Source organism: Notamacropus eugenii, chromosome 2, assembly GCF_028372415.1.
Source record: "Notamacropus eugenii isolate mMacEug1 chromosome 2, mMacEug1.pri_v2, whole genome shotgun sequence".
NCBI classification, from domain to species: Eukaryota; Metazoa; Chordata; class Mammalia; order Diprotodontia; family Macropodidae; genus Notamacropus; species Notamacropus eugenii.
This window is the reverse complement of record NC_092873.1, coordinates 398,740,540-398,884,718: the sequence shown is the minus strand read 5'-3', so window position 1 is coordinate 398,884,718 and position 144,179 is coordinate 398,740,540. Positions and strand designations below refer to the sequence as shown.

Genomic DNA, 144,179 nt, shown 5'->3' with positions numbered 1-144,179 from the left:
TGGTCTTAAAAGAACTATCAGTTTCATAGGGGGAATTGGAGAGTTCTTAATCTTTTAGGATAAGGAAGGCTACTGAAAGCCAAGAAGCCTTGATTTAAGGCAATTAGTGATAGAGAAATAAGAAGCAGAGAAATAGAAAGCTGAGGTTGAAGAAGAATCTAGCAAGTGAATAGTAGAAGAAAGAATGAGGTGGGGGGGGGGGGCGGCATTTAAATCAGCTCTATCAAACTGTGTGGAAAGTAGAAGCAGTACCAGGGATCAGCTGACAGAAGGTTTCAGCTAAGTTATTGCCAATAAGATGAAGGAAGACTCAATTTCATTGAATAAGAACTTTAGGTCCAAATATTTCTCATCAAGAACCCCTAGAGTTTCTGAGATGTGATGCTTCTTGTAAGCATGTATTGATCTTGGCAACCTTGGTTAAAGAGTGAAATGAAGAAATTTGAAGGCTGGTTACTACAGCTGTCTTGCTTCATAGGAAGAGCTAGCTAGTCTAGTACCTTGTTTAGATAATCATCCTAATCTATTTTGTCTGAGCTTTTTTCTAATTGGACAAAAGAGCATCCAGGTGATTGAGTAATGGACTGGACTAGGCTGTGTAGCCCAGAGAAAGCTTTATAGTTTTTTGACTTAAAAAAGCCAATATTCTTATGAAGAATTAATACTTTCTTATGACACTTATAAGGGGGATTTTAAGTTGAATTAACTTCTAAATAATATATTAAAGAACAGAAGATTTGTTTATTTGGAGCATGTGAAGACCAACAGATAATCAGTAAACAGAGGAGCAGTTTTGTGAACCTAAGATGTTGTCATATGAATAAAAGTAAAAAAAAAGTCCTATTATCAAGATCTGTAAGTTATGCCAATATATGGATTTTTCTATCTTATATGCTTTCTTGCATATTCCTATGTATGCCCACTCTCCCCTGCCCACATATGCCAAGTGAATTGGTGATAGAGTGAATAAAGCTTTATAGGTATATTGGTATATATTTATTATTCATGTAGATGCTTAATAAATGAATACTTATTATTTATTTTGCCTTATGCATATATATATATACATATATATATGTATGTATAATTGAGGATAACCCTGATGGGAAATTAGAGGGGTGGAGAATTGTGGTTTCTCAGCTCAAATGTTCATAACTTTTATAACTAAAGGGGAGAGACTTTCAAAAGAAAAAAAAAAACATAAACATTTGGAGACACAAGTAAATGCTTGTGCTTAGGTGTCGCTGTACTGGTTGACTAATTAAGTAAGGTATAGTGTTTCTGGAAAGGTTAAAGAGCTAGAATGGTGAGGGGGATTATCCCTAAGATCATAAGGGTATGTGAGCTTAAACAAGTAGTGGTCACCTTCTTCTTAGAATCTAGACCTGAGAGTGTAAGAACAGGTTGGAGCCAAAAAGTAAGACCAAGTAACAAATAGGTATTAGCACACCCTGTATGAGCAGTGGTACTATATTCATTGTGGGGATACAGATTAAAGTACATACATTGCTTCCTACACCTACAATAATAGATAACATTTATATGGTGCTTTAAAGTTTTTAAAAAGCCTTTTACAAATATCATGTTATTTGACCCTCACAACAACCCTGAGAAGTAGGTACTATTATTATTCACCTTTTGCAGATGAGGAAACTGAGGCAAAGTTTAAATGACTTGCCCACAGTCACATAGCTATTATCTGAGTCTGAATTTGAACTTGGGTCTTAATGATTCCATGCACAAAGTTTTGTCCACTGCCCTACTTAAGTGTCTGTTACAGTGGCATGGTCATGCCACTCATGTTAGATCTAGACATTATGATCTAAAAAAAAGAGTTAGATGGCACAATGGATAGGGTACTGGGCCTGGAGTCAAGAAGACTCATCGTGGTGAGTTCAAATCTGGCCTCACACACTTACTGGCTGTGTGGCCTTAGACAAGTTATTTAAGTCTCTTTGCCTCAGCTCCTCATATGTAAGATGAATTGGAGAAGGAAATGACAAACTACTCTAAAATCTTTACCCAGAAAAACCCAAGTGGAATCACAGAGAGTCAGAAAAGACTGCAAAATGACTTGATAGCAACATCATCCCATAGATTAGTGTTTTACTTGATGGAGAAGTGAGAAAATGTAGGTAATAAATCTAATTTCTGTCTGTTACTACCTGCAGGACTTCAAATAAGTCACTTAGACTCCTTGAATATGAGTTTCCTCATTTGTGCAATGATGGGATTCGATTCAGCATTCTCTGAGGTATCTTCCCAATCTAAATCTCTGATCTTCCAATCTCATGATTTTTTATCTAAAAAGCATTAAATTCTTATTTATGTCACATGGCAATGTTAGGTCATAACCGACAGTTAGTCAATTCACCTCATCTTTTCTTCACATTTTATGTCAATTCTTGGATGAATGTGTTAGCTTATTGACATAAGTGCTCTCTCTAATAGTGCAGCTTAAAATCTATCCATTCTGTTTTCATAAGAACTACTCTATTCTCAGCCCAGTTTTCTCCTATCCTATTCTTGGTATTATTGATTTTTTTAACTTAAGTGCAGAACTTTTTACTTATCATTATTGAATTTCATTTTATATGAAACAACTCATCATTTCAGATATTGAAATCTTTTTGAATTCCTGTAGAAGTTATTTTTTTTCTTTCCCCGGCAGAAGCATTTCTTAGTTTCATAGATTTAGAGCTGTAAGTGACCTTGAATAGTATTTAACCAAACTCACTCATTTTACAAATGAGAAAACTACTTTTAATAAATTTCCCAAGGTCTCAAAGGTCACATGTAGCAGAATCTGGTTCTAAATGTAGAATCTCTGACTGCAAATTCACTGTTCTTTCCCACGGTATCAGCTGCTGTTAACAAACCACAAACTTCATAGTTTATTTTTTAGTGAAAGGAGAGGCTAGGATAACTTTTGGAGAAAGGAAAACAGAAGGCAAGGAAAAAATTAGGTAACAGATGCAGAGGTATGCTCTAATCAGATCATACCGGCTTGCATAGGTCAAAAGTTATTTTCCAATGTCAGCATTTATACCTTGGAAATTGCCAACTATTTTAAATCATGACATTATTTAGTTTTTTTGTTACTTGTTTTGACTTAGGAAAATGATGAAGAATGTTAATATTGGAGATTAAACTAAAAAAGTATATATTGCTCATTTCTGGAGAGATGGTTGTTAAACATTTAACAGTACGCTTATGAAGTTGAGAAATCTTCTTGTTATTCTACCTGAGCTAAACTTTCCTTTAAAAGTAGACAAGAGTCACTTGACACCCTACAAGATATTTGCTTCCAAAAGGTGAGAAATTTTACCTATTGATCTCATATGTAGAGATTACCTTCTTATGACTGCAAAAAGGAAAGTTATATCCTGGAATATTATTTCTTCCTTAACATGAGAAATTCCTGGCCTTTTAGAAAAAGGCTGATGGGGAGCAGAGCCAAGATGGTGGAGTAGAAAGATGAACATACACTACATCTTACCTCACAGCCCATAAAATACTTGTAAAGAAGAGCTCTCAACAAATTCTAGAGCAGCAGAAGCCATAGGTAAACAGAGTGGAGAAGATCTCTATCCCAGAGTGATCTGAAAGACCAACGGGAAAGGTCTGTCAAGCACCTGACACAGAGCAGAGCCCAGCCCTGCCTTGGGCAAGCAGCACCAAAAGGAGCAGATCCGAGCAGGCTTCAGGGACAGAATCTCCAATAGCAGTGCAGATCCCTCAAATTACAGGTACCAAAGGTCAGTGAGAAGGTCTTTTCAACTGGCTGAGCAGAGAGCAGGGTGTCCCCATAATTTGGGTCTCCTGCTGATGGCAGCAGTAGAGGCAGCAGCTGACAAGACTTGCAAAGCAGACAGTTCAGGGAAATGAATGACTATAAGTTAAACCAAGTAGTTAGTAAACAAAACCAAAAATTTGAAAAAATAGAACATAATGTGAAACATCTCATTGGAAAAACAACTGACCTGGAAAATAGATGCAGGAATGTAGAGGGCTAAGAGGTTTGTGAGTCCTGTGATCAAGACCATAGCTGAGGCAAAGCCTGTTCCTATGGGACCTGTGCTTACACAAACCCTGGCAAAAGCTCTCCTTGACCCTGGAACCTGATGTTCCTGCAGATACTGACATTCTTTGTAGAAAAGTTGCAATTGGGTGTGGGAATTCAGTAACTAGCTTCAGGAGCAATATAAGCTTCATTACTTGCTTCAGATACGAGGATGTGGGTAAGTCAGGGGATGGTGAAGTAATGTCATGAGATGGTAAAGTAATGGGATGAGCTTAGTCTGCAGTGATTGTGGTTACAGCCCTTAAATACCCTGACCCTTAGTTGAATAAATGGATTGCTCTCTGGCTTTCCCGCCTTCCTGGACTCTTTCTTCTCACTGTGCACCAAAGCACTCTGCTAACGCTGGTGGCCTGTGGCACAGGAGAAACAATTTAAAAATTATGTGACTATCTGAAAGCCATGATCAAAAAAAAAGAGCCTATACAACATCTTTCATAAAATTATTAAGGAAAACTACCCCAATATTCTAGAACCAGAGGGCAAAATAAATATTGAAAGAATCCACCAATCACCTCCTGAAAGAGACCCAAACAGAGAAACTCCTAGGAATAGATTGGCCAAATTTCAGAGTTCTCAGATCAAGGAGAAAATACTGCAATTTGAGTATTGTGGAAACACAATCAGAATAACACAGGATCTGGCAGCTTCCAAGAATCACCTACCCAACAAATCTGAGTATAATACTTCAAGGGAATATATGGTCATTCAATGATATAGAGTACTTTCAATCATTCATATTGAGGAAAAGACCAGATCTGTATAGAAAATTTGACTTTCCAAGACAAGAATCAAGAGAAGCATGAAAAGGTGAACAGGAAAGAAAAATCATAAAAGACTCTCTAAAGCTGAACTGTTTACATTACTTCATGGAAAGAAAATATTTATAACTCTTGCATTTTTTCTCAGTATTTGGGTAGATGGAGAGATTGTACACACACACACACACACACACACACACACACACACACACACATAGATAGAGAGTACAGGGTGTGTTGAATCAGAAGAGATGTTATCCACACAAAGAAATAAAATAAAATAAAAATTAAGGGGTAAAGGAGGAAAATACCGGGAAGAGAAAGGGAGAAATTGAACAGGGCAGGCTAGATAACTCATAAAAGAGATAAGAAAAACCTTGCTCAAGGTAGGAGAAAAGGGAGAAGGGGAGGGGGGGAAATGAAGCTACTCTCTCCACATGTGGCTGAAGGAGGGAATAACATGCTCACTAAATTTGACATAAAATTTTATATCACACCACAGGAAAGTAGGAGAGGAGGTTGACAAGTGGGGTAAGGGGAATGTTAGAAAGGAGGGCAAATGGGAGAAGGGAGTCACTAGAAATAAACACTTTCAAGAAGGGACAAGGTCAGTTGTGGGGGAATATAAGGGGAGATAGAGTAGGACAGAGGGCAATATAATTAGTATTATACAACATGATTATGATGGTAGTCATTTGCAAAACAACACATATTTAGTCTTTATTGAATTGCTTCCCTTCTCAGTGGGGTTGGGGAGGGAGGGAGGGAGGTAGGGAGGGAGAGTAGTTGGAATTCAAAGTATTAGCAACAAATGTTGAAAATTTTTATTGCATATAATCGGGAAATAAGAAATATAAGGAATGGGATATAGAAATTTATCTTGCCCTACAGAAAAAGAGAGAAGATGGGGATAAGGGAAGGGTGGGGTGTGATAAAAGGGAGGGTACATTAAGGGAAGGAGTAATCAGAATGCAAGGTATTAGGAAGTGGGGGGAGAGGAGTGATAAGGAGACAAACTGGACATGTTACAAAGTGAGGTAAAAGCAATTGGTATTAAAACAATTGACTGAATTAATTACTGAGAATAAATCAACGACATCTTTAGTTTGGGGGAAAGAATTTTAGTCGAAATCTCCTAGAGGAAGGTAACCTAGGGTAAAATTTGGCATTGATGGAAAAGTTAAGGTTTTAATGATAAATTTGATTTTATGATTGCTATTTAATCAGGAACCAGAACATATGTAGAAAGGCATGTAAGCCACTTAAGACTTGCCTCAAAAGTCATTCCTTAGCCAAAGTGAAATTATAATCATATTTGAAGCCTGATTATTGAAACTTGCCATTTTTAGAAGCTGTAAGACTATTAAGTGATTGTTCTTCTGAGTCTAACTCCAGGTATGGATAACAAGGAAGGTGGTGTCAGCCTCCAGTCCATGATGCCAGCAAGCTAGTGAGACGCTGGTATGAACTGCAAAAGGTGATCTCATGGGAAGGGTGGGAGGGCAGCTGTTCAGCTTGGGCTGAGGTAGGATTCTCCTGACTCAATTTCCCCACTGAAACCTGGCAGACTTTAAACCTGACTGAATGCAAGTGGACAATCTAATCCTGCCTGGAATTGACATGAAGTTGGAGAGATATTGTATCCCTGCAATGTCCCTACTTTTGGTAGCAATTTCCTATAGTCAAAAGATTTGTAAGCTTAATACCAGATCTATTAAATTATAGATTATTGGTAGGGGAACATCTGAGGTTAAGTTTAAAACTAAGCTAGTAGGCATAGGACTTTAGACTAACAACAATAAGTTAGGGTCCTTCAATTTTTAGTAATACTGTGGAGACAATTAGGTCAAGAGCTTGTGAAGTCAGCAACATAAATATTATTTGTGTCTCGGTTAATGTTTAAAAATAATTCTTTTTTGGTCCATATTATAAATGCTTTAAAAAGAAGTATCAAAAGTTTGAATTGCTTTATCTGTTACAAACTGTGTTAAAAATGAAAAATTAAATTAAAATTAAAAATTAAATTAAAAAAAAGATTGATATAAAATACAGGGCCAAAGTTACCTTATGATAAGTGGTGAATCTGGCAATGGCATTTATTTTGCTTTCTGACTGTTCAGTGGTAGTTTTGCAGAAGAATAAAGAAAGGGTTTTTTTTTTTTTTCACTACTCAAGTAATTACTTAGCATTGCAACATGTATCCAGATCTCAATTGAACTGTGACAGATGCCCTAGCCAACCTCCTCTATGATGAATTTCATGCAAATAACAATCTTATTTCTGTTAGATAATTTACTCACCAGAGCAATCTCATTTCAGGATTATTTTACTTCAAAATGTATCCCTGGAATATATGACTTTCATTTTTTAAAATTAAAACATTTAATCTTATGAATTCCCTTTTCATAGAAGAATTACTTAAAAATAGACCTTGGATTTTAGTATTAGCTAATTTCAGTAGCTCAAGGCATAATACCTTCAGGTTAATCACATTATTAAGTCATGAAGCATAGAGAGTAGCAGATAAAAATGTGAATTGAGCTAGAAGAAGAAGCTATAAAAAATAGCGACTTATGGATATGAGCTTGTAAGCTCTTAGTGGTTCATAAATTTTATGATAGGTCAAATTTTTCTATAAAATCTAAAACTCCCTAATATTTATCAAAAAATAAAATTAAAAGCAAGTATATTAAGGGTTTGTTTGACACTAGGCATTATACTACCAGTTGAAGGAGTTCTAAATGGATTTAAGATATAGTCCCCATCTTTTAGGAGCTTACAAAACAGTAGGAAAAAAGATATATACATAATTCATAATACTATGAAATAAAATGTTAAATTCTTAATAAAGACATAAACTGCCATGAGAATCGCAAAAACAGCGAGACTTCTCATTAGAAGAAGAATAAGGGAGGATCCATGCAGAAGATTATGTTTGATCAAGGCATTTTGGTAGGGTTAGTATTTCAAAAAGTGGATAAGGGAGGTAGGATGTGGGAAGACACAGAGGATGATACATTTCAAGATTAAGAAATGGCAAAGTTTCTTTCTACTTTCTATCCCATTTGATCCTCATAATAACCCAAGAATGTAGGTGCTATTATTCCCCTCATTTTACAGATGAAGAAACTGAGACAGGTTAAGTGATCTGCCCAGTTACATGGCTAGTAAATGATGAGGCAGGATTTTAACTCAGGTCTTCTTTGACTCCAGATCCAAGGCTCTGTCTACTGGGCCACCAAGCTGCCATTTGCAGGAGTGATTACAAAACCCTCATAATAAGAATAGCTTATATTAATACAATGACTTTTAAAAAATTCAGGAGGTATTTCCCTTACAGCAATAGAGAGCAGCATAATATATTAGAAATAGGCATGGGTTTGAATCTGAGTTCTTTTTCCACATTTGGAACATAGGAACGATTATCCTCATACTACCTAGGGTAAAGGATTGTTATGTGAAATGTACAACAGTAAAGTAGTACAAAATTGTGAGTTGGGATTATTATTCTTTTAAATTTATTATTAATTTTAGCATTTTTTCTTTTAAAATGTTGAGCTCCAAATTCTTTCCCTCTATCACAAGCCCTTTCATATCTATTGAGAAAAAAATATATCATTATTATATGTAAAATAATACAAAACATATTGCCTTATTAGCCATTTTTTAAAAGAAGAAAAAAAATAAAATGAGAAAATTATACTGAAATTTGCACTCCAAGTTCATCAGCTTTCTCTTTGGAGGGTAACAAGCTTTTATCAGCATGAGTCCTTTTGAATTGTCTTGCATCATTGCGTTTATCGTAGTAACCAAGTCTTCCACAGTTGATCATCACCACGACATTACTTTTACTCTGTACAATAATCTCCCAGTTTTTCTCCCTTTATTTTGCATCAGTTCATAGAGAACTTGCCATTTTTTCTGAAACTAGCCTCCTCATCATTTCTTATAGCACAATAGTGCTCTATGAAAATTATATGTCACAACTTCTTCAGTCATTTCCCAATTGAAGAACATTCCCTTGATTTCCAATTCTTTTTCATCACAAAAAGAGCTGGTGTAATTTTTTTTCATGTAAGTCTATTTCTTTTTTCTTTGATCTCTTTGGAACACAAATCTAGTAGTGATATTTTGAGGTTAAAGGGTATGCACAGCTTTATAGCCCTTTAAGCATAGTTCCTAATTGTTTACTAGAATAGTTGGATCAGTTCACAACTCTATCAACAATAAATTAATGAGCAAGCTTTCTCACATCCCCTCCAACATTTTATGTGATATTTACGAATTTGATAGATATGTGGTGGTACTTCAGACTTGTTTTAATTTGAATTTCTCTAATGAATAGTCGTTAAGTCCATTTTATATGGTAATAGATAAATTTGATTTCTTCTTCTGAAAATTGTTCAAATTCTTTAATAATTTTTCAATTGGAATGGGACATATTTTTTAATATGCCCAAATGCTATATTTAGTTTATATTTGAGAAATGAAACCTTTTTCAGAGAAACTTCCTGTAAACATTCTTGATATTTTTTTACTGCCTCTGGTATTTTTTTAGTAAAATTCAGTTTCCCAGATTGTCTCTTTTAATTAGAACTATGTTAGCTTTAGGGGTAGTTAAGTGGCACAGAGAATAGAATACCATGCCTGGAGTCAAAAAGGCCTGCTTAAATATCTTATCTATAAAATGAGCTAGAGGAGGGCGGAGCCAAGACGGCGGAGTAGAAAGACGCACATACACATAGCTCCGAACCCACAACCCACAGAACGGCTAGAGGGGACCAACTCACGGTGAATTCTGCACCCAGAGGCCACAGAATATTGGAGCGAGGGAGATTTCTGTTCCGGAGAGACCTGCAAACCTCTCGCGGGGGGTCCTTCACGCTGTGGACTGGGCACCGGGACTGGGAGCTGAGTGCAGCCCTGCAGCAGCCACGACAACATGAGGAAAAGATCTGAGCGGGCTATGGGGACGGGATCTCCTGCGGCCACGCGGGTCCCTCCACCCACAGAGGGACCTGCAAACCTCTCGCAAAAGGTCCGTCGCGCTGCAGACGCGGAGCCCAGCCCAGACCTGCGGCGGCCGCGGCTCCGAGAGATACAGACCCAAGCAGGCTTCAGGGACGGGATCTCCAGCGGCAGCACAAGTCCCTCCACCCACAGGTGACAGGGGTCAGGTAAGAGAGAGTCTCTTTGGAGGGTCAAGAGGGGAGTGGGGTGCCCCCATGGCTCAGGCCCCCCTGGGAGATAGAAGCTGAGAGGCGGTTGCAGACAGGGGCTCCCCAACCGGGCAGGAGCCTGGATCCATTGTGGAAGGTCTGTACATAAACCCCCTGAGGGAATTGAGCCTGAGAGGCGGCCCTGCCCCGACCTGACCATCTGAACTTAATTCTCACACTGAATAGCAGCCCTGCCCCCGCCAAAAGTCCTAAGGCAGAAAGCAGCATTTGAATCCCAGTCCCCAAACGCTGGCTGGGAGGACCAGGAGGTGAGGTGGGTGTGAGGAGAATATTCAGAGGTCAAGTCACTGGCTGGGGAAAATGCCCAGAAAAGGGAAAAGAAATAAAACTATTGAAGGCTACTTTCTTGGAGAACAGACATTTCCTCCCTTCCTTTCTGATGAGGAAGAACAATGCTTACCATCAGGCAAAGACACAGAAATCAAGGCTTCTGTGTCCCAGCCCACCCAATGGGCTCAGGCCATGGAAGAGCTCAAAAAGAATTTTGAAAATCAAGTTAGAGAGGTGGAGGAAAAACTGGGAAGAGAAATGAGAGGGATGAAAGAGAAGCATGAAAAGCAGATCAGCTCCCTGCTAAAGGAGAACCAAAAAAATGTTGAAGAAATTAACACCTTGAAAACTAGCCTAACTCAATTGGCAAAAGAGGTTCAAAAAGCCAATGAGGAGAAGAATGCTTTAAAAAACAGAATTAGCCAAATGAAAAAGGAGGTTCAAAAGTTCACTGAAGAAATGTTCTTTAAACATTAGAATGGAACAGATGGAGGCTAATGACTTTATGAAAAACCAAGAAATAACAAAACAAAACTAAAAGAATGAAAAAAATGGAAGATAATGTGAAATATACCATTGGAAGAACAACTGATCTGGAAAATAGATCCAGGAGAGACAATGTAAAAATTCTGGGACTACCTGAAAACCATGATCAAAAGAAGATCCTAGACATCACCTTCCATGAAATTATCAAGGAAAACTGCCCTGAGATTCTAGAACCAGAGGGCAAAATAAATATCCAAGGAATCCACAGAACACCGCATGAAAGAGATCCAAAAAGAGAAACTCCTAGGAACACTGTGGCCAAATTCCAGAATTCCCAGGTGAAAGAGAAAATATTGCAAGCAGCTAGAAAGAAACAATTCAAGTATTGTGGAAATACAATCAGGATAACACAAGATCTAGAAGCTTCTACATTAAGGGATTGAAGGGCATGGAATAGGATATTCCAGAAGTCAAAGGAACTAGGACTAAAACCAAGAATCACCTACCCAGCAAAACTGAGTATAATACTTCAGGGGAAAAATTGGTCTTTCAATGAAATAGAGGACTTTCAAGCATTCTTGATGAAAAGACCAGAGCTGAAAAGAAAATTTGACTTTCAAACACAAGAATGAAGAGAACCATGAAAAGGTGAACAGCAAAGAGAAGTCATAAGGGACTTACTAAAGTTGAACTGTTTACATTCCTACATGGAAAGACAATATTTGTAACTCTTGAAACATTTCAGTATCTGGGTACTGGGTGGGAGTACACACACACATACACATGCACACACGCACACATACATAGAGACAGAGTGCACAGAGTGAATTGAAGAGGATAGGATCATATCTTTAAAAAAAGAAAAAATGAAATCAAGCAATGAGAGAGAAATATTGGGAGGAGAAAGGGAGAAATTGAATGGGGCAAATTATCTCTCATAAAAGAGGCACGCTAAAGACTTATTAGTGGAGGGATAAAGAGGGGAGGCAAGAGAAAATCATGAGGTCTACTCTCATCACATTCCACTAAAGGAAAGAATAAAATGCACACTCATTCTGATAGGAAAACCTATCTCACAATACAGGAGTGTGGGGGACAAGGGCACAAGCAGGGTGGGGGGGAGAATAGAGGGGAGGGCATGGGGAGGAGAATGCAATCCGAGGTCGACACTCATGGGGAGGGAAAGGATCATAAGAGAATAGAAGTAATGGGGGACAGGATAGGATGGTGGGAAATATAGTTAGTCCTATACAACACAACTAGTATGGAAATCATTTGCAAAACTACACAGATTTGGCCTATATTGAATTGCTTGCTTTCCAAAGGGAAGGGGTGGAGAGGGAGGGAGCTAAAGAAGTTGGAAATCAAAGTGTTAGGATCAATGTTCTTACCACTAGGAAATAAGAAATACAGGTTAAGGGGTAAAGAAAGCTATCTGGCCCTACAGGACAAAAGAGAAGACGGAGACAAGGGCAGAGAGGGAGGATAGAAGAGAGAGCAGATTGGTCACAGGGGCAATTAGAATGCTTGGGTTTGGGGGGGGAGGGGATAAAAGGGGAGAAAATTTGTAACCCAAAACTTTGTGAAAATAAATGTTAAAAGTTAAAAATAAATAAATAAATAAAATATAATAAAATATAATAAAATAAAATAAAATGAGCTAGAAAGAGAAATGACAAACCACTCCAATAACTTTGCCATGAAAACTTCAGATGGTGTCATAAAAAGTCAGACATGACAGAAATGATGACAACTAAAACTTTTTCTTTTGTTTTGTCTGAGATCATGATTGCTTCCTCTGCCTTTTTTTACTTCTGCTGAAGCATATTAGCTCCAGACTTTTATTTTAACTCGTGTGTGTCTTTTTGTTTCAAATGTGTCTCTTATAAACAACATATTGCTAGATTCTATTTTCTAATCCATTCTTCTATTCACTACAACCTTATGGGTGAACTCATTCCATTCACATTCACAGCTATGATTACTAAATGTTTCCTTTCCTCCTATTTTCTGATGTTTGTCCTCCTTTTTTCTCTTCTTTAATCCTGTCCCTCCTCAAAAGTCTATTTTGTTTCTAACCACTGTCTCCCTTAATGTGCCCTAACCCTTTATCACTGCAATCCCTTTCTCCGCTTCATTTTGTGTATATAGATATATATACATATATATATTTACATATATGTGTGTACATGTATATATATTTACATATGTATGTGTATATGCATATATATGTGGGTGTGGCTGTGTACATATATATATATATATATATATATATATATATATATATATATATATATATATATATATATATATGTTTTTCTTCCTGCTCAGTAAGTTTCAAGCATTGCCTGTCATTACTACTCTTATTTCCCCTGCCATTATAAAAGCTCTTTTTTGAGTACTTCTTTTAAGTGAGAAATTTTTCTGCATTCTTTCTCTCTTCTCCCTTCTCCTAGTACATCTCTCTTTCTCCCTCCTTTACTTTTTGGGAGATCATTCCAATATAATACATATATTGACTCACACACACTCCCTTTGTCTATGTAAACTTTTCTGTAAGTGCCCTAATAATGATAAAGTTCCTAAAAGTTACATGTATAATCTTCCTTTATAGAAATCAGTTTAAATTTGTTGTATCCCTTATGATTACTATTTCATGTTTATTTGTTAATATTTGTCTTGAGTCTTCTGTTTAAATGTTAGAATTTCTATTTAGTTCTGGTCTTTTCATTAAGAATACCTGCAAGTCCTCTATTTCATTAAATATTCCTTTTCTGCTGAAGGATTACATTTAGTTGTACTGAGTAGGTGATTTTTAGTTGTAATCTTAGCTCATTTGCCTATCAGAACATCGTATCGCAATCCCTCTGATCTTTTAAATTGGAATTTTTTTAATTCTAGTTTGATACTGACTGTGGTGCCATGGCATTTGAATTGTTTCTTTCTGACTGCTTGAAATATTTTTTCTTTGACCTGGGAATTCTGGATTTTAACTGTAACATTCATGGAAGTTTTCACTTTGGGATTTCTTTCAGGAGGTGATTGGTGGATTCTTTAAATGACTATTTTATTCTCTAAATCTAAGACACTGGGGGAATTTTCCTTGATAATTTCTTGAAGTATGATGTCTAGGCTCTTTCTTTGATCCTGGCTTTCAGACTCTGTCTCTCCTGGATCTGTTTTCCACTTCTGCTGATTTTATAATGAGATATTTCACATTTTTCCTACTTTTTTTTTTCATTATTTGGACTGTTTTATTGTTTCTTGATATCTCATGAAGTCATTAATTTCACTTGCCCAATTGTAAATTTTAAGGAATTTTTTTCTTCATTGACATTTTGTATCTCTTTTTCCATTTGGCCAGTTCTGCCTTTTAAGGAGCTCTTTTCTTCAGTGAATTTTTGTGCCTCTTTTATCATTAGATCAAATCTATTTTTCAATGTTATTTTCTTCAATATTTTTTGTGTCTCTTTTGTTTTCCTCCATCAATCGCATTTATTTTCCCAATTTTTCCTCTACTACCCTTATCTTTTTTCTTTAACTCTTTCTGGAATTCTTGCTGGTCTTGACTCCAATTAAAATTTTCTTTGAAGCAGGTTTGGTATTTGTTTTTACATTGTTGTCTTTATTTACACCTTGGTATTTCCTGCCACCCAAGTAGTTGTTATTATGGCTAATATTTTTTTGTTTTATCATTTTTTTATTTTTAAATTTATGACAGTATAGTGCCCTACTCCCCTAGGGTGGGGAGGCACTGTTCTGGGCTTCAGCCCTTTTGTGATGCTGTTTTCAGAGCAAATTGAGTGTCTTCAAGTTTTTGCTGCTTCTAAGGTAGTGTGATCTTCTGAGAGGTGTGGTCACTGCTTTCCTGGTTTATGTTCTGATCTTAATTAAGGAAGGGCCCCTGGTTCCCTGGAGCTTCATGTACTAGAACTCCTCTCTGCTTTGGTACTGTGATCAGTTCCCCTTCTCCCTTGTGACCAAAGATCAGTACTACCTTCCACTCTAAAACTATGATCAAAGCCTGGATTCCTTTTAGGTACCCCTAAAATATCTTCTATGTGAAACCTTTCCTGATTCCCTATGAATTCTAGTGCCTTACTCTTATTTATTGATGATTTTTTTATTTTTATAAAGATTGCTGTACATAATTGTATGCTTGTTTAGCTCTCCCTGTAGACAGTAAGCTCCTTTAGAGCACGGTTCTTTTTTTGCCTTTCTTCTTTTCATCATCACTTGTTACTTTGCCTAGAACATAGTAGATACATAATAAAAGCTTGACTAGCTAATCAAGATTACTTTTCTTCTTCAGGGTCTTTTCCCATCTTTAGTCATGTTTTATTATTCTTCATTTCTGCTTATGAACAAGAATTAGCATAAAATATGCCACTGAGAAAATGTATGAATGGAAATGAAGACTATGGTCTTGTATGGAGAAAGGATGATAATGAATGAATAGACCAACTGTTCTACTCATACCCAAGAAAAAAAAAATTAGACTTCTTTCAGATTAGTTTAATCCTACATAGAAGATTCATAGACAGTATGTAGAGCAGAAGTGTCATTCTCCAGACCAAAGACCACATCCCTGCACTGAGAAAGATTAAAATGCAATTGGGAAATGCTTAACAAAGATAAATAAAATGTAAGAGAAATATAATATTAATTTGTATTAGTCTAAATCAAAATGAATCTTTCAGGGATTGATTTCGATCTGAGTTTGACCCCACTGATACAGAGGTCTTGCCAAAGGAAAGAAAGAAGAGGTGACATTATATATACTTGTGAAGAGAATACCAGCATTAGTGAGGTTAAATAACTACTTTAGTACCTATTGACATATAAGCCAATGCATGATATGCTTTCATTTAACATATAATCATTAATCTATGCTCCCAGAGTTTGGGATAAATAAGTTTAAAGTATATTTTCTACAAAATAAGTGATATTAGGTTTTTCTGGGGGAGGGGGTGTGGAAGGTTCTTATTTCTTTAATCCACTTAATAACCTTTTAATTTGTATAGATAATAATTTGTAATTTGCAATTTGTAATTTATCTTACAATATATTGTTGTTATGACTTTATTGCTACTATACTTTATTGATATTAATTTTATCAAAAGGATAAAATAATGTTTTTAATTTTGCTAATATTGATTCTTTGCCATTTTTGTGTTATACAAATGCATACAAACAGCACTAAACACCGTTACTCTATTTTGTGTTATTTGTTTTTATAAATTTTGTATAAACGCAAACTCTTCCACTCTCTCCTGTGTTTTAGGTAAATTTCACTCCAGGTTTCCTCTAATTCTGAACTTTTTACTTCAAATATTACTGTTATTGTTCCATCATTCTTTATGTATAGTGACAAATAAAATTATTAATCTTTGCCCTTCTTAACTTTTTCCATTTAATTGATTGTCATAACTTAGCAGTTAACCATAACAATTCTGCTAGTACTTGAATCCCTCAATCACAAAAGGAAATGAGGTACAATGGATAGGGAGCTAGATTTCTAGTCCTTCTCATGACAATTACTGGTTATAGCCATGGGAAAATTATTTATCCTTTTAGTGACTCTGGCGACTATTTAAGATTATGAGCTAGAGACAAGTTGCTAATGTATCTTGGCAGAGCTTCCACAATAAGAATTTCCAAAGTTCATAAAATAGAATGCTTGGACTCCCTTCAAAATTGTATTTGTATTGAGTTTGTAGCCAGCTAATTACAGTTGTAACATATCAGTTAAATGCTTTATTTTATAATCAATATTATCTATTATCATGTTTACTGAATGTCAAAAATATGATTACTATAACATTATTCAACTCTTATTAACTCTTAAATGTTCAACTCAACTTTAAAAAAAAGTTTTTGATTTTCTATGAAACATTTAGGGGTATTTTAAGAGAGGTCTGGCTTTGACCAGGCAAGTGCTTTATACTCTAGATTATGAATTTAGCAAAATATCTGGTAATATAATAGGCGTTTGGTAAATGCTTAGTCATTGACTAGTAGATTTGAGCAAAAACGAACATTTGTACACCATCTAACAGTTAACAAAAAATAACGTATATCACAATAACATGGAATGCGTATTTTGCAAGGATAGTTTCTTGGGTAGGTTTATCTCCTTCCTTATCCATGTGAAAATGTATCTTGTCAGAAAGATATGATGATTTGTATGGCAAAATGACATTCATCTAATCAGAGGTCCTGGAATCCAGAATTACTGGCCTTTTTATTCCCTAGGTGATAAGGGAGCCAACCAATGGTTGAAGCCCTAGTTCCTTACACTATTTGAGTCTTGGGATGGCTTTCTTGATCTTTAGTGGAGACTGAAAACAAAACAAACAAATAAATATTTCAGTCAACATGGCAGGACCTTAGGAAAAATTTTTTTTAAAACTATATTGCAGGGATTTCATCTATCAGGAAATCATGTCAACATCTCTAGCCTTATTCCCCAATACCTAGCCAATTTCATGTACAACATCCGCCATGCTTTGAGGGGGAAAAAAAGAAAAGAAAAACAAGCTTGACCTACATGACAAGAAGCTGTGTAGATATTGTTCCTATTCCTGCCACAGAGGAAACAGGTGTTATCTCTCTTAATTTTTGGTATAAATATTACAGTTAAAAACACTTTTCTTTAAAAAAAAAAAGTACTTAGTGAATTTTGAGGGTTTTTTTTATATGATCTCTTTCTTTTTTGATGCTGATGAAATCATCCAGTTATCAAAGTAGGTCTAAAACTTGACAATCTTGCAAAAAGAGTATACTTATGGTGACATATGAATTCCATGCACTTTAAATAATGCTAACTCCAGAGTTTTACTTTTTAAAAAAATTATTTTTAGTCTATAAATCTGAATTCAAATCCAGACTCTTTCATATTCTAAATCTATAGTGTTGGGAAAGTCATTTGACTTTTCAGAAGGAATCAGCTTTGTTTCCTCATTATTCAACTGGACAAAAAATTACTTATATGGTGTAATGAATCAAATACTAGACTTAGGTTCATGAAGTCCAGGATTCAAATCCAGCCTCTGAAACTTAATAGCTTTGTAACTGTGTGCAAATCATTTAAACTCTCTGACCTGCAGACAATTCATTTAACACAATACTATGTTAAAAGGAAGGTGTGATCTGTATCAATGGAGGAAGTTCCCATTTGGATGACATCACATAGGCTTGATGTATTAACAAATTGACTCCCTATCATATGAGGGTATTAAGAGGTTCAAATAAGTTGATGTAGGTCAAGAATTTTGTGAACCGTACTGCTAATCCCATAGATGATCATTTCTATTACTGTCATTACTTCTGAAAAGGCTTTGGACTTGGGATGAAATAGTAAATATATTTTCATGGACAAAGACATGCCCAAGTAGCAGAAGACCACTGTAGTTAAGACTTGTTTTATATAACATCTATATCTATATCTATATATTATGTCCTGTATCTAGACTGAGAAAAGCTGTAATTAAATCCTATGATGGCAACCTGTGGAACTTTGGAAAGTTGTTAAACATTTTTAAGTTTCAGTTGTTTTATCTGTTTTAAATATATCAGACTGAGAGATATTTAGAGAAAAAGGAGAGTGAGAAAGTGAGTGAATAAGAGAGAAAAGGGATTATATTAGGTGAACCACAGAGTCCCCATTCAGCTCTCAATGCTGTGATCTCATAGGCTGTCTGAATGCACTTCCCATGGGTGTTTTCAACCACTTAAGTGTCATTGATTATTATATTGTGATCTTATTTATTTCTGATAAGTAAAATTTATTATATTTATGAAGATAATTTATACTGGATTTTCTCTTTTTTCTTCTTGTCATAAAAAGGTAAGAGCAAAAATACTGATGAAATGTGATGGAATTGAAAGATTATTGGTTTGAATTATGAAGCTCTGAGTTCAAGGCTTTGATCCAAATTAAGTTGGATATAATCACTTAACATTACTGAAACTGTTATCTAATTGGTGAAAATAGGATGATATTTATATAACATACCCTGCAGAGTTTCTGTGAGGAAAATACTCTGCAAGTACTAAAGTTGTAAAAACGTGACATTACTATTCAAACATGTTTTCAAGCACTTTCAAGTTATAGATAGCCAGTATAAAATGCATAAAATTAATATTCCATTCAAAAACATTGAAATCTTATAAGGTCCTCTCTAGAAGGAATCCCTTATTAGCCTAATTCAAAGGAATCACTTACTTGAAAATATCTTAACTTTCTTCTATAACCCACCTTCTACACAAAAAGGTGAATAAGTGAATTTTCCCACACTTGTTGTCTGTATTTTCAGTACTGTGTGTGTGTGTGTGTGTGTGTGTGTGTGTGTGTGTGTGTGTGGTAGGTGAATATTAGAAACTGTGTTAATAGGATATTTTTAGCTACTAAAAGGAAGGTCGATAGGCCATGCCTCCAAGAATTTTCTCACTAAGCAGCAGAAAATAGGACAGCTATTATGGATGGGCAATAGAGAAAAGGACAAAAGAATGGAAAGCATGTGTTACTTCATTAATGATTTGCTGTTGGTGGAAGATTACATTCATTGATCTTTTAGAATAAATCATTGCAATACTTGGATCATTTTATCAAAAATCCAATAATGCTCAGTGAGTTTCACTGCTGTCAGAGATTTCCTGGTTAATAAAAATCATAATGTCAGGAAGGTTGAGTGGGAGAAAGAAGGATGTTTGAGGTGAAAAACTTTATGTATTTTATTAACTTTAGGCTTTAAGGAAACTTAATTGCAAAAGTGTGGACACATACTTTAGCTGTAGGGGATACCTTGAAGTGTAATTAATCTGACTAGGTGGCTTATAAAATGAAGAGAAATAGGAGGAGTTAAGCATTAGTGCCAACTTCTATCTCTGGTACAGATATTGGAACTAAAAGAGTCAACTTCATATGATGGAAGAATTACAGCCTTAATATAGGGAAATTAATATTAGACGTAAACCTGTGTTCTAATCTTGACTTTGTCAATCACTATCCACTTGATTTTAACTGACATAAATCTCAATTTTCTCATCCATGGAGTGGTGATGATGGCTCCTTGCCTTATCTAACTCACACTGTTGTGATACTCAGAAGATATTACGAATCCAAGAATGCTTTATAATAATGTAAAGTTTATAAGATTTTTATTCTTACAGTCAGATACTAGTGTGAGATCAATGTTCCCAGAAGGTCATGAGATTAAAACTAAAGCCATTAGCCGACTACTAGTTGGTTGGTTGTTTTCCTTCGTTTTTGAAGAGGACCAAAATGACATCACCATGATAAAGTGTAATTTCAGTGTGTCTGACTGTGGCTAATCAGACCAATATGAGCTCAGAGTGCTCTACCACAGGTTGGGCACAGATAGTCCATGTGAATGTTTAGGGTGGATACTCCAAATTTGCCCATCCTACATTTACTTTGTACTGTCTCAATTCTACTTTGCTCATAGAGCACAGCACCCTTTCTGATGTGGACACACCATGCTGAGCAGTCCTGGGCCAGTGTCTCCCATGTTGCACAGTCAAATCTAAAGTTCTTAACTGACACTTTGAGAGTGTCCTTATATCACTTCTTCTGACCACCATATGATTGCCTGCCCCATGTGAGTTCTCCCTAAAATAATTGGGGTTTTTTTGGTTTTTTGTTTTTTTGTTTTTTGGTTTTTTGCCAAGCGTATATTTTGCATATGAACAACATGGTCAGCCCATCAGGGTTGCGCTCTCTGAAGCATAGTTTGAATGCTTGGCAGTTCAACTCAAGCAAAGACTTCAGTGTCTGGTACCTTGTCCTGCCAGGTGATCCTCAGAATCTTCCTAAGACAGTTCACATGGAAGCGATTCAGTTTCCTGGCATGGTGCTGGGAGACTGTTCATGTTTCACAGGCAGACAATAATAAGGTCAACACAATGGCTCTGTAGACTTTCAGTTTGGTAATCAGTCTAATACCTCTTCTCTCCCAAACTTTTCTTCAGAGCCTCCCAAACACTTAGCTAGCTTTGGCAATGTGTGCATCAACCTCATTGTCAATGTGTACATCCCTGGAAAGCACACTAACAAGGTAAGTGAACTTATTATTCACAGCATTCAAAATTTCTTCATTTGTTGTAATCAATGGTATAGATGGTGTGGAGGTGGCTGATAGAGCACTTGTGTTTTCTTGGTGTTAATTATTAGGCCAAAATTAGCACAGGGAGCACAGAATTGATCCATACTTTGTTGCATTTCAGCTTCAGAGACTTCATTGAGTTCAAAATCATCTGCAAACAAAAAATCATATACCAACATTCCCTCCACGTTGGTCTTGGCTTATAGCCTTTTCAAATTGAAGAACTTACCATCAGTATGGTGGGTGTAAGGTGTGTTCAAGGAGGACAAGTACTTTGGTATGATGGCTGCCAAGCCCTTTTGGGAGCTCTTTCCACCTTTGGTGTTCATCTCTTCCATCCAACTCTCACCTGTGGCTCCAAGCTATAGCATGCACAGTGGCCACATCCCAATAAACCATTTCAGCTTGCTACTAGAAGGGGCACTATAATGATTGTTTTCTTCACTTCAGCTAATGCAACATAATCAATGTGAAGTCAATGGATTTTTAAATCATTCAGGGTAGAATTCTTCGGACTACCCTGAAACTGAAAAAATTCTTAGAATATACATGTATCATTTACCCATACAGAGAGGTAAACAGAGGCACTGAGTAATAACATCACTTCCAGTCCCAATGGAGCACACTTCCTGAGGAGCGATGTCAAGTGTGATCCAAAAGCATCAAAGTCCCTTGCTGTATAAGAACCAGAAGTCAGACGAGAACAGTGACCAAATCTTTTCTTAGATCACAGCACCTTGGAAGCACTGATAACTTCCAAATCCCCCAAATTAGCTCTGAAAATAGCACAGTGAAAAAAAAACTGTAACAGTCTTCCATAGGAAAAACACCTAATTGAAACATAGCATTCAAATTCAAGAAATAGGCTGAAAAAATTATTAAGCAATACAAATAATCTGACCATAAAAACTATATTTGTGATGGCAGGGAAGATTGAAATAAAAACTCTAAAGAGGGAAATTATGTCAAAAGAGCTATTAGCAAATTCTGAAAGATAAATGTGAATCTGTCATAAACTCATCAAGAATTGCTCTAAAAATCTAAAAAAACACCCCTAATATTAAGAGTGATAGAGGAAAGATACGGTAAGAAAAAGAGAGTGAGGGGGGCGGAGCCAAGATGGCGGAGTAGAAAGACGCACATACACATAGCTCTGAACCCACAACCCACAGATAAGCTACAGGGGAGCAACTCACGGTGAATTCTGCACCCAGAGGCCACAGAATATTGGAGCGAGGGAGATTTCTGTTCCGGAGAGACCTGCAAACCTCTCTCAGGGGGTTCTTCCCACTGTGGACTGGGCCCCGGGACTGGGAGCAGAGGGCAGCCCTGCAGCGGCCGCGGCACTGAGAGGAAAAGATCCGAGCGGGCTTCGGGGACGGGATCTCTAGCGGCCACGCGGGTCCCTCCACCCACAGAGGGACCTGCAAACCTCTCGCAAAAGGTCCGTCGCGCTGCAGACCCGGAGCCCAGCCCAGCCCAGACCTGCTGCGGCCACGGCACCAAGAGAAACAGACCCGAGCAGGCTTCAGGGACAAGATCTCCAGCGGCCACACAAGTCCCTCCGCCCACAGGTGACAGGGGTCGGTGAGAGAGTCTCTTTGGCAGGTCGAGAGGGGAGTGGGGTGCCCCCATGATTCGGGCCCCCCTGGGAGGTAGAAACTGAGAGGCGGTTGCAGACAGGGGCTCCCCAACCGGGCAGGAGCCTGGATCCATTGTGGAAGGTCTGTGCATAAACCCCCTGAGGGAACTGAGCCAGAGAGGTGGCCCTGCCCCTGACCACCTGAACTTAATTCTCACACTGAATAGCAGCCCTGCCCCCGCCAAAAGCCCTAAGGCTGGAAGCAGCATTTGAATTCCAATCCCCAAACGCTGGCTGGGAGGACCAGGAGGTGAGGTGGGTGTGAGGAGAATATTCAGAGGTCAAGTCACTGGCTGGGGAAAATGCCCAGAAAAGGGAAAAGAAATAAAACTACTGAAGGCTACTTTCTTGGAGAACAGACATTTCCTCCTTTCCTTTCTGATGAGGAAGAACAATGCTTACCATCAGGCAAAGACACAGAAATCAAGGCTTCTGTGTCCCAGCCCACCCAATGGGCTCAGGCCATGGAAGAGCTCAAAAAGAATTTTGAAAATCAAGTTAGAGAGGTGGAGGAAAAACTGGGAAGGAAATGAGAGAGATGAAAGAAAAGCATGAAAAGCAGATCAGCTCCCTGCTAAAGGAGAACAAAAAAAAAAAAATGCTGAAGAAATTAACACCTTGAAAACTAGCCTAACTCAATTGGCAAAAGAGGTTCAAAAAGCCAATGAGGAGAAGAATGCTTTCAAAAGCAGAATTAGCCAAATGGAAAAGGAGATTCAAAAGCTCACTGAAGAAAATAGTTCTTTCAAAACTAGAATGGCACAGATGGACGTTAAGGACTTTGTGAGAAAGACAGATATCACAGAACATAGCGAGAAGATTGGAAAAATGGAAGATAATGTGAAATATCTCATTGGAAAAACAACTGACCTGGAAAATAGAATCAGGAGAGACAATGTAAAAATTTTGGGACTACCTGAAAACCATGATCAAAAGAAGAGCCTAGACATCATCTTTCATGAAATTATCAAGGAAAACTGCCCTGAGATTCTAGAACCAAAGGGCAAAATAAATATTCAAGGAATCCGCAGAACACCGCATGAAAGAGATCCACAAAGAGAAACTCCTAGGAACATTGTGGCCAAATTCCAGAATTCCCAGGTGAAGGAGAAAATATTGCAAGCAGCTAGAAAGAAACAATTCAAGTATTGTGGAAATACAATCAGGATAACACAAGATCTAGCAGCCTCTACATTAAGGGATCGAAGGGAATGGAATAGGATATTCCAGAAGTCAAAGGAACTAGGACTAAAACCAAGAATCACCTACCCAGCAAAACTGAGTATAATACTTCAGGAGAAAAAATGGTCTTTCAACGAAATAGAGGATTTTCAAATTTTCTTGATGAAAAGACCAGAGCTGAAAAGAAAATTTGACTTTCAAACACAAGAATGAAGAGAACCATGAAAAGGTGAACAGCAAAGAGAAGTCATAAGGGACTTACTAAAGTTGAACTGTTTACATTCCTACATGGAAAGACAATATTTGTAACTCTTGAAACATTTCAGTATCTGTGTACTGGGTGGGAGTACACACGCACACATACATAGAGACAGAGTGCACAGAGTGAATTGAAGAGGATGGGATCATATCTTAAAAAAAAATGAAATCAAGCAGTGAGAGAGAAATATTGGGAGGAGAAAGGGAGAAATTGAATGGGGCAAATTATCTCTCATAAAAGAGGCAAGCAAAAGACTCATTAGTGGAGGGATAAAGAGGGGAGGCAAGAGAAAAACATGAGATCTATTCTCATCACATTCCACTAAAGGAAAGAATAAAATGCACACTCATTTTGATAGGAAAACCTATCTCACAATACAGGAGTGTGGGGGACAAGGGCACAAGCAGGGTGGGGGGGAGGATAGAGGGGAGGGTATGGGGAGGAGAATGCAATCCGAGGTCGACACTCATGGGGAGGGAAAGGATCATAAGAGAATAGAAGTAATGGGGGACAGGATAGGATGGAGGGAAATATACTTAGTCCTGTACAACACAACTATTATGGAAACCATTTGCAAAACTACACAGATTTGGCCTATATTGAATTGCTTGCTTTCCAAAGGGAAGGGGTGGAGAGGGAGGGAGCTAAAGAAGTTGGAACTCAAAGTGTTAGGATCAACTGTAATGTTCTTACCACTAGGAAATAAGAAATACAGGTTAAGGGGTAAAGAAAGCTATCTGGCCCTACAAGACAAAAGAGAAGATGGAGACAAGGGCAGAGAGGGATGATAGAAGAGAGAGCAGATTGATCACAGGGGCAATTAGAATGCTTGGGTCTGGGGGGGGGAGGGGATAAAAGGGGAGAAAATTTGTAACCCAAAACTTTGTGAAAATAAATTTTAAAAGTTAAATAAAAAAAAAAAAGAAAAAGAGAGTGAGCAAAAGAAATTTAAAAAAGACAATTAATACCTTCATAAGTGAGGCACAAAATAACATCTTAGAAAGCAGTGTTGACTAAATGTAAAAAGAGGGAGAAAAGCTCATTAAAGAAAATAATTGCTTAAAAATTAGAATTGGGCAAGTGTAAGCTAATTACCTGATGATACAAAAAAATCAATAAAACAGTCAAAATAATGAAAAGAAGAAAATGTGCAGTATCTCATCAGAAATGTAGCTGATCTAGAAAATGGATCGAGGAGAGATACTTAAGAATTATTGAAATACTTGAAAGCCACAATCAAAGGTAGAGCCTTAAACACCATATTTCAAGTAATTATAATGAAAAACTTCCCAGTATCATAGAACCAAAGGGTAAAATAGAAATCAAAACAGTCCACTCATCACCACCTGAAAGAGATTCCTAAAAAATAAATCAGTTTAAACTAAGCTTGTTTCCTATGAGAGAATTACAACAGTGGTAGATGAGAATTATGTCATAGATGTAGTTTAACTATAATGTAACTTTAAAAACAGAAAATTTTAGGCCTTTATCTCATTCAAGTTGAAAATGTATGGATACTCAAAGACTTACTAATTCCCTTACTGATCTTTTCCATTTCTATCCTGGGCAACTTTGACCATCCTTAGTCAATTTGGGATGATATTGCCAAGGCAATATTCACAGCACTGGTGGTAACTCTGAATATGCTGGCATAGTTCTCAATCACAAAGTATAACCGAGTCTCTATATGGAAGGCAGAAGAAAAACATTTATTCAGATACCAGAAAGTCAAATCCCAAAACCAGAAAATCAAATCAGTCATGGTAGCCAAGAAGTCAATGTGCATTATCAGTGCAAGAGACAAAGTCATTTCCAACCCTCCCCTCTCTTCTGGGTCCTTCATGCAAATGAACAAACACTAAGGAGCCAGCAGAGCCTGCTTGCTTGTGTCTTTCCCAGCTCTGACTAGCCTGACCAACTTCCTCTCAGCTCTGCTCCACCCTTCCTGTTCCACCAGTTCAGCAAGTTTCTCCTACCACATGTGAGTTAGGCTTCCATGTGATTTAAACAGGTCACATGGGCCTATTAATGAATGGGAAAGATTTTCTCATTTAAGTTACCATTACAGGGGCTCACTATGTTGGTGTCAGGTTTGGCATTAGGTATAGATACCTGAGTTCCTGTGATCACTGCAATAAAATATCTCTGGAGTTCCAGATATCTTTCAGACTCAGGCTCCCCAGGGGCTTTTATTATAGGCATACATCAAAACAACAGGTTTATTTAGGCATTTTAAAATAAAGTTTTGCATAATTTTCTTGTCATAAAGATGGAGAGAGATAATTCATATTTTAACAATCACACAGATTCAAAGCTAGACTGAAGGTTTTGTGAATGATTCAGTATCAACATGCAACAAGCTTCTCATTAAGTACTTCAAAGATTAGTACTTGTACCTGCACTTTTTAATATTTTTACCCTTGACTTAAATTAATGCATTAATATGGACATCATATTTTCAGATGATAAAAAACTTGGAGAGGAAGCTAACTCTCAAATATAGAGACAAGAAAACGAATGATCTTGATAGGACATTAGATCTCATATGGGGTGGGAGGGAACAATAGGAATAAAACCTTTTCTTCCATTTGAGTAAAAGAATCAGTTTTACTTATAAAAGACAGATGAGGCATGTATAGACAGCAGCTGTTCTGAAAAGGATCTGGGAAGTTTAGTGGACTGCAAATGAAAGATGAGTCAGAAGTGTCATAGGGCCACCAAAAAAGCTAATACAATTTGGGGCTACATTACAAGGAAGTTAGCTTCCAAGAATACACAGTTGATAATCCTGCTATGCTCTGCCCTTGAATGAACTCATTCAGAATATTGTGTTAAGTTTGAGCACCATAGTTTAAGGACACTGAAAACTGTAGAGTGTCGGTAGAACATTAACTGGTACGAATCTTTACATTGATAGTAGGTAAGGACCAGTTGATGAAACTGGACTTGTTTTGCATAGAGAAAAAATGACTTTTGGGAAAATAAAGTAAAGGAATGTCATATTCCAAGAGCATTAGACTTTTTTTTTTTAACTCTGGAGAACAGAATTAGGAACAATGAGTGTAAGTTGAAAACGGACCAGTCAAGTCTGAAATCAGGAGAAACTTCCTGTTATAACTGAACAAAGGAGCCTTGTAAAGTGGTAGATTTTCCATACTTGGAAGTCTTCAAGCAGAGGCTGGATGACCACTTGTCATATATATTATAGTGGAGATTCCTTGAAGAATATGTTGGACACCATAGTCTCTGTGGTGGCTATCATGTTCTATGGTTCTGTGACATTTTAAAAAATCTTTTATGGCAGTTAGCCCAGTGACTTACACATAATAATCAATCAGTATCCATGGAATGATAACTATTCTCTTCTTCCATAAGTGAAATCAAAAATGCTAAGATTAAATATTAAATAGTGGAGTTTGACAGCCTTACTTTCATATACAATAAAAGAAAATCATTCATTTCCTTTCTTATAAATTTAAAGTGAATAGGATTCAATATTATGGCTTTGTATCTCTCATAGGAAATAGGTTATCTTTATATGCCATTTCTATTTGTCCATACTTTGATGAGTGACTTTTATCACTATAGAAAACTGAAAATTCATGAACTCATAAGTCTATATTGTTATTATGGCTATGTGATATAAAAGTTACAGGGCTGAATATGGTGTCATGGAGAACTAGCTTTATATCTTGTGTTTGATATATATGAGCTTTGGGACTTTGAGCATGTCACTTAACCTCTTTGAATCTCAGTTTCTGCATCTGGGGATAATAGTACTGCTACCTAATACGCAAAAACATTTTTAAGCTTTTATGGCTTAGTACTACACTAAAACTTTTAGAAAACCTTGTATTAGGCTGATTTTCCTAAACCCTTTTCCTTATCAGACAACTTTTCATGGAGTCACAAAAATAATGAAAGGAGACTTTCTTCCCTGCAAAATCCTTTTGAAAAATGATCTAAAGTAAAAATGTCTTAGAATGAGTTATTCTCCTTCCTGAAAAAAAATTCATAGGAAAATAAGTAGGTAGATTGAAAGAGACATATAAAAACAAATAGAGTCATACCGTAGGTGAACTTTTGAATAAGCATGTATCAACATGTTTGTGCACACACAGATATGTGTATGTTGTATATATTATATACATATATGTAATGGATAGATGAGTATATGTACATATGCATGTATTATATATGTATATATAATATATGCCATTATGTATGTGTGTATATATGTATGTACACATATACAGATACAGATACTCATACAAATACACATACATATATACATATCTACGTGGAACAGTGGATTAAGTGTCAGACCTGGTATCAGGAAAAGTCACCTTCATGAGTTGAAAAAGATGAAGTGGAGAATCAAATGGCAAACCACTTCAGCATCCTTTCCAAGAAAATCCTAAATGGGGTAAGGAAGAGTTGAAAATGACTGAACAACAACTGTATAAATATATAAAAATACATATACATTTGTATGTGTGTATGCATGAATATACATACATATATACAATATACATATGCATATGTATATATGTGTGTGCATGTATGTGTATATTGTGTGCTTGTGTATATATGCTTATGTGTATATGTATTTACATATATGTGTATAAACACACACTTTGCTTGAAGACTGAAAAACAGAATTATATGAAAGGGTCTTATATTTGGATTAGGAATTTTTCTGGATATGACCTGAATTATAGAATTAGAGATTAAGATGGAAGAGACTTTGTAGGTCTTCTAGTTCAACCTCTCACTTTCAAGTTAAGTCAAATCATAAATCTTTATTAAGCACCAATTAGATTCCAGGCACTATGCTAAGTAATGGGGAAACAAAGAAAGATAACTTAAATCAATATATATATAAACTTATTGTTATTACTATTAACAATACAATAGCAACAAATATATAATGATGATGATGATGATGATGATGATGATGATGATGATGATGATGATGATGATGATGACAATGACATATCCTGAGTTGGCTTTGGAGCCAGGATGACCTGGGTTCAAATGTTGACTCTAACACAAACCAGCTGGTTGACCTTAGTAGAGTATTTTAATCTGTTAGTGCTCTGGGCCACCTCTCTTAGATCATGAATTAGAGAAAAGGTGCTGACTTACATTTGTAGAGGGAATTTCTTCAACAGGAAGTTCCTGGCTTTGGTGAAGTCACAGAGTCATTCCTTTTTCCTAACCTATGCAGATGAATCCCAAATGTACATATTTAGTGTGCATCTTTCTTTTCCATACATTTTTTCATTATTTATTGCCTATTGGTCATCTCTATTTCTGGGGGAGATATATGTGCATGTATAGTATGTATATCTGTGAGAAAACATATGTATATCACCTGATGAGGTGTATCACATACTTGAGTGGATAAATAATCTGAAATTTACCTGTTTGTCTATATCCTGTGCTGGTTTATTCATTCCATGGTTAAAAAGGACCCTGAAAATTTTTTCAACAATCCATTTATCTACTTTCTAACTTTGCTGTCTTTATGATAATGATCTATAGACATATTAAGGACATTATCAGTGGATGTGTGCAAAAGGAAAAGGTAAATTTTCTGCAAAGATATTCCACAGCTAGTTTTATATTTGTAGTCATACAGTTGAGTGAAAAAAGTAGAAAATATGTGATCTCATTGTATTTTTTTCTGACTATAAGGTAGCATTTTATACAGCAGAGAAAAATACACCTAAAATCTTTTGTTCAACAGGTTTTCTCCTATGTGTGTAAAGATCTGAAGGAAGCAGTTCAAGCTTTGTTCTAATTAGTATAATCAATCCATCAATCAGCAAGTATTTATTAAAAATCTACTGCTGGTAAAATAAATACAAAGAATGAAAAGTGAAGCTGCCCTCTTTTCAAAGAGCTTACAGGAGATCACAGATCTACATGGGAAAGAACCAAACTTATGAGAACCTGAGGTAGCATTACCTCACTCTGGAGGCTTCTCTAACTTGCCCTCATACCCATTATTTAGTATCTTCAGGGAGACAACTGCTATCATAGGTTCTCATGTAAATATAGTTGGGTTTCATGTGCTAGAATAAAAATTAAAGTATATGGAGATAATGCTTAAGATAATAGTTTATTGAAAAGGGGAAAGTAGAGCTTCCAGAGTAAATGCTTTCATATAGGCAAACCACTTGGGACTAAAAAGGATGCAGTTATAGCAGATTTTGTATAGTTATGATTAATTACCTTATGTCATTCCAAAAATATTACATAAGACCTAAACTATTCCAAAGTATGTACTTTTAAATGTATAAAACACATACATATAAAACATAATATGATATATTGCTATTCTAAAAATATTACATTCATAACAATAGGAATTTGTATATCCCATTACCTGAAGCATAAAGAATAGTAGTAACTTGTACAAAACATGAACTGCAGCATTCAAAATGGTATAAACTTGTAAATTACATGCAGAATATAGGAACTTATATATATTACCCTTCCTAAAATATACTTAGTTCCTATATAATGTTTTCCTAAATGTTTCCATAAGTGCATAAACCCTTTATCAGGGTTCTCTCATACACATTAAGATTCTCAAATTTAAATCAGTTATCATATTTATTGTGATAGAGGTAGACTTCCCATCCTTCCTTATACAAGAGAGACAGTTCTACAAGATTTTTTGAAAGCTAGAAATAGCTTCTTCAATATATATTTTAACATTAATGTAAATAAGGCGTAAAACAAGGATTCTTATATTTTCCAACATTGATTCACATAATCAATAAGAATATCTAATACATACTCAAAATGGAAGAGAGATTCATTCCAGATGATTTGCTATTTCAGATATTCTTTTTTTCAGAAGAATATTTTTTATTTATTTATTTTTGTATTTATTTCTTTAAAATTTTCAACATTCATTTTCACAAAATTTTGAGTTCCAAATTTTCTCTCCAACTCTCTCCTCCCCTCACCTCAAAATGTCAAGCACTCTAATTACTCTTACCAACAATCTGTCCTCTCTTCTAGCATCCCTCCCTTCCTTTATCCCCAACTTCTCTTTTGTCATGTAGGGCAAGATAAATTTCTATCTCCCATTACCTGTACTTCTTGTTTCCCAGTTGTATGCAAGAACAATACTCAACAGTTGTTCCTAAAACTTTGAGTTCCAACTTCTCTTCCTTCTTCCCTCCTCACCCATCCCCATTGAGAAGGCAAGCAATTCAGCGTAGGCTACATATGTCTAGTTTTGCAAATGACTTCCATAATAGTCATGTTGTATAAGACAGACTATATTTCTCTCTATCCTATCCTGCCCCCCATTTCTTCTATTTTTCTCTTTTGACCTTGTCTCTCCCCAAGAGTGTTGACTTCTAATTGCTCCTTCCTCCCATTACTCTCCTTCCCATCATCCCCCCACCCTGCCTATCCCCTTCTCCCTCACTTTCCTGTATTGTAAGATAGATTTTCATACCAAAATAAGTGTTCATTTTATTGCTTCCTTGAACCAAATGTGATGAGAGTAAGCTTCATGTTTTCACTTTCACCTCCCCCCTTTTTCCCTTCATTGAAAAGTCTTTTTCTTGCCTCTTTTATGAGAGATAATTTGCCCCTTTCCATTTCTCCCTTTCCCTTTCCAATATATTCCTCTCTCACTCTTTACCTTTATTTTTTTAAATATGATTCCTTCCTATTCAACTCACTCTTCTCTCTCTCTCTCTCAGACTCAGAAGTCAAAAGCACTAGGATTAAAACCAAGAATCACCTACCCAGCAAAACTGAATATAATGCTTCAGGGGAAAAATGGACATTCAATGAAATAGAAGATTTCTCTTTTTGGATCTCTTTCAGGAGGGTATTGGTGGATTCTTTCAATATTTATTTTGCCCTCTGGTTCTAGAATATCAGAGTAATTTTCCTTGATAAGTTCATGAAAGATGATGTCTAGGCTCTATTTTTTATAATGGCTTTCAGGTAGTCCCATAATTTTTAAATTGTCTCTCCTGGATCTATTTTCCAGGTCAGTTGTTTTTCCAAAGATATTATCTTTCATTTTTTCATTCTTGTGGTTTTGTTTTGTGATTTCTTGGTTTCTCATAAAGTCATTAGCCTCCATCTGTTCCATTCTAATTTTGAAAGAACTATTTTCTTCAGTGAGCTTTTGAACCTCCTTTTCCATTTAGCTAATTCTGCTCTTTAAAGCATTCTTCTTCTCATTGGCTTTTAGTGTCTCTTTTGCCATTTGAGTTAGACTTTTTAAAGGTGTTATTTTCTTCAGCATTTTTTTGGGTCTCCTTTAGCAAATTGTTGGCTCACTTTTCATGATTTTCTTTCATTTCTCTTATTTCTCTTCCCAATTTTTCTTCCACCTCTCTTACTTGATTTTCAAAATCCTTTTTGAGCTCTTCCATGGCCTGAGTTCATTGAATATTTATTTTGGATGTTTGGGATACAGAAACATTGACTTTTATATCTTTCCCTGATGGTAAACATTGTTCTTCCTCATCTGAAATGATGGGAGAAGGTATCTGTTCACCAAAAAAGTAACCTTCTATAGTCTTATTTCTTCTCCTTTTGGGGGGCATTTTCCCAACCAGTTACTTGTCTTTTGGGTTCTTTGTCAAGAGCATGGTATACTCTGTGCATCTGTAAGATCTCAGTTTTTCCAAGGTGGCACAATCAAGCTGGTACACTGGTCTGGGAGCAACAAGTAACTTTTGTGCCCAGATTTTGCAAGTAGTAGAATTTCCTCTCCACAAGCACTTTGCTTTCAGTTCCACCAATGCAACACTACGGGCTGAGATTCAGATAAGGTGGTCAATTCCTCTAGGAGCTTTAGGTAGGGGCAGGGCCATCATACAGGGCTGAGGTAAGGATCAGATGTTCAATTCCACAAGGAACTTTATGATTAGGCCTTCAACAATGGATGCAGGCTGCAGCCCCTGCCTATGCTGCTGTTGCCTGAGGCCAGAACTTTGGGAATACCCTGCTCTCTTCTTGGTCAGTGAAAAAAACTCTCTCACTGACCTTTGGCACTTAGGGGTTGCAGAATCTACACTGGTGCTTGGAATTCTATCCCTGAAACCTGCTTGGTCCTGCTCCTCTTGGTGCTGCACAGCTAAGGCTGGGCTGGGCTCCACTCCATGTCAAGTGTGACAGACCTTTCCCATTGGCCTTTCAGGTTACCCTGGACTAGAAATTTCCTCCTCTATATTGTTCTGTGGCTTCTGCTGCTCTAGAATTTGTTGGGAGTCTTTCTTTACAGGTATTTTATAGGCTGGGGGAAGAAGCAGCATATGCATGTCTTTCTACTCCACCATCTTGACTCTGTGCCCTCTCAGATATTCTTGATTGTATATGATGAGCTGATTAAGTTCAAGAACATGATAGATCCTTTTAAGTGGATTCATGATCACTGAAAAGGAGTTGTTTAACCTAACTATCCATATTGGAGGAGAGGGGATAAATCACATATAGCTGTTGTTCAGATAATGACATGAAGTTGGATGGACAATTCATGAAATTTCTCTGTCAGTACATATATGATGGATGGACCCTGCTAATAGACAATTCATTAGACCCAAAAATAGAATAGAAACAGATTAGGCTAAGTTTCTTTTGAAGAATTGTGCATTGATTGATTTTTTAAAATGATCTTATGGTACATAGACTCGTGACACAAGACCCATCATCTTGATATGATTATTGTTTTAGTGACATTGGCTAGTGGAAGTCATAGAACAGAAAGCATTCCAAGAGTTGAAGTTAATTAAAGATTTCCAAGAGCAAAAGAGAGACAGGTTGTGGGGTTGAGCAGGTTAAAACACAGTACAAATGAGGAAGTGTATGGGAAAAGTATCACCATGTTAGGTTTCATTACAGGAATTTATTACCAGGAGAAAATATTGACTGATCAAGTACTGGTAATAGTGAAATAAAATTGATAAATAGCTGTATCCTTCAGTGTTATTCACAAAGTGCCAAGAGATCTACACCAGTAATATCAAACTCAAATAGAAACTGAGGCTACTATACCCTACATAAGGATTGCTATGCACTGCATATTGACAAACTACATAATTACATTACCTATGTTATTTTTTAAAATGTTTCTCATTTAAATTTAAATCCAGTTTGGACTATATTAGGGAGTATTGTGAGCTTCAATGTGTTAAACTTCTGCTGCAAACTGCTCTCATGAACTCTACTCTGATCCCTTCTAATTCCTTCATTAAGGAAATTTTTGATATGTGTATTCATCATTCTCATAAAAATTATCTATCATACTTTTGCATAATGCTAAATGGATTTATTTTTAAAATATATCTTGTCCTTGACTATCTTCTCTTTCCAATTAGCATCTCACTTAAATGTTTTGGGTTTTTTTTTGAATAGGGAGTTCTTTGTTTTGGTAACTTAGGTGCATTGATTGTACTTCTAATAGAAATTATTGTAATCACTATTAATGTCATTCGATCAGTTTCTCAGCTATTGGAGTCAATAACTTTTAAAGTGTGACAGGTTATAATTATTTTAATTGACCAACCTATATAATTCTTAAATTTATTCTTCCTTCTTCTTTTGGCTTAATTTTTATCCTAACTCTAACAAGTTGATTGCACTGACTCCCAAATCAATGATGGACCGTTTCCTGTCTGTTAAAATATAAAGGAGTAGGAATGGGAAGTACACCTATAATTTCAATGGAATGGGGCACTCCTAATTGAGAAAAGTCTTGAGAAGCTAGATTTATATGTTCTTATCAATTTATATTCTCCCTAATTATACTGTCATTTCCTACAGGAAATAGAGATTAAGAATTTGGTCAGGACTATAGAGCCAGTATGGATCAGAATCTGTACTGCAACTCCAGTGTTCTTTGCTTAGAGGCAAGGTATCTATTCATTATTCTACAGCTGAAACATAATCAGTTTTGTTTTTTGTAATTTCTAGTACCTTGTGTTTTTTTATGAAGAAAATATTTATGGTATATAAACGTGAGGCATCTGTTATCTACAAATATATAACTTTTTAATTCTTTACTCTTAAGCAATATTTCCCACATGTTTTTCACCCCCATCACCTATTTGTACTTTTGCAATGATGTCACAGAGTAATATATATGTATATGTTTTTATATATAAGTATATTTTGTATGAATATTGTGCGTTTGAAGGATTTCATTTGGTTTGTTCATTGACTTCCCTTCTTCATTCTCTCTAACATATGATGACAATTATTTTCATGGTTATATTTCTTGCAGAATGCTTTCCATAAGTATTATATTATGAGATAATTAAATGTCCCATGAAATTAGGTTTCCTGTTGCCTTTGGATGCATAACAATACTAACTTCTTTATTTTCCTCTTCAAGCTACCACTTCCTCCTGTCTTTTCATTTCAGTTATAATGAAAATTTCAAGATTGTTGCAATTTATTTTTTCAGTAGTGTGACCATTTCTTAGATAGAATTTTCACAGATAGAGTACTGGTGAGTTAAGTTAGTGATTACAGAAGATCTAGAAGTTGTTTCGCTCTTAGTACCTTCTGCCTTTTCCTTCTACCGCTTTGCCATGACAGCAGAAATTTAAGGGAGCTATATAGGATGGAGGGCCATTTTGCATTTTTCTTTGCATACTGGATTGCCAAGGCTAAAAAAATAATTGCCAAGTGGTCAACTTAATAAAAATGCATTTTATTCTATTACTAGCCTATCATTTCCAAGGATAAAGATCTGTGTCTGGTACTGTACTCATAGCCTTTCCAATGTGGTATAGTCTGTGAGAACTTTGATCCCATTATCATAGAGAATTGAACATTATATCTACACCAAGGTAAGGCATCAAAATAGGTATTTGAGGAGGTAAAAATTTATTACTTGATTTAAAATTTTTGTTTTGTTATGTTTTTGCTTTTTGTATGAGGAACTATCACATGGGAGATTATACCCACTCTTCATAACCCTGGATTTCAGAATCACAATGTGTATAGTGGCTAGAAAATTTGAAAAGAAGGTAATTTAGACTCGGTACTGGGGGAAAATTTCTAATCATTAGAGGTGTCTTAAAGTACAATGAGTTCCCATAAGGTCTGGTAGGCTCCTCTGCATTGAAAGTCTTTAAGCAGAGGTTAAACAACCACCTTTCAGGAGTGTTAGAGTTTATGTTCCTTTCCCACATGGATTGAATTAGGTAGCTGCTGGATACCCTTCCACATTTCATATCACTTAATTGATTTGTTGGCATATTTAGATTTTAGAGAGTACTGATTACTTTTAAAAAAAAGTTTCTGTTTAGACCATGCATTATCATTTCCTGAATACCAATTAATGTATGCTTCAAAAAGATTGTGACAAAATTTAGGACTTGTAAAAAATTATGAGAAAAGTATGAGACTTTTTTTCCTTATTACTTCTTGAAAAGAATTTGCCTAAAATTACACTTAGCTGTATGAGGGACAAAAACAAAACAAAAAAGAGAAGGCATTTTCATTTCACTAAATCCATGGAGTTCAAGTACAAATTAAGGAAAGCATTTGAATTTTCATTCCATTAATCTTGAAAGGCATGCATAATCTAAGAAGTAATTCTATCTGATAGCATTAGTGTTATCTATCTATCATTCTCTCTCTCTCTCTCTCTTTCTCTCTCTCTCTCTCTCTCTCTCTCTCTCTCTCTCTCTCTCTCTCTGTATATGTATATATATATATTTAGCATTTCCAGGGTTTCTGATATCATCACTGTTAACACTCATTCCACAAGACTACAACTCTGCCACAATTTAGGAAATATTATTTGTGTTGGCTGTTGCTTAAAGAACTCATCACTCAACGGCCAGATCTTTGGATCATGAACCATCGGTCATATAACTGACCATGGTAATCAGATTCTAGTTTTCTAAGCATTAATTCAACTGTGATTACTAATTGTCAGTCAATTAACATGAATCTATTAGGGACCTGCTATATGTTTAATACTGATAGGTTGGAGCCAGGTTATGAAGGGCTTTAAAAGCTAAATAAAACACATGGTATTTTATCTTAGAAGCTAATGATTTAGCTTTCTATTTTTTCATCTGGTTTTTCTGACTTTTTTCTAAAATAAGTAAGGATAGTTTTTCCAAATATTTAAGTGCCTTAGGGTCTTTCTGCTCAAAGAAACATAATACATGTTGTTATCACTGTTAATATTTTTCTTTGGGAAAGTGAAAATTCTTTTCTAATATAAATTATATAGATCTACTTTGGAAATACTAATTTTCATATATTTTTGAAAGCTTTTTGAAAGTAAGGTCCCCCAATGCTGGAAGCTTATGATATGTAGTCAAGTTAAAATATGTCTCCTGTCCTTAAGGAAACAAGAATCTAATGTTGAGGCAAGCAGTTTCTCCCAAAGGGACACAAGGGAGCCTAAAAGCTCATTGCTTTGAATTACTAATTTGGAAACAGAAAGCAAAGACAGGGTCTAAGCCAAAGTTCATCTTTAAATGATTTATGAAAAATAGATTTTAGCATATTCATAAGAAATAGGTCACATAAATATGAGATTATTTAAGAAAGCAAGATTTTAAAGGCCATTTACCATTTATTGCCTTAATTACTCATTCTAATCAAATCTAAGACATGCTTATTTATACCTATTTAGGAAAAATGTCTAAGCTTCTATAAAGGCAATAGCAAAATATCTCTAACCCTTGGCTGTTTGAATTTTCTGGGATGATAGAACATGTAAGCAGATTACTAAATCCATGATACTTGGAGGAGTGAAGTAGTACTGACAACTGGGGCATCAAAAAGTTTCTTATAATAGGAGCTGGCAAATGAGGGAAGCCTCAAGGGAAGCTTGAGATCTAAGAGGCAGAGTTGACTGAAGAGTACATTCAAAGCACATGGTTCTATTAATTCAGAAGCAAAGAGTGAGAGAAGATGGAATTTTGTGTTTGAGTAACAGAAAATAGTCCAGTTTAGCTGAAATGTAGTATGTTTGAGGGGACCAATGTGAAATAAATCGACTACAGGGCACCATTGCTGTGGGAGAGATGAAAAGGAAGCAATTCCCTCCTCTTCCTGCACTCTGTAAGAAACACATATTTTTACTCTCTGAGGGCATCCTCAAGAATTGGGTTCTTTCTCCATAGGTAGCTCACTTATGGACTCAGAGATCTAGTGTTATGCTCTCTTTTTGAAACATTTTGTCTCTCTAAGATTCAATCAATGAAGTGTTGAAATAGAGAAAAGACATCTGGGTAATCCATGTCTAGGAGCAAAACCATGCTTTCTGTTAAATCTCAACTGCCTTTTTGACCTTTTTTATTGTAATCGAAGGTTTTTTTTTTTTTATTCCAACACTAGAAACTGCAAAAACTCAAAACCAACTTGATAATAGTATTAAAATTTCATGAACTATAATCGGGGACTCAGTTTATCAGGGCTTTAAATAACAACAGTGAAAAAAATATTTATACTAGAGACAAGAATAATAATAATGCCTTTTACACAGTACTTTATAGCTTGCAAAGTGCTTTTCCTACATGTATTTCACCATTTGGTCCTCACAATACACCGTGACCAGAGTTGCTGTTATTGTCTATCTTTCATATTTAAGGCAACTGAGGCTATGATTAAGTGACTTGACCAGGATCACACAGCTATTAAATGCTTGAGAGTATTTGAACTCAGGTCTTTCTCACTCAAAGTCCAAATGCTCTATTCCCTGTACCACCTTCCTCTTCTTGTCAATTCATCAATATATTTTTTTAATAAATAACTTTACAGGTCTGATAAGTTCACCCCATGGGAACAATTTTTAAACATTAATTTGAAGTACTAGTATTTATTTTAAAATTCCTTCTATTATGAATAAATCATTGTAATAAGTAACAATAATTAGAGGAAGTAGAAATTATGAAGATTGTATCATATGATTAACTTATTAATTTATTATATGAGTATACTATATATAAATTTGTTATATGAATAAATATATTAATATTGTTATCAAGTCATTGGAGATAAGAAAATATATGTAATGATGTGTCTTATAATTATTTCATGTAAGAGATTCAAAAGCCTTCCCCAAAATTTTACTTTTATTGTTAGTTCCTAGGGTTATCTAATGGAACTCTGTCTACTTGCCTTTCAAAGCTAAATTTTGTTTGGGTAATTTTTGTGGGTGTCATAGATGCATACATGCATACATATGCACATATGTATGTGTATGGAGGCCTTATTAACCAATGCTATTAAGCGATATCTTTTGTGTCAAAGCAAGCAGCAGCTGATCATGTCTTATGGGCACACATAAACAAAATACTTGAGAGGCAGCTACCTGGTACAATGAATAGAGTGCTGGACCTGGAGTCAGGAAGACCTGAGTTCAAATCTGGCCTCAGATACTTACTAGCTGTGTGACCCTGGGCAGGTCACTTAACTATGTTTGCTCAGTTTTCTCATCTGTAAAATAAGCTGGAGAAGGAAATGGCAAATCACTCTAGTATCTTTGCAAAGAAAATCTCAAATAGGGTTGTGAGAATAAAACATGACTATAAAATGACTGAACAACAGCACGGGTGATTCAATAGGCAGAGCTGTTATTATGTCCACCTGTCCAGAAAAGTTAAAAAAAAAAAGAAGCCCTAAGCCTCCTTTAAACACAGGTCTGACCATATAGCTGTATTTATAAACAATTATTTTCTATGTGATTTACCTGCATGTACCCCTTTCTCTACCACTTCCCTCCTCCAGATGTAAGCTTCTTGTGAACAAGAACTATTTCATTTTTGCCTCATATCACTATTGCCTAGAATATTGTTTTATACGTGAGTACTTAATAAATGCTGTCATTGAAAAAGCTAGATAATTTTCATTTGAAGTTTTGTCTAGCCTCAATGTATTTATGTGCATCAAAATGAGTAATTTTAATCTGTGGAAATATTTTGATATTATAAATCTGTTTTTCACAATATTAACTGTCCCTAAGAAGAGTGATAAAACTATCATAGTTTTATTCTATCACATAATTTAATAAACTTGTTATCTATACTTTTGCCAAAATCATTAATTAAGAAGTTAAATATCATAGGGCAAAGAGTAGATGTCTGAGACAATTCACTAGAATTTATCTTCAACTTGAGATCAAACTATTAATGATGCTTTTTTATTGTAGTCATTCAGCCAGTTTCATATTCCCCTAAGATAGATAAAGGATTTATTCAAATTGATAAGAACTTGTTTCAACACATAAACGTTCAAAGTTTTCAAAAGAAGAAATATTGTCTATAACCAACCATACTTTAAAAGAATACTCCAAGTCACTAATGATTGAAGAAATGCAAATTAAAGCAACTCTGATGTTCTGTCTCTTAATCATTTTATTGGCAAAGATGACAAAAGAGAAAAATGACAAATGTTAAACGTACAATGAGGAAATAGACTTATTAATGCAACTTTGGCAGAATCATGTCCTTCTCTCCAGCCCTTCTGAAAAACAATTTATGACTACACTCAAAAATGTTACTTAACTGTTCATGCCCTTTGATTCAGCTATGTAACTATTATCTTTATATGCCAAAGTGTTTAAGGAAAAGAAGAATTCTGTTATGCAAAAAAAAAAAAAAAATAGATGTAACACATCTTCTTAGTAGCTTCAAACTGGAAAGTAAGGTGTTGCATATCTATTGGGGAATAAACAAATTATGTATGAATGTAATGCAATATTATTGCTTCACAATGAGTGACAGAATGGAAATTGAGGAAATTGGCAAGACCTTTTATGAAATGATGCAGAGCGAAGGGAGAACTAGGAAAAATTTAGGCAACAATCACATTTTTAAAATATTTTTCACATATTTGGAAAGTGATCACTGAAATGATAAGCTACTAGTCCAGATGAATAAGAAGATATATAATATGTGCTTTTTGCTAAAGGATAATGAGCATAAAATGCAGAGAGATCCTTTTCTTTTTTTGATATGAACAATGTAGAAATTAGTTTCCTGAACTATCATAATGTTATGTATATTTTTCCTTTTTTTTTTTCATTTAGGGCGTCACAGAAGAGAAAGATAACAAATCTTTGTTGTTATTGGTCCCTTTACAATAGACACTGCTGTCCCTGAGCCTAAGGTCCAGCACTAGGCATGAGTTTTCCAAATTTACCCTCTTTTGACCTTTTGTAGGGACCACAGTTCCCTGGGAAGGTGAGGATCATGCCTTCAACCAGATGGGAGGCTTGAAAGGCAGAGCTATAGAAGATAGTGGAGCCTAGGTAAAATAAAAAGTCCATAGAAAAGGGAAGCCCCAAATATTTCCATGTTAGAACTATCCAATAAGCAGTACAGGTAGAAAGAGAAAACAGGTAGGAGGACTGAATAAAAGGTAAAGAACAGGCATAGTTTCAAAGGTTTCTCAGAGTTTTCCCTCATCAGTCTTACAAAGCCCTCTCCTCTGGCTACTTTGTGGGTGGGAGTCCATAAATCCAAGCAGGTCAATCCAGCATCAGAAAGAAACCTAGTCACTAATAGGATGCTACAATCAAGAAGGATATGTCTGGGAAAAGTAGAGAGAAAGTTCAGGTGGAATGGCTTCTGGGAATTTCCTTCTAACTTTGTGCCAAATAATGCCCTTCATACACTGAGGGTGACAGATGTCACCTACCCTCTATAGAAAGAATAGAGAACAAGGGACAGATAGAAGAATATAGCAGTGCCAGCCTTATGACAGCTATTTCCTTAATCTAAGTGTCTTACTTTTGATACCAGCCCTCAATTTATGCTGCATATATCTTGTCTATTTACATTTTTTTGAGTTCCTTGAGAAGAGAGATTTTTTCCCCCTTTATTTTGTACCTTCAGCACTTAGTATGGGTAGATAACTGACCAAGCAGATAGGTGGCACAATGGATAGAATCCTATGTTTGGAGTAAGGAAGTCTTGATTTCAAATTCTACTCCATATACTAACTGTGTGACTTTGGGCAAGTTTTCTGTTTGCCTCATTTTCCTTAAATGGATAATAATAGCACCTACCTCCCAGCATTGAGGATCTAATGAGATTATATTTATAAAGCACTTATCATGGTGCCTGGTACTTAGTAGGTAATTAAGTTGACTTAATTGGTTAAGTTGGTTGACTAACAACATAATGGAGGCTATTATCAAATGAAGTCAACAAACATTAAGTGCTTATTATGCACTGCTGAATTAAGAATGCATACATTATGTCGTCAGAAAAATGTTGACATTATTCTATAATTATTTACACATCTCTTACAAATACTGCGTCAATTCACCTTATTCTCTATTGGTGTAAAGTATGGCCACTGAATGTTTTAAATACCTAGTTGTTGCAATCTCAGCTGCCACACCTGCAATGGTAGTGAGTAAGGGAGATTGTGTAGAGAGTTAACAACTGGTAAGTGAAGGTAGCCAATGATGATATGAGTAGAGAAAGATGAAACAAAGAAATGGAACAAATGTCAATGGCCTGGGGGCTACCCCTAGGAAACTGTTGGTTCAGTGGATTAGGGTGGGTCTAGTAACAAAGAACGACAATAAACAATACAGACATTCTTCCTTAATGTAAATTCCCATTGCAAATTTGACTTTACCTAAAGAATTCTAAGAGAAATCTGTACTCAAATCATAATTAAGAAAGTGTCTTATGTTAAACACTCACTATAAGATAAGACATTGTATGGTGCCTTAAGCAGAAAAGCATCTCTAAATCAGTTCCAGTCTGCAGGCTGCATACTCATTCTTTTCCTTTATTAGATAGTGATCCTTACATTTTCATCATGACTGGCAGCAAAAATGCTCTTGAGAGGAAAAGTAACCCACTTCATAGGTGTAAAGCATTAATTGATATATAAATAGAAATTAAAAGAAATTAGAAAGCATGGACTAAAATTGTTGTCAGTAGCATGTGAATTTATTATTCTTACAGTGTTAACTATGAATATCAAAGTGAATGATGCTGACCTGGTAAAGTAGTATGCAAAAGGTAGTGTTTGCATGAAGTTCACTTCTGTATTGAAACAAAGAGGAAGTGTTATTCTAAAGCTGAAGAAATTATAAACTATGTGAATAGAAAACCTGACTCAGAAGAATATTCCTTTAATCTTAATGCTCAAAGCCTTTTTGAAGATATGAAAGTTAAGAAAAAAAAAAAGCCCACATGAATACAAGTATTTACAGCAAGCAGTGGTTGGTTTGCATGATTTAAAAATTGTGCAGAATTTCTTAACACACAAGTGTCAGGAAAGACTGCTAGTGCACATACTGAAGCAGCAAAGAAGTTCCCAGATTTCCTGCAAAAAAAAATAGATAAAGGTCCCTACTTGTTGGAGCAAAACCTTTAAAGTAGACAAAAGTGGCCTCTTTTTATCAAAGAACGCAGTCACTAACCTACCTCTCAGTGGAGTGGGGGGAAAAAACTGTTCTAGGATATAAATCTCTGATATATAGAGCTACTCTTCTGGGACTTGCAAATTAAACTTATTTTTGTGCACTACTCAGAAAATCCCAAAGCACTGAAAGAAATCAGTAAAACAACACTACCTGTGTATTATTTTAATAACCCAAAGAAATGGATAATCCACATTATCTTTATTTATACATTGCTTCATTGCTGAAGTGGAGAAGTTTTGTGAAGATAATGTCATTCCTTTCAAGATTCTACTTATTTTGGATAGTATTCCAGGTTAGCCTACTCTGGATGATTTCAATGAAAAGTCAGTAATTAAAATCTGTATGATTTTCATGAATATGTAAATGTGATCTACCTTCCCACTAACTCTACCTCATTATTACAGCCTATGGATCTGGGGATGATTGAGAATTTCAAGATATTATTTATCTATGCACTGTATTTGCCCAGGGTATTGAAATTTTGGATGCAGCTAAGGATTTAATATTGAGAGATAACTGAAAGTCCTATAATTTTAAGATGCAATCTGAGTTGGTTGGCTGTTGTCTTTTGTTCATAAAGAAGATCAAAATGGCATCTCTATGTTAAAGTCAAGTGTCAGGCACAGGAAGATGTAAAAGAACCATGTATACAGAAGTTTGAGGGAAAAGTGTGGATGCATTTCCTTCAGGATTTTTTGTGGCTTTGACAAAGATGAAATGTTTGAAAAAATAATAACATTGTAAAATTAGCACGAGACCTAAGAGTGGATGAGAATGATGGGGAGGAGTTGAGTCTTCTGGAGAATAGCCTAATGAGGATTTGATTGAGCTGCTAGCAGTAAAGATTACAGGAAAAGGAAGGGAAGCCTTGGAACTTGAGATGAAACCAAAAAACAGTTGGCAGAAAAATTTCATCATTTGAGTGAATTTTTTCTTGTGTTGAAAAAGGATGGCTCCAAATACTTCAAGATTTTTAAAAGTTCAAAGACTACTCAAGGATAATATTGTTTGTTATCATCAAATACATGAGGACAAAAAGAGAGTTGTAGTCCAAATGTCTCTCTATAGCTTCACCAAAAATGCCTTATAGTCAACTACCAACTATGAAGCTTAAGTGCACTCATTGGGGAAGGGACAAAATACTGCACACTTATGTTGACTTTATTGTAGTACTGTACATATTGCCTTTCATTTCATAATTCTGTTTATTATCATGGTACAGTATTTGATGTGTCTACATTTTAATACATCTTATGACTTGGATAGAGGCAGCATTTTATGTGTGCCTTTGTTATATAGGCTAAGTGAAGTTGATAGGTAGGAGCATATTTGCAATATTTAAAAATTGCTTTACATAGAGGTGAGTAGAAAGGGACACTTACTAATGGGAGAACTGTCTCTACTTGCATTTTGATCTTTTGGACATTACAACCACTAATGGTTAAGGATTATCATCTTGTGTGAAAGAGAGAGTACAGTTCTCTGCAGAGAGGAAGAATGCTAAATTTGAAGGTACAAGGCATTAAAGCCAGCTCTGCCACATATAGTCTGTGTGATAAAGGAAACACATTAATCCTTTCAGGATATCAGTTTCCTTATCTACAAAATAAGGAGATTGGATTACATCAGGGGATCTGAAGCTTTTTATGTCTTGAAGCCCTTTGACATTCAACTGGACCTCTTCAATTGGACCTCTTCTCAGAATAATATATTTTATTTTGTTTAGTTTTTATAAATTAATTATTTCTTTTAGTTTGTAATGTTCTGTTCCATAAATTTTAAATTTTCTCTGCTTTTCTCCTACCTCCCGCAAAATGGCATTCAATTTGATATAGGTGCTATATATACATTTTTTATTAAGCTTATTTTCACATTTGTCATGTGGTATAGGAGAATTAAAACATATGGGAGAAGCCATGAGAAATAAAAAGCAAAACAAAAAAGAGCAAATGGTATGCTTTGATATGCATTCAGAATCCATATTTATGTATCTGGAAGGCATTTTTCATCATGAATCTTTTGGAGTTGTTTTAAGTCCTTGTGTGGTTCACTTCACTCAGCATCAGTTCATATAAGTCTTTCCAGGTTTTTCCTGAAGTCTGCCTGCTCATCATTTCCCATAGCACAACAGTATTCCATTCCATTTATATACCACTACTTATTCAGCCACTCCCCAACTGATAGACCTCCCCTCAATTTCCAGTTCTTGGCCACCACAAAAAGAGTTGCTTTGAATATTTTTGTACATATGGGTCCTTTCCTCATTTTTTATGAGGTTTTGGGATATAGTCCTATAAGTGGTATTGCGGGGTCAAAGGGTATACACATTTTTATAGCGCTTTGGGCACTCCAGAATGATTGGATAGAATAACGTCTTTAAATGCAAAAAATAAATGAAATATAGTGCTTAGGGATTACAATGGAAACTAATTATATTGAAAAAATTAGTTTTTTTCTTATCTTAGTTCATAGACTGCTTGAATCTATCCATTGACCTGGTGGTATGCAGCAAGTTAAGAATTCCTGGAATAGATAAGGTTGCTTATCAGCATTCTCTGCTGAATGGATGACCCTATGACCCTTGTTTTACACATGAGAAACTAGAAGTTCAAACAATTAAAAGGGCTTCCCTTTCCTAGCATGGCTGAACCAGAATTTAAGCTACTTATTATGAAGACTAAAAAGATTTGTCAGCAGATAAGTAAAGGAAGAAACACCTTGATCTCTTGTCTTGCAGTCAGGTGTCTAGAAATCATTTCGCAGATATTTTTCAAAACAACATTACACAGCCATGTTATTTATAACATCTACGTATTTTATTTCATTTTGAAAGAGGAATTACAATTTTAAATGAAAGAAATCTTTGTTTCTTCTTTATAAGCTTCTAACATAATATCAGATTCTTATGAAAATAGTTGGATATTTAATCTGACTAATAATAAATAATAAAATCTTGGCTAAAAAATTTAACAAAATCTTGCGTAAAAGTCAAGGATTTTAAAAAAGATGTTGTCATTCTCTTTTCCAAATCTTCATAATATCATGGTTTAGGATCAAAGATTTTATGTGATGAAAATAACATATAAAATAGCATATATTTTAATAACATGGGGTAACACTAAAACGTTTCTAGTTAACATTCAGATAGCATTGTTGGAAAAAGCTTTTATGTAATCTCATTTGATTGCTTAGCAATAATAGCAATAATAATTTTAAAAGTTTAAATTTATGTCACAATTTATGTTCACACATAATTTAGCATATCATTTCATTTGACTTTCATTCCAAATCTGTGAAATAGGTAATAAAAAATGTCATTTTATAAATAAGGAAAATGAGAATAAGAAAGGTTAAATAAATTGTCCAAGACCTCATAGCTAAGAACAATAGGAACAGGGCTTAAACTCCTATAGATCTCCTGATTGCAGCCCATTATTTTCTCACAATAATATAGTATACTTTGGAATTTAAGTTTTAAGTTGTTAGCTCAAACTGATGAGAATTTTGTGGACAGAACTTCCTATTAAATGACATTAAACCAAATACTGTATTTATATACTTTTTATCTGCAAAAGCATAGAACTTATTGGTTACTTTCCGTGATATTTGGGTTATATTCTGACATGGTCAATTTGGGTTATCATGGTTGAATAATACTAATAACTAGGTGTGGGTTGAACCAAGGTCTGTAGCTAAATGAGAATTACTTCTTCTCTTTCCATTTCTTTGAAAATCTTGCCTGAAATTTACTTTCTGAGACACCAGTCTCTGTACTTCACTGCACACAGAAATAATGTAGTCAGAGTATAGGATAATGATTTCAAAGAATTAAATCTAGAACTGAACAATTATTTGGGAAATCTAATTTGGCCCCAGATAAATAATGGATAATTCATTCCTTTTTTATCCCCCAAAAGTTTCATTTTGAGTTGAATCATCAGCATAAAAATTCAATTTTTAAATCTTTTTTTTTATTTCTAAAGCCTTTTGCTCTTTGCCTCTTTCCTCAAATGTAAAATGAGAATAATAATACCACCTACCTTCCAGCCTTGTTGTGAGGATCAAATGAGGTAATAATTTGGAAAGCATTTAACACAGTGACTGGAGCACACCCTCAATAAATGTTGGTTGGTTGATGAATAAAATTCCTTTATAATTCACTCAAAAATGATTTATTAATTATCTCCTATTCTTCTTGCATATGGGAAGGCACTGCTTGTTTTTTGAGGTCAGTAGAAAAATGTGACCAGTCTTCATGGAACAGATTAAGATGTCAACAAAAATAGTAAAATTCAATTTTAGATATGCCAATTGAAAGCGTACAAAACAGAGTGCTATGTGAAGTAGGCAAGGAGAGATTGGTCAAAGAAATATAGTGAGGATGAAGAAATAATGTTAAAGTTTAAAAAACTATGGTCTCAGCAGTAATAAAGAAACATACACTTTCTAAGTAAGGGTCTCAATAAACCATGTTGATTGTGATCCATTAGATTTTTAGCTCCTTGAGGGCAGTTTTACCTCTCTTTTGTCTCTTTTTACATCCTCCCTTTTATAAAAATTATTTTATTTGTTTTCAGTGTTCTACAATCACTTCCATATAACTTAGATCTTTCCCCCTCACTCTCCTTCCTTCTACCTTTCTTCCATCTTCCCTCCCTGAGACGTCATGCAATTTTGTATAGGTTCTACACATACATTCATATTAAATACATTTTCACCTTGGACATGTTGCATAGATGAATTAAATAAAACAAACCAAAACATAATACAAAAGAAAATGATCTGCCACATTCTGCAATTGAATTCCATATTTCTTTCTCAGGATGTAGAAGGCATATCGCCTTAAGAAACCACTGCAAACTTTTTAAGTCCTTGCATTGCAATGAAGTTGTAAATCTACCAGAAAAAATCCTCACACACTCTGGTTGTTACTGTGTATAAAGTTCTCCTGGTTCTGCTCTTTTCACTCAGCATCAGCTCATAGAAGTCTTTCGAGGCCTCTCTGAAGTCTTTCTGTTCATCATTTCTTATAACACAATAGTATTCCATTACATTCATATATCACAATTTATTCAGCCATTCCCCAATTGATGGGCATTCCCTTGATTTGAAGTTTTTGGCCACCACAAAGAGAGCTGCTATAAATATTTTTGTACATGTGGGACCCTTTCCCATTTTTATGAACTCTTGGGGATCCAGTCCTAGAAACAGTATTGCTGGGTCAAAGGGTATGCACAATTTTGTAGCCCTTTGGGTATAGTTCCAAATTGCTTTCTAGAATGGTTGGATCAGCTCATGGCTTTGTATTAAAGGGTGGTTAAGTTGAGCACAAATAATAATTAGAATGGTCTCAAGTTATAATAATATAATAGGAACTAGTCCAAACAAAAACTACCATTTAATAAACAATGATATTTAATAAATAATAAATGTTGTGTGCCATATAATTTATTCCCATCATATATGACTTCAATCCTTTGCTACATAGTTACACTTTCCATATATCTTTCTTGATTCCTCTGACAACAAAAAGATTTCTCACATTCTTACCTCTCCTACTGTAGCATTGTGTGCATATGTCTCTTCTGATGCCTATATTCCTTTATATATTAATTTTATTCAATAATTATTTTCAAATAAATTTACTAATTCATTTACATGCATTTCTGATAAATTCCTCCCACTGTCTTGCTATTTAAAAATAAGGTTAAGCATTCATTCTTGATAATCTAACAAAATCAATCCTCTGATTGGCCATGACCCCAAAATATATGTCTCTCTCTGATTTTAAGTTCATGTCCTCTCTGGAAGAAGGTGAATAGAATGTTTCATTATCAGTCTTCTAAACTTGAATTTTATCATTCAATTCCATTATTATCAATAGATCAGAGTTTAAAGTCTTTCAATGTTGATATTTCTGTATAATGTTGTAATTATTTTTCTGTTGAATGATGACATTGGGTAATATTCGCTTAATTCTACTTACTTCACATTTCATCAATTCATACATGTCTTCCCATTTTTGTTGGAAACTCTCCATTTCATAATCTCTCATGTCATATTAACATTTTACTTCATCCATATGCCACATCTTTACTTATTCCCCAATAAAAGGATAACTATTGGTTTTCAGTTTTTGACTTTTATGAAAAAAAGCTGCTATAAGTTTGTATGTATATAACCTTTCCCTCTTCCTCTGATTTTTTTGGCACAAAGGTTTAATGGTGGTATATCTGGGTCAAAGAGCATAGACAGTTTGGAAACATAGTTCAAAATAACTTTCTGGAATGACTAGACTCTTTCATAGTCCTGCCAATAGTGAACAATAGTGTGCCTGTTTTCCCAAAACTCCTCAAAGAAAATTGCCATTTTCTTTATCAGTGACAATTTGATGGGTATGAGTAGAGCCCCTCAGCATGGCTTTAATTTGCATTTATTTAATTATTAGTGACTTAGAGCTTTTTAACATATGTATTAATAATTTTTATTTCTTCTCTTAAAAACTGCCTGTTCATATCTTTTCACCATTTATTTATTGAGGAATGGTTTTTAGTTTTGTAAATTTGAATCAGTGACTTATGTGTGAGAGATGTAAGACCTTATCAAAGAAATTTGCCAAAATATTTTTCTAACTTGTTTCTTTTTAAATTTTAAATGTATTTAATTTGTTTTAGCAAACATTTACTAAGCATTTGTTTTGTGCTAGACACTACACTAATCTTTAGCAATACAAAGACAAATATAAAACAAAACTGTGCTAGCACTTATAATCTGTGGGCATTTATCCCTGACTTTATGTCATCTTTGTGGTCTTACCCTTCCATATTTACACATTTAATTTGTCTAGCTTTTCCTTAGATGTTTTTCATATGTACTGTATTGTCTAGTTGATGGGATGGGACAAGGATATTAATAATTACAGTACAAAGTATAGTACAGCAGGAAAGACACATGATTTAGAGTAATAGAAAAAGACAAAGTTTGGTGAGCTTTATCACTTTTCATGACTTATTTTTTGCATGCTATGAATTCAATTCTCCAATGATGCCTTTAAAAATATCACAAAGCACAGCTAAAAGAAAGATCATATTCTTATATTCTTAAGAAGCAAATAGACTTAGAGAAAACACACACAAAAATTTAGATTTCTTGAACATCTCAACCAACCAACAAATATTTATTTGTTGAAACTGATCTCTACAAATATTTATTGATTGAAACTGATCTCTACAGTTTTGGAGCTAAGTTGACACTGATGTTATCTTCATTTTGCAGATGAACAAACAGACTAAGAATGGCTGTGATTTGTCTAAGATCACACTACTAGGAAGTCATTAGGATTTTATAAATATCCTCTTACCTCTATAAAATCTCCCAACCAGGATCATATTAGGAATGAGTGAAAAAAATTCAAGTACAAATTCTTGACAAAGCTAATTATTTCCTTTATTGGAATTAAAATGTATGAGAACAAATGACTATGACTAAAATGTACGAGAACAAGTAACTTTGAAGAGTTAGAGAGTAAATGAAGGAAGTATGCAGTTGAAGGAAATTTAGAAATATGTGTCCAATGAAATAATTAAATAGCACAGAAACATGGTCACTATAGTAGAGATTAGTAGCCAAGTAAAAAAAAATGGTTGTGTAACTACCTTTTTATGATTGAAAATGTTAATTCATTTAACAAGATAAAATTTTTCTATCATGCTTTTAGTGCCCATTTATCAGGAACATGGAGACAAAATGAAATGATAAGAAACTTTTAGTCTAGTCATCTTGTCCACTGTCTTGAATAAAATTAAGTTAAGAAGTTGGCAGGCAAATCATGCATGTTTGTGTGTATGTGTGTGTGTGTGTGTGTGTGTTTCCTCCTGTCGTGCTACTGTGTAAGAAAAATAAGAAGAAATGTTGACTATTGTAACTTAAGTTAACATAATGACGTTCTGTAAAGCAGAAAATATATTGAAAATGTAAAGAAACTGATTCTTGTAAACATTTTGTTAACTTTTTTTATTTCACTTGATAACTCTGTTCTTAAAATCTTTTATTGTAAAGTTTGCAGTCTTTACATTATTTTAAGATTTTTTCTTCTTGCTTTTGTTTTTACAATATGATACATTTCAATTTGACCCAGGTTAGAACCTCTTCTTTTTTTTATATGGTATTCCTTTCCCTTTATTCTTTGATCCAGCTACAGTGACAAGTTTGCCATTCTTTGCATAGAATTCTCTGTGTCCTTATTGCCCACCTTTTAACTCTACCATTTCTCTCTCTTTCTCTCTCTCCATCCCTTTTCCCTCCCCCCTCCCACCTTTCCTCCTTTTCTTCCACTTCCCTTTCTTTCTGTGTATCAGTCTCTCCAGCTATCTCCAGTTTCTATTTTATAATAAGAATAAGGTAGAAGCAGCTGTTCTTTACCAAATAACAAGGTCTTGCTCAGTGAAAGCAAATAGATGACCTATAGGGGTTTTCTACAATACTTGTGAAGAATTGGATTACATATAAAATAGTTTGTAATTCAAGCATCATCCCACAAGAATACATCCAAAAGGTGAATTGGGAGACTAGTGGATATTGCCAAAGTAGCAAATCACTTGTTAGCCATTCTTCAATACACAAATGGAAGTCGAAGCCAAATGTACTGACTTGTCACATTGCAAGACAGCAGAACAGAACCACAGATGTCTGCTTCATGAAAAGTTTTAAATCCACCAATGAAAAGGAAATTGCAACAATTATTTGCATCTATTTTTCCCAATAAAATGATAATAAATCTGACAATTGATGTGAATGGATGAATACTTACAAAAAATATAAATTGCCCAGATTAATGGAAGAGGAAGCAGTTTACTTCAATAATTTCATTTTTGAAAAAGAAATTAAATAATCCATCAATGAGCTCCAAAACAAAAATCCTCAGTACAAGATGAATGCACAAGTGAATTCTAAGAAACATTTAAACAACAATCAATTTCAATACTATATAAACTATTTTGGAATATAGGCAAAGAAGAAGTCCCACCAAATTTCTTTTATAACACAAATATGGTACTGATATATAAACCAGGAAGAACAAAAGCAAAAAAGTGATTATAGAGCAATTTCCCTAGTAAATATTGATACAAAAAATTAAATAAAATGCTAACAAGGAGATTACAGCAATATAGTACAAGGATCATAGACTATGACCAGGTGGGTTATTTACCAGGAACAAGCTGCCCCTGGTTCAGGGGCAGCTATTTGGTGCAGTGGATAGAGCACCAGTGCAGGAGTCAGGAGGACCTGAGTTCAAATCTCACCTCAGACACTTGACACTCACTAGTTATGTGACCTTAGGCAAGTCACAACCCCAATTATCTCATCCTGGGGCATCTCCAGTCATCCTGAGGAATGTCAGGTCACTGGATTCAGATGGCTCTGGAGGAGAAGTGAGGCTGGTGACCTGCACAGCCCTCCCTCACTCAAAACAAAGTCAAGTGCAAGTCATGTCATTATTCTCTGATGGAATGGTCTTCTTTGGCACAAAAGACAAACACTCACACGAGGCTGGTTCAATGTTAGAAAAGCTATCAGCATAATTAACCAACAAATATTATATGATTATCTCAATGAATACAGGAAAAGGTTTTGACAAAATTCAACACTCCTTCCCATTAAAAACATTGAAAAGCATAAAAATAAATGTAACTTTCCTTAAAATGATATGGGCACCTAGGTAGCACAGTGAATAGAGTACTGGGTCTGGAGTGAGAAGGACCTTAATTAAAATCCAGCCTTTGGCACTTCATAGTAGTGTGACCCTAGGCACATCACTTAACCCTGTTTGCCTCAGTTCCTCATCTGGAAAATGTTTTGGAGAAGGAAATGGCAAACTGCTCCAATATCTTTGCCAAGAAGACCCCAGATTGGGTCACAAAGTGCTGAACACAGCTGAATGATAGAACAACAATGACTATAGTAATCTAGTGTTAAAAAAATGCAAAGATCTTAGCTTTGGGGTCAAGAACTCAGTAATTCAGAAAAACTGCTAGGAAAACTGGAAAGCAGTTTGTCAGAAACTAGATCTAGACCAACATCTTACACCATGTAATAAAGGGAAGGTCAAAATGTGTACATGAATTAGACATAAAGAGTGATACCATAAACAAATTAGGGGAGCATGGAAGAGTTAACCTGTCAGATCCATGAATAAGGGAAGAATTTACGGCCAAACAAGAGACAGAGAGCATTACATGATGTAAAATGAATAGTTTTGATTACTTTAATAAGGTTTAGCGGAGTAAAACCAATGCAGCCAGTATGAAAAGGAGAGCAGAAAACTGGGGGGGGGAGGGGCGCAGGGAGAATTTATAGCAACTTTCTCTGATAAAGGTCTTGTTTTTCAAACATAGAGAAAATGTAGTTAATTTATAAGAATATGTCATTCCCCCACTGAAAAAAATGGTGAAAGGATATGAATAGACAGGTCAAAGTTCTATATAGGCATTTGAAAGATAATGTAAATCACTATAAATTAGAGAAGTACACTTTAAAATAAGTATGAGGTAGCACCTTACACCTTTCAGATTAACTAATATGACAGAAAAGGAAAATGGCAGATATTGGAAAACATGTGGGAGAACTAAGACATTAATGAATTGCTGATGAACCAACCATTCTGGAGAGCAATTTGGAACAATGCCCAAAGAGCTATAAAACTGTGCATATCCTATTTTCTTTGCCTTGTGGATTAAAACGGAAGAATGGACTATGCCAATTTATGCAGCTTTGACCTTTGAGGCATTCTTAATTACTATTCCTTCTAGTGTTCTAAAAAGATGGGCATAAAGGATGGCATATAATGTTTGAATGAATGTATTTATCTCATAGATTAGCCAGTTGCTCTAACAGAATGTATCACAATACACCAAGTGTCTCGTCCTTTGAGACTCTTTTTAGAGTTCTTTATTTTAAAGTTTTATATGTATATATACATATTTTTGCAATACAGATATTTACATATTATTCTCACTTCACCAGAGGTCTCTTGTAACAAAATCAAACAATTAAGCAAAACTAATAGTATAGTAATCCCTCTCCTGATCATGCACTCTGCCTAGGAACAAGATTTCTCCACCATTAAGATCATAAGCTGGTTACTTCTGGCCATGCTTCTAAATCAAACCCTGTATACTACCTACTTCAAAATCTCTTTTGATTGGCCCTCAAGCTCATTCCATTCTCCATCTGCATCTCTGTCCAGTTTCAACTCTATGGAATAAAATATCCCCTCTTTCCCTTATTTTACTAGTGTCTTTTATATCTTCCTTTTGAGTGTTATCTTCTCACATTCGATTATAACCTTCCTGAGGGCCCAGACTTTCTTTTTCATCTTTGTATTTCCAGTGCTTAGTACAGTGCCTAGCACATAGTAGGCACTTAATAAATGTTTATTGAATTAAATTGAAAGTGCATTCAGCATTTCATATAGGTGTGCCCTTTCTCCATTCGTCTATGATAAATAAAAAGAAAGACATCATTAAAAGAGCCATGCCCTGCTACTTCTTAAGCAGGCCTATTCAATGAATGGGCATTGCCTCACCCTAAGTGAGTGCCTGCAAAGATCTTGGCCTAAAGGGTCTCCCAGTGCATCCTGGGGCATCTCCAGTCATCCTGAGGAATGTCAGGTCACTGGACTCAGATGGCTCTGGAGGAGAAGTGAGGCTAGTGACCTGCACAACCCTCCCTCACTGAAAACAAAGTCAAGTGCAAGTCATGTCATCTTTTTTCTGACAGCATGGTCTTCTTCAGCAACGAAGGACAAACACAATAAATAAAATATAAAAGAAATTTCTTTCCCCTCTCATCCTATTCCTACCTAATGGGGGAAAAAATGAATGGAAAACAAAATTCTCCTAACAAATATGCAGAGACAAGCTCAAGAAATGCATTTGCACATTCACTTTGAATTCTAAATCCATCATCTCTCTTAATTGGAAAGCCTGTTCCATTATTGGTCCTCTGAGAATCAAGAATGGTCATTACATTCCTCGTACTTCTTAGAGCTTCCAAATCTCTTTGCTTCCAACATTGTTCTTATTGTCTAAATTGTTCTCCTGGTTCTGTTCATTTTATTTTGCATTAGCCTATAGAGATTTTAGGGATTGCTCATTTTTAAATAATATCAATGTTATGGTACACATTGATTGTCTTGTTCTACTTACATCACTCTCCATCAGTTCATATTAGTACTTCCACTTCTTTTGGAAATCATCTACTTCCTCATTTCTCACAGCACAGTGCTACTCCATCATAGTCACATAGGAGAACTTATTCAATCATTCCCCAGTTGATAGGCATCCCCTTAGTTTCTAGTTGTTGTTCTGGCCACCACAAAAAGAGTTGCTAAAATTAATTTGGTATACAAAGGATATTTTTCTTTTTCTATAATCTTGTTTTGATATAAAAACCAAATGGTCATATAGCTGGACACTATACTGCTTAGTAGGGCAAAGGGCACATATTGTTCATCAAGTTTTTGTATGTAATTATAATTTGCTGTATTCATTCATAGTTATTCCAACAGTGAATGAATGTGCTTCCCCTAACCTCACACAATCGCTCCAATATTTATCATTTTTCCTCTTTTTTTTTTTTATCTTTTCCACACTTTGTATCTAAGGTGGAATTTCAAAACTTAGCACTTTTTTCAAAATATGGGCAAAATTAATCTTGGTTTCTTCCCTTAAGAATTGCCTGTTAATATCCTTAAATCATTTATCAATTGAAGAAAGATTCCTTTTCCCTTATATTTTTTTCAGTTCCCTATAAATCTTAGAACTGAGACCTTTATCAGACAAACTTGTTCCAAGATTTTTTCCTATTGTTTCCATGATACTCTTAACTTTATTAGATTCATCTGTATAGAAACTGCTTAATTTTATGTGTTCAAGGTTATCTGTTTTATCTTCTATGGTATGTTTTTTTGTCTTTTTTGGTCATGAACCTGTGTTTTCTCATAAATAGGAGGCTTACGCATTGCTCATCATATAAAAATCTCATATTAGAAACAGAAAAAGTAAAATTAACATTTATGGATAAAGAAGTAGTATCATGAAATGTTTGTGCCTCTAAGCACTTTCTTCTACAACTTTCCAAGTATTAGTATGCAACTTGAATTAGGATCATTTTGGATTTTTGTGTTCCCTGTGTTTCCAAAATCATACAAGTCCTCACCTATGATAGTAGCTAGCCTATTGGTGATAAACCTCCCCATATGTAGCTGAACTTGTCCTCAGATAAAAAAACAAAAACAAAAGCAAAAGCAACATTCTCTCACTGGGTCCATGCTATTGGCAATGATGGTTAAAGATCAATAGTTAGAGTAATGATGAAAGTTTAGAGTAATGATGAAAGTTAGAAAATGGTGTAATATATAAAAGATCAATTAATTAGAAAAAACACCATAAATATGAGGAAATTAATTCCTAGATGTGAGTGAAGGAGGAAGACACACTATAGTAAATTTGGAGCTGAGAGGGACATTAGAGAGGATCTCATCTAATGACCTTCTTTTATAGAGGAGGAAACTGAGACCTAGCGAATTTGAATGGATTACTCAAGGTCCTGCAGGTGTACTGTAGGAAAGTCGGAGTTTGAAACCAAGCTCTCCAATTTAAGGTATTCTGTTTTTGTCAAGGTTATTTTTATTATCATTATTTTCTTCTAGCATTATAGTTCATAAAAATTCTCTGAGCTTTGATTTTTTCACCCTCTGAAACATGATTTACTCTTTGACAATTCTTTTAAATTAAATACCCTAAATAATTTCTTACTACATAATGAACATACAGACAAAATTCAATATCATCTCAAAAGAAGTTATTATATTAATTAACAAATTTGCAAAAAACTTTTGCAAAGTCTTTAGAAATATAAACTCTTTTTATTTGTTTCAAACACATGTAAAAACACTTCTGTTTTATAATCTGCTAACTATCACATAGTGTATTGTCTTATAAATTTTGAAATTATTTCTCTTTGTCAGTATCATAACTAATCAAGAATGCCCTTGCATCCTAAAACATTAACATTCCTCAAAGCTTAACTTACAAGTAGGCAGTAATTTAGTCATTTAGTAAAGTTTATTGTCCATCTGTTGTAAAAGCAAATTAATACTTAAATGGTCTTCTGGAACTGTTGTTTTATATTAGACAACTAGATATGGAGTCTTGTTTTAATGATGGCCATTACTTGGTCTAGTTCACTATAAAAAGGCCATTTATCTATGCTAACATTGACATGTTAATATGAATGCAACAATTTCTGTTGAACAAGAAATTCAGAATAGTACATACTATGTGTTCAGAAGTCTGAACAAAGCAGTCACCTTTTTCATTACTGCTACCTGGGAACTAGGAATATTTCCTTTTGTATATACCCTTTTATTGTACTTCAAATGTTTGCTTTTCAAATATAATGTAACCAAATATTTATTTTCTATAAAAAGTGAGAAGTATTCCCTTTATAAACTAAACTAATAAACTTCCACTACCAAATGTTATATTGACTTTCTTCGCTGTGGTATTTCCATCAGGCTTGTAAATGTGAGATTCCATTTTTTATTTATTACATGGCAATTGTTTTGTAACAAATTACTTTGCTACAGCTCCTGGGGAGGAATAAGATTTGGAAATTTCTACTTCTCCCCTCTTGAAGTTTTCTTTTTTCCTGATTAACTCAGCAGTCTTTCACCTCAGACCTAAGAAAGTATTTAATTTTGCTTCTCACTAATGCATTAATCTTCTCATGTAATATTGTGTATTGAAGGAATCTGTTCATGTGTTTCATTCAATTACAAGTCGAGCAGCATGAGCTGTGGAAAAGACTAAGTGATCTCAATTTTTCATTCCTCTAGGGCTAAGCACAATAATCTTTTCTTGAACATGCTTAATATTCCCTCAAATATTCAAATGAATATGTGATTGTATCAATTTAAAGTTGTCCCCAAGGGATATAGATTGCACTACATGCCTGCTCATCGTGTACAATTCATGACCATGATCCCTTATGAATTTATACAGAAGTCCACCCAACATGTTGAAATTGTTCCTCACCTTCTCCTTACACTTTAAGGAAGGGCAGCTAGGTGGTGCAGTGGGTAGAGCACCAGTGCAGGAGTCAGGAGGATCTGAGTTCAAATCTCATCTCAGACACTTGACACTCACTAGCTCTGTGACCTTGGGCAAGTCACTTAACCCCAATTGCCTCCTCCTGGGTCATCTCCAGTCATCCTGATAAATATCTGGTCACTGGATTCAAATGGCTCGGAGGACAAGTGAGGCTGGTGACCACACAGCCCTCCACCACTCAGAACAAAGTCAAGCATAAGTCATGTCATTATTTCTCTGATGGCATGGTCTTCTTAGGCAACAAAGGATGAACTCACACACAGCACTTTAAAGATGACAGTGGAATATGCTCACTGTCTATCTGACACTCCTTGTCTTTGACAGTTGATCATTATATCTTCTGTCCTCATATATTTCATTAATAATATCTTTTATGCCTCTCTTTTACTACATTCCATATATGTAAGATTTTGCATCTTGTTCTGAGTTGTTGGCAGGGAAATGGTTAAATCTGTGTGAACTGGTGAGGTGACCAATAAAATGAGTTTAGGGAAAGTAGAAAAATAAGTCCAGAGCATAATTTTGTAGTTATCAATAGTTAGGTAGCATGATATGAATGATGATCTATCAAAGGAGATTGAGAACATGCAACCAGACAAATTGGATAAAAAAGAAAGATAGTGCTATCATAAAAGGCCAAAGAATAGAGCTTCTCTAAGAGAAAAAAATGATGAACAGTGTGATATACTGAAGAATGATAAAGATGTATTAAGATAAGAAAATGGACAGATTTGGCTCTGCATGATGGCAAATTATTTATGTATGTGTGCATTCATGTGTGTGTGTGTGTGTGTGTGTATAGGAGAGAGAGAGAGACAGAGACAGAGAGAGAGAGAGAGAGACAGAGAGAGAGAGAGAGAGAGAGAGAGAGAGAGAGAGAGAGAGAGTTATTTTAAAAAATAGTGAGTCAGAGGATAATAACAGAAGTACAGCAAAGTAAAAAGGATGGAGAAAAAGAGAAAGGAAGAGGAGCAGAGAGGTGTTGGAACAAGATCCAGAAAACCTGAGACAGCTGATTACCAATGTTTTGGTGTGAATGCACCTTGAAGATCTGAAAACATCACAAATAAAAGATTTATTTATTGTTTTGTTTATTATTATGGAAGTGATGTAGAAAATACTATAATACAAAGTAACTTAAAAGTGGATGCTGTGTTGATTTTTTTCCTGGAGGATCAGTTGTTAAAATTTACCAGCAGATCTCTGAAAAAAAAAAAAAGAGGGAGAAGTAAGGAAAATGGCAGGAGAAATCTTACGGAGAAGGCTGGAGTGATGGGATCAAAGGATCATGTAGAGGTGTTGGCTTTGAGAGGGAGGACCATTTCTATATCAATAGGTAAATAAAAAATGGAGGGTGATGTCAACAAGCTGTAATATGTAGAGTTGGGAAGAAGAAAAATTCTTATGATAAGCTGTCTCTATTTTCTCAGTAAAGAGTGAGACAAAGTTGTGAGTAGGAAGAGGACAAGTGGTGTGAAAGATATGAGGAGAAGATAAAGTTTGCAATAACTGTCATGAGGAAGATGATAAAGAATAAATTGAGGAGGAATAAAAGGATTACCTTGCTCCAGAGGTATCACATTTGAGGTTGGATAAGCTAAATTTATTATCTAGTTCTCCCACGATACCCTTGACTCATTCAGGCATTGTGATAGGCACTGTCCCCAATAGGTAAGGACAGACATTGATATTTCCAAAGGCGTTATCTTTATCTATTCAACTTTTCCATTTCTTTTGTATCAGTAGAGCTATATAATAACCTTTTAGGAAATTAAAATACGGTAGTAAATGTTCTACCCTAACCAGCCACATTCAGGAAATAATCTTTAATGATTATTAATGAAGCAATTTCCCTTTCAGCTACAATTGTGATCTTTTTTTCCTTCATATTTTCCAAATGCCACTATCTCAATAATGTGAACAAATTCCCCTAAGGCTCATATTTTCCACATTTTAGCCCAGATTACCATGTGCAACATAGGAAAATGTTACAAATTGAAATCAAGCCAACAATTGTGTAATTGTAAAGTCACTGATGGAATTAATATGCTTTGTTAAGTCATCTCACCTTCTGTCCCTCTGCCCAGTTTGTGGGGCAGTTTCCCATTTACCTTTCTGCATCATAGTTTCATTAGGGAACCAATATTATATTTTGGCCTTCTTTTCTTAAGATGCTTAATAGAATATTGTGCATCCCTGGCATTGTGATGCCCTTTGTGATCCCTGCTACTGCCTCCAGGAAGAAGATGTTGAAACCAGAATGCCTAAAGAAAGATAAATTGAAAGATGTCAGATTATGTTACACTATATAACCAGAGATTCATTACCAAACAACCATAAAAATAACACCAGAAAACATAACTTGGAAGACCAGACTCAGTGAAAAGATGGGCTGAAAAAATCTTTTAGTTGAATGCCCATGAAATTTGGAAGGTCAGAAGGGAAGGTCTGTCTTCCATGTCCAGTCTAGGACAGTAAGCATCTTAGCAAGTCAACTGCAAGAATCAGTCAGGCAAACCAGGGGGAGATCCTGAGTGCCAGTGTTGTAGAGCAGGCAAATGCCAACACTAGGACCCTCCACATTTCTCATCATAACCAGAATAATATGCAGACTCCAGCTTCAGAGAATTTGGCATGGGCTTGAGCACCACCCCAGGTAAACAGGCAAATTCCAGTGGCCAGATCTCCACATGCTTCATTGTATCCCAGGTGAAATGCAGAAATATTACACAGGCCTTAACATATGTCAGACACCACCACTAGGACCCCATCTTAGCACCAGGAAAGCTACCAGGCATCTACAGCCTCCAGTTGTGCCAGCCACTCCATACCTCATACCTCAGCACCTCAGCAGACATGAGGGGTCCCCCATGGGCCTCAAGGCAACTCAGTAAAGCATCAGAAAATGATACTTGGTCTGCAGCCCCTGGAAACCTGACACAGTGATCCTTCTCCCCTGGGGAGCAGAGCTCAAATTTAAAAGAAGAGCAAAAAAAGGCCAAAAAAGATGAGCAAAAACAACAACAACAACAAAAAGAATCTGATCATAGAATGTTATTGTGGTGCCATGGAAGATCATGACACAAACTCAGAAAAAGAACATAATGTACAAACTACTTTGGGCAAAACCCTCAAAAGAAAATGAGATCTTGTGTCCAGTCCAGAAAGATCTTATAGAAGAGCTCAAAAAGGAACTTAAAAATCATATGAGAGAGGTGGAAGAAAAATTGGGAGAAGAAATAGAGTTATGCAAGAGAACTGTGAAAAAAAAAAAGTCAACAGCTTGAAGAAAGAAAAGTACTGTTGAAAAGTAAAATTGTCCAAATGCAACACGGAATACAAAAGTCCACTGAAGAAAACAACTCCTTTAAAAGCACAAATGGCCAAATAGAAAAGGAAGCACAAAAGCGAACTACAGAAAACAACTCCTTAAAAGTTATAATTGGGCAAGTGGAAACTCACGACTGTATAAGGCATCAAGAATCAATCAAACAAATTGAAAAGAGTGAAAAAATAGAAGAAAATATAAAATACCTCATGGAAAAAGCAACTGACCTGGGAAATAGATCTAGGAGAAACAATGTCAGAATCACTGGAATACATGAAAGTCATAATCAAAAGGAGGACTTAGTCAGCATCTTTCAAGAAATTACCAAGAAAAAGCTCCCTGAGAACCTGGAACCAGAGGACAGCATAGACATTGAAAGAATTCACCTATCAACTCAGGGAAGAGATTCAAAGAAAAAAAAATTCCAAGGAACATTATAACCAGTTACAGAACTATTAGGCCAACGTTAAAAAATAATAATGCAAATGGTCAGAAAGTTACTATTGACATTCACTCCAAGACAAGAGAGTCCAAAAAACACCCACTGAGTAGAGCTTGGGCAGGGAAATGACTGAAACGGTGAAAGAAGAGGAAGAATTATGAGAGGTTTGATCAAGAATAAAAACATTGGGAAAATCTTCAAGTGTAAGTGAGAATATTAAGTTAATTAGAAATGTTTAAAGCATTAACTTGTTGACATTTTCGTGAGATTATGTAAGAAATTACTAATGAATTCATTTAGCATACTTTTGTGATATTCTCCAGTTTCATTCAACATATGAGTAAAAAAAAATGCTGCAGATAGTGGAAATAATTTGGGACTGAAAGTGGCAAAACAAGTTTGGATAATGGGACAGTAATGGGGCAAAATGGAATATGATTCAAGAGAAAGGAACAGTGTGAGATGAACTGGTTCAGTAAGGGGTCAAGAAGAGGAAAGGAGGAAAATGTATCTAGTTCAGAGGTGATGGGAAAGATATAACAGATCAAGGTATTAGAGGCCACAGTAAAGAAGATGCAGAAAAGAGTTTGTTACAAAAATATGTCATGTATCTTTTGAATTTAATAATCCCTAACTTGCCTCTATTCCCTGACTATTGAAATGTTCCTTTAAAGTCCAGCTTAGGTGACACTTCCTCCATGATGCACATGTGTTGGTCCCTATCTTCTTGAATTTCATACTTTTGTTTTACATCCTCTGAACCCTTAATGGTTTTCTAACTTGCATAAAAATTCTTGATGTGTCTGGCTTATCCTCCTACCAGATTATCAGTTCCTTGTAGGAAGGGATTGTTTAGCATAATGCCTTGCAAATAATGTTACTAATTTTTTTTGAGGAATTGAATCCATGCATGTTACCTTGTCTGACCCCCAAAAGCTTCTTTCATGTTTAATGAGTGCACTTTTCTGCAAACATCCCAATGGAGACTACACACATTCCTAGTGAAAGTCTGTGTTCAGTTACTTGTCCAAACTGCATGAAAAGGAATGCTAGATTTGTTAACAATACAGACATTTCTGGGGTCACTATGGACAGGGATTTCTTAATTTGAACTGTCACACAAACTGTTAATAGGGCTGTACTACAGTTTCAATTGCATCCACAGAATGAATAGGACACAATTTTACATTTCTTACTGTTTCTGTGACATTTGCTTAAGGTTTATTAGTCTTTTCAATTGTCAACCAAGAAGAACTGATTTTGAGGGCTTAGGGGTATTGTTTAAGGCACAATGCAAATAGATTCTTGTCTAGGTAGAATCTTTTGTAGTAAATTGTAGAAGCTCTGTGCTTCCCTTGAGAAGATCCTGATTAGATTTACATGCTGTTTTTCCTTAACCTGGAGACAGACTTTAAAAATTGTCTTCACCTTTTGCAGCCCTCATTTTTTGGAGGAAACGTGTTTATTTCTAGTTCAAAGTGATAGTTGTCTCCTTAATCATAAAGTCCACTCTACCTTAATATCTCATTTTTCTTCATTTGTTTGGGAAGATTGCTTATTTTAACTCACTGAACTGCTTTGTTTTGAAATTGGAAAGAAGAGTAATGATTCACTATAAGCAAAATAAGGGTAGCTGGAGGTAAACAAAGTCATATAGTCTAAGAATACTTGAAAGTATCCCAATGCTCTTTTCTAGCCTCTCTTTTTCTCCCTAAACTCCCAGCAAACTTATCAATTCTCTTGGGTTGAGCATTCATCTACCTACAAGTGATTCTCAAGACTCTACGTTCAATCTCCACATCTCTTCAGATTTAATCACTCACCATCACTTATCTACCAAACATTTCCATCAAAATGGTCTTATATCTCAAATTCAAAAATTCAAAAATTAAACATCATCTTCCTCTCTTTTCCCCAATTTCTCCTTGTATCAACTTTGTATTTATTTGTACAAATACAAAATCTTCCTACTAGAACACAGAATGCTTGAATAAAAAAGCTCTTTTCAGTTTTTGCTTTAATTGTTTAGCACTAATATGGTGCATGTCACATAGTAAGTGCTTAATAAAAGTTTGTTCAATTGGTCTGAATTGTGGTAATCATTGATTTTTTTGTGAGGAGTGAAATATTAGAAGTATCATTGCTTTAGGAACGAGTATTGCTTTCATGGTGTGATCGTTCCCTTTGTGGTCCTTAAATATTTCCTATCCTATTCATTCCTTGTAAATGATATTAATGTGTTTCCCTTGTCATGGCAATGACAAATCTAAAATTCTGACTATTTACTATAGAATATTTTATTTCCTCTGGTATAATATGGTATAAAAGTTTCTGAAGTACAGACCCGTAAGTTACATGCTGAATTGCTGTGACAGACTTAATCTGAGACTAGGAAGAGTCTTGATTCAAGAACACAAAGCCACATTATCAAAAAAAAAAAAAAAAGAATAATTGTATTTGGGGATCAAGTGGAGACAGAAAGTGAAGCATGTTAAAAAAACAGGAAGTAAGATAAAAAACATGAGAGATCATATTTAATTTGCCAAGTGAAAGTCAAGAAAAGAAGAGATTCAATACTAAGGACTTCGCTGAATTTTACCTTTCAAGAAAAGAAGCTAGTATGACATGGGGGGTTTGTTACAAGTTAGAGAAAGTGGTGGAATGATAAAAGATTGTGATTGGATAAGAGAGTTTCAGAAGTTATGAACATGGAAGTTGGGCAATTGTCACTAAGGTTAAGTGTTTAGAGCATTCAAGGGAGCATCATTATATATGCTGAAGTCCCCTTTTATGAGAGCAAGAGTTAAAAGGGAGGAAAATACTTTGAGCTACTTGTATCAGTACTGTGAGGCACTGATAACTTTCTGATTCTTATGAACACTCAATTGTCCCCCTTTTCTATGATGTCTTCTCCATAACCCCATGTTTCTGGGGTTGAGTTCAGTTCAGCAAAAACTTCTCAGTTACCTGCTGTGTGTAAGGCATTCCTTCAGAACACCTGCAGCATTTATTATCTGTTGGACTTATTTGGCCTTTGGCCTCCACACCTCGTATTTTGATTTGTGTATTTATATATTTGTTTGTTTCTTCAAATAAACCAAATTCACCAAGGATAGCAATGAGTTATTTTTATTGGATTTTTCAGTTATTTTTTTTGCTTTGAATATTTACATTTTAATAATATCCCTAACATATTAAATTTCACTTGGGCAAAAGTTTCAAAAAAAGCATTTATCTTATGAGCCAGATTTTAGCAATTCTGCCAAAAAAAGGAAACATGATACCTTATGAACATGTAACCTTTCCGTATCTGACTGCCTTAAGAAAATTCAGAGATCATAAGTATTAATACAAAAAAAATTTGATTAATTGTTAAGAAAGCAGTAGATGGCTTTTGTTCTAAGTATTCTTTCACAATACCATTCTTAATAACTTAGTCTTTTCAATCTTGTACCACAGCATGTACTCGCAGGATCTTAAAAATGTCAACAAGCAAAATGTTGGAGGAATCATTTGGAGGAAGTTTGGATGTGATTATGATTTTTTATCTTCATCATAATTATTTATGCCTGGGATTTTGTATTCTGTGTACTTGTTTTAAGATAATTTGCACATTCCAGATGACTAATTATCATTTAGGTGTGACTTGGACCTCCCAGTTATCCCTTTTCTATACATTCACAAGCTGTGGAATGGAGAAATCTGACCAGCACTTCTTCCCATCACTTTATTTTTTCTTTTTAAAGGAATCTTATTTAATATTTTATTTTTCCCAATTACATGTAAAAGCAATATTAAAATTCTTTTTTTTTCAAATTTAGAGTTCCAAATTTTCTCTCTCCCCTTGAACCATTCCCTCACTAAGAAGCCAAGTAATTTGACATAGGTTATACATATGCAATCATGAAAAATATATTTTTCATGTAAGTCATTCTTACATACAAAAATAAAGTGAAGAAAAAGTGTCTTTGATCTTCTTTCAGGCTCTACACATTCTTTCTCTGAAAATGGACAGCACCTTTCAGCATAAGTACTACAGAACTGTCTTGGATAATTGCATCACTAAGAATAGTTAAATTATTCATAGTAGATCATCATACAATATTGCTGTGACAATGTACAGTGTTCTGGTTCTGCTCACTTCACTTTGCATCACTTCATGTTAAGTCCTTCCAGGTTTTTCTGAAAGCATCCAGTTCATCATTTCTTAAAGTACAATAATATTCCATCACAATCATATACAAGAACTTGTAGCCATTCCTCAATTGATGGACATCTCCTCAATTTCAGTTGCTTTGGAACCAATAAAAGAGCTGCTAAAACTATTTTTGTACACATAAGTCTTTTTCCTTTTTTAAAAAATCTCTTTGGGATACAGACCCAGTAGTGGTATCGTTTGGTCAAAGGGTATGCATACTTTTATAACCCTATGGGCATACTTCCAAATTGCTCTCCAGAAGGCTGAATTGATATACAACTTTATTAGTATTACATTACTGTTCTAATTTTCCCACCAATATTTGTCATTTTCTTTCATATTAGCCAATCTGAAAGGTGTGAGGCAGTAGCTCAGAGTTGTTTTAATTTGCATTTCTCTCATCAGTAGTGATTTAGAGCATTTTTAAATATGACTATACATAGCTTTGATTACTTTTTCTGAAAACTACCTCTTCTCATCCTTTGGCATTTATCAACTGAAGAATGGCTCTTATTTCTATAAATTTGACTCAGTTTTCTATATGCTTAAGAAATGCCTTTATTAAAGGTCTCATTTCTAAAATACATAGAGAGCTAAGTCAAATTTACAGGAATACAAGTCATTCCCCAATTGATAAGTGGTCAAAGGATATGAACAGGCAGTTTTCAGAGGAATAAATTAAAGCTATATATAGTCATATGAAAAAATGCTCTTTTATTTTTTAATTTATTTTCAGTGTTCTACAATCACTAGCATATAACTTAGATTTTTTCCTTCCTCCCCCTCCCTCCCCTTTCCATCCCCACTCCTTCCCCAAAATGGTATACAATTTTATAGAGGTTCTACACATAAATTCCTATTAAACCTATTTTCACCATAGTCATGTTACATTGAAGAATTAAAATAAATGGGAGAAACCATAAAACAGACCAAAACATAATACAAAAGAAAATGATCTGCTACATTCTGCAATTGAATTTCATAGTTCTTTCTCTGGATGTGGAAGGCATTTTGCCTTAAAAGACCACAGGGAATTTTTTTAAGTCCTTGCATTGCAGTGAAGTTCTAAGTCTACCAGAAAAAAAATTCTCACACACTGTGGTTGTTGCTGTGCACAAAGTTCTCCTGGTTCTGCTCCTTTCACTCAGCATCAGATCATATAAGTCTTTCCAGGTCTCTCTGAAGTCTTCATTTCTTATGGCAAAATAGTATTCCATTATATTCATATTCCACAGTTTATTCAGCCATTCCCCAATTGACAGGCAACCCCTCGATTTCCAGATTTTGGCCACCACAAAGAGTGCTGTTATAAATATTTTTAGTATATGTGGGATCCTTTCCCATTTTTATGATCTCTTCAGGATACAGATTTAGAAGTGGTATTGGTGGGTCAAAGGGTATGCACATTTTTGTAGCCCTTTGGGGCTCACAGGTCCACCAAGAGTGAACTAGTGTTCCAACCTCTCCCAACCATTCTGGAGCCCAATTTGGAACTATGCCCAAATGACTACAAAATGTGCATACGCTTTGACCCAGCAATATCACTTCTAGGACTGTATCCCAAAGAGATCATAAAAATAGGAAAGGGTCCCACATGTATAAAGATATTTATAGCAGTTCTCTTTGTGGTGACCAAGAGATGGAAACTGAATGGATGCCCATCCATTGGGGAATAACTGTAATGAAATACTATCAGAAAGGCCTGGAAGGACTTATTTGAACTGATGCTGAGTGAAAAGAGCAGAACCAGGAGATCATTGTAGACAGTAACAACCACAATGTGTAAGGAATTTTTCTGGTAGACTTACCCCTTCACAGCAATGCAAGGATCTAAAACATTCCCAAAGGACTCTTGCGGCAAAGTGCCATCCACATCCAGAGAACAAATTATGGAATAGGAATGCAGAATGAAGCAGAATATTTTCTCTTGTGTTATGTTTTGTTTTGTTTGGGTTTTTCTCATGGTTGCTCTCATTCGTTTTAATTCTTCTATGCAACATGACTGATGTGAAAATGTATTTACTAAGAATGTATGTGTAGATTCCATATAAGATTGCATGCCATCCTGGGGAAGGAGGGGGGAGGGAAGGAGAGAAAATCTCATACTTATGGAGTGATTGTAGAAAATTGAAAGCAAATAAATTAATAATAAAAGAAATGTCTTTATCAGAGAAACTCCTTGTAATTTTTTCACAGTAATGATTACCAACTATCTATTTCTCTCCATCATATTCAGTGTGCTGTTACCTTTTTTAAAAATTTCGTGTAATTTTCCTCCTATCTTTATAAGACTCACAGATGGTTAATTTAATTGGGAGATAGGTTTATTTTCATCTCTCTTTCTTTTTTTTCTATTTCTAGTCCTTCAGCTACTCTCTTGTATTCCTAGTAATTTGTACTTTTGTGGTTTGATAGACTCAATGTTGTATACCTCTTGTGGGAATGTGTGAGTGTTGGGGGAGGGGAGTGGGGTTCCAACTTAATAACTGCTTCAAGACCATAGAAAAATCCAGGCAGGAATTGATCCATCCAGACACAAACCTGTGTGGTAGTGAATACTGGATGAGCCCAACACTTGCAGCCAACCATAGAATAGATATTAGGACTGACTCATATAATTTGAAAAAGCTTTGACTTTGTAGAATATTTTTATGTTTTCTGTTTTCAGCTTTTATACTTTATTACACATCTGATGCATATTTATTTCTTTGAAGTTTTCTTTACTTTTTTTTTTTGGTTACACAAGTATGCAAACAAACAACCATTTTGCCATTTTGCCTCACTTATTCCTCTCATCATCTTTTGTCTGGACTTCTGAAATAGCTTCCCAATTGATTTCCCTCCCTTTATCTCCCTGTTCTTTAATGTATGCTCTACAAAGCTGTCAAAACAATCTTCCTAATATATAGTCTATGTCCCTCACAAACTCCGAAGTCTTCACTACACCCACTCTTGTTTGTGTCTAAAAAAATAGGGTGTCCCAAAGTGTAGTTTTATCCCGTGACTTTTGCTATACCCTATACAAAATCCTCAGCCTGGCATTTATGACACTCTCAGTCCATTCTGACTTTGAAGCTGTATTTTAAACTGTGTCTCCTCATGAATTCTACATTTCTGCCAAAGTGCTTTATTAGCTCTCTCCCAAGAATGCAATCCTCCCTCACTTCTTTCTTTTATTCTCAGTCAAGGCTTGGCTTAGTTATCATCTTATCTGGGAATGTTAGTTGTTAGGTGCTTCTCTCTCTCTCTCTCTCTCTCTCTCTCTCTCTCTCTCTCTCTCTCGTTCTCTCTCATCATATTCTCTTGTATTATATAAATGCATCCACACATAGAGACTATGTATATGTTATTATGTTATATTCCTCCAATAGAATATAAAGTCTTTTGAGATCAAAGACTATTTTCCCCCAGTAGCTAATATGATGCCATACGTGGAGTAGATGCTTAATAGATCTTTATTGGATTGAGTTGCTGAATTAAACCAATGTTCCAGATGCCTGAATTTATATTTAAAATGCTAGGAATTCCAAAAGCAGACTTTATTTCTGGCAGGTTCAGGATATGCTATCATATCACTAGGAATTAAAGCTAAAAGGGGAAGAGGAGATTAGGAGAGGTAGTGCTGAGAAACAAGCCCTCTACTATCAAAAACAAAATCATATCTACCTTCCAGGGAAAATAATTTCCAAGAGATTCTAACAATGTTTATTCTTACTATAAAGCATTTTCCTTTTAGATATTCTTTGTTGAACCACGTTCCAAAATTAATTAACCTAAAGTACTGTTTCAATCAAATTGCTCTAAACTGAGTCCTAGTTATTTTGATTGCTACAGGGCTAGTTTCTAAGCTCTTCATTTCAAGAAGTCATGAGCAATGGAGAATGAAGCACCAAAAAGATCAAAATTGAAAATTGCAGGCTAATCATTGAATGAAAATCTAGCTTCTCAACTTCAGGACTTTAAAACTTCAATAATGTGCCAGATCACAATTGCTTTCCATATGTTCTCATTATTTATTCTATGAACTTGATTGGTATTGTTCATTTTCATCTTCCATTTCCAGTGATATCTTCTCTGAAATCATACTACCACAATTCATGGTGGCATCTAAGTGAATCTGGGTTTGCAAAGACCATTAATGAATTCAAGTTCTGGCAGATGACTTGATGTCTGTATTCCTATATTAGTGTAGTTATTTTGGAAGAAATTCATTATCAGATGAACTATATAATGATTATTATTTTTTTTATTTTTGGATAAAACAATTCACAAAGCCTGACAATATCATGATTTATGTCAGAGGGAAGACAATTAATGAACCTTGGAATATTGAAGTACTAAGTATCCAGATAAGAAGTGTCATTCACTCTGTTTTGTAGTAGCAAGCAATTTTAAGTGATTTTCCCAGACTCACACAGCTAGTTAATGTCAGAACTCAGATTTGAACTCAGGAAGATGAGTCTTTCTGACTCCAGGTCTGGTGCTCTATCCACTAAACCTTCTAGATGCTCAGTGTTCATACTAAGTTTCCAGTAAAGCAGTCTAAAGCATGATTGCTAAGATGGCAGAGTAAAGAAAGCATTAGCTGAGGAGTCCTAATACTCCCCTTCAAATGATTTGAAAATAACACTTCAAGATGAATTCCTCCATGGCAGAGTCAACAAAAGGTCAGAGTGAGACATTGTTCCAGTCCAAGGCAACACAGATAATCAGAGAGATCTGTGACATGGGGGAAGAAGGTGGTTTGGAGTCCATGAGAATGAAGCATAAGTTCTGGGGAAAAGGTGACAGTGACAAAAGCAGGACCAGCATTGGGAGTTCTGTTAGAAATGGTAAGGAAGCCTGACATTGATCAGAAAGAGATTACAGGATACCCCTGCACCAGCACTAGATACAGGACCAGAACATGTTTCACATCTCCATTGCCTATATCCACTTCTGGGTCATAGTTAAAGGGAAGAGACCAACATTTTTCATCAAAAGAGAGTGGTATCTTGGAGGGACAATATCACTTACAGTTGTAATAAATAAGTGATCCTGAGAAATGACAAAAAAATTTTTGCGGTTTTTCTATTTTTTATTTTTAGTTTTTTAATTATATTATTTTATTTGTTTTCAGTGCTCAACAATCACTTCCATATACCTCAGATTTTTTTTTCCCTTCCTCTTCCTCCCTCCCTGAGATGACATACAATCTTATATAGGTTTTACACACACATTCCTATTAAATATCTGTTGCATAGTAGAATTAAAATGAACAGGAGAAACCATAAAACAAAACAAAACAAAATATAATACAAAAGAAACTGGTCTGCTTCTCTCTGGGATTGAGTTCCGTAGTTCTTTCTCTAGATATGAACAGTGCTTTGACTCAAGTCCATTGAAAATTTTTTAAGTCCTTGCATTGCAATGAAATACTAAGTCTACCACAAAAATTCCTCACACGCTGTGGTTGTTGCTACATACAAAGTTCTCCTGGTTCTGCCCCTTTCACTTAGCATCACTTTATATAAGTCTTTCCAGGCTTATCAGAAGTCTTCCTGTTCATTGTTTCCAATAGCAAAATAGTAGTCCATTACATTCATATACCACAACTTGTTCAGCCATTCCCCAACTGATGGACATCATCTTGATTTGCAGTTTTTGGCCACCACAAAGACAGCTACTATAAATATTTTTGTACATGTGAGACCCTTTCCCATTTCTGGGATCTCTTTGGAATACAGTCTCAGAAGTGATATTGCTGGGTTAAAGAGTATGCACACTTTTGTAGCATTTTGGGCATAGTTTGAAATGGTTCTCCAGAATGGTTGGATCAGTTCACAGCTTCACCAACAATGAATTAGTGTTCCAACTCCTCCACATCTTCTCCAATACTTGTCATCTTCCTGTTTGTCGTGTTAGTCAATATGATTGTGATGTGGTACCTCAGAGTTCTTTTGATTTATATCTCTCTAATCAATTGTGATTTAGAACATTTTTCATCTGATTATAGATAGCTTTAATTTCTTCCTCTGAAAACTCCCTGTTCATATCCTTTGACCACTTATCAACTGGGGAATGACTTGAATTCTTGTAAATTTGACTCTGTTTTCTATATATTTTAGAAATGAGACCTTGATCAAAGACATTAGTTGCAAAAATTCTTTCCCAGTCTTCTGCTTCCCTCCTAATCTCAGTTGCATTGGGTTTGTTTGTGCAAAATCTTTTCAATTTAATGTAATCAAAATTATCCATTTCACAATTCATAATGTTCTCTATCTCTTGCTTGGTCATAAATTTCTTCATCTACCACAAATCTGACAAATACACTATTCCTTTTCCCCCAATTTGTTTGTAGTATCAATCTTTATACCTAGATCCTGTTATCCATTTGGACTTTATTCTTGTGTATGGTGTCAAGCATTGGTCTATGCCCAGTTTTTGTGACACTGTTATGCAGTTTTCCTGGCAATTTCTGTCAAACAGTGAGTTCTTATGCCAGAAGCTGGAGTCCTTGGGTTTATCAAGCAGTAGACTGCTATATTCAATGACTACTGCGTCTTGAATACCTAACTTATTCCACTGGTCTACCCCTCTGTTTCTTAGTTGGTACCATGTGGTTTTGATGATTACTGCTTTATAATATATTTTCAGATCTGGTAAGGTTAGGCCACCTTCCCTAGCATTTCCTTTTATTAGTTATCTTGATATTCTGGAACTTCATTCTTCCAGATGAATATTGATATTATTTTTCTAGCTCTAGAAAATAATTATCTGGTAGTTTGATTGATATGGCACTGAATAAGTAAATTAATTTAACTAAAATTGTCATTTTTATTATATTAGCTCAGCCTATTCACAAGCAACTGATGTTTTTCCATTTACTTAGATCTGACTTGATTTGTGCAAAAAGTGGTTTGCAATTGTGTTGATGTAGTTCCTGGGTTTGTTTAAGCAAGTAGACTCCCAGATATTTTACAGTGTCTACTATATCTTTAAATGGGATTTCTCTTTCAATCTCTTGCTGTTGGGCTTTGCTAGTAATATATAGAAATGTAGATGATTTATCTGAGTTTGTTTTATAATCTGCAACTTTGCCAAAGTTGTTTATTATTTCAAGTAGATTTTTACTTGATCCTCTGGAATTCTCTAAGTGTATCATGGTATCATCTGCAAAGAGTGATAACTTACAACTTTGCTGGTAATTAACCTTTAGTTGCAATCCCAGCTCCTTTGCCTTACAGAATACCGTATTCCAGTTCTTTCAGTCTTTTAATGTAGAAACTGCAAGATCCTGTGTGACCATGACCATAGACCCTCAGTATTTGAATTGTTTCTTTCTGGCTGCCTGCAGTATTTTCTCCTTCACTTGATAGTTATAGAATTTGGCAACGATATTCCTTGGTGTTTTAAGTTTGGGATCGCTTTCAGTAGGTAGATTCTTTTGATGACTATTTTACCCTCTAGATTTAGGACTTCTGAGTAATTTTCCTTGATGATTTCTTGGAAGATATTGTCCAGGCTCTTTTTTTCATCACAGCTTTCTGGTAGATAAGTAATCCTTAGATTTTTCTCCCATGGATCTATTTTCCAGGTCATTTGTTTTTCCAATTAGATATTTTATATTTTCTTCTATCTTCTCATTGTTTACATTCTGTTTGACTGATTCTCTGATTCTAATTTTTATCAAATTGTTTGTTGTCAGTTAACTTTTGCATCTCCTTTTCCATTTCCCCAATTATCACTTTTAAGGAGTTATTTTCCCCAGTTAGGTTTTGTCCTTCCTTTTCCATTTGTCCTGTTAGTCTTTTAAATTCTTCTGTGATTTTTTTTCTTGTTTTTAAATCATCCGTTAGTTTTTCTACTATTTCTCTAATTTGGCTTTTAAAATCCTTCCTGAGGTCTTCCAAGAATGCTCTTTGAGCTTCAGACTAGTTCATATTCCCTTCTGAAGTTTCAGATGGGTGTATAATCTCAATGCTGACCACTTTGGTATTCATGATTTGTTCCTTGTTCCCATAGAATGATTCTATGGTCTTTTCTTTTCTGCTTTGCTTCTTACTCATAATGATCACCCTTTTCCTGGCTTTTAAAGTAGATTTCTGTGTCTGGGGTGCATTGTGCTCTGTCCCACAGTTCTTATGCCTAAAACTTGAGGCTTCATGTGTTGTGGCCTCTGATTCTTTCAACTAGAAGCTAAAATGCTGCACCTTTCCTGGTGCTGAGCTGGCTGGTGTTGGAAAGCAGAGGCCAAGTGAAGACCTTTTGGGTTTTTCCAGAGTTATCCTGGACTAGCTGTGTTAAGTATGGGGGAGGGGTGGTCTGGCCATAGGAGTTCTCCTCTGCTGAGCTAGAGCATAAGCAAGATGAGTGATTGGGTATCCCATCTGTGCTAGTGTTTTCCCAATTCCCCTGGGCTGCTGAGGCATTCCTGGGGTCCTGGTGTAGGTGGTTGTGGATTTAATCCTTGTGGGGCTCAGGATCTTCTCCCGGTTTGCCAAGGTGGGGCTGTCTGGGACAGGTCTGGTTCTGCACTGGTCCCCTTCAGCCACAGCAAGAGGGAATCTCCTTAGCGATTTTCCTAGCCTCATGGGCTAAGAGACTGTTTATGCCTTCTGCTACTCCCACTCTTCTAGGATTTTTCCTGAGGAAATATTCTCTGGGCTCTTCAAGGTAAACAAGGGGAGGGAGAGAGCAACTACCTATTACTCCAATTGTTCCACCATCTTGGCTCCCAGAAATGGAAATCAATGATATAATTTTTGATCTCAAGGTAGAAGGGGCTTGAGGACAGTATAAATTGCAATCCCAACAGATGTCAGGCTCTTCACAAGTAAGAACCAGAGGGCAGACAAAAAAGAGCACTGATCATACCTCTCCCTAGATCCCATTACTTGGAAACACTGAAAATTTCCAAATTTCCAGAATTAGATCTGGAAACAGCATTCTGAGAAAGGCTAAAGCTTGAAGTAGAGCCCTTCCAACTTCCCACACCTGAAACAGAGCCACAACATTAATATAAAGTTCCAAATCAAGAAATAAGGTAGAAAATGAGTAAATAAGAAAAATAGGACTTGAACATAAAAGATTACTATGTCAACAGGGAAGATAAAAAATATTAAGAGGAAGACAATGAAGTTAAAACAATTCCAAGCAAAGCCTCAAAGGAAAAAAGTGTGAACTGAACAAAAGCCCAATAAAAATTCCCAAAAGAGCACACAAAAAAAATGATTTTCAAAATCTAATAAGAGTGGAAAAGGAAAAAATAAAGCAAGGAAAGAGAAGGAAGAAAAATATGAAAAGATAATTATCACCTTGGTAAATGAGGCACAAAAATAATACTGAAGAAAATAGCACCTAAAAAACAGAACTGTTCAAATGAAAAAAGCAGTATAAAAATTGACTAATGAAAATAATGTCTTAAAATGCAGAACTGACCAAGTGGTGCAAAAGTTCACTGAAAAATATAATTGCTTAAAAATAATAATTTAATAAGTGGAAGTTAGCAACTGCATGACACATCAAGAAGCAATCACACAAAGTCAAAGGAATGAAAAGAAGAGAAGAAAATGTGAAATATCATATCTTAAAAAAAATTGATTTGGAAACAGAATAATTTAAAAGTTGTTGGATTTCCTAAAAGCTATCCTCAATGAATGAGACTTCACATTTTAAGAAAATGATCAGAAAAAATGCTATGATATCCTAGAAACAGACTGTAAAATGGAAATTGAAAGAATCCACTGATTACCTCTTGAAAGAGAACTCAAAATGAAAACTGCAAGGGATATTTTGATCAAATTCTAGAGCTCATGCATCAAAGAAAAAATACTTCAGGTATCCAGAAAGAAGCCACTCAAATAACATGGAGCCACAATCAGAATCTCATATGCTTTCTACCATATTAAAAGAGTGGAGGACATCGAATCTAATATTCCAAAAGTGAAAATATCTGGGATTGCAACCTACTCAGCAAAACTGCATATAACCCTTTAAGAGAAAATATATATTTAATGAGAGGACTTTCAAGCATTCCTGATAAAAATACCAGAGCTAATAGAAATTTTGAATTTTATATATTAGACTTGAGAACCATAAAATAGTCAACCTGAAAGAGAAGTCATAAGGGATTTAGTAAGAATAAGTTATGAACCTTTTTATAAGGGAAAATAATGCATGTGTCTTCTAAGAATGTTATGATTATTAGGCCAGGGAGAAGTATTACACATAGAAAGAGGATGGAAGAATAAGTAAATTATGTTGGAATGATGTAAAACAAAATGGACAGACAAGAAAATTGGATGCCCTGGAAGAAACAGGAAGGGACAGGAAAAGAGAGAAAATTATGTCACATAAAAGCAGTGTACAAGGAAAATCTTGTACAATGGAGGGGATAATGGGAGAAAGATGGGCAATACTTGAAGTTTACATCTAAATTGGTTCAAAAATAGAATACACACACAGACACACGCATACACACAGACACACACACACACATTCAAATGATCATTGAATCCTATCTTACCAAACAGGAAAATAGGAGGAGAATGGAATAATAGAAAAGGGAGGTAATAAAAAGAAGAGAAAAGAAAAGAAGGCAGTGTCAGAAGCAAAACAAATGAGAGGATGGACAGAATGAAAAGAGAGAGGAGAGGATAAACAAAAGAAAGAAGGATGGAGGAAAAGGAACAGTTAGTAATCATAACTGTGAATGTGAATGGGATAAACTCACCAATAAAATAGAAGTGAATAGAAGAACTGATTAGAAACTGGAATCCAAACATATACTGTTTAGAAAAAAAACATACTTGAAATAGAAACACACACAAAGAGTTAAAATAAGGATACACAGGGGACTCTGTTATGCTTCAGCTGAAGTTAAAAGGGTAGGAGTTGTAATCATGATCTCAGACAAGGCAAAAGCAAAAATAGACATAATTAATATGGATTAGTAGGGAAATTACTTGTTGCTAAAAGGAATAATAAATGGCTTAGTATCCAAATTCTTTTTTTTTTAAGTGCTTTGCAAATTTTAATGTTTTAATGTTTTAACTTTAACATTTAACTATTATCATTGTTATTTCACCAGTCATCTATACAAATTCCAGACCTGGTGACTTCACTCCTCACTGCAATAGCTATGACAACAGTACCATTGGACTATTTCCCCTGGCCCACAGGCCATGGAAGAGGAGGAAAGAACTGTTTTCTACCTTTAGCATATGAAGGGACTATGAACCTGCCTAAGGAACATGGAATTCAAAGACACAAATCAGACTTGCTTAATGATTGTTAGTTGTTGAACTAGTTAGTTGTAGTACCAGCACCTGGGCAACAAGAAACCTGGCTGCTAGTCTGAGCTCTGTCACCGATTTTCACCATCTGGACAAATCACCATCTTCCTCTATTCCTTTAACTGCAAATGCATGAAGATAGGACTCTTCTATCTGCACACAAGAAATGGGGGTTAGGAGAATCAAGATGCAAGTCCTGGTGCAACTGATCCTCATGAGCTAGCAGGTATAAGACAACCACCAACAGGAATACATGGAATCATGGGGCTGAGTGGAAACAGTCCAGGGAAAACAGGTACCATGGTCTTCTAGAGATAGGCAGCTGAGCCAAAAGTCTTAGGTCCACCTTAGATCTGCTATACATCTCTTTCCCACAGGAGAGGAAACTACATCCCCTCAAAAAGTTTTGTGAGCAGAAAAATAAACCTTTCATCTAGGATAGTCCAAAGTAAGTGGGATAGAGAACATATACATAGATAGTTGCACATGTGGAATGGAGAGCAACTGAGTAATTATAGATTGTGAGTTATATAGACAGCCTCACCTCTATAATAAACCAACACCTCAAACCTCTCTAGTCTGACAGATACTATGGAAAGTTCTCTGTTTAAGTAACACACATATCTAAAGATCTGAGATTTCATCAGTGTGTGAAATCCTCCACTAATACAGACTGCCACCAGTCTATAAGCTAGTAGAAAAGTTACAGAGGCTCAGAGTGACTTGCTCAGGGTCACACAGATAGTAAACATCAGTGGAAGAACTGAACTACCATCCTGCTGATTTCAAACCCAGCACTCTCCACTATACCATACTACCATGTTTCATCTTAATTCTTCTATCTGGGGTGGTAAGGAGACAGTTAAGCTCCCAAGACAATACTTCTGCTTTCTGAATAATGTAAAGGGATCACAACTAAGGTTCACTCACTGAAGGAGCTTCTTTTCCGTTCCACTTCTATAGAAAGACACCACAGTGAGAACGATATTCTTTTAAGAAAGAGAGGAGAAAAGAAATGTATAAATATACAGATAGTTCTTGCTTTATATAAATTCACATTATGCAAATTTGACTTTATATAAAAAATTCTGAAAGAAATACACATCCCAGAAAATATTTGTGTTAACTTAACTGTACAGTACTATGTTCCCTCTCTCTGCTCCTGCTCCTTGGCATCACTCCCCCACACACACCAAAGAAACAACCAATACCCCAATCCTCCAAGCAAAAGGAGAACAGACACACAGACCACCAGTGCCACACCTGGCACCAAGATGGAAGATCTTTGCCATGCTCCAACCACCCACATGTCCCCCGCCCTGACGTGGGTAGCCATGTATCTGTTCCTGGCTCCCGAATGCCACCCATCCTCTCCTGTCTGTGTTCTTGTCCAGACCCCACCTGTCTGCTGCCCAAGTGTTCCTCCTCTTGGTTCCAGCCAGGCCCTCACCTAGCTGGCCTTGGCCCCTGCATGGTCCTCCTGTTCTCACTTCTCTGTCTCTGGCCCCATATGTCCTTGAATTGTGTGCAGGTCGCCTCCTTTCACAGGTGCTGGAGGGGAGGTCCTTCCTGCTCCTCTCCCTCCCTTCCCTGTGTCCATGGCAAATCTGCATTATGGAAAAATCATTTTATGTAGATTTTTGTGGAAGGGTCCATTTACTTATAAGCAAGAACTGTCTATACACAAAATACTGTCAAGGTTCACAGGAATCAGAGCAAAAGTCACCAGAAATCTATCTTTTTGAGCCACTTGCCATAGTCCAGTGGGAGCTTGGGGCAACATTAGAGGCTGTGAGTATCCTGGACCAATAGTTTTCTAGCCTCCTGTTCTGCATGTTCTCCAACTAGCTGACAATTTATTGTAATAAACCTGCCAGTCTCTCTCTATCTCCTCTTTCCCAGTCTGTGATCTCAACCTCATACTAAAACTGATTCCATAAGCATTCTGTAATGCTCCTCTGGCTCAGTGCCCCATCAGAATTCCTGAGCCAGCAGGGTTGTCAACTTGATCTTGCCATCCATGGAAGCAGTAAGGCAAGTCCCACAGTCCATGGCTGTGCACCAGTCTACAGTGACCACTGGGGCTCTGTGACCCCCGAGGCTCAGGCAGCTCTCCAAGACCTTCTCATCACTGCTCAACTTAGAGATGATGCCCCCTATAGCAGAACAAGTAAGCATGTAATTTCCTTCAGAATCAAATTCAAAGAGACAACCCCGTGGAATCTGGACTTATTTGTATCCACTGTAACCTGACAACACAAAGGGGCCTGTGGCATCCATGGGGAGGGAATATTCAGACACTTTCTGGACACTCTTGTGGATGTTCCACTGAATAAACTTCCCTTCCTCTCCAATGCTGTACACAGTGTTCTCATCATAGCTAAATTCCACAGAATCTCCCCACTATGGGCTTTCCAGCTCATGGCACACTCATGCTGCTGAATATCAAAGAGAAGAATGGCTCCATCAGCTGCCCCTGTGACCAGCAGGTTCCCATTGTGGTTGAAAGTAGTACAGTTGAGGGGCGGAGCCAAGATGGTGGAGTGAAAGCAAAGACTCACCTAAGCCCCTGGACAAACTCCTCTGGATATCTCTGAAAGGAGAATCTGACCAAACTTTGGAGGTGTGGAATCCAGTGGTTTGACAGATTCGGAGCCCAGGTTAGACCGGAAGGTCCACAGGAAGGATCTGTTCTGCGGGGATAAGCCCCCAGCGCACAGCGCAGCGTGGTCAGTGCAGCAGGGCGGAAGGGACCTGAGAAGCCCGAGAGTGGCGGGCAAAACCAGCGGAGCAGGAGACAAGCCAAACTGAGCAGGTGAGAGCCGCTGAGCTCCAGATATCAGCGCAGCAGCCCTTGAAACCTTCAGCCTGAAGACTAAACTTGGGTAAGTCACCTACTTGAACTTCCGGGAGCCAGGATGGTGGAGTGATCAGTAAATGCTCTCTCCTCCCCCCTGATGACCATGAAAGAACATAAAATATTTCCCAAGATAAATCCTGGATCAGTGGGAACAGCAGAAGGGGGCAAATAGTCTCATAACACCAGAGGCTAGAAAAATAGCAAAGGGGGATTCTTCCTACTGTGGCGGAGGCGATCTGGAAGGACAGACAACCCAGGGCAGAGAAAATTTGCACTGAGACCCAGGCAAGCCTCAGCTCTGGGAGACAAGCCCCAGGAGGGGCAGGAACATGCATTAGCATCTAGGCGTGCCCCAGGCCTTCAGGGGAAAAGGGAAGACAATAGGGAAGCTGGGATCACCATCCCCTGACCTTGCCTTTGCCTCAGGTCAGCTGAGGAGATCTCCTGAGATCAGACCACCCCTCCCACACACCTAACAAGCTAAACCCAGGGTTGATCTGGGAAACAAAAAACAAAAACCTGCTTTTAGCCTCGACACACATCAGCTCAACACAAAGATCTGTACCTTCTGACTGAAAGAACCAGAAGCTACAACACTCAGCCAACATCATGAATCAGAAAAAGCAGACGAAAAGTGAAAAAACCATAGAATCTTTCTATGGGGATAAGGACCAAAACACAAACACCAAAGAGGTCAGAGCTGAGACTGTACTTCCATTTGAAACCTCAGAAGGGACTATCAATTTCTCACAAGCTCAACTAGATTACCTGGAACAGCTGAACAAGGAAATAAAAGAAAAACTGGCCAATGATTTTAAAATTATAAAAAAAGAATTCACTGATGAGAACATCACTCTGAAAAGGAAAATTGAACAAATGGAAAAGGAAGTTCAAAAATTAACGGAGAGAATAATTTCCTAAAAGGAAGAGTGAATCAAATGGAAAAGGAAACCCAAAACCTAATTGGGAAAATTGATCAGATGGAAAAGGAAACACAAAACCTAACTGGGAAAATTGGTCGAATGGAAAAAGAAGTACAAAAATTAAATGGAGAAAATAGCTCCTTAAAGGGAAAAATTTGTCAGATGGAAAAGGAGATGCAAAAGTTAACTGAAGAAAACAATACGATAAAGATTAGAATTGGGCAAGTAGAAACTAATGACTCAATGAGGCAACAAGAATCAGTCAAACAAAATCTAAAGGATGAAAAGATAGAAGAAAATGTAAAATATTTAATTGGAAAAACAACTGACCTGGAAAATAGATCCAGGAGAGAAAATTTAAGAATTATTGGCCTGCCAGAAACCCATGATGAAGAAAAGAGTCTGGACAATATCTTCCAGGAAATCATCAAGGAAAACTGCCCAGAAGTACTAGACCCAGAGGGTAAAATAGTCATCGAAAGAATCCACCATTCTCCTCCCGAAAGGGATCCCAAACTCAAAACCCCAAGAAATATCATTGCCAAATTCCAGAGCTATCAAGTGAAGGAGAAAATACTACAAGCAGCCAGAAAGAAACAATTCAAATATCAAGGACATACAGTCAGGATCACACAGGACCTTACAGATTCTACATTAAAAGATCGAAAGAATTGGAACCCAATATTCCGTAAGGCAAAGGAGTTGGGACTTCAACCAAGGATCAGCTACCCAGCAAAGTTCAGCATAACATTTCAGGCAAGGAGAAAGTCATTCAACGAAATAAGGGATTTCCAGAGCTTCCTGACCAAAACACCAGAACTCAATAGACAATTTGATCTTCAAATGCAGGTCTCAAGAGAATCATAAAAAGGTAAACAGAGGGGAAAAAACAAAAACAAAAACTTGCTACTCAATTAGGGCAAACTGTTTACCTCCCTATAAGGGAAGATGATACCTGTTAATCTTGAGAACTGTGCAGCTATTATGATAAAAGGGATATATGTAGAGGGAACGGGTATAAAGTAAATGACGTCATGTCAAAAATATGATTTAAGTATGAGAAGAGATTGTAATAGGAGGTGTGAAAAGGGGGAAGCAGAAAATGGCAAATTATATCACAGGAAGAAGTACAAAACTATAGTAGAGGGAAGGAGGGGAGGGAGATGAGCATTGTTTGAGAGGTACTCTCATCTGATTTGTTTAAAGGAGGGAACAATAATCTTAAGTAGATAATCCTAACTAGCTCTATAGGTAGTAGGAGGGGAAGGGGGAAGAAAGGGGAGGGTGGCTAAAAGGGAGGAAAGAAGCAATAAGAGTAAAGGGGAGGAAAAGGGAGGGGGGCTAAAAGAAGGAGGGGAAGGCTGCAGGAGGAGAGGGAGAAAAGTGAATACTATTGAGGAGGAGAAGGGAGACGGGAGAGCTAAAAGCACAAATGGTGGGAAAGAGGTTGGAAGGAAATACACAGATTGTAATCATAACTGTGAATGTGAATGGAATGAACTCTCCCATAAAACGGAGACGGATAGCAGAATGGATTAAAAGCCATAATCCAACAATATGCTGCTTACAAGAAACACATTTGAAACGGGGGGATACACATAGGATAAAGGTCAAAGGATGGAGCAGAATATATTGTGCTTCAGCTCATGTAAGAAAGGCAGGAGTAGCAATCCTAATCTCAGACAAAACAAAAGCAGAAATAGATCTAATCCAAAGGGATAAGGATGGAAACTATATCCTGCTAAAAGGCACCATAGACCATGAAGCAATATCATAACTAAACATGTATGCTCCAAGTGGTATAGCATCCAGATTCTTAGAGGAAAGGTTGAGGGAGTTGAAGGAAGAAATTGATAGCAAAACTATACTAGTGGGGGAGCTCAACCTCTCCCTCTCTGAACTCGATAAATCAAACCTCAGAATAAACAAGAAAGAGGTTAAGGAGGTAAATAAAATGCTGGATAAGGTAGATATGATAGATCTTTGGAGAAAATTAAATGGGAATAGAAAGGAATATACCTTTTTCTCAGCGGTACATGGAACATTTACAAAAATTGGCCATATACTAGGACATAAAAATCTCACAATCCAGTGTAGAAAGGTAGAGATAATCAATGCATCCTTTTCAGATCATAATGCATTAAAAATTACATGTAATAAAAGGCCATGGAAAGAGAAACCAAAAATCAATTGGAAACTAAATAATCTAATTCTAAAGAAGGGTTGGGTTAAAGAAGAAATCATAGAAACAATCAACAATTTCATTTGAGAGAATGACAATAGTGAGACAACATACCAAAACTTATGGGATACTGCAAAAGCAGTTATTAGGGGAAGTTTTATATCTTTGAATGCTTACATAAATAAAATAGAGAAAGAGGAGATCAATGACTTAGGCTTGTAGTTGAAAAAGGTAGAAAAAGAACAAATTGAAAATCCCCAAGTAAATACCAAATTAGAAATACTGAAAACCAAAGGAGAGATTAATAAAATTGAAATTAAGAAAACTATTGAATTAATAAATAAAACCAATAGTTGGTTTTATGAAAAAACTAATAAAATTGATAAACCTTTGGTCAATCTGATTAAAAAAAAGAAAGAAGAAAACCAAATTACTAATATTAAAAATGAAAGGGGTGAACTCACCTCCAATGAGGAGGAAATTAAAACAATAATTAGAAACTACTTTGCCCAACTTTATGCCCACAAATTCGATAATCTAAATGAGATGGATGAATATTTTAAAAAATACAAATTGCCCAGATTAACAGAAGAGGAAGTTGAATACTTAAACAACCCCATCTCAGAAAAAGAAATTGAACAAGCCATCAATGAACTCCCTAGGAAAAAATCTCCAGGGCCAGATGGATTCACAAGTGAATTCTATCAAACATTTAAAGAACAGTTAATTCCAATACTATATAGACTATTTTTGAAAATTGGGGATGAAGGAGTCCTCCCAAATTCTTTCTATTATACAAATATGGTTTTGATACCCAAACCAGAAAGAGACAAAACAAAGAAAGAAAATTATAGACCAATTTCCCTAATGAATATAGATGCAAAAATTTTAAATAAGATTTTAGCAAAACGAATACAGCATCTTATCACGAGATTAATACATTATGATTAGGTAGGATTCATACCAGGAATGCAGGGCTGGTTCAATATTAGGAAAACTATTAGCATTATCGATCACATCAACAACAAAGCTAACAAAAACTGCATGATTATCTCAATAGATGCAGAAAAAGCTTTTGACAAAATACAACACCCATTCCTACTAAAAACACTGGAGAACATAGGAATAAAGGGAACTTTCAATAAAATAATAAGCAGTATCTATCTAAAATCTTCAGCAAGTATTATATGCAATGGGGATAAGCTAAATGCATTCCCAATAAGATCAGGGGTGAAACAAGGATGTCCATTATCACCACTATTGTTCAATATGGTACTAGAAATGTTAGCTGTAGCAATTAGACAAGATAAAGATATTCAAGGAATAAGAATAGCCAAAGAAGAAACTAAGTTATCACTCTTTGCACATGATATGATGATTTACCTAAAGAATCCCAGAGATTCAAGTAAAAAATTACTTGAATTAATAAAAACTTTGGCAAAGTTGCAGGTTAAAAAAAAAACCCACACAAATCTTCTGCATTCCTATATATTAGCAACAAAGTCCAACAGCAAGAGATAGAAAGAGAAATCCCATTTAAAGTTAGAGTAGACAGTATAAAATACTTAGGAGTCTACCTGCCAAAACAAACCCAGGGATTATATGAACACAATTACAAGACACTTTCTGCACAAATAAAGTCAGATTTAAGTAAGTGGGAAAACATTAGTTGCTCATGGGTAGGCCGGGCAAATATAATAAAAATGACAATTCTACCTAAATTAATATACTTATTTAGTGCCATACCAATTAAACTATCAGACAATTATTTTCTAGAGCTGGATAAAATAATATCAAAATTCATTTGGAAAAACAAAAGGTCCAGAATATCAAAGGGACTAATGAAAAGAAATGCTTGGGAAGGTGGCCTAGCACTACCAGACCTCAAACTGTACTATAAAGCAGCAATTATCAAAACCACTTGGTATTGGCTAAGAAACAGAGAGGTGGACAAGTGGAATAGACTTGGCACTCAAGATGCAGTAGGCAAGGAATATAGCAACCTTCTGTTTGATAAACCCAAGGACCCCAGCTTCTGGGATAAGAACTCATTGCTTGACAAAAATTGCTGGGAAAACTGGATAACAGTGTGGCGGAAATTAGGCATAGACCCATACCTGACACTGTACACAAGAATAAAGTCCAAATGGGTACATGATTTAGGTATAAAGATTGATACCATGAATAAACTGGAGAAACAAGGAATAGTGTATTTATCAGATCTATGGAGAAGGGAAGAATTCTTTACTAAAGGAGAGATAGAATGCATTATGAAATGCAAAATGGATAACTTTGATTACATTAAACTGAGAAGTTTTTGCACAACCAAACCCAATGCAACCAAAATCTGGAGGGATGTAGTAAATTGGGAAAGAATTTTTACAGCTAAGCTCGGGGATAAAGGCCTTATTTCTAGAATATATAGAGAACTGACTCATATGTATAATCATACAAGTCATTCCCCAATTGATAAATGGTCAAAGGATATGAACAGGCAAATTTCAGAGGAAGAAATTAAAGCTATCTATAATCATATGAAAAAATGCTCTAAATCACTATTGATTAGAGAGATGCAAATCAAAACAACTCTGAGGTACCACATCACACCTATAAGATTGGCAAACATGACAGAACAAGAAAATGATAAATGCTGGAGAGGATGTGGGAGAGTTGGAACACTAATTCATTGTTGGTGGAGCTGCGAGCGCTTCCAACCATTCTGGAGAGCAATTTGGAACTACGCCCAAAGGGCTACAAAAATGTGCATACCCTTTGACCCAGCAATATTGCTACTAGGACTATATCCCCAAGAGATCATAAAAATGGGAAAGGGTCCCACATGTACAAAAATATTTATAGCAGCACTCTATGTAGTTGCCAAAAACTGGAAGTCAAGGGGATGTCCATCAATTGGGGAATGGCTGAATAAATTATGGTATATGAATGTAATGGAGTACTATTGTGCCATAAGAAGTGATGAACAAGAAGACTTCAGAGAGGTCTGGAAGGACTTATATGACCTGATGCTGAGTGAAAGGAGCAGAACCAGGAGAACTTTGTGCACAGCAACGACCACAGTGTGTGAGAGTTTTTTCTGGTAGACTTGGAATTTTGTAATAACACAAAAACTTCTTATAAAAAAAAAAAATCCCAAAGATGGTTCTCAAGGCAAAATGCCTTCCACACTTAGAGAAAGAAATATGGAAGTCATTCACAAAATGTAGCAGATCATGTTTGTGTATGTGTATGTGTTTGTGTATCATGTTTTGATTTGTTGTATGATTTCCTTCATTTATTTTAGTCTGACTACATAGTATGACTATAGTGAAAATATACTCAATAAGAAAGTATATGTAGAACCTATACAGAATTGTATGCAGTCATGGGGAGGGAGGGGGGTAGTGGTGGGTAGGTGTGGGGGGGGATAAAATCTCAATTGTATGGCAGTGATTGTTAAACATTAAAAAATAAAAAAATTTTAAAAAAGTAGTACAGTTGATATTAATGGGGTCTGGATCCAGGGAGAACTGGAGCTGCTGCTTCATGGTTTTAGTGTCCAACATTAAGAGCTTGCCAGAAACCTGGTTTATGCCTTTGATGCCACTGTCAAGTGTTGCATAGTCCATCTATGAAATGAGGCTGGGGGCTGCAGCTGAGCAGACAAAGAAGGTCCCACTGGGGTTACAGGAAAGTGACAGGATCCTAGGCATGTCGTCATCAATATTAATCTCACAGAGATTCTTTTTGGCTTCAGCGTCATAAAGACATAAAGTCCCCACCCCACTACCAAGTAAAAGCAACCTGTCCCATTTAGTGGCCCATTCTAAAGCCCAAATTCTTAAAGATGTTAAATTAAGTATAGGCAGAAATACAAAAAGAAAAACAATGCTACTGGGAGCTTCATCTTCCCCCTTTCATATCTAGATAAATAAAATACAAGAATTGCAGAAAAATTAGATTTGAATGACATGGATAAAACTAGATGGGAATGGAAGTGAGTATACCTTTTTCTCAGCTGTATGTGGCACCTTCTCAAAAACTGATCATGTATAAGGGCATAAAATTCTCACAACCAAATGCAGAAAAATCAAATGCATACTTTTTGAACTATAATACAATAAAGAATTATGTTTATTAAAGGTGATATAAACATATATTAAAAGCTAATTAGTAATCAAATAATTTAATCCTAGAGGTAGAGTGGTTCAATTCATCTCACGTAAGAGTCAAGAAAGAGCTTTCACAGTGGAGGGGAAGAGGGGGGAGATTAAAAGGGAATAAGTGAGAATAATTGTTATTAATAATAATCTCTCATGGGATTTGGCTTGAGGAGGGAATAACAAACATTCAATTGGATATGAAAATCTATTTTACCCTGCAGGAAGTCAGGGAAGAAGGGGCTAGGAGAGGGAAGCAGAGGCAAATATTATTGCAGGACTACAGGTCAGGGGAAAGTGGAATAAATGGAGGGCAGGATAGGACAGAAGGAAATGTGTTTAGTCTTTCACAACATAACTATTACGATAGTATCATGCATGGCTACACAGGTCTGACCTATATTTAATTGCTTACTTCCTCAATGAGGGTAGGTGGGGAGGGAGGAAAGGGGAGAATATGGAACTCAAAGCTTTAATAATGAATGTTAAAAATTGTTTTTGCATGTAAGTGGGAAATAAGATATATAGGCAATGAGTATAGAATTCTATTTTGTCCTACAGGAAAAGAGAGGGAAGAGGAACGGAAGAAAAGAGGAGTAATAGAAGGGAGGACAGCCTGGAGGAAGGGATAGAAGGGGTGCATGCTGTCCTGGGGTGGGGAGAGATGGGAAGAAGATTTTGAATTCAAATTCTTGTGAAAGCGAATGTTGAAAATTGAAAATAAATAAATTATATATATTTAAAAAAAAAAGGATGAGTGGCTCAAAGAACAAATTACAGAAACAATCGATAATTTCAGTGAAGAAAGTGACAACAATAAGACAACATTCCAACATTTGTGGGACTGAGTCAAAGCAGAACTTAAGGGACAATTATATCTCTAAATGCATACATCAATATAAGAGAGGAAAAGCAGATCGATGATTTAGGTATGTATCTACAAAAACTAGAAAAAAAAAATTAAAAATCTCCCATTCAACACCAAAATAAAAATCCTGAAAATCAAAGGTGAGATTAATTGGTTTTCTATCTATTTCTGCCAGTACTTCATTTAACACGTTTGTCATGACCTCACTTCTTTTCCTGTGCTGCCTACAAACTTGCCCAGATCTCCCTCACAAAAACTTTCATTTGACCCTAATACCCACTTTAGCTATCTTCTCATCTTGACTCCCTTTCATAGTCAAACTCCTATAAAAGGGGGAGGGGAAAGCTTTCACATATTGTACCCTTTTTTCTGTTCTCTCACTCATTTCTCAACCTCTGGTAATCCAGAGTCTATCACCATGCCCACCCCTGAGGTCAGCATTGATCTCCATCAATAAATCCAATAGTTTTTTTCTTAGTTCTTATCTCTGTATCTTATGACATTGTCTTCTCCTTTTTGATACTCTGTCTTCTATGAAGTTCCTTGTACTACTTTCTCATGGCTGTCTTCTGGGTTGACTGATTAATCCTTCTTAGTCTCCTCTGTAGGGTCATCATTCTTTTTACCTCCTTTGTGCTGGAGGAGAAGTGAGGCTGATGAGCTGCACAGCCCTCCCTCACTGAAAACAAAGTTAAGTGCAAGTCATGTCATCATTTCTCTGATGGCATGGTCTTCTTCGACAATGAAACATTGACACAATCCTTTGAGTAGATACAGCTGGCTGAATAGGGACCCAGCTATCTGGGTAACATCTTCTGTCTGCCTGCCCCTTCCCTTCCTTCTCCCCTCCAAAGAAAAACAAATTTGGATGACCAAAAGATGCACAGGTGATCGGGTTTTACTAGCTAGTTCCATTCCTCTCCTCTCCTCTCCTCTCCTCTCCTCTCCTCTCCTGTCCTCTCCTCTCCTCTCCTCTCCTCTCCTCTCCTCTCCTCTCCTCTCCCAAAAACTTAAACCTACTGCACTTTGAAGTGGGGACACCCATGGGGCCCTACTCTGACTACTCTTAAACAGTCCTATTAAATGAATGGGTGTTGCCTCACCCTAAGTGAGTACCTGCAAAGACCTTTGTCCCTTTAGGCATTCTGGATTATCTCCAGTCATCCTGATGAATACCTGATCACTGGATTCATATGGCTCTGGAGGAGAAGTGAGGCTGATGATCTTCACAACCCTTCCTCACTCAATACAAAGTCAAGTGCAAGGCATGTCATCATTTCTCTGATGACATGGTCTTTTCTGGCAATGAAGGATGAACACAAGTCATGGCCTCACATATATAATCAACATCAAATTGCTTACCTTCTCAATGAAGGTAGAGGACAAGACAGAGGAAAAATTTGGAACTCAGAAGGTAAAAATGAGGGTGATTTTTTCACATGAAATTGGAAAATATTTAATGAAATAAATACAAACTAATTTCAAAAATGAGGTAAAATAAATCTACACTATAATGTTAGGGACCTGTTGTTCTTACATATCTGTGTATGCATGCATATTACACATCTACTCCCCACTAAAAGTGTTTCCCTTTGTTAAATTTTTCTAGACTACTTTACTTGTGTTTTTCCTTTTAACTTTATCATATAGTGTCATACCTTATCTGTCTTGTGGCATTTTTATCTGAGTATATGACATGACTCACTTCTCCACACTCATGTTATAACACAATGTCCTATACAAAGTAGCATGTGATAAATGTTTTTTGAGTTGAATGTAGCTGACTACAACTCCAAAGTATGTGTTGCAAAGTGATTTCTTATTAATTACCATCTAGCCTTACCTGATTTCATCTCCCAGGTAGCCCAATTATAGGAATGTCTAGCTGATGGCTATCTTGGGATTTTGTTTTCATGCCCCTTCTATCAATTCCCCAAGGCACAATGGGAAATCATCTGGCCATCATGATGTATCTCCACCCAGGTCTAGTTAATTTTTTATACTAGAGAGACAAGACCCTGAATGCCCCAGTGAAGTTTGTTGAAATACTTGCTGAGCCTCATCACTGGACACTTCTCTGAGACATTTACTATCACAGGTATTTTAAATATCCCCAATCACTATAGTGGCCAGATACAATCAAACAAACATACCAGGGAACAAGGAAATTTACTAAAGACTATATGATAACATATTATGAGCCCAACAGTATCTTGTGGTGAAGATAGCTACCTCAGAGTTATCCAAAAATATTCTCCTTTTGTAGGAAAGTCCCACAAAGTTATAACTATATGTTATAACTTTGGACTTCCTGTATTAAAAAAATATCTAGGATGTAATGAAATAACTACATATGAATGATAGACTTGTTGGAAGTCAAGGTAGCTCTTGAAGGATTACCACACTCTGCCCAAGGGTCAATGTCATCACCCCCCAGAACATAGAACATCTGTAGTCACCTGATTTCTAAAACAAACAAACCAACAAAAAAACCCAACAACAAACATATCAGAAATTTTGGGGGCCTATTCTATCATAAATTTGACTTTTGATGAATGTCAAGCAAATACGCTACTTGATAATCAATGCCTTTGGATACCTGGGAGGTAGCAATACTGACAGCCTTTTCTGTGTCATTTAGCCTTACAGTGATCTCTTTGAGGTTACCCAGATGTAGGAAAAGTAAACCTAGAATCAATTAATCCATGTCTTACCTATTCCTTTAAGGAAAAAATAATCTCTGATCATCTGCTTTACCTGTAAGACCTTTTCAACATACTCCAAGGTGAACTGTATATTTTTTAGAGTGTTCAAAACTTTTTAGTTGCTTCCCTGGGACTTATTTTGGTAGCTATTGGTCAAAGACCCATTTCAAAATATGTAAGGGTACTACAGTCTCCAAATCCTTTCTTGTCCATAGTAACCCTGGTCTTCAATCTCAGTTACCATTAAATCAAACTTATCATTCTTATGAAGCCAGAATGCTGTCCTTGGTAGTAATTGATAACTTGATGAAACTGACTACTTACCCCATCTTCTACTGTATCTTAACCCCAACTATCACTGAAGTGAATTATCTTCCAATTACATGTAAAAAAATCACACTCATTTTTACCTTCTGAGTTTCAATTTTTTTTTTACTCTCTCTTGTATCTCCACCCTCATTGAGAAGGTAAGCATTGAGAAGTTAACCTACTTTTTAGCTTGGCAGTATTTCATCATATCATACTTAAATGCATTGGATCATGCACACTTTCTTCACACATCTCTATGACTGAAGACTTTGTTTCACATAATATTTCTAGACACTTCTATTAACTGAATTGCATGCCTCAAATGTATCTACTGACCTACATGTCTCTTACAATCATACATTAGAAAAATAATTCCACTTCTACTACTGAAACCATCATAATGATTACATTGTATGGCTGGTGTCAAACTCAGATAGAAATGGGGGCCACTGAACCCTACATATGGATCACATATTAGCTTCACTCATATTCTTTTGTATTTTTGTTTATTTTCTTAAATGTTTCCTAATCACTTTTTAATCTCATGCAGCTCACTTGCAAGTGCTGTGGACTTAAATAGGCACCATATTAGACACTGCTGGACTATACTACTCAGAGTTCCAATATTCTGCTCTGATGACTTCATTCACTTTTTAACCATGACCACAGCCACCGTTCTCAAATGTAGGTCATATTCAATGTTCTTTCCATTTCCTATCACCTATGCTTTTGTCACAATAAGTAATGGATTCATTATTTAAGGAAATTTGAAGCAATGCAAGCTTATTCAAGGGCTCCTTAAGGCTTGTTATGGCAGTCCTAGGGCAGTGGGTGATGAATGGTAACTGGACTCAAAAAGTCCTTGTAGGTGAGAGACCTGATCTTTTTCTATCCCATGATTCCACCTAATATCTCATTAATTATTATTGGTTAAAAGACTCATTTTGTTCCCCACTGTATCCTAGTGTTTGTGGAATATCAAGATGAATTCATTCTTAATAACATACTGAATTTACAGAAAAGACAAGGCTGATCAAGCCACAGGACAACAGATAGAAACTATTCTATAATCTTCATCCATTGATAGTGGTCAGGATATTTCATAAATGTGCATGGAGATTAATACCATCTTAATAATCCTGGAAGCTGTCTAATAGGGAGGATTATATGGAAATGAGAATAGATGTAGGTAGAGGTAACTGATCCATGAAAGCAAAATTTAAGCATGATCCAGTGAACAACCAAGGCTATCTGTTTCAGATTTATAGGCAGGTTCATTTGTTTTGGGTTTTTTACTCTCTACCCTTCAGGCAACTACTGATCCATTTCTCCTAATAATTTGGTTCTCCCAGTACCTCTATGTTATTTTTTCATAACCCTGATCTGGATTCTATAGCTTGGTCTGTATTCTTTCTCCCTCAAATCTCTGTTGTACATCTGTACTCTCTTTTCCTGGAATTCTAGATTCCTCTTTGAAGGGTACTTTTAGTTACTCACTGTTTTGTCTCTCTGAACTACATCCCCTATCGTATGATGAACTTCTAACTGGGGAACATCTTGATCCAGATGTCAAGTAGACAATGCATCAAATTAGTTAACAAGACAAAACAAGTAAGGGATCATAGGGAGTAGGAGGAGAGGGGGAAAACATAGAAGAGCCCAGAGTACAGAGTAATCAGGTTGTAAATATGACAGATGGATGGATGTACAAGAATAATAGTCATTCTTCTTTGCCATTTTACTTTTCCTATAAAGATAGAAACTTTTTGACTGCAATCAATACAATGGAAAATTCAGAGTAAGGCATACAATTGACTACAATGAATGATTTCTTTGAAGCTATTTTTTTTCTTGAACTCTGTACCTATTGAAGACCATTTTAATGCTTCTTAGACATGAATTTTTATTCACTGCAATTGTGAGACAGGTGTCAAGTGTGTCTAAAAAGGATAAATGGATGTTGAAGAATTTTTCAGAGGCTTGGCTGTGCCCATTTCAAATTGATACTTAATTTACTGCTCCACTAAATCGTATTGCCACTGCTTTGAAGGAGCATCATTATTGTTACATATGTTAAATGCATTGTGTGTGTGTGTGTGTGTGTGTGTGTGTGTACAAAAATGTGAAGTGAGAAAAGGAGACTAAAATGTTACTGAAAGGCCAAATTAAAAGGAGAATGATGTTTTAATATGATTATGAGCTCTTTTTCCCTGGAGAACTTAAAGCAGATACCGAAGTGTCAATTTGTCTTAGGATATCACAGAATTTAAAACATAGATGGAATTCACAATGCAAATAGGAGAAGGGCTTTATGATCTCTAAGGCCCCTCTAAGAGTCTATGAATTAAAGCAGTATATGCTCATGAAAGGAATTTCTTAAAAGGAAACCTACACGTAACAGTTCTTGAGACTTTATAAAATATTAACCCATTCACTTAGATTATATCCACAAGTATCATTAGCAATGTACCACTTTCTGCTTAAGCACAATGCCTAGGTAAATGTATCAATTTTTGAAATATACAGAAAAATTAAGAAAATTTCCAAGGAATATTTAATTGTCATGGGTTTTTGTTGTATCATTAATGCATTAATGTTTTAGCCTAATAGTTTTGTCTATAAATGATCTTGTTTTTTTTTTCTTTCAACTTTAAAGGGATAAAGAGTGCTATCTCTATTAAAGATATTCTCAGGAGACAAGATGGCAAAGTAAAAACAGGGACTTGCTAGAGCTTTCCCCCCAACCAAATTAAATAACTTTAAAAATGACTCTAAACAAATTCTGGAGCTGCAGAACCCACAGAATGATGGACTGAAGCAAATCTCCATCCCAAGAGAGCCTGGAAAGTTGATGAGATGCATCTATTATGCCAGGGTAAGACCACAGCACAGTCCAGCATGGGCTATACTGGCATAGATAGGACCTGAGCAGGCCTCTGAGGGACTGAATCACTGTCACCTATGGTAGTTTCCAGACTTCATGACCTCAAAATGCTTAGGAAAATTGAAAGGTCAGTGAAAAAAAGCCCTGGGAGACCGATGTGAGAGACTAGAGTGATCTACCCCAGCCCCAGGGCAGCAGAAAGGCAGAGGAGCCTATTGCAGCCACAGTAGCAACAGGAGCAGTGGAAATTACTGTGGTTATTTTTAGAGGTCCAGGCCCACAGCTTATGAGAGGAAAAAGTGGCAGAGAGTATACCCACCCCAACCCCACTGAAAGCAGAGGAGTACCTTGACAAAGAGCTCAGATATCAAGGAATTGACTGGGAAAATGAAACAAAAAATGAAAAAAAAAACAGGAAAAAAAAAACAGGAAAAAAATTAGACTACAGAATCTAACTTTGGTGACAAGGAAAATCAAAACATACCACCAGAAAGAGACAACAAAGTCAAAACTCCTGCTTCCAAAGCCTCCAAGAGAAATATGAACTTGTCTCAGGCTATGAAAGAGCTCACAAAAGATTCTGAAAATCAAGAGAAGTAGAAGAAACATTAGAAAGAGAAATGACAGTAATACAATAAAATCATGAAAAATGAGTCAACTTCTTACTAAAGCAAAAAAAAAAAAAAGCTGAAGAAAATAACACCTTAAAAATAAATTAACCCAAATGGCAAAAGAGACTCAAAAAAGTCAATGAGGAGAAGACTATGTTAAAAAATTGAACTGGTCAAATTGAAAAGGAGGTCCAAAAGCTCACTGAAGAAAATAGTTGCTTAAATATTAGAATGGAGCAGATGAAAGCTAATGAATATATGAAAAACCAAGAAATTCAAAAAAAAAAAACCCAAAAGAATGAAAAAAGTTGCAGACAATGTAAAATGTCTCATTAAAAAAACAACTGACCTCTAAAATAGATCTAGGAGAGGACATTGAAAAATTATTTGACAACCTGAAAAGTATGATTTAAACAAAAGAGCCTAAACATTGTCTTTCAAGAGATTGCCAAGGAAAAATACCATGATATTCTAGAACCAAAGGGCAAAATAGACAATGAAGGAATCCACTGATCACCTCCTGAAAGAGATCTCCTAAGGAAAACTCCTTGGAATATTGTAGCCAAATTCCATTACTCACAGGTCATAGAGAAAATATTGTGAGCAGCCAGAAAGAAACAATTCGACTATTGTGAAACACTATCAGGATAACACAAGATCTAGTAGAGTCTACATTAAGGGATTGGAGGGCTAGGTATATGATATTCCAGAGGTCAAGGAAACTAGGATTAAAACAAAGAATCACCTATACAGAAAAATTGAGTATAATACTTCAGGGGGAAAAAATGGTCATTCAATGAAATAGAGGACTTTCAAGCATTCTTGATGAAAAAACCAGAGCTGAATATTTAATTTGACTTTCAAATACAAAAATGAAGAGAAGCATGAAAAGGTAGACAAGAAAGAGAAATCACAAGGGACTTACTAAATAAAGTTGAACTGTTTACATTCCTATATGGAAAGATAATACTTATGACTCTTCAGACTTTTTTCAGTATTAGGTGATTGGAGGAATTATAAGTATAGACAGAGGGCATAGGGAGAGTTGAATATGAAGGGATGATATCTAAAAAAATTAAGGCATGCATGATGAATATATTGGGAGAAGGAGGAAGGGAGAAATAGAATGGAGCAAATTATCTGTCCCATAAAAGAGGCGAGGAAAAAAACATTTTCAATGAAGGGGAAGAGGGGGGAGGTGAGAGGGAAAAAGTGAACCTTACTCTCATCGGGTTTAACTTACAGAGGGAATAACTTGCATACTCAGTTTGGTATGAAAATCTATCTTACACTATAGGAAAGTAGGATTGAAGGGGGTAAGCAGGGGCTGGAAGTGATAATAGAAAAAAAGGGCAAATGGGAAGAGGGGATACTTAGAAGCAAACACTTTTGAGAAGGGACAGTGTCAAAAGACAGAATGGAATAAATGCAGACAGGATAGAATGGAAGGAAAATATAGTTATTCTTTCACAACATGACTGTTATAGAAATATTTCGCATGACTACACATGTATAATCTATATATCAAACTATTTGCCTTCTCAATGGAGGTGGGTGGGGAGTGAGAAAGGGAGTGAAATTGGAACTGAAAGTTTTAAAAAATGAATGTTAATAATTGGTTTTATTTACAAATGGGAAATAAGACATACAGACAATGGGGTATAGGAATGTATCCTGCCCTACATGAAAATATAGTGGAAGAGAATAAGAGAATGGAGGGATGTGACAGAAAGGAGGGCAGATTGAGGGAAGAGATAATCAGAATGCATGCTTCCTTGGGGTGTGTGGAGGAGATAGATGGGGAGAAAACTTGGAACTCATCATCTTATGAAAGTAAGTGTTGAAAACTAAAAATTAATTAATTAATTTTTAAAAATGAATCCCTAGGAAAGAAATATTCTCTATCAACTTTTTACTATCAAATATCTAAATATAGATCTTTTATTTTCAAAAACCACACAAATTTTCATGTATATAGAAATGTATATATACACATATATATACACATACACATATATACATATAGATATACAAATACACATACATACAAATGCACACACACACACACACACACACACACACACACACACACACACACATTATCTGAACTGGTATTTCCAGGTAGGATAAGACCACTAGAATAACAGCACCAGGTTACTTGAGAATATTTTTCAAATATTTGAAGTATTTGTTATAAATAATTCCCTCCTAATATATAGAGAACTGACTCAAATGTATAATCATACAAGTCATTCCCCAATTAATAAACGGTCAAAGGATATGAACAGGCAATTTTTGGAAGAAGAAATTAAAGCTATCTATAATTATATGAAAAAATGCTCTAAATCACTACTGATTAGAGAGATGCAAATCAAAACAACTCTGAGGTACCACATCACACCTATAAGATTGGCAAACATGACAGAACAAGAAAATGATAAATGCTGGAGAGGATGTGGGAGAGTTGGAACACTAATTCATTGTTGGTGGAGCTGCGAGCACATCCAACCATTCTGGAGAGCAATTTGGAACTATGCCCAAAGGGCTACAAAAATGTGCATACCCTTTGACCCAGCAATATCGCTACTAGGACTATATCCCCAAGAGATCATAAAAATGGGAAAGGGTCCCACATGTACAAAAATATTTATAGCAGCACTCTTTGTAGTTGCCAAAAACTGGAAGTCAAGGGGATGTCCATCAATTGGGGAATGGCTGAATAAATTATGGTATATGAATGTAATGGAGTACTATTGTGCCATAAGAAATGATGAACAAGAAGACTTCAGAGAGGTCTGGAAGGACTTATATGACCTGATGCTGAGTGAAAGGAGCAGAACCAGGAGAACTTTGTGCACAGCAACGACCACAGTGTGCGAGAGTTTTTTCTGGTAGACTTGGAATTTTGTAATATGCAAGAACTTCTTAAAAAAAAAAAATCCCAATGGTGGTTCTCAAGGCAAAATGCCTTCCACACTCAGAGAAAGAAATATGGAAGTCATTCACAAAATGTAGCAGATCATGTTTGTGTATGTGTATGTGTTTGTGTATCATGTTTTGATTTGTTATATGATTTCTTTCATTTATTTTAGTCTGACTACATAGCATGGCTATAGTGAAAATATACTCAATAGGAAAGTATATGTAGAACCTATACAGAATTATATGCAGTCGTGGGGAGGGCGGGGGGTAGTGGGGGTAGGTGTGGGGGGGATAAAATCTCAATTGTATGGCAGTGATTGTTTAACATTAAAAAATAAAAAAAAAAATAAAAAATAAAATGTAAATAAATAATAAATAAATAAATGATTCCCTCCTGAAAAAAGTTAGTCTTACCTTTGATGCACGAGTGCAATTAACTCATAATCTTCTGATAGTGACATACTTGTTGTGGCCTCAGCTATTAGCCACCTTATTGACTTATTGGAAATTAAAATCAGTGAAGGGTGTGAAACCCTGCAGTTCCTTCTTAGAAAAGTGGTAAGTAGTGAAAGTCTGCTGTGAGAATATGTTTGGTCTTGATTGGTTACATATTCAACCAGCTGGAACTTGTTAGAACCTATTGGAAGTTTATTATTATAATGGGATTCATTCTCCATTTTATGAGGAAAAACATTATAGTTTGATGATGAGAGAGTTTTTTGGGGTTATAAAATCAGAAAGTTTCAAAAAATGGAGTGGAGGAGATTTCTGCTCTAGAGAGCCTGAAAACCTCTCGCAAAAGGTCCCTCGCGCCCCGGACCCAGAGCAGAGCCCAACCCTGCCTCAGCGGCGCGGCATGGAAAGGAGCAGATCTGAGCAGGCTTCAGGGATGGAATCTCCAGTGGCTGCACGGGTCCCCCACCCACAGGTGACAAAGGTTGGTGAGAGGGTCTCTTTGGCGGGTCGAGAGGGGTGTGGGGTACCCCTATAACTCAGGTCCCCTTGGGAGGCAACAGCGTAGGTGGGAGCAGACAAGGGCTCCCCAAGCAGGCAGGAGCTTGGATACATTGTTGAAGGTCTCTGCATAAACCCCCTGAGGGAACTGAGCCTGAGAGGCGGCTCTGCCCTGACCTGAGCACCTGAATAGCAGCCCTGCCCCCGCCCAAAGCCCTGAGGCTGGGAAGCAGCATTTGAATCTCAGACCCCAAGTGCTGGCTGGGTGGATGGGAGGCGAGGTGGGGGTGGAGAGGACACCCAGAAGTCAAGTCACTGGCTGGGAAAATGCCTAGGAAAGGGAAAAAAATAAGACTATAGAAGGTTACTTTCTTGGTGAACAGGCATTTCCTCCCTTCCTTTCTGATGAGGAAGAACAATGCTTACCATCAGGGAAAGACACAGAAGTCAAGGCTTCTGTATCCCAGCCCACCCAATGGGCTCAGGCCATGGAAGAGCTCAAAAAGTATTTTGAAAATCAAGTTAGAGAGGTGAAGGAAAAACTTGGAAGAGAAATGAATAACATGCAAGGAAAGCATGAAAAACAAGTAAACACCCTGCTAAAGGAGACCCAAAAAAATGCTGAAGAAAATAACAACTTCAAAAATGGGCTAACTCAATTGGCAAAAGAGGTTCAAAAAGCCAATGAGGAGAAGAATGCTTTCAAAAGCAGAATTAGCCAAATGGAAAAGGAGATTCAAAAGCTCACTGAAGAAAATAGTTCTTTCAAAATTAGAATGGAACAGATGGAGGCTAATGACTTTATGAGAAATCAAGAAATCACAAAACAAAACCAAAAGAATGAAAAAATGGAAGATAATGTGAAATATCTCATTGGAAAAACAACTGACCTGGAGAATAGATCCAGGAGAGACAATACTTGAATTGTTTCTTTCTAGCTGCTTGCAATATTTTCTCCTTGACCAGGGAACTCTGGAATTTGTCCACAATGTTCCTAGGAGTTTCTCTTTTTGGATCTCTTTCAGGCGGTGATCTGTGGATTCCCTGAATACTTATTTTGCCCTCTGGTTCTAGAATCTCAGGGCAATTTTCCTTGATAATTTCATGAAAGATGATGTCTAGGCTCTTTTTTTGATCATGGCATTCAGGTAGGCCATAATTTTTAAATTGTTCTGTGGCTTCTGCTGCTCCAGAATTCGCTGGTGGTTCTTTTTTTACAGATATTTTATGGGCAGTGGGTTTGGAGGTAGCGTATGTGCATCTTTCTACTCCACCATCTTGGCTCCACCAAGAAGAGAATTTTTGAGTGGGAAATTAAGTAATAATTTTCTCTAGATCTCTACTTTTACAAGTAAGGAAACTATGACCAAAGAAGGCATGTGCTTTGCCTAAGAGAATGCAGTCAGTTAACATGAAAGCCAAGTCTAGAATTCAAGAATACAAGTCTTCTGACTCACAGTCCAGTGCTTTCCATTATGCCCCCACATAGGTTTTTATCATTGTGCTTGAAATTCTACCGTTAAAGATTTTGATTTTGGAATCTTGAAAATTATTAAGAATTCAAGAGATTTATTAAACTTCATGATGCACAGGGAGGTGTGTGAGTGTGTGTGTGTGAGTGTGTGTGTGTGTGTGTGTGTGTGTGTGTGTGTATCCTATCACACAGGGTTGTTATGAGCATCTAAAATTCTCTGTAGAAGCACTTTAAAAACTGTAAAACACTGCATAGGTGTATACACACACACATATTATTGTGGTAATCAGAGATTGTCAAGAAAGGTGGCAAGCTGATGCAATTCCACCTTTGGCAGGAATAAGTACGGAGATTTTTGCAATGAGTGTGGGAAAGTAAGAAAAGACAAACCACTACTTCACCATTCTTTTAAATTTGGCTTTGCACTCCTACTAATTTCCTGTTATAACTCTCTATAGTAAGGACTCCTTAGCTCAACTTCCACATATTATGTTTGCTACTTTTAAGCTTTTACATTACCTATCAAATAACAGGTGTTTATTAAGCATTTACTGTATAATAGACACTGTGCTAGGGGCTAGAAATATAAAGACAAAAATCTAATAAGGTCTTTCCTCAATGAGCTATCTGTCACGAGAAGTGATATCTATTCACACATATAAAAACATGAATACAAGGTAATTTTGTTCACCACATTATCAACTGTATCATTTAGCAACTTCTCATGGGATAAAAAGAAATCTGAACCATGCTGCCACCACTACAACCTCTAATAACAGGATATGTATTATTCAGATAGAGAATTTATATAAATATATAAATACACACACACATACACATATATATATACATGTATATACACACATACATATATGTATGTGTGTGTGCATTCTCATTACTTTAGATTTTTTCATTCTCAGCTCCTTCCTTTTTTTGAGGCTTAGTCCACAGGATCTCTAGTGGGTAAGACCATTAACCTCTCACCTCTAACTAAACATTAGTGGGGATTTGACAGGTGCTCAACAAGGAGAAATGAGGCTTAAATAGTCATGTTTATTTGTTCTTCAGAGGGTTTCTATTTTTCCATCACTTTCCTCAATACTCCTGGTATTTTCTCCAATTTAATACATAGGTCAATTTCATTGTGGGGCCCAGAACTTTGCAACATATTTTAATATGAGTTTGAAAGTAAAGTAGGCCATTACTAATAAAACTCAGAGTAGTTCTCATTTTCTTCAAATATGATCAAAGACATATTTACCATTTTTAAAGAAAATACATCAAATGTATAATTAGCACCTACAAAGTTATGAATATATTCAATATTTTTCTGTTCATTGTATTCACTTCCTACATAAAGTCCAAAGGTGTTTGTTTTATCCATTTTGATGAAAAGGAAAAAAATCAGTTGCATTTTTAGTCCCTTTCTCAGCTGCAAGTCATCTGTTATATAATTGGCATTTCTAAGATGCCAGCAGAGAGAGGCAGGAGAGAATGAAAAATGTTTGATGTCAAGAAAGACATTATTACCTTTGATAGCCCTAATGGATCTTTTTCACCTACAAGGTAAAATCAGGGTATAAAAATGAAGCATTTATCATTTGGTGAATTTGAATCACACTTAAGCAAGTATCTTGCCAAAGTGAAGAAAGGTAAGGATTTCTTGTCTTTATCCTGTAGCATTAGCATATGTTTGCATGTGATCTTTCTCTACTTGAAAGTTTTATTTTCAAAGGACTGTTGTTAGTCAAAAGCTAATTCTACTGAATTTTAAAGTGCTGTTATTTTGTCCATTTATAATTGTTTTTATAATTTGGTAATTGCTACTATGTACTTCAGTTTAATATCAGTTAAATATCTACAATTCTAAGATTGCAATGAAATTGCCTGGGACAAGGATAATCCTGAAAGAATTTATGTTCTATACTGTATCAGTAAGCACCCCAACATACACCGAGGGGCCTGCTACCACAAGTTCTTAGATCTACATTCATAAAAAGAAAGGCAACTTTTGAGAGGTTAATAATCACTTTAATCAAGCACATGTATCATTCCTTTACCCAAACACATATATCGTTCACCTAGTTTAGAGGAGTCAGCACCCTGAACTTCAAAGAAAATACAGAGAAATCAAAGATCAACAGATATGGCTTCCTCTGCCTGAATGCAACAGACAGGTCCAACTGTCTGAACATACTTACCAGAGAGAGAAGCAACATCTGTTTTCTGAAAACTGGGGGGCTTCTTAGAGGCTTCCCAGAGTCCTCCTCTGGCCAAACAAGCATTTCCAGTGAGTAAGCCCCAAAGTAAAACCTCAATTCAGAGTATTAGAGCTAGAAGGCATCACAACCCTTGAGAACCAGTGCCTCATTAAGGAGAGGCTTGAACCTTCCCACAAATCTTTCCTAATCAAACTCCCCTTAAAGTGCAGGCCCGTTAATGGGTGGGGAAGATCTTCAATCACATTAAAATAATTAACAATGCAAATACCCTGTACTGTTTCTAGTTAAGGAACTGTTGTTTCTGTATTTTACTTCTATTAAAGACTCTTGATTGATAAAGGCAAGATTCAATCAGGCACATTTGATCATACTAAAACGAAAACAACAAAAGATACTATTTTGCTTGCCATCACATATATCAATTAACTAGCCTATGACCTAAAGCAGGGGTACATATCTAGAGGTGGTAGAGTGAACAGAACTCAGGAAGATCTGAGTTCACACACCTTACTTGATGTGTGACCCTAGGCAAGTTTCTTAAAGTTTATCTGCCTCAGTTTCCTTAATTGTGAAATGAGAGTAATAATAGCACCTACTTTCTAGAGTTACCATAAGGGACGAATGAGATAATATTTGTGAAGTTCTTCACAAACACTTAAACACATTACAAAGGCTGCTATCACTTTCATAGTCAATGAAAGAAAGATCTCATCAATATGAAAAGTTAAGTGTAGATAGAAGTTAAACGGGAAGGATGATAAAAGTTTCCTCTAAACTTAGCATAACTAGCTCATGAAAAGTTTCACAAGATTATAAAATATATTGGTGACCAACTTTTTGAAGAAGGATATGGGAGGAATTATATGTCAACCCAACAATCAACTGGAAAGTGTGTTGTGTTCATTAGAATCTCTACCTGGACATGATAGAGAACTTGGTGAAATATGCTGAAACCTGAAAACTACTCCAGACTTCTAGTAATTCATATGGAAAGAATGGTCCTAAAAAAAGGAACTTGGAAAGTGTACGTAAGGAGAGTGAAATCCTGAGAATGAAACTGAAGAATTTCAGGTAACAGTTTATTATTTTCATCAATATTTCATTACAAGTGAAGAGCTGACAGGGTGAAAAAGTAAACAAACTTGTTTTCAGAAAATGTGATTCGGATTCTGAAACCTGTTCTAAGGTATAGGAATAAAGTCTCTTGACTAATAAGGGATTCCATTTAAGAAGTACAAGGGCAGTATATTTTCCTGACAAATTGTAGAGTTGATCTAGCAGATGTTATAAAGAAAATATAGAGAGAGGGAGAAAAGTACTCAAATATAATTACTAAATTCAATATCATGAATATAAAGTATTACATTAAAGACAGGAATGGACATTTGCACTAATTCATAAGATAACTGAAAGGTAACAAATGATACAGTTTCAAACCCTGATAGCCACATGTATAAAGTAATAAAATCAACTGGTGATCTTAACATTAAAAGATGAATACAAACTCAAAGGTGTTATTGGTAGAATGTTTTCATCATTAAAATCCTGTGATGATTGATGGAGAAACCTCAAAAGAAAGAGTGGATAGAAATATCAATGGAAATATACTGCATATTATTAGGGAATGTGAAAATCTGAAGCAAAGTAGTGAAAAGTTTTTGAATGAGAATAAAAGGAGAGATGGAGAAAGTGATAATGTATCATCATACTAGAGACATCCTAGCCAGATGGAGCAAATCAATGATTGTAGCAAGATTAAAACAATGGAATGAAGGCAAAATAATATTGCAAACAAGTATTTTAGCTCTCTGGACATGATGATGGTCTAGTTATGTCAAAATCCATCTGACAAATTTTTCACTTGCCTATGATTTTTTCTTTCAGACAGTAAAGAATACAATAATAACAATATGATATAAAGCTTGAAAAGACTTTGTAGATTCTCAATTCTAACCACTGCACCCTCCCCTTTTATAAATAAGGAAACTGAAACCAAAGTGATTAAATCAGTCTTTTAAGCTTTCATAGCTTTTAAGTGGAAGAAGTTAAATTCATATTCAGTTCATCTGACTCTAAGCTGAGTACACTTTTCACTATGATAGGAATCAGGATATGAAATGATTATTATGAACTGTACTATGACAAGCAAGGGAGATTTGATGAAATGAAATAATTTCTCTGCTTTTAAATAATATGACATATTATCCTAGAGAATAGTGGAATCAGTCTTAATACTGTAATGTTCTTTGAAGGATGACTAACTCAACACATGCTTATACAGAATTTCCCTCAATATAACCAATGAATTGTCCTTTACTTGAATAAGTCAAGGGAAATGGAAACCACTACCATCCAAAGCAGCCCACTCTAATTTTGTATGGTGTTTAACTGTTAAGAAAGTTTTGTCAACATTACACTGATTTCAACCTCTACACATCTCTCTCAGTTTCGTTCAATGGGGCCAAGAAAAATAATTCCTTGTCATGTAGCAGCCCTGAAAATATCAGAGGACATCTTTCCTCTACTAGACCTCCAAACTGAATTTTTCCAGTCCACTTAACCAATCCTCTTCTGTTATGGTCAGCATTACCCTCACTATTCTGGTTATCATCTTTAAAAAAAAAAAAAAAGAAAAGGAAAATCCTAATATAGCAGTGGTAAGGTGAGGTAATGAACAGGGTTTTTTCTTTTACTCTTATTTCCCCCCTACCCTACTTCTTACTGACTTTTGCATGGATAGGTTTGCTGAAATAGGTATGTTCTTCTAGGAAGTTGCAACAAATTAATATATAATGTTCTGTGTGTTTATCTCATTTTTTGCCTATCTTTTTTGTTCCTCTCTTTCTTCTCATGCCCAGAGGCTTTATATTCTTTATCACAATGGTAATCCTAAAACTAAACATACAAAGAAAAGTAAACATGCATTTTTAAAGGAACATGTTGCTTTTTTCTCAACTTATTTCAGTATTTTAGTTCTTCCCCAGTTACATATCAAAATAATTTTTCACATTCATTTTTAAAACTGTAGATTCCAAATTCTCTTCCCCCATCCCCAATCCCCATCATTAATAAGGCAACTAAATCGATAAAAATTATACCTATGTAGGTCCTTCCAGACCTCTCTGAAGTCCTCCTGGTCCTCATTTCTTATAACACAATAAAATTCCATTACGTTCATATACCACAACTTGTTCAGCCATTCCCCAGTTGATGGACATCGCCTTGATTTCTAGTTCTTGGTCACCACAAAAAGTGCTGCTGTAGATGGTTTTGTACATGTGGGATCCTTTCCCATTTTTATAATCTCTTTGGGATGCAGTGCTACAAGCGATATTACTGGGTCAAAGGGTATACACATTTTGTAGCCCTTTGAACACAGTTCCAAATTGTTCTCCAGAATGCTTGGATCAGCTCACAGCTCCACCAACAATGAATTAGTGTTCCAACTCTCCCACATCTTCCCCAACATTTAGCATCTTCCTCTTTTGTCATGTTAGGCAATTTGAAAAGTATTATGTAGTACTTCAGAGTTGTTTTGATTTGCATCTCTCTAATCAAAAGTGATTTAGAGCATATTTTTCATAGAACTATAGATAGCTTTAACTTTTTCCTCTGAAAACTGCCTATTCATATCCTTTGACCATTTATCAATTGGGGAATGACTTGTGTTCTTGTAAATTTGACTCAGTTCTCTATATATTTTAGAAATGAGGCCTTTATCATAGACACTAGCTGCAAAAATTCTTAGTTTTCTGTTTCCCTCCTAATCTTGAGCAAAAACTTTTCAATTTAGTGTAATGAAAATTATCTTTTTTGCACTTCATAAAGTTTTCTATCTCTTGTTTAGTTATAAATTATTCCCTTCTCCTTAAATCTGACAAACATACTATTTCTTGGCCCCTACCTAATCTGTTTATAGTATGAGTCTTTATACCTAGATCATGTATTCATTTGGACTGCATGCTTGTGTATAGTGTCAGGCATTGGTCTTTGTCTAGTTTCTGCCACACTGTTATGCAGTTTTCCCAGAATTTTTTTTTGTCCAACAGTGAGTTCTTATCCCAAAAGCTGGGATCCTTGGTTTATCAAACAGTACACTGCTATATACATTGCCTACTGTGTCTTGAATACCTGACCTATTCCACTGATCTAATCCTCTTTTTCTCAGACAGTATCAAGTGGATTTGATGAATGTTGCTTTATAAAACAATTTGAGATCAGGTAGGGCCAGACCACTTTCCCTAGCATTTCTTTTCATTTGTTCACTTGATATTCTGAACCCTTTGTTCTTCCAGATATATTTTGATATTATTGTTTCTAACTTTAGAAAATAATTCTCTGATAGCTTATTTGGTATGGTATTGAATAAGTAAATTAATTTAGGCAGAATTATCATTTTTATTATATTAGCTTGGCCTACACATGAGTAACTGATATTTTGCCAAATACTTAGATAAGACTACATTTTTGTGAAAAGTGTTTTGTAATTGTGTTCATACTATCCCTGGCTTTGTTTTGACGGGTAGATTTCCAGGTATTTCATAGTGTCTATTGTAGCTTTAAATAGGATTTTTCTATCTCTTCCTGTTGTTCTGTGTTAGTAATATATAGAAATGTAGATGATTTATATGGATATATTTTGTATTGGGCAACTTTGCCAAAATTGTTTATTATTTCAGGTAGTTTTCTACCTGATTCTCTAGGATTCTCCAAGTGTATCATCATATCATCTGCAGAGTGATAACTTAGTTTCTTATTTACCTATTCTAATTCCTTCAGTTTAAAGTTCTTTAAAAAGTTCTTCTCTTATTTCCAAAGCTAACTTTTCTAGTACCATATTGAATAATAGTGGTGATAATAGATGTCCTTGTTGCCCCTCTGATCTTATTGGAAATGCATCTAGCTTATCCCCATTACATATAATGCTTGCTGATGGTTTTAGGTAGATACTGCTTATTATTTTAGGGAAAGTTCCAGTTATTCCTTTGCTCTCCAGTGTTTTCAATAAAAATGGATGCTATTGTTTACCAAAAGCTTTTTCTGCCACTATTGAGATAATCCTATGGTTTCTTTAGTTTTGTTGTTGATATAATCAATAATGCTAATAGTTTTCCTAATATTGAACCAGCCCTGCATTCCTGGTATAAATCCTATGTGATCATAATGTATTATTATTGTGTTAAGTTGCTGTGTTATTTTTGCTAATATTTTATTTAAAATTTTTGCACCTAAATTCATTAGAGAAATTCATCTCCAATTTTCTTTCTCTGTTTTCTCTTTTCCTGGCTTAGGTATCAGAACCAGATTTGTATCATAAAAAGAATTTGGTAGTACTCCACAAATTTTTCCAAATAATCTATAGAGTATTGTAGTTAACTTCTTTAAATGTTTAATAGAATTTACTTGGAAATCCATCTTACCCTGGATATTTTTTCCTAGGGAGTTCATTGATAGCTTGTTCAATTTCTTTCTTTTTTTTCGAGATGGCATTATTTAAGTATTTAAATTCCTCTTCTGTTAATCTGGCCAATTGATATTTTTTTTAAATATTCATCTATTTCACTTAGATTCTCAGATTTGTGGTCATACAGTTGGGAAAATAATTTCTAACAACTGCTTTGATTTTCTGTTCATTGGAGTTGAATCCACCCTTTTCATTTTTGATATTGGTAATTTGGTTTTCTTCTTTTGTTTTTTTTTAATCAAATTGACCTAAGTTTATCAATTTTATTGTTTTCTTCTCATATAACCAGCTTTTAGCTTTATGCATTAGTTTCCACAACATTTCAATTGTTTTTTTCTGGCTGCTTGCAACATTTTCTCCATGACCTGGGAGCTCTGAAATTTGGCTGCAATATTCCTAGGAGTTTTTCTTTGGGACCTCTTTCAGGAGGTGATCAGTGGACTTTTCAACATCTATTTTACCTTCTGGTTCTACAATAACATGGCAGTTTTCCTTTATAATTTCTTGAAAGATGATGGCTAGGCTGTTTTTTTTATCATGGCTTTCAGATAGTGAAATAATTTTTAAATATCATATATCACACATCACACTGTTTCTCTGTCTCTGTGTATCTGTGTATGTGAGTGTATATATATCTGCGTGTGTGTTTGTGTGTATACATATATATATATGTCTGTATGTTTGTATATATATATATACACACATATGTGTGTATGTATATTTACACACACACACACACTTTGTAAAACTTAAAATCTTAAAGAAATACCACATATTAAGACAATATTTTATAACACTATTGCCCAGATTGATAGACTTAACTTTCATTCCTAGATAATATTTGGAATGTATGGTGAAAGCCATGTCTTGTGAGCACAGAAAATTCGAAGGAGTGATCAGTTACATCATTGTGCATCCATCTCAAACAAGTGTAGCTGCACTAATTTCATTTCCTTTTGGAAAAGGGTACTAGATTAAGTGAATAAGAGACTGGAAAATATATTATATATATATATATATATGTGTGTGTGTGTGAGTGTGTATGTATACACACACATATATATATATATACATATATATACACACATATATGGATTTTTAGCAAGGCAGTTGAAAGTGTTTTGCTTCTCTTATGGACAAGAAAAAGAGAAGCAACTTACTTATAGAAAAGGTGCAGTACGTTTTTAGGAACTAGTTCAGTGGTGAGATGACTCAGGAAGAGAAAGTGAGGATGGTGACCTTGCACAGCCCTCCCTCATTCAAAATAATGCCAAGTGCAATTCATGTCATCATTTCTCTGATGTCATAATCTTCAAAAATGAAGGATGAACACAACCTGTCAGTAAACCGAGCTGCCTGAATGGGGACCCAGCTAGCTGGGTAACTCAGCTCATCTTCTTCCTTCTGTCTCCCTCTCCCCTTCCTTTTCCTCTTAAAAGGGAGGTAAATTTTGATGGTGAGAGGCTGCCCAGCTAACTTGGGTTTGACTGTGCTAGACCTTTCTTTCTTTCATTTTTTCTTTCTTTGTTTCTTTGTTTCTTTCCTTCTTTCTTACTTTCTTTGCTTCTTTCCTTCCTTCTTTCCTTCCTCCCTCCCCGCCCCTTCTCTCTTTCTCTCAGTCTTTCTTAAAACCTTAAACCAGTGTACTCAGAAGCCAGTAGATTGGACAACAATAGATCCTAGCCAAACTCCACTTAATGGCTGTTTTCTGGGCCCTCCTAGCTTAGAGTGATTATCAATAGTAACTGTTTCTCTTTTCCTCCCACCTTGACTTAGTTACTTTTTTCTTTTTCTCATTAAAAGGGTCATTCCCTGACTACTTCTTTAAGAGGCTTATTCACTCAATGGATGATACCTCACTCTAAGTGAGTACCTGAAAAGGTCTTATCCTAAAAAGGCCAAGGTCTTGCATTGCATCCTGGGCTGTATCCAGTCAGCCTAATGGATATCTGGTCACTGGATCCAGATGATTCAGAAGGAAAAGGTGAGGGTGGTGACCTTGGACAGACCTCACTCACTCAAAACAAAGTTGTCATGTCATTATTTCTCCAATGTCATGGTCTTTTTTGAAAATGTAGGACAAACACAATAACAACAACAAGTTTAGTGGTAGGGAACCTGTGAACTCAAGGCCACATATGGCCCTTTAAGTCCTCACATGCAACTCTTTGACTGAATTCAAATTCACAGAGCAAATTCCCTTAATAAAAGAATTTGTTCTGTAAAACCTGGACTCAGTCAAAAGGCCACGCCTGAGGACCTAGGAAGCTGTATGTTCCCTCAAGGGTACAGGTTCTACACCCCTGGACTAATTGAATATGATATCCCAAGAATGGAGATAAGTGGAGTAAGTCATTTTGCAAAAAAAAAAAAAAAGTGTTCCTCATGACAAATCTTAGATTTCTGAATTCACATCTGTTTTACTGAAGAATTTTAATATTTATATGAATGTAATGGAATACTATTGTGCAATAAGAAATGATGAACAGGAAGGCTTCAGAGAGGCCTTGAAGGACTTTTATGAACTGATATTGAGCAAAATGAGCAGAACCAGGAGAACATTGTAGACAGTAACAACCACAGGGTGCGAGGAATTTTTCTGGTACACTTAACTCTTCACAGAAATGCAAGGACCAAAGGATTCTTAAGGCAAAATGCCATCCACATCCAGAGAAAGAACTATGAAATTGGATCGTAGAATGAAACACAATATTTTTTCTTGTGTTTAGTTTCTCTCATGGTTTCTCCTATTCATTTTAATTCTTCTATCCAACATGACTAAACCGAAAATGTGGTTAATAAGAATATATGTGTAGAACCCATATAAGACTGCATGCCATATTGGGGAGAAAGGGAGAGGGAGGGGGAGAAAATCTCAGACTTATGGAAGTGATTGTAAAAAACTGAAAACAAATAAATTATTTTTTAAAAAATTTTTTAAAAATAATATTATTATTGATCTTAATGACATTATTCATGATGCCCTTATCAGATGTGAGCATGGAAAATTAAGAACTAGATGATCCCAATAGACTAGAATAATGGACTATATCAAGCAATGTGAAGTTAAATAAGTGTACCCTTACTGAAAATTTTTACTTTTCCTTTAAGTAAGGATTCCTAATGTGAAAATCGCATTCAAACTGTTTTATAAAAATCAATGTGATATAGTGGGGGGTAAACCTCTTAGGTTTTGAATCAAGAAACATAGGCAGTATTTATGGCTTCACCTCTTCTGGTTATTGGTCTTTGAGAAAGACATTATGATTCTGATCACTAGTTTCCTCAAATGCAAAACTGAGAGCTTTAGACTTGATAATTGATAAAGATATCCTTTCTAAAACTGATTTTTAGTCCCACTTTTTGGGACAAATTAAAATTCCTGGCTTGTACATTTGTTCTTTTATTATAAGGTTTCAAGAGCAGGCTTTGTGTTCATTTCACATAACATTTTGAGAAAACTGATATTAGACTATATAATAGAAGTAAAATATGAAAATCAAAACCCAGTACAAGCTAAAATTCTGGCTTATAATTTTCATAAGCCAAGTCTTAGTGAATTTTTTAAGGGAAGGGTAATGAACAAATATGTATAGATTAGGACAATTTAGAACTACATACAACCATATAGTTAATTCAGTTCAACTCCCTTATTTTATGAGTAAAGAAATTTAGGTCCAGAGAGTCAATGACTTACCGAGGATCACACAGGTAGGCAACATCACAGTTGTGATCGAAACCAAAGTGGTTTTTTTCCTCCAAATACAGAGATGTCTCTGCTACACAATATATTCATGCTATAGAATCAAGAAACTGACTGCAATTAGGAGGTGGAGCTAAGATGGCTGAGAAAAGTCAGCATTTCATTTGAACTTTCTCTAAAACCCCTCTGAATACCTTTAAATAATGCCATAAAAAAATTACTGGATCAGAAGAATACTCAAAAGGACTGGGTGAAATAATTTTCCAGCCAAAGACAACTTAGGAGAGGAAAATAAGTTCTGTTGCACTGGGGTAAGAGTGAAGCAAATTCCAGCACAGACTGTACCAAAAATAAATTATCAGGAGATTACAGGAGTTTCTTTGCTAGCACTGGGTTGGGGTGTGGCAGTGCAGGACTCTGTTACCTTGTCCACATACAGATCTGGGTCCCAGTTCTGGGTGACAATCCCAGGGAAAAGAAGAGCACTACCACACCACAGAGACCCTTTCCCAGCTCTAGGACAGAAAAGAGTTCTTATGGTCACTCACAGACCACAACCCAGGCCAGGAGAGTTGTAAACACACCTCTCCTTAGATCATACAATCTTGGAAGAACTGGAAACTTACAGATCCCTAGAAGTATCTCTGTAAACAGTTGCACAAAAACCCTGAACTTGAGAAGGACACCTTCCTCATGGGAAGCTGGGCCCTGCTTTCATGAAAAACATTAAAAGTCAAGAAATAGTCTCAGGAAATGAGAAAACAACAAAAATAACAAATTCTCACCATAGAAAGTTACTATGGTGACAAGGAAGGTCAAAATCAATACTCAGAAGAATATCATAAAGTCAAAGCTCCTATATCCAAAGCTTGCAAAAATGATATAAATTGATGTCAGACCATGGAAGGGCTCAAAAAGAATTGTGAAAGTCAAGTAAGAGAAGTACAGGAAAAATGGGAAGAGAAATGAGAGTAATGCAAGAAAATCATGAAAAATCAGTCAACAGCTTGGTAAAGGAGACACACACACACACATACATACACACTCACACACACACATGAAAATGATGAAAATAACATCTTAAAAAAGAGAACTAAGCTAAATGGTAAAAGATGTCCAAAATACCAGTGAGAAGAAGAATGACTTGACAAGCAGAATTGGTCAAATGGGAAAAGAGGCCCAAAACTCCACTGAAGAAAATGATTCCTTAAAAATTGGAATTGAGGAAGTTAAAGTTAATACTTTGATGTTAAATCAAGAAACAAAAAAACAAAAATCAAAAGAATGAAACAATAGAAGACAATGCAAACTATCTCAATGGAAAAGGTAACTGTTCTAGAAAGAAGATGCAAGTGAGATAATTTAAGAATTCTTGAACTACCTGAAATCCATGATCAAGAAAATAGCTTAGACACTATCTTTCCTTTTTTAATGAGAAATAAAATGGTCTATTTATATCTATGATCCAATTCCATAGTTCTTTCTCTGGGTGTGAAATGTGTTTTGCCCCAAGAGTCCATTGGAAATTTTTTAAGTCCATGAATTTCCTTGAAGTACTAAGCCTACCAGAAAAATTCCTTGCACACTGTGGTAGCTGCTGTGTACAATGTTCTCCTAGTTCTGCTCCATTCAGTCAGCATAAGTTCATATAAGTCCTTCCAGGATTCTCTGAAATCCTCCTGTTCATCGTTTCTCACAGCACAATATTATTCCATTGCATTCATATACCACAACTTGTTCAGCCATTTTCCACTTGATGGGCATCCCCTTGATTTCCAGTTTTTGAACCTCACAAAGAGAGTTGCTATAAATAATTTGATACATGCTATAAATAATTTCCCATTTCTATGATCTCTTTGGGATAGAGTCCCAGAAGCGACATTGCTGGAAAAAAAGATATGCACATTTTTTTAACCCTTTGGGCATAGTTCAGAATTGCTCTCCAGAATGGTTGAATCATCTCACAGCTCCACCAAAAATGAATTAGTGTTCTAACTCTCCCACATCTTTTCCAACATATTTCATATTTCTGTTTTGTCATGTTAGCCAATATGATAGGTCTAATGTGGTACCTCAGAGTTGTTTTGATTCGCATCTTTCTAATCAAGAGTGACTTAGAGCATGTTTTCATATAATTATACATAGCTTTAATTTCTTCCTCTGAAAATTCTCTGTTCATATTCTTTGACCATTAATCAATGGAGGAATAACTTGTATTCTTGTACATTTGACTCAATTCTCTATATTTTAGAAATGAGACGTTTATCACAGACATATTGCAAAAATTCTTTCCAAGTTTTCTGCTTCACTCCTAATCTTGGTTGCATTAGGTTTGTTGTGCAAAAACTATGCAAATTAATGTAATCAAAATGATCTATTTTGCACTTCATAATGTTCTCTGTCTCTTGTTCGGTTAAAATTTCTCCATTCTCCATACAGATACACTATTCTTTGCTCCCCTACTTTGCGTACAGTATCAATAATTATACCTGGATCATTTATACCTAGATATTTATTCTTGTGCACAGTGTAAGTCATTGTTCTCTGCCTAGTTTCTGCCACACTGTTATTCAGTTGTCCCAGCAATTTTTGTAGAACAGGGAGGTCTTATCCCAGAAGCTGGGATACTTGGGTATATCAAACAGCAGATTGCTATCTTATTTGACTACTGTGTCTTGTGTATCTAATGTTCCACTGGTCTACCCTTCTGTTTCTTAGCCAGTACCATGTGATTTAGATAATTGCTGCTTTATAATACAATTTGAGATCTGGTAGGGTTTGGTCACCATCCCTAGCATTTATTTTCATTAGCCCCTTGATATTCTGGACCTTTTGTTATTCCAGATGAATTTTGATATTATTTTTTCCAGCTCTAGAAAATAATTGTCTGATAATTTGAATGGTATGACACTGAATAAGTAAATTAATTTAGGTAGAATTGTCATTTTTGTTATATTAGAGATCTGCTCACCCATGAGCAATTGATGTTTTTCCACTTACATAGATCTGACTTTTTCTGTGCAAAAAGTATTTTGTAATTGTTTTCATATAGTCCCCGAATTTGTTTTGGCAGATAGACTGCCAAATATTTTAGTGTCCACCCAAGCTTTAAATGGGATTTCTCTTTCTGTCTCTTGCTGTTGGGCTTTATTAGTAATAGATAGAAAAGCTGAAGTTTTGTGTGGGTTTCTTTTGTAACCTGCAACTTTGTCAAAGTTGTTTATTGTTTCATGCAGTTTTTTACTTGAATCTCTGGGATTCTCTAAGTATATCATCATATCATTTGCAGAGTGATAACTTAGTTTCTTCTCTACCTATTCTAATTCCTTAAATTTCTCTTTCTTCTCTTAACTGCTACAGCTAACATTTCTAGCACCATATTGAATAATAGTGGTGATAATGGACACCCTGGTTTCACCACTGCTCTTATTGGAAATGCATCTACTTTATCTCCATTGAATATAATGCTTGCTGAAAATTTTAGGTAGATACCACTTATTATTTTATGGAAAGTTCCAGTTATTCCTGTGCTCTCCAGTGTTTTTAATAGGAATGGATGCTGTATTTTGCCAAAAGCTTCTTCTACATCTATTGAGATAATCATGTGGTTTCTGTCTGTTTTGTTGTTGATATGATTGATAATGTTAATAGTTTTCCTAATATTGAAGCATCCCTGCATTCCTGGTATGAATGCCACCTGATCATAATGTATTATTCCCATGATAAGTCACTGTATTCTTTTTGCTAATAACTTATTTAAATTTTTTCCACATACATTCTTTAGGTAAATTAGTCTATAATTTTCTTTCTCTGTTTTGCCTCTTCCTGAGTTAGGTATCAAAACCATATTTGTATCATAAAAATAGTTTGTGAAAACTTCTTTCCCAGTTTTCCCAAGGAGTCTATATAGAATTGGAATTAGCTGTTTGTTAAATGTTTCATAGAATTCATTTGTAAATCCATCTGGCCCTGGAGGTTTTTTCCTATGGATTTCATTGATGGTTTGTTCAGTTTCTTTTTCTGAGATGAGGTTATTTCAGTATTCAATTTCCTCTTCTGTTTATCTGGGCTACTTATAATTTTTTTAAATAATCATTCATATCATTTCGATTGTCAAATTTATGGACATACAGGTGGCAAAGTAATTTCTAATTGTTGTTTTGATTTCCTCTGTTGAAGGTGAGTTCACGATTTTCATTTTTGATATTGATAATTTGGTTTTCTTCTTTCTTTCTTTCATCAAACTTACCAAAGTTTTATCAATTTTAAGGGTTTTCTTCATAAAACCAACCCTTACTTTTATTTATTAGTTCAATCTTTTTCTTAATTTCAATTTTATCAATCTCTCCTTTGGTTTTCAGTATTTCTAATTGGTATTTGCTTGTGGATTTTCAATTTGTTCCTATTCAAGCTTTTTCAGATGCATGCACAATTTATTGATCTCCTCTTTCTCTATTTTATTCTTACAGGCATTCAAAGATTTAAAACTTCCCCTAAGAACTGCTTTTGATGGATACCATAAGATTTGGTAGGTTGTGTCATTATTATCATTCTCTTGAATGAAGTTGATTGTTTCTATGATTTGTTGTTTAACCTGTTCCTTCTTTAGAATTAAATAATTTAGTTTTCAATTGATTTTTAGTCTATCTTTCCATGGAGTTTTATTACATATAATTTTTATTGCATTATGATCTGAGAAGGATGCATTGACTGTCTCTGCCTTTCTGCACTGGATTGGGAGTTTTTTATGCTCAAATACATGGTCAAGTTTTGTATATGTGCCATATACTACAGAGAAAAAGTATGTTCCTTCCGATCCCCATTCAATTTTTTCCAGAGATCTATTATGTCTATCTTATCCAGAGTTCTATTCACCTCTTTGACTTCTTTCTTGTTTACTTTAAGGATAGATTCATCAAATTATGAGAAGGGGAGGTTGAGGTCTCCCACTAGTATAGTTTTGCTCTCTATTTTTTCCTATAACTCCCTTAACTTCTCTTCTAAGAATATGGATGCTATATTACTTGGAGTATATATGTTTAATAATGATATTGCTTCATTGGTTACGATGCCTTTTATTTTTTTTTAATATTGCTTCTCATTTTTAACAGTTTATAACAGATAAAACAATTCAAACTTTTGGTCAGGTGATACTTCTTTTTTAAAGTATTTACCATGTGGACCACAAAAGAATTTTTCTTTTTTTTAAACATTAACCAACTGAGACACAAATAACATTTATGTTGCTAACTTCACAAGCTCTTGACCTAAATGTCTCCACAGTATTGCTAAGAACTAAAGGACCCTAACATATTGTTGTTAGTGTAAAGTCCTATGGCTAAGAGCTTAATTTTTGTCTTAACCTCAGATGTTCCCCTACCAATAATCTATAATTTAATAGATTTGGTATTAAGCTTACAAACCTTTTGAGTGCTGGAAATTGCCACCAAGAGTAGGGACGTTGCAGGGATACAATGTCTCTCCAACTTCATGTCAGTTGCAGGCAGGACTAGATTGTTCACTTGCACTCAGTCAGGCTTAAAGTCTGCCAGGTGTCAGTGGGGAAAGTGAGTCAGGGGAATCCTACCTCAGCCCAGGCTGAACAGTCACTCTCCCAACCTTCCCAGGAGATCACCTTTTGCAGTTCATACCAGCATCTCACAGGCCTAATGGCATCATGGATTGGAGGCTCAGACCACCTTTCTTGCTATTTATACTGGGAGTTAGACTCAGAAGAACAGTCACTTAATAGTCCCATAGTGTCTAAAAATGGAAAGTTCCAATAGCCAGGTTTCAAATATGATTATAATTTCTCTTTGGCTAAGGAACATCATTTGAGGCAAGTCTTAAGTGGCTTCAATGCCTTTCCATACATGTTCTAGTTCTTGACTGAATAGCAATCATAAAATAAAATTTACCATTAAAACCTTAACTTTTCCATCAATGCCAAATTTTACCAGAGGTTATCTTCCTCTAGGAAATTTAGCCTGAAATTCTTTTCCCCAAGCTAAAGATGTCATTGATTTCTTCTCAGTAATTAATTCAGTCAATTGTTTTAATACTGATTGCTTTTACCTACTTTGTAACATGTCCAATTTTTCTCCCCATCACTCCCCTCCCCCCACTTCCTAATATCTTGCATTCTGATTACTCCTTCCCTCAATATTTCCTCCCTTCTATCATACTAAACCCTTCCCTTATCCCCATCACCTCTCTTTTCTTATAGGGCAAGATAAATTTGTATATCTCATTCCCTATATTTCTTATAACCCAATTATATGCAATAAAAATTCTCAACATTCGTTTCTAATACTTTGAATTTCAACTTCTCTCCCTCCCCCCTCCTTCCCCAGCCCCACTGAGAATGCAAGCAATTCAATACAGACTAAATATGTGTTGTTTTGCAAAAGACTTCCATAATAATCATATTGTGTAATACTAATTATATTGCACTCTGTCCTACTCTATCTCCCCTTATTTTTTTCCCCAAAATTGACCTTGTCCTTTTTCGAAAGTTTTTATTTCTAGTGAACTTCCTTCTCCCATTTATCCTCCCTTCTAACATTCCCCTCACCTCACTTGTCACCTCCTCTGCTATTTTCCTGTGGTGTGATATAAATTTTCATATCAAATTTAGTGAGCATGGTATTCCCTCCTTCAGACATATGTGGAAAGAGTAGCTTCATTTTTCCCCTCTCCCCTTCTCCCTTTTCTCCTCCAATGAACAAGATTTTTATTAAATCTTTTATGAGTTATAGCCTGCACTGTTCCATTTCTCCCTTTCTCTTCACTGTATTTTCCTCCTTCACCCCTTAATTTTATTTCATTTTATTTTTTGTGTGGATATCATCTCTTCTGATATAAAACACCCTGTACTCTATATCTGTATGTGTATGTGTGTGTGTGTATGTACAATCTCTCCATCTACCCAAATACTGAGAAAAGATTCAAGAGTTATAAATACTTTCTTTCCATGTAGTAATGTAAACAGTTCAGCTTTAGGGAGTCTTTTATGATTTTTCTTTCCTGTTTACCTTTTTCAAGCTTCTCTTGATTCTTGTCTTGGGAAGCCAAATTTTCTATTCAGATCTGGTATTTTCCTCAATATGAATGATTGAAAGTCATCTATGTCATTCAGTGACCATTTATTCCCTTGAAATATTATATTCAGATTTGCTGGATATGTGATTCTTGGTTTCAATCCCAGTTCATTTGACCTCTGAAATATCCCATTCCAAGCCCTTCAATCCCTTAATGTTGAAGTTGCTAGATCCTCTGTTATCCTGATTGTATTTCTACAATGATCAAATTGTTTCTGTCTAGAAGCTTGCACTATTTTTTCCTTGATCTTGGCCCTCTGAAATTTTGCCACAATATTCCTAGGAGTTTCTCTATTTGGGTCTCTTTTGGGAGGTGATCGGTGGATTCTTTCAATATTTATTTTGCCCTCTGGTTCTAGAATATCAGGGCAGTTTTCCTTGATAATTTCATGGAAGATAATGTCTAGACTCTTTTTTTGATCATGGCTTTCAAGTAGTCCCATAATTTTTAAATTTTTCTCCTGGATTGATTTTCCAGGTCAGTTGTTTTTCCAATGAAATGTTTCACATTATCTTCTATTCTTTGCAAATTTTTGATTTTGTTTACTAACTGCTTGGTTTAACTCATATTCATTCCCTTCTTTCAAAGAATTATTTTGTTTAGTGAGCTTTTGCATTTTCTCCTCCATTTGACTAATTCTGCTTTTTAAAACCACCTTCTCCTCATTGGCTTTTTCCAATTGAGTTAGCCTCTTTTTAAAGCTGTTATTATCCTCAGCATTTTTTTGATTCTCCTTTAGTAAGCTGCTAACTTGTTTTTTAAGATTTTCTATAGCCTAAATCCAGTTTAAGTTCCCTTTGGAGGCCCTGGAGGCAGAGGCTTTGACTTCTTCTGACAGTATGCCTTGTTCTTCCTCATCTGAAAGGATGGGGGGAGACACCTGTTCCCCAAGAAAGTAACCTTCTATGGTCTTATTGTTTTTCCCTTTTGGGGGCATTTGTCCAGCCAGTTACTTGACTTCTGATATTCCTCTCCACAACCACCTCACCTCCAGTTCCACCAAGCCAGCACTGGGGGCTGAGATTCAGATGAAGTGGTCCAAACACTTAGGGGTTTTAGGTCGGGGCAGGGCTGCTATTCAGTGTGAGATTAAGATGAGCTGCTCAGGATGGGGCAGGGCCACCATGCAAGGCTCAGTTCCCTCAGGGGGTTTATGATGTGACCTTCAACAATGGATGCAGGCTACTGACTGCTTTGGGAGCCTTGTCCACTGCTGCCTCTACTGCTACCACCTGAGAAGGACTGAGTTATGGGGACACCCTGCTCCCTTCTCAGCCAGCCTAAAAGACAGTCTCACTCACCTTTGGCACCTATGAGTTGAGGAATCTTTGCTGCCACTGGAGATTCTGTCCCTGAAGCCTGCAACGGTTCTGCTCCTCCCAGTGCCAGGTGGACAAGGCTCTGCTGTGGATCGGTGGGACAGACCTTTCCCATTCTACTTTCAGGTCACTCTGGGCTAGAAATCTCCTCCACTCTGTTGTTCTGTGACTTCTGCTGTTCTAGAATTTGTTGAGAATTGTTCTTTACAGGTATTCTTTACAGGGCTGTGGGGTAAGAACAATGGTATGTGCATCTTTCTACTCTGCCATCTTGGCTCCGCCCCTATGGTGTCTTTTAGCAGGATAGAGTTAACTTCCTTATCTCTTTTGATTAGATCTGTTTCTGCTTTTGCTTTATCTGAAGTTAGAATTGCTACCCCTGCTTTTCTTACATCAGCTGAAGCCCAATATATTCTGCTTCAACCTTTTACCTTTACCCTGTGTGTATCCCTCCATTTCAAATGTATTTCTGGTAAACAATATAATATTGGATTATGACTTTTAATCCATTCTGCTACCCATCTCTGATCTATGGGACAGTTCATCCCATTCACATTCACAGTTATGATTACTGTCTCTGTCTTTTCCTCCATCCTCTTTCCCACCATTTGAGCTTTTATTTCTCCCTTCCCCTCCACAACAGAGTTTTAATTTTTGACCACCACCTCTCAGAGTCTTCCCTTCATTCTTTCAGCCCCCTTCCCTTTTATTCCCCTTTATCCTTACTACTTCTTCCCTCCCTTTTAGACTGCCATTGCCTTTCTTTCCCCCTTCCCCTTCTACTGCCTGTAGAACTTGTTAGATTTATATACTTAATTAATTTTGTTGTTCCCTCCTTGAACCAAATCAGATGAGAGTACCTCTCACACAATGCTAGTCTCCCTCCCCTCTTACCTCTACTGTAATATAATTTTTTACATCTTCCTGTGATGTAATTTACCCTTTTCTACTCCATACTTTTCAAATTTCCTGATACAATACCTTCACATGCTTAAATCACATTTTTATCATGACATCATTTTCTTTATACTGCCCCCTCTATCTATGAATATCTCTTTCATATTTCATAATAGATATACAATTCACAAGATTGACAAGTATCATCTCCTGTAGGGAGGCAACACGCTTTTCTTTTTCCCTGTTAACCTTTTTCTACCTCTCTTGAGACCTTCATTTGAAGATCTAATTTTCTACTGAGTTCTGGCCTTTTTATCAGAATGTCTGGAAATCCCTTATTTCATTGAATGTCCATCATCTTGCCTGAAATATTATCCTGAACTTTGCTGGGCAATTGATCCTTGGTTGTAGTCCCAGCTCCTTTGCCTTGCAGGACATCGTATTCCAATTCCTTTGATCTTTTAATGTAGAAGCTATAAGGTCTTGTGTGATCCTGACTGTAGTTCCTTTATATTTCAATGGTTCCTTTCTGCCTGCCTGTGATATTTTCTCCTTAACTTAATAGTTCTGGAATTTGGCAACAATATTTCTTGGTGTTTTTAGTTTGGGATCCCTTTCAGGAGGTGAACAATGAATTCTTTCAATGAATATTTTGCCAGCTGGATCTTGTACTTCTGAGAAGTTTTCCTTGATGATCTTTTGGAAGATATTGTCTTCTCTCTTTTTTTCCTCATAGTTTTATCATAGGTCAATAATTCTGAAGTTGTCTCTCCTGGATCTATTTTCCAGATCAGTTGTTTTTCCAGTTAGATAGTTTACATTTTCTTCTATCTTTTCATTCTTTTGATTTTGTTTGACTGATTCTTGATGTCTCATAGAACATTAGCTTCTACATGTCCAATTCTAATTTTTTATCCAGTTGTTTTCTTCAGTTAACTTTTGCATATCCTTTTCCATCTGTCCAATTATTTCTTCTAAGCAATTATTTTCTTCAATTAAATTTTGTGTACCCTTTTTCATTTTTCCAATTTTCCCAGTTAGATTTTATGCTTCCTTTTCCATTTGTTCAATTTTCCTTTTCAAAGAGCTGTTCACTTCAATGAATTCTTTGTTCATACTTTTAAAATCTTTGGCCAGTTTTTCTTCTGTTTCCTTCTTCAGCTGTTCCAAGAGTGCTCTGTGTGCATGCCACCAGTTCATAGTACTTTCTGAAATTTCAGATGGGAGTACAGTCTCAATACTGACCACTTTGGTGTTCATGTTTTGGTCCTTGTCCCCATAGAAAGATTCTATGGTCTTTTCCTTCCTCCTTTGCTTCTTACTCATGATTGTGAGGCTTTGTGTGTTGTGGCCTCTGTTTTTTTTTTTTCTGCTAAGGAAACTGGTGCTGAGGTGGCTGATGGGAGAAAGCAAAGGCCAGATGAATTATGTTTGTGTTTCCCTGGATTAGCCCTGGAGTTAGCTTGTTAAGTGTGGGAGACAGGTGGTCTAGTCAAGAGAGATCTCCTCAGCTGAGCTAGAGCAAAGACAAGCTCAGAGCTTGGTGATCCTGTGCTAACCTACTGTCTTCCCCTTTCCCTTGAAGCACTGAGGCACGTGTGGGGACCTGGTATTGGTGGTAGTGAGGCTCCATACCCTGGGACCTGTGGATCTTCTTCTGGCTTGCTGACATGGAACTGTCTAGGACAGCTCCAGTCCTCCTCCACAGTAAGAGGAATACTTCTTAGTGATTTTCCTAGCCTCACCTGCTATGAGACTGTTTTTCCCTTCTACTGATCCCACTGATCCAGGATTTTTCTGGGAAAGTATTTTATAATTCTTTCAAGGTTAACAAGGGGAGGGGGGGAGAGCATTCACTGATCTCTTCACCATTTTGGCTCCTGAATTTCAAGAAGATAACTTTTAGATTTTTACTCTGCAGCTCTTACTCACTTGGCTCTACGGGACTCCAACCCTGAGCTGTCACTCCACCATGATGCCACTGCCTCAGATTGCCCCTGAGCTTTCCTGCTCAGTCTTGTGATGGCAGGGACATGCTGTGCTGTGTACTGTATGCTCCTCCACCCTCATGGAAAAGATCCTTCCCATCCATTTTCCAGTCTGTCCTGGTTTGTGAATCTGCCACAGTCTGTCTCCATTTGGATTGTGCACCTCCAAAATTTGGTCAGATTATCTTTTTAGAGGTATCTGAAGGAGTTCGTCTAAGAGCTTAGGTTGAATAGTTTCTCTCACTCTGCCATTTTGACTCCACCCCCTTCTTTTTTTAATCAAATTGACCAAAATTTTACCAATTTTATTAGTTTTTTCATAAAACTAATTCTTAGTTTTATTTATTAGTTCAATAGTTTTCTTGATTTCAGTTTTTATCAATCTCTCCTTTGGTTTTCAGTATTTCTAATTTGATGTTTACTTGGATTTTCAACTTGTTCTTTTTCTAGTTTTTTCACTTGCATGCCCAATTCATTGATCTCTTCTTTCTCTATTTTATTCATGTAGACATTTAAAGATATACAACTTCCACTAAGAACTACTTTTGTAACATCCCATAAGATTTGGTCATGATTATTGTCATTTTCTTGAATGTTGATTCTTTCTATAATTTGTCGTTTGACCTTCTGATTCTTTAGGATTAGATTGTTTAGTTTTCAAATAGTTTTTGCTTGAAGCCCATAGAATGTCTCTCCAGGAAAAACTGTAGAACAGTGGAAGCAGCAGAAAGAGTAAACAGATTCTTAGCCTGTGAGGCTAAGAAGATCTCTAAGGAGAATTCCACTTGCTATGGCTGAAGGGAACCAGTGCAGGATCAGAGCTGTCCCAGAAAGCCCCACCTCAACAAACTGGGAGGATACTGAGCCCCAGAGGTGTGAAGCCAGCAACTGCCAATACCAAGAACCCAGTCTTACCTCAGCACCCCAGGGGAATCAAGAAGAAACTAGTGCAGACAGGATCATCAAACACTGAGCTTACACAAGAACTGTGGGACAGAGCTCCCTCTGCACAAGATGCAGTGATTTACTTTAAAAGCCAGGAAAAGGGTGATTATCATGAGTAAGAAGCAAAGCAGAAAAGAAAAGACCATAGAATCTTTCTATGGGGGCAAGGATTAAAGCAGAAATACAAGAGGTCAGCATTGAGACTGTACTCCCATCTGAAACTTCAGAAGGGAATATGAACTGGTCTGAAACAAAAAGAGTCTTCTTGCAAGAACTCAGGAAGGATTTTAAAACTCAGATTATAGAAATAGAAGAAAAACTGACAAATGACTTTAAACAAAATGAAAAAAAAACCACAGAAGAATTTAAAAGGAAAATTGGACAAATGGAAAAGGAAGTACAAAATCTAACTGGTGAAAATAACTCCTTAAAAGGAATAATTGGACAGATGCAAAAGGAGATGCAAAAGTTAACTGAAGAAAACAATTTGATAAAAATCAGAATCAGGCAAGTGGAAGCTAACGAATCTATGAGACATCAAGAATCAGTCAAACAGAATCTAAACAATGAAAAGGTAGAAAAAAATGTAAAATACTTTATTGGAAAAATCTAAGGATTATTGGCCAAATCGTTGCCAGATTCAAGAACTACCAAGTGAAGGAGAAAATACTACAGGCAGCCAGAAAGAAACAATTTAAATATCAAGGAGCTACAGTCAGGATCACACAGGACCTTGCAGCTTCCACATTAAAAGATTAAAGGAATTGGAATATGATATTCTGTAAGGCAAAGGAGTTAGGACAACACTCGAGAATCAATTACTTAGCAAAATATTTCAGGCAAGGAGATGGACATCCAATGAAATAAGGGATTTCCAGACCATCCTGATGAAAAGGCCAGAACTCAATAGAAAATTCAGTCTTGGAGACAAGATGGCGGAGTGAAAGCAACGACTCACCTAAGCTCCTGGAAAAACTCCTCTGGATATCTCTGGGGGGAGAGTCTGACCAGACTTTGGAGGAGTAAAATCCAGTGGGTGACGGACTTTGACGGATTCGGAGCCCAGGCTGGACCGGAGGATCCACGGGAGGGATCTGTTCCGCGGGGGTAAGACCCTGGCGCACAGCGCAGCGCGGTGGGCGCGGCAGGGCGGAGGGGACCAGAGGAGCCCGAGAGTGGCGGGCGAGACCAGCGGAGCAGGAGATAAGCCAGGCCGAGCCAGTGAGAGCCGCTGAGTGCCAGACATCAGCGCAGCAGCCCTTATAATCTTCAGCCTGAAGACGGACTTCAGTGGGTCACTACTTGAACTTCCAGGAACTGGGATGGCAGAGTGATCAGTAAGTGCTCTCTCCTCCTCCCTGATGACCGTGAGGGAACCATAAAATTCTTCCCCAGATTAATCCTGGATCAGCGGGAACAGCAGAAGGGGGCGGGTGGTCTCATAACACCAGAGGCTGGAAAAGTGGCAAAGGGGGATTCTTCCTACTGTGGTGGAGGCGATCTGGAGGGACACATGACCCAGGGCAGAGAAAATTCGCTGAGACCCAGGCAAGCCTCAGAGCCAGGAGACGAGCCCCAGGAAGAGCGGGAACACACGTTAGCTTCTAGGCATGCCCCAGCACTCCAGGGGAAAAGAGAAGACAATAAGGAAGCTGGGATTACCATCCCCTGACCGTGCCTTTGCCTCAAGTCAGCTGAGGAGATAGCCTGAGACCAGACCACACCTCCCACACACCTAACAAGCTATCCCCAGGGTTGATCTGGGAAACAAAAAACAAAAGCCAGCTTTTAGCCCAGACACACATCAGCTCAACTTAAAGATCTGTACCTTCTGACTGAAAGAACCAAAAGCTACAACACTCAGCCAACATCATGAATCGGAAAAAGCAGACGAAAAGTGAAAAAACCATAGAATCTTTCTATGGGGATAAGGACCAAAACACAAACACCAAAGAGGTTAGGGCTGAGACTGTACTTCCATCTGAAACCTCAGATGGGACTATGAATTTCTCGCAAGCACAACTAGATTACCTGGAACGTCTGAAGAAGGATATAAAAGAAAAACTGGCCAATGATTTTAAAACTATAAAAAAAGAATTCGCTGATGAGAATATCACCCTGAAAAAGAAAATTGAAGAAATGGAAAAGGAAGTTCAAAAATTAACTGGAGAGAATAATTCCCTAAAAGGAAGAGCAAATCAAATGGAAAAGGAAACCCAAAACCTAATTGGGAAAATTGATCAGATGGAAAAGGAAACCCAAAACCTAACTGGGAAAATTGGTCGATTGGAAAAAGAAGTACAAAAATTAAATGGAGAAAGTAGCTCCCTAAAGGGAAAAATTGGTCAGATGGAAAAGGAGATGGAAAAGCTAACTGAAGAAAACACTACGATGAAGATTAGAATTGGGCAAGTAGAAACTAATGACTCAATGAGGCAACAAGAATCAGTCAAACAAAATCTAAAGAATGAAAAGATAGAAGAAAATGTAAAATATTTAATTGGAAAAACAACTGACCTGGAAAATAGATCCAGGAGAGAAAATCTAAGAATTATTGGCCTGCCAGAAACCCATGATGAAGAAAAGAGTCTGGACAATATCTTCCAGGAAATCATCAAGGAAAACTGTCCAGAAGTACTAGACTCAGAGGGCAAAATAGTCATCGAAAGAATCCACCGTTCCCCTCCCAAAAGGGATCCCAAACTCAAAACCCCAAGAAATATAGTTGCCAAATTCCAGAGCTATCAAGTGAAGGAGAAAATACTACAAGCAGCCAGAAAGAAACAATTCAAATATCAAGGACACACAGTCAGGATCACACAGGACCTTGCAGCTTCTACATTAAAAGATCGAAAGAATTGGAACCCAATATTCCGTAAGGCAAAGGAGTTGGGACTTCAACCAAGGATCAACTACCCAGCAAAGTTCAGCATAACATTTCAGGCAAGTAGAAAGTCATTCAACGAAATAAGGGATTTCCAGAGCTTCCTGACCAAAACACCAGAACTCAATAGACAATTTGATCTTCAAATGCAGGTCTCCAGAGAATCATAAAAAGGTAAACAGAGGGGAAAAAACAAAAACAAAAACTTGCTACTCAATTAGGGCAAACTGTTTACCTCCCTATAAGGGAAGATGATACCTGTTAATCTTGAGAACTGTGCAGCTATTATGATAAAAGGGATATATGTAGAGGGAACGGGCATAAAGTAAATGATGTCATGTCAAAAATATGATTTAAGTATGAGAAGAGATTGTAATAGGAGGTGTGAAAAGGGGGAAGCAGAAAATGGCAAATTATATCACAGGAAGAAGTACAAAACTATAGTAGAGGGAAGGAGGGGAGGGAGATGAGCATTGTTGGAGAGGTACTCTCATCTGATTTGTTCAAAGGAGGGAAAAATAATCTTAAATAGATAAGCCTAACTAGCTCTATAGGTAGTAGGAGGGGAAGGGGGAAGAAAGGGGAGGGTTGCTAAAAGGGAGGAAAGAAGCAATAAGAGTAAAGGGGAGTAAAAGGGAGGGGGGTCAAAAGAAGGAGGGGAAGGCTGCAGGAGGAGGGGGAGAAAAGTGAATACTATTGAGGAGGGGAAGGGAGATGGGAGAGCTAAAAGCACAAATGGTGGGAAAGAGGTTGGAGGGAAATACACAGAATGTAATCATAACTGTGAATGTGAATGGAATGAACTCTCCCATAAAACGGAGACGGATAGCAGAATGGATTAAAAGCCATAATCCAACAATATGCTGCTTACAAGAAACACATTTGAAATGGGGGGATACACATAGGATAAAGGTCAAAGGATGGAGCAGAATATATTGTGCTTCAGCTCATGTAAGAAAGGCAGGAGTAGCAATCCTAATCTCAGACAAAGCAAAAGCAGAAATAGATCTAATCAAAAGGGATAAGGATGGAAACTATATCCTGCTAAAAGGCACCATAGAGAATGAAGCAATATCATTACTAAACATGTATGCTCCAAGTGGTATAGCATCCAGATTGTTAGAGGAGAGGTTGGGGGAGTTGAAGGAAGAAATTGATAGCAAAACTATACTAGTGGGGGACCTCAACCTCCCCCTCTCTGAACTCGATAAATCCAACCTCAAAATAAACAAGAAAGAGGTTAAGGACGTAAATAAAACTCTGGATAAGGTAGATATGATAGATCTTTGGAGAAAATTAAATGGGAATAGAAAGGAAAACACTTTTTTCTCAGCGGTACATGGAACATTTACAAAAATTGACCATGTACTAGGACATAAAAATCTCACAATCCAGTGCAGAAAGGTAGAGATAATCCATGCATCCTTTTCAGATCATAATGCATTAAAAATTACATGTAATAAAAGGCCATGGAAAGAGAAACCAAAAATCAATTGGAAACTAAATAATCTAATTCTAAAGAAGGGTTGGGTTAAAGAAGAAATCATAGAAACAATCAACAATTTCATTTGAGAGAATGACAATAGTGAGACAACATAGCAAAACTTTTGGGATACTGCAAAAGCAGTTATTAGGGGAAGTTTTATATCTCTGAATGCTTACATAAATAAAATAGAGAAAGAGGAGATCAATGACTTAGGCTTGCAGTTGAAAAAGCTAGAAAAAGAACAAATTGAAAATCCCCAAGTAAATACCAAATTAGAAATACTGAAAACCAAAGGAGAGATTAATAAAATTGAAATTAAGAAAACTATTGAATTAATAAATAAAACCAATAGATGGTTTTATGAAAAAACTAATAAAATTGATAAACCTTTGGTCAATCTGATTAAAAAAAAGAAAGAAGAAAACCAAATTACTAATATTAAAAATGAAAGGGGTGAACTCACCTCCAATGAGGAGGAAATTAAAACAATAATTAGAAACTACTTTGCCCAACTTTATGCCCACAAATTCGATAATCTAAATGAGATGGATGAATATTTTAAAAAATACAAATTGCCCAGATTAACAGAAGAGGAAGTTGAATACTTAAACAACCCCATCTCAGAAAAAGAAATTGAACAAGCCATCAATGAACTCCCTAGGAAAAAATCTCCAGGGCCAGATGGATTCACAAGTGAATTCTATCAAACATTTAAAGAACAGTTAATTCCAATACTACATACACTATTCTTAAAAATTGGGGAAGAAGGAGTCCTCCCAAATTCTTTCTATGATACAAATATGGTTTTGATACCCAAACCAGGAAGAGACAAAACAGAGAAAGAAAATTATAGACCAATTTCCCTAATGAATATAGATGCAAAAATTTTAAATAAGATTCTAGCAAAACGAATACAGCATCTTATCATGAGATTAATACATTATGATCAGGTAGGATTCATACCAGGACTACAGGGCTGGTTCAATATTAGGAAAACTATTAGCATTATCGATCACATCAACAACAAAGCTAACAAAAACCACATGATTATCTCAATAGATGCAGAAAAAGCTTTTGACAAAATACAACATCCATTCCTACTAAAAACATTGGAGAATGTAGGAATAAAGGGAACTTTCCATAAAATAATAAGCAGTATCTATCTAAAACCTTCAGCAAGCATTATATGCAATGGGGATAAGCTAGATGCATTCCCAATAAGATCAGGGGTGAAACAAGGTTGTCCATTATCACCACTATTATTTAATATGGTACTAGAAATGTTAGCTGTAGCAATTAGACAAGATAAAGATATCCAAGGAATTAAAATAGCCAAAGAAGAAACTAAGTTATCACTCTTTGCAGATGATATGATGATTTACCTAGAGAATCCCAGAGATTCAAGTAAAAAATTACTAGAATTAATAAACAACTTTGGCAAAGTTGCAGGGTACAAAATAAACCCACACAAATCTTCTGCATTCCTATATATTAGCAACAAAGTCCAACAGCAAGAGATAGAAAGAGAAATCCCATTTAAAGTTAGGGTAGACAGTATAAAATACTTAGGAGTCTACCTGCCAAAACAAACCCAGGGATTATATGAACACAATTACAAGACACTTTTTGCACAAATAAAGTCAGATTTAAGTAAATGGAAAAACATTAGTTGCTCATGGGTAGGCCGGGCTAATATAATAAAAATGACAATTCTACCCAAATTAATATACCTATTTAGTGCCATACCAATTAAACTATCAGACAATTACTTTCTAGAGCTGGACAAAATAATATCAAAATTCATTTGGAAAAACAAAAGGTCCAGAATATCAAAGGGACTAATGAAAAGAAATGCTTGGGAAGGTGGCCTAACGCTACCAGACCTCAAACTGTACTATAAAGCAGCAATTATCAAAACCACTTGGTATTGGCTAAGAAACAGAGAGGTAGACAAGTGGAATAGACTTGGCACTCAAGATGCAGTAGGCAAGGAATATAGCAACCTTCTGTTTGAGAAACCCAAGGACCCCAGCTTCTGGGATAAGAACTCATTGTTTGACAAAAATTGCTGGGAAAACTGGATAACAGTGTGGCAGAAATTAGGCATAGACCCATACCTGACACCGTACACAAGAATAAAGTCCAAATGGGTACATGATTTATGTATAAAGATTGATACCATGAATAAACTGGAGAAGGAAGGAATAGTGTATTTATCAGATCTATGGAGAAGGGAAGAATTCTTTACTAAAGGAGAGATAGAATGCATTATGAAATGCAAAATGGATAACTTTGATTACATTAAACTGAGAAGTTTTTGCACAACCAAACCCAATGCAACCAAAATCCGGAGGGATGTAGTAAATTGGGAAAGAATTTTTACAGCTAAGCTCGGGGATAAAGGCCTCATTTCTAGAATATATAGAGAACTGATCCAAATGTATAATCATACAAGTCATTCCCCAATTGATAAATGGTCAAAGCATATGAACAGGCAATTTTCAGAGGAAGAAAGTAAAGCTATCTATAATCATATGAAAAAATGCTCTAAATCACTATTGATTAGAGAGATGCAAATCAAAACAACTCTGAGGTACCACATCACACCTATAAGATTGGCAAACATGACAGAACAAGAAAATGATAAATGCTGGAGAGGATGTGGGAGAGTTGGAACACTAATTCATTGTTGGTGGAGCTGTGAGCGCATCCAACCATTCTGGAGAGCAATTTGGAACTATGCCCAAAGGGCTACAAAAATGTGCATACCCTTTGACCCAGCAATATCTCTACTAGGACTATATCCCCAAGAGATCATAAAAATGGGAAAGGGTCCCACCTGTACAAAAATATTTATAGCAGCACTCTATGTAGTTGCCAAAAACTGGAAGTCAAGGGGATGTCCATCAATTGGGGAATGGCTGAATAAATTATGGTATATGAATGTAATGGAGTACTATTGTGCCATAAGAAATGATGAACAAGAAGACTTCAGAGAGGCCTGGAAGGACTTATATGACCTGATGCTGAGTGAAAGGAGCAGAACCAGGAGAACTTTATGCACAGCAACAACCACAGTGTGTGAGAGTTTTTTCTGGTAGACTTAGATTTGTGTAATAACACAAGAACTTCTTACCAAAAAAAAAAAAAAATCCCAATGGAGGATCTCAAGGCAAAATGCCTGCCACACTCAGAGAGAGAAATATGGAAGTCACTCACATATTGTAGAAGATCATGTTTGTATATGTGTATGTGTTTGTGTATCATGTTCTGATTTGTTATACGATTTCTTTCATTTATCTTAGTCTGACTACATAGCATGACTATAGTGAAAATATACTCAATAGGAAAGTATATGTAGAATCTATACAGAATTGTATGCAGTCGTGGGGAGGGAGGGGGGGAGTGGGGGGTAGGTGGGGTGGATAAAATCACAATTGTATGGCAGTGATTGTTAAACATTACAAAATAAAAAAAAATAAAAAAAATTAAAAAAAAAAGAAAATTCAGTCTTCAAATGCAGGTCTTAAGAGAGGCATAAAAAGGTAAACAGAGAAAAAAAAACAAACAACTTGTTACACAGTATGGGCAAACATTTAACAACCCTGTAAGGGAAGATGATACTTGTTAATCTTGAGAACTGTATATTTATTATGAAATACAAAGGGGATATATGTAGATAAATGGAGTGGGTATAAATTAAATGATGTGATGATAACAAATGCTGTTTAAGGTTGGAAAAGATTGTAATGGGAGATGTGAAAATGAGGCACAAGAAATAAATTCCATCACAGGAAGAGACACAAAACTATATTACCATAGAGGGAAAGAGGGGGGAGGATAAGAGCATTGTTTGAGAGGTACTCTCATCTAATTGGATTCAAGAAGGGTACAATAAACTCAGTAAAGTACAGAAATATAATTAGCTCTATAGGCAGTAGGAAAGGAAGGGGGAAAGGAAAAGGAGGGGAGGCTAAAAAGGAGGGAATGATTAGTAAGGGAAAAGTGGATTAAAAGGGAGGGGAACTGAAAGAAGGGAGGGAAGGCTGAGGGAGGTGATCAAAAATTAAAACTCCATTGTGGAGTAGAAGGGAGAAAGGAGAATCAAAATCCTAAACAAGGGGAAAGGGAATGGAAGGAAAGACAGAAATTGTAATCATAACTGTGAATGGAATGAACTCTCCCATAAAATAGAGACAGAGAGTAGAATGGATCAAAAACCATAGTCCAGCAATATGTTTTTTACAAGAAATATATTTGAAAGATGCATACACACAGGGTAAATGTAAATATTTTGTGCTTCAGCTGAGGTAAAAAAAAAAAAAAAGCAGGAGTAGTAATCCTAATCTCAGAAAAAGGAAAACAGAAATAGATCTAATCGAAAGAGGTAAGGAAGGAAACTTTATCCTGCTAAAAGGTACCATAGACAACAAAGCAATATCATTATTAATCATATATGCTCCAAGTGATATAGCATCCAAATTCATAGAGGAGAAGTTAAGGGAGTTATAGGAAGAAATAGACAGCAAAACTATACTAGTGGGGGACCTCAACCTCCCCCTCTATGAACTTGATAAAATTAGCCTTAAAATAAACAAGAAAGTAGTTAAGGAAGTGAATAACACGCTGGATAAGGTAGATATGATAAATCTTTGGAGAAAATTGAATGGGGATAGAAAGCAATATACCTTTTTCTCTGCATTATATAGCATATAAAAAAAATTTGACCTTGTATTTGGGCATAAAATCCTCCCAATCCAGTGCAGAAAGGCAGAGATAGTCAATGAATCCTTCTCAGATCATAATGCAATAAAACTTATACTTAATCAAAGACCATGGAAGTATAAACTTAGATATGATCTTTCAAGCAATTATCAGGGAAAATTGCTTTGATGTTCTATAACCAGAGATTAAAATATAAATGGAAAGAATCTACAAATCAAATTCTGAAAAACTATCCCAAAATGAAAACTCTCAGGAATATTATTGCCAAATTCCAGAGTTTACAGTTCAAGGAAAAAATATTGTAAGTAGCCAGAAAGAAACAATTCAAGCAATATGGAGCCACAGGCAGGATAACACAAGATTTAGAAACATCTATGTTATAAGATCAGAGGGTGTGGGATATGATATTTCAGAAGGCAAAGGAGCTAGGATTACAATGAAGAATAACCTACCCAGCAAAACAGACTATAATCCTTCAATGGAAAATAAATGAATATCCAATGAAACAAAGGCTTTTCAAGAATCTTGATGAAAAGACCCAAGCTGAATAGAAAATTTGAGTTTCAAATACAAGACTTGAGAGAAGCATAAAAAGGTAAACAGCAAAGAGAAATCATGAGGAAGTTATTAAAGTTAAACTGCATACATTCTCACATGACAAGACAGTACTTATAAGTCATAAGAACTTTTCTATTATTAGGGCAGTTAAAAGGAATATAGATAGATAGATAGATAGATAGATAGATAGATAGATAGATAGATAGATAGATAGATAGATAGATAGATAGATAGACAGACAGAGGGCATAGGTATGAGTTGAATATAAAGGATGTGAAAGAGGAATGCACTGGTAGAAAGGGAGAGAGAGAGGTACAATGGGGTAAATTGGTTCAAAATGGGAACAACGCACAACTCAGTTGGGTTTAGAAATCTTTCTTACCCTACAGGGTACTGGAAGGGAAGGAAATAACAAAGTTGGGGGATAAAAAGTGAGGGTAGATTTCTGGAGGGGGTAGTTAGAAGCAAAGTACTTTTTTGAGGAAGGACAGGTTGAAAGGAGAGAGGGTAGCATGAGCAAAGGGGGAAGTAGAATGGAACAACATACCGTTAGCAATATTAAATGGTGAATTTTTTTTGTCATTAAATCATTTTGTTTATTTTTAGTTATCAACATTCATTTCCAAAAAATTTGAGTTCAAAATTTTCTCCCCATCTCTCCCCTCTCCTCACCTCAACATGTCGTGCATTCTGATTATCTCTTCCCCAATCTGCCCTCTCATCTAATACCCCTCCCTTCCCTTATCCACATCTTCTCTCTTGTCTTGTAGGGCAAGATAAATTTCTATACCCCATTATATGTATTTCTTATTTCCCAGTTGTGTGCAAAAACAATTCTCAACATTTGTTCCTATAACTTTGAGTTCCAACTTCTCTTCCTTCCTCCCACCCCACCCATCCCCACGGAGAAGGTAAGCAATTCAATTTAGGCTATATATATTATATATATATGTGTGTGTGTGTGTGTGTGTGTGTGTGTGTGTGTGTGTGTGTAGTTTTGCAAATGACTTCCATAATAGCCATGTTGTGTACGACTAACAATATTTCCCTCTATCCTACCCTACTCCCCATTTATTCTAATCCCCCTTTTGACCTTGTCCCTCCCCAAAATTGTATACTTCTAATTTCTCCCTCCTTCCATTTGCCCTCCCTTCCATCATCCCCCCCCACCTTGCTTCTCCCCTTCTCCCCTACATTCCTGTAGTGTAAGATACATTTTCATAACAAATTGAGTGTGCACATTATTCCTTCCTTAAGCCAAATGTGAGGAGAGTAAGCTTCACTTTTACCGTCTCACCTCCCCCCTTTTCCCTCCAATGAAAAAGTTTTTTTCTTGCCTCTTTTATGAGAGATAATTTGCTCCATTCCATCTCTCCCTTTCTCCTCCATATATATGTCTCTCTTACCTCCTTTTGTGTTTTTAGATATGATCCCTTCATTTTCAACTCACCCTGTGCTCTCTGTCTATACATGTGTGCATGTGTGTGTGCATGTGTGTGTGTATAATCCCTCCAACTACTTAAATACTGAGAAAAGTTTCAAGGGTTACAAATATTACCTTTCCATGTAGGAATGTAAACAGTTTAAATTTAGCAAATCCCTTATGGTTTCTTTTTTCTGCTTACCTTTCATGCTTTTCTTGATTGAAAGTTACATTTTCTATTCAGTTCTGGTCTTCTCATCAAGAATGCTTGAAATTTCTCTATATCATTGAATGACCGTTTATTCCCTTGAAGTATTATAGTCAGTTTTGCTGGGTAGGTGATTCTTGGTTTTAATCCTATTTCCTTTAACTTCTTGAATATCATATTCCAAGCCCTTCGATCCCTTAATGTAGAAAATGCTAGATATTGTGTTATCCTAATTGTAGTTTCATAATGCTCCAATTGTTTCTTCCTAGTTGCTTTGCAATATTTTCTCCTTGACCTGGGAACTCTGAAATTTGACTACAATATTCCTAGGAGTTTCTATTTGTGATCTCTTTCAGAAGAGAATCTATGGATTCTTCCAATGTGTATTTTGCCTGTTGGTTCTAGAATATCAAAGCAGTTTTCCTTGATAATTTCATGAAAGATGATGTCTAGGCTCTTTTTTTGGTCATGGCTTTCAGGTAGTCCCATAATTTTTAAATTGTCTCTCCTGGATCTATTTTCCAGATCAGTTGTTCTTCCAATGGTATATTTCACATTATCTTCCATTTTTTCATTCTTTTAGTTTTGTTTTGTTATTTCTTGGTTTTTCATAAAGTCATTAGCCTCCATCTGTTACATTCTAATTTCTAAAGAACATTTTCTTCAGTGAACTTTTGAACCTCCTTTTTCATTTGGCTAATTCTGCTTTTTAAAGCATTCTTCTCCTCATTGGCTTTTTGGACCTATTTTGCCAGTTGAGGTAGCTTATTTTTAAAGATGTTATTTTCTTCAGTATTTTTTGGGTCTCCTTTAGCAAGTTGCTGACTCACTTTTCATGACTTTCTTGCATCTCTCTTATTTCTCTTTCCAATTTTTTCTCCACCTCTCTTACTTGATTTTCAAAATCCTTTTTGAACTTTTCCATGGCCTGAGACCATTAAATATTTATTTCAGATGTTTGGCATACAGAAACCTTGACTTCTGTGTGTTTCCCTGATGGTAAACATTCTTCTTCCTCATTTGAAAGGATAGGAGAAGATACCTGTTCACCAAGAAAGTGACCTTCTATTGTCTAATTTTTTTTTCTCCTTTTTAGGACATTTTCCCAACCAGTTACTTGACTTTTGTGTCCTTTGTCAAGAGTAGGGTATACTCTGGGGATCTGTAAGATCTCAGTTCCTCCATGGTGGCACAATCAAGTGTGTACACTGGTCTGGGAGCAAGCAGAAATTTTTATGCCCAGAATCTGAGTAATAGAGTTTCATTTTCACAGCCACCTGGCTTCCAGTTCTGCAAAGTCAGCACTGGGGGCTGAAATTCAGGTAAGTTGTCGGGGTAGAGCCGCCATTCAGTGTGAGATAAAGATCAGCTATTTCAGGGCCTTTTCACAGGGCTGAGGTAAGAATCAGCTGCTCAGTGCCCCCAGGGGTGTTACAATCCAACAGTGGATGAAGGCTGCTGTAGGGGATGCTGTGGGAACTGCTGCCACCTGCCCACGGTGGCCTCTGTGGCTGCTGCCTAAGGCCAGAGCTATGGGAAGGTCCTTCTCCCTTCTTGGCCAGCTGAAAAAACCCTGTCACTGATGTTTGGCACCTGTGGGTTGAGGGATCTGTGAACAGCTGCTACTGGAACTAAGGATTCCACCCCCAAGGCCTGCTCATGTCCTCCTCCCAGAGCAGGTGCCACGTGGCCAAAGGTGGACTGGGCTCTGCTCCAAGTCTGGTGGGACAGACGTTTCCCAGGGGCCTTTCAGGTCACCCTGGGCTGGAAATCTCCTCTACTCTGTTGTTCTCCACTTCTTCTGCTCTTGAATTTGTTGAGAGTCTTTCTTTTCAGGTATTTTATGGGCTGTGTGTGAAGAGCTAATATATGTACATCTTTCTACTCTGACATCTTGGCCCCAAGTTAATCTATTTTTAAAGGAGTTATTTTCTTCAGTATTTTTGGGGTATCCTTTAGCAAGCTGCTGACTTGCTTTTAATGATTTTCTTGCATTGCTCTCATTTCTCTTCCCAATTTTTCCTCCACCTCTCTTACTTGATTTTCAAAATCCTTTTTGAGATCTTCCATGGCCTGAGACCATTGCATATTTACTTTGGAGGCCTGTATTGGTAAACATTGTTCTTTCTCATCTGAAAGGTTGGAAGAAAATACCTGTTCACCAAGAAAGTAACCTTCTATAGCCTTATTTTTTTTCTCCTTCTTTGGGCATTTTCCCAGCCACTTACTTGACTTTTGAGTCCTTTGCCAAAAGAGGCACATTCTGTGGGGGTCTGTAAGTTCTCAGTTCCTCCAAGGTGGTACAGTCTAGGAAGAGGAATTTACTCCTCTCCTGGCCTGCACTCTGGTCTGGTATGCTGCTGCTGCTGCTGCTGCCCCAGCCACTGGCACTGCTGCTACTGCCTGGGGCTAGGGCTTGGGGAGGACTCTGCTCTCCTCTCACCCAGATGGAAAAGCTTTCTCATTGACCTTTGAAGCTGCCTTTGGAGTTTGTGGGTTGAAGGATATGAGAACCTCTGCTGCTGATGGGTGTTCCTCCCTAAAGACCTGTACTGGTCCTGTTCCTGCTGGTGCTTCAGCCAAGACTTGGCTGGACTCCATGGGTTATGATCCACTCCACACCCCATGTGATAGACCTTTCCTGCCACCCTTCTAGGCTACCATAGACTGGAAATCTCTGTCATTTTGTGGCTTCTGCTGCTCTAGAATTTGTTTAGAGTCATTTTTACAGGTATTTTATGGGCTAAGGAGGAAGAGCTAGAGTATGTGTGCCTTTCTACTCCACCATCTTGGTTCTGTCTCCCAGGGAAATGGGAGGTTTCTCTGATACAGCTCTGCCTCTGAAGCAGCTTTCTCTGATAAAGGCCCCATTTCTCAAACATATAGGAAAATGAGTCAAATTTATAAAATAAGAGCCATTCCCCAATGGATAAGTTATCAAAAGATGAATAATTTTGTTGTTGTTTTTTTTTTTAGGAAGTAATCAAAGTTATTTATAGCCATATGAAAAAAAAACTCTAAATCACTATTAATTAGAGAAATGCAAATGAAATCAATTCTGTGGTATTTCATCATATCTATTTGATTGACTAATGGAAGTGAAAATGGAAATGACATATGTTGGAGGGGATATGAGAAAAATGAGGCATTAATGCACTGTTGTTGGAGTTGTGACTTGATTCAACCATTTTGTAGAGCAATTTGAAACTGTTACACAAAGGACTATAAAACCATGCATACCCTGTGACCTAGCAATGCTGCTGCTAAATCTGTATCCCTAAGAAGATCACAAAAAGGAAAAGGACCCATATGTACAAAAATGTTTGTAGTGGTTCTTTTCTGTTGGCAAAGAATTAGCAGTTGAGGGGATGTTCATGAATTCAGAAATGGCTGAAAATTTGTGGTATGTGAATATGATGGAATATCATTTTGCTAAAATAAATAATGACCAGGATGCTCTCAGAAAAACTTGGAAAGACTTTCATAAGTTGATACAGAATGATGTACTGTGTACAAAGTAACAGTCATATTGTAAGATGATCAGCTACGAATGACTTAGCTACTCTTACGAAAACAATGATCCTAGACAATTCTAAAGGACTTATGCTGAGAAATGTTATCCACCACCAGAAAAAGAATTGATGGTGTCTGAAATACAAATTGAAGCATCCTTTTATTAAACTTTATTTTCCTTGAGATTTTTTTTCATATGTTTTCTTTCACAACGTGACTAATATGGAAATGTTTTGCATTGCTATACATGTATAATCTATATTGATTTGCCTGTCTTCTCAATAAGGGGGGTTTGAGGAGGTAGAAATGGAGAGAATTTGGATTAAGTTTTTAAAATGGATGTTTTAAAATCAGTGTAAAAATTGTTTTTACATGTAACTGGAAAAAAATAGGATACTAAATAAAAAATCTAACTGTGATTATGTCGTTGGTATTGAATCCTCAATAAACTTAGAAGATTTTTTCAAAAGAAAATTTGTTTACTTGGTCAGATAGAATATTTAATTATAGTAATATCCCTAGCACTGTTATCATTGAAAAGCAGGCAGGTCCAGTATCTTAACTGTACAGCAAGGAATTACCCTGCTTTGTAAGAGAATGCCCTCATCATTTTCTTTTATCCTTAATTTCTAAGAATCTACAGCTTTTGTTGTTGTTCCCAGAAGTGCTTGGTATTGATGAACTTATTTCCCAGAATGATATTAGCACACTAGGGACCCTAATGGATGGGCAGTACAAAATCATTCCCTAAAGTATTCCCTCCCTGTGACATGGTATTTGCAAATGACATTAGGAAATGATGGATAGGAAATAACCATAAAACTCCAGCACTTTACAGCGGAGATGCTAGAAGCAAGAAAAGATAATTGCAAGTAAAGACTTGGCATGAATGGCATTGAAACTGATTTCATAGGAACCCAACTAGCCTTTTCAACTGATAAATAGTTTACTTGACTGATGTATGTAAGCTATTTAGGTGACTTTTCAGACAGTGAAGTTAAACACTTTTCTGAAATCCTGGTAGCCAGTTGTCAAAGATCTCTGCATCGCACATGTCAAAAGCTCTCTCTTAGATTCCTTTGAAACACAACAGGAATCTTGAATTTTCTGCAAATGACAATGCAACAAGCCAACACACACAGGTACATTGAGGAGAAGACAGATATTGAATAAGAAATGGAAAACTACAACTCTAAAGAAAGTTCTAGAATCTTCTCTAAGAAAGTTTTCTCTTTATTTAACATCAAAATTAACTTAGTTGATTACACCCCCTCAGTCTTATGAATTTGAATAGTACTAAATGATTGAAGGCCTTAACATAATAAAATTCAATTCAAGAAAGTTTTATATAATGCTTCCTATGTGCAGACCTAAGTTAATATTGTACAATCTAAACTCTAAGTGATCTTAACACCTTCCAGTCCCTTTTCTGTCACTCTGCCAATGTTACCGCTGAAATGAAATGGAACCACATAGAACTGAGAGGATTCAATCTTTCATTGACTGTCATTGGACAAAAAGAGATGCGTTTTATATTTAATCAAGCTGCAGTACATTACCAAAGAAGGATTGTGTTGTAAAAATGGCATGAAAAATATCATCAGAGAAGTGGATGACAGAAGAAAGAAAGAATACATATATACATATATATATATATATATATATATATATATATATATATATATATATATATATATATATGGAGAGAGAGAGAGAGAGAGAGAGAGAGAGAGAGAGAGAGAGAGAGAGAGAGATTGGTCATGCAAATCTAAAATAAGAGATAGACAGGAGAGAGATTGAATGTTCCATTATTGTCCACAAAATGGCAAGAGATATGGAAGAAGCTTTCCAAGGTGTTGGGTACACCACTGGTACATAAATGTAAAAACTGAAAAAGGAACAAACAGAATGAGTGGAGCGGGAGCAAGGCTGCATTTGCATCTATATCACTAGAAGCATTGAGTTTACATGAGAAAAACGAAAGACCCTGAGAGTAGATTTGACTTTCCCAAAGTTAAATAAATATTCATTGGTAGCACCAGGATTCAAACGCATGTTTTCTGGTTTTAAATCTAATATACTTTTTTTCTATGCACCTCAGCTATTTCCTATTTCCCCTTAATTGTGTGGGCTGGGACTGATCAGACTGGGATTTATGTAGACCTCTTTTGAAACTACTTACTATTCCATCCTTTACTACCCTTTGGGTTTAGTGAATTTTATGTTTACTCTCTAGAACATAAATAAAATTATCTATTTTTCCAAGTTAACATGCAGAAAATTTTATTTTCTCCTAAATTTTCCTATTTCAGGTTCTAGTAGAGGAGAATTCCATCTATTATTTCAAAAACTATAAGCTCTGTGATTTCATTGCAGTGGGCATACATTGCACTTTAGCAAATAATTCATCTTTATGTACTACAGGAAGTTTACAAAATGTTTCCCTCATAATAACTCATTTAAAAGGGTTGCAAAAGCATTGTCATCCTTATTTCACATAAAACCACCCAGTTGTTCTAAGAATTAGATAGTCTTTGGCCACATTGATACTGCAGGCTTTCCCAATTTAGTAAGTTGTAATGGGTGACCTCCTCACCAGAGTAATGCACTGGAATAGAAGAGATTATGGGAGACTATGTGTAATTATATCTTCATCAATGTTGATTTATGTTGAGAAATTACTGATATTTTATTGGTAAATTTATAATCTTGGAAGTATACTATTGGGGGCTGAAGCTGATAACATTAGAGAAAGATATCCCTATATTCTCAGGGGTACCCAGTAGAACCCTAAGAGGAAATATACTCTTCTTCCTGAAGAACCATGTCAGAATGGTAGCTAAAATAAGGATGATCAATTTTATATATACTACATTACCACCTAATAAATGCTTTTCATTCATTCATACCTACATTCACATTTTAAATGTAGGATTTTACATTACAAACTGTCATTTTAACCAAAGAATAGCAAAACTGATTTTTTGTTTATTATAATTTTCTTTGTTATTTGTATTTTAACGATTTATTTAATTTTTACTATTATTTATTTCTTTTGTTATATATTTTTATTTATAATTTATTCATTGTTATTTATATATTTTATTTATTGTTATTTGTTTGTTATTTCTTTTATTTATCTAGAATTGTCCTGAATGTGTTTCACTTTATAGAACAGAATATGTATTTACAACTATTTTTACTTTAAAATTAATTTCTTCGTACAATTGGATCACAACTGCTTTAGTTACCCTTTTTGTACACCTTTCCAATCTCATTTTATTTATCTCTTATATTTGTGTGTATTTCTTCTTTTTTATAGTGGGTACTCTTTCTTCTCTTACACTACTAATTTTATATGCCTCTATTTCACAGGTTGGAAATAAAATGAAATAATATTTTATCATGTCAATGACTTGAAATTATTATATTATACTGATATATGTATATATAGTTTATTTGATCATTCAGCACATATTGTTGATTAAAATTGTTTCTAATTTTTTGAACTTATAATGCTGTGATTTGTACATATACATTCATTACATGCATTTGCATAGGTATCCTTTATAACAACATGCAGAATGCTTTTTTTTGTGGGATTAAAGTTTCTGATGATTTCTGCAATTCATAAACTGTTATATTTTTCTAGGAAAAATATATCAATTTATGATTGCACCGAATTACCTTATTTTATATAATTGCATTCATTTACACAATCCCTACTATGACTCCTTTTTAATAATTAAAATATATTTGCTCTCCAGAATAAAAACAAATGGAATTACATTAAATTCTTGTTAGTCCATTTTTTTTCCTTTTTAATTCTGTAATTTCAGCTGACACTTAATGAAGTACTTGCAATGAGGTTAAGGATCAAGATTTGTACTGCCATATTTTAGTCAATATTACCAAGAGCATTTATTAGGTAATGAATCCTTTCCTGATTTTTTTTATTAATATTAAATTTACTAAATGTTGTTCCTTTGAATGTATATATTTCTGTTCCTGAAATTCTTATTCCTCTTATTTTTATTTCACTTTTGTCCATTAGTGTATAATTTTAATGAAAATGGCTTTATAATATGTTTAAAACTATCAATGCCCCTTGTTACATAATCCCTCATTCTTTATCTTCCAAATTTTATATAATTGCATCTTTGACTTCTCTGACTAAATGGAGTTTATTTTTTACTTTTTTTCACACTAGTAATTAACTTTTGTTCAAATTCATTTAGTCTTTTTGAGTTTCTTTCAGTAATATTTTTATTGTTCTAATTTGCTTTGCAGTTTTAAAGATTGTTCCTTTCCTTCTCTCCTTGATTTTTGTTCTAGTGTTATACTTTTGTCCTCCCTCATAATTTTTATGAGTTTGTTTATTAACTTGTTTTATCATGTAATATTTCTTCTATTGAGCATATCAGTATTTCATTTTGCAATGCTGCATTACTTGACTCTTCCATATTTTATACTAATAGGATTTCTTGACTTTTTTTACTTTTCTCCTTCACTTCTAATGCTCAGATCAGGATTTTCAATTTTTTCTTTACTCCTTTAATACTTCAAGAAGAATACATCCTTGAATTTATAATGAGATTTCAATCCCTCTGTTTCTAGTGTAGGAAGGAAAAGTTGACCTGTACTATAATCTTTTGACCTATCCTATAGGAGTGGTGATGCAGTACTAAGTCACAGGCTGGGGGAAATCACCATTATCATTAGGGGCATGTGGATGGAACAGTGGATAGAATTCCAACATAGGAGTTGAGAAGAGCTGAGTTCAAATATCTCTTTAAAAACATTCCATTCTGTGATCTAAGCAAGACATTTAAACAACATACCTCAGTGTCTTCTATAAAATGGGGATAGTAAGAGCAACTACATACAAGGTAATTGTAGGGATAAAATGATATGATATTTGTAAAGAACTTTGAAAACCTTAAAATGATGTATAAATGCCTAACTGTTTTCATTTGCTGTTGTTGTTTTACAGCTATTGCTTGGACTCTTGCTAACTC

At 35.9% G+C, this 144,179-nt stretch overlaps 1 long non-coding RNA gene and 1 pseudogene across 1 annotated transcript; both read right to left on the bottom strand.

Annotated features, from left to right (window-relative positions):
- Nucleotides 1-59,724: 59,724 nt before the first annotated feature.
- LOC140524098 (uncharacterized) lies at nt 59,725-120,654 on the bottom strand. Its single transcript, XR_011973566.1, has 3 exons — nt 120,517-120,654; nt 60,701-60,896; nt 59,725-59,835 (listed from the first exon to the last, which is right to left on the bottom strand). It is a non-coding gene; the product is annotated as an uncharacterized lncRNA (long non-coding RNA).
- LOC140530465 (WD repeat-containing protein 91 pseudogene) lies at nt 79,841-98,758 on the bottom strand (annotated as a pseudogene).
- Nucleotides 120,655-144,179: the final 23,525 nt, after the last annotated feature.